At 38.6% G+C, this 144179-nt stretch overlaps 1 pseudogene; it reads left to right on the top strand.

The window, feature by feature from the left end:
* Positions 1–33655: 33655 nt before the first annotated feature.
* Positions 33656–106465, top strand: LOC131911037 (guanine nucleotide-binding protein G(i) subunit alpha-3-like; annotated as a pseudogene).
* The last annotated feature ends 37714 nt before the right edge of the window (positions 106466–144179 follow it).

Raw genomic sequence — 144179 nt, 5'->3', positions numbered from 1 at the left:
TTCGGCAGGTAAGAGAGCTGGCCCTGGGGCCACTAGAGTGGGAGAACTGCCTCTGCCCCTCACCAGTTGTAGCACATGGGAGGGAGGGCACAGTACCTTGCCTGGGCAGCACACTAGAGCTGACCCTGTTGGCGGAGGGCATGGGTGAGAGTGCATATGCCTTATGCTTCTTGTTGAATCCCTGTAGAGGTAATTTAGTGATTTGGATCCACAGTCTGTGTATGGTCTGCAAAGGAACAAAGTTGCTAAGAAGCACTGTACTTTGAGAACATAGGCAAGGAGCATAGTCTATATGCACATTGTTCATGTATATGTGTGTATGGGTGCCATGCTGGGGATATCTCTGCAAAACAGGATTCTGTATCACCACACCCATCACTGGGCTTTAAATATCCTTCATGCAAAGTGAATCAATAAGAAGTGTAATGACTCATATTATAAAAGGGCCATAGAGTTTCTTTAAATGGCATCTTCCTAGGAACTTGTTTGCAGATCATTAACTGTTTAATTGAGGGAGAATGCGAAATAATTTGTGTTTCAGTTCACTGGCCTTTAAATGACAATCATTATATAAACAAAACAGATCAGAAATTATGCAGATATGTGTCTGACATTGAAAATTTACATTTGGTATGCTAGAGAGCTAAAAGTATGAAAGCGGACAGTCCCTAGGTATTTGTAAACTTAAAAGTGTATCATCAGCATACACACACTCACTGTGATGCCTGTACAGTGGACTTCAGTGTATATATAGCCTCCTGGTTTGTTGATCTTCTTAACAGTATATATTCTCATTTCAAAGTCTAGGGGTGGCACTAGAATGCCTTCATTTCTCGGGTGGTGCCAATGGTGTTGGTTTCTGAACCATGTCTGAGTAGGAGAGTCTAGAGCCTCTTTCCAAAGGTTCATGAGAGAATAAAACTTTCCTCTCTTCTCTTGGGACAAATTAGCATTGTTTCCTTGGGCAGAGAGCAGCAGCCAACATTTAGAATCACTCTAATTAATTGAATGCTTTTGGCCTAATAGCTAACCAGATAACCTAAAAGCTTACATCCCAGGAAGTTATTATGCTTACTCTAAAGTGCTTGTGATTTCCAAACCTCATTTTCTTGTTATTACTTCATCTTATTGTGTTAAATGTGTTTGCTCACAGAGCTAAAGAGCCTCAGCATGCAAATGCTGAGCCAATTTGATTTTAGCACTTATCAATCTTGCCATTATTGACATTTGTGATCTGGATGATTCCCTGTTGTGGAGGCTGCGCTTTGCAATGTAGCATGCTTATCCATGTTCCTAACTTCACAGATGCCTGTAGAACTGTCACCTCCACCAGAATGGCACGCACTACATGGAACCCAATCCATTGTCAAACCCTAGTTCCAAAGGAACCAGGAATACCAAATCACCATTGGCAAGGACAGAGGGCAGACAGTAGGAGTCTCAGTTGGATTTTGTAAGAATAAGTCCGTGAATCCATCTCTGTTCCCCAAATCTGACTTACCAGTGTTACCAGTAGTGACTGAAAACTGCCTTTGGCTAAACCCACTAATAAATCCATGGACAATTCCCCTGAAAGGCCTTAAAAAACAATTTTCTTCTATAGTGCTTTTTGTTTTGTTTGACACTTTTAGTGTTTTTTGTTTTGCTATTTTAGTTAGTTTTGATTTGATTTGATTTGATTTTTTGAGAGAGAGGAAGGACATGAAGTTGTCTGGGTAGGGAGGTGGAGGAGGACCTAGAGGAGTTGGAGGAGGGGTAAGAATATGATCAAAATAGATTGTATGGAAAAAATTGAGTAAAAGTAAGTTAATTTAAAAAACCCCAAAATACAGTTTATTAAGACCAAAATTAACAGGCAGATGTGCAAGACCTAAGCTAGAGAACTTTCTTTAGTTTTCGCTACATTTATTTACTCACCTAATTATTTATTTACTAATTGTGGGGCATGTCATGGAACATACGTGGAGGTCAGAGGACAACTTGCAAGAGTTGACTTTCTCCTTCTACCATGTGGAACCACAGGATTTGAACTCAGGTGTTCAGACTTGGTAGCAAAGAGTACCACCATGGTACTGTTGATAAGTAAGGCCAGCTCAGAACTGTTATTGAGTAGTTACACAATCTGTTGATCCAGGACAGAGGAAAAGTGAGATTATAGTATTTATGCTCTGCTCTGAATCCTTATCACCCTCATTCCCAAGGTGGGCCACTGGAATTGCACAAGGACGTGTTTAGAATTCCTATGAATGGAATAGGTATAGCCAAGGAGAAAACAGTAACTTACCTTTCTTTCAAGTGTGCCTGTATTTCAAGAAGATATTCCTGTTTCAAGTACTTAGGGTCACCTTCTACTCTATTATTAAAGGACTTGTTTTATAGAGTACACTTAAAACCTGCATACTGGACCTTAACTTACACCATTTATTCTGTATTGACTGGGAGTCATTTCAGGGAATTTTTTTTGATGTAATTGTAGCTTGAGACAAAGTCAGCCATCAGAGAAGTTGGTGAAACTGGCCACTATATTCAAGATGAGACTTGGAAAGGAGAAGGATAAGTAAAAGCAGAAGAGATAATAACATAGGGTTTCTTAATTTGGGTGGAGAAGTGGTTTCATTCTACCATAAGTAAGCAAGCTCTCATGTGATTCCTCTAGACACAGCTGCCAGAAGAAAGATGTTTTAAAACATCTAAGTCAACACTCATCACGGTGTCAGTCATCTTTGTCTTTTATTTTATTTTATTTATTTATTTATTTTTTTGGTTTTTCGAGACAGGGTTTCTCTGTGTAGCTTTGCGCCTTACCTGGAACTCACTTGGTAGCCCAGGCTGGCCTCGAACTCACATAGATCCTCCTGGCTCTGCCTCCCAAGTGCTGGGATTAAAGGCGTGCGCCACCACCACCCGGCGATCTTTGTCTTTTAAAGAGGGATCTGAGGTCTTTCACAGTTTACAGAGTAGACATTATCTTCTGGTCCTCAGGTGGGCAGAGCCCTTAGTCTATTGTCACAGCTTTTATCTGGGACATATGAACCCAGCTGTTGATTGTCAGTCATTTAAAAGCCATGGGGGTGATGAGGGCTACCTGTTCCTTTGTCAGTTTGTTTAATACCATCAGATGCTATGAAAACTAGCAATCAGGAAGGAAGCTTCCAGGTCAGCTATACCTCAATTCTTCCAAGTCCAAGGTCCAACATGTGTTGTGTTGGGTCTCACTTTCAAGTTTTGGGAGACAATCAAGGGAGAAGTAATAAAAGGTGTAACCATTGTTATTATTTTTGCAACTTGATCATTTATTTTCATTTTTTGTTGTTTGAGAATTTCATACATGCCTACAATGAATTGTAACCATTTCCAACCCTCATTCCTTTCTCCAACTCCCCTTCAGTAGGTCCCCCACCAACTTCATATTTCATTATTTTGTTGCCCTCTCCTCCTCCTCCTCCTCCTCCTCCTCCTCCTCCTCCTCCCCCTCTGCCTTTTGATAAGCCACTAAGTCCAATTGGTTCTGCTCATATGTGCATGTGTGTGGTGTCATCCACTGAAATACAGGGAACCTATCAGTGACCCACCCTCCAAGAGGAATGTTCTTCCTGCTCCAGTATCTACTGTCACTAGCCCCTCAGTAAGAGGTGGGAACCAGTGAACACAACCCCCATCTCTGCTTGGATTTTGGCTAGCTTGATCTTCAGCTACGACTGACTATACTAGTTATATCAAGTCAAGAAGACAGCAATTCACAGTATCCCTCTCTTTGGCTCTTACATTATTGTCTTTTTAAACACTTCAACCTATTTTTATTGAAATCTGGCCCTGACACAGCAACTACATGGTTGAAATGAGGGTTATTGATGGGAAAATAGTGTTTGTGGCTGAGCAGTAAAAGTCAGATGCCTAACCCTTGAACTATGCAGCAGTTATAGCTTAGAAGCAAGATCAGGAAGTCTGAGTCTTTCAAATGCTTTGACATCCCGTGCGTGCTGGATGCTCAAAACTATGCAACAGGCGCCCTCTTCTGACAGCCTGAGCACTGAGGGAGAAGATGAGGATCCAAGTTGGAAGACTATTTTTTTCATGGAATATGCCTTGTCTTTCTGCCCTGGACTCTGACATGCCATTTTCTGATCATAGAATCTATTGCTTCAACCCCACAGCTCACAGGAGTGCCTCCTGTCTAGCCTCCCTACCATAGCATGACTTCTCTAGAGATGTTCTCCTGCTGCATTCTGTGTATGTGACTAGCCATGATACGCTGTTTCAATATTCAGACTTTCCTGATGTTTTCTTCCCCCCTTTAGAATTCATACATGAATACCGTATTTATACCATTTCACTCCTTACTATTCTAACTTCCATTTTCCCCTCACACCCTTGAAATTCATGACTTCTTATTTAATCATTTTTTTTTAAATTTGAGATTATAATGTAAGTACATGTCTCCCTATCCTTTTCTCCCTCCAAACCCTCTTATACACCCCTCCTTGTTATCTTTAAATTCATGGCCTCTTTTTCCATTAATTATTATTACACACACACACACACACACACACACACACACACACACACATTTCTGAATATAACCTGCTCAGTCTATATACTGTTACTTGTATGTATGTTTCCAGGGTTGACTGTTTGGTATTGAATAACCAATTAGTATACTTTTTTCACTAGAGGAGACTATTTCTCCCACTCTCAGCAGTCCTCAGTTACCTGTAGTTTTTGTTTTTTTTTTTTTTTTTGTGTGTGTAACATTTCTTTGACTGAGTGATCTATTTTTTTTTCTATCTTGTCTTTGAGACTTGATAATTCTTTCTTCTATTTGATCCAATCTGTTGGTGGGTTTTCCTGTGAAGTTTTTCTTTGACATTCTGAAATTTTCATATTAAGTTTTATTTCAGTTTTGCTCTTCTTCTGAGATTTTTATCTCTTTAATAAATTTGTTTTTCATATATTGAATTGTCATTATTCCACTCAAGAGTGTGTGTGTGTGTGTGTGTGTGTGTGTGTGTGTGTGTGTGTGTGTATGTATGTATGTATGTTTTCATGGTCTTTATTCAGGCATTTATTCACAGCCTTCTTTGAGTTTCTTGAAATATTTATAATTGGTATTTTTGAAGTTCTTGTGTTGTAAATCTGCTAAGTTGCTTTTCTTGGGAAATATTAGATGGGGGTGCTATTTTGTAGAGAAGGTGTCTTAGTTAGGGTTTCTATTGCTGTGAAGAGATACCATGACCATGGCAACTCTTATAAAGGAAAACATTTAATTGGGGCTGGCTTACAGTTTCAGAGGTTCAGTCCATTATCAGCACGGTGGGAAACACGGTGGGAAGCATGGTGGCATGCAGGCAGACATGATGCTAAAGAGGTAGCTGAGAGGTCTATATCTGGATCTCCAGGTAACAGGCAGAGAGGGAGATACTGGGCCTGACTTGAGCTTCTGAAAGCTCAGAGTCTACCCCCCCCCCCCAGTGACACACCTCTTCTAACAAGGCCACATCTATTCCAACAAGGCCACACTTCCTAATAGTGTCACTCCCTATGAGCCTATAGGGGTAATTTTTTTCTTTCAGTGGGTTCTATGCATTTGGAAGTAGGTGATGATTTGTTGTGTTGCTTGGTGTGGAAATTTGGTCTTGTCTCTGTTGTATGGGTGTTTGCTATTACCCCTAACTTGTCACGTTGTGAATCAACTAAACAATGTTTGGTTTTTAGTCTTATGGCTACTTTGGGTTTACAAGTGTGTTTCCCCATGTTCCTAGGTCAGCACAGTTGTGTGGTGACTGATAAGCTGGCATGTGGGGGTGTGGGATGGTTTTGTGGTTCTTTAACTTGGGTTTCAGGTTGGGCTTCACACAGTCCTGGAAACCTAGAGTGACCCATAGTTGAGTGGGTGAGTGGACTATCTCTGGTAATATCTAGCTAGGCAGGCAAGCAGGGACATAGTCTGTTTTTTGTTTTTTGTTTTTTCCTTAGAGACAACAAAGAAGCCTTTTTGGCAATGCAGCATGCAGTTTATAAAGCCATCCTGTATAGTCAGCATGCTCCCAATGCAACATGAGTGAGAAACTCAATATGCTGCTGAAGAGATTTCCATATGGGCCCCATATCCAGTACGAGTTCTTCCTGGTCCTTGACGATGAGTTCCCTCTGCTTTTCATGCTTAGCTTAGTTTGAGCTCATCACTATCAATTCCATTTCAATGGAGAAGGAGAAGAAACCAATGACGTCTGTTTCAAATGGACGTCTCTTCAGGGACAGGACTATGTAGAGGTTGCTTGTGAAAAAAGACTTGAGTAGGACTGAGTCCCAACCAGGTATGGGAGGAGGCGAGTTGTAAATCAAAGGAGCTTTTGTAATTTGATCTTGCTTACCATTTATGAAATGCCATCATACTATTGTCATTACATGAATTCTAGCCCTTAGATTGCCCAACCTAGTAAGTACTTCTAGGTTAGCATGCTGTCTTTACTTGGGTAGATATTCAGAAAATGCTTGTAAAGAGGGGATGTTCATCCACAATTAATTCACTCCCTTCTGTGATAAGGTGGCCAGGAAACATCTAAGTAGACACAATCTAAGACACTGTTGTATCTCTGAGTTGTTCCTAAAGTAACTGACTTACTCAATTTCTGTGATCTTTGCACGACCTTTATTACTTCTGTTCTCACTTTCTACCCTTTATTCTGTGTTGTTTAGAATTTGCTTATCAGACAGGGTCTTCTATATAATCCAAAGTGACCTGGAACCCACTGTGTTAGCCAGTCTTGTCTAATTCTAAGTGATTCAAATTATTATTATTATTAATAATACAATTAGAGACTTGTATCATTCACCTGGTTAAAATCTTCCCACACTTACATTTTCTTCTTTTTGTATTAGTTCTTCTGATGACATATTAAAACAGCCTGGTGATGTCTTCCTGGAGTTTTCTTTCTTTAAAAAAATAGGCTACCTATTATTTATTCTTTGACAATTTGATAGATGTCAACAATGTATTTTGATCATGTGCATCTAAACTTCTCTCTCTCACTCTTCCAGGCACCTCCAACAGGTTTCCATCTCTCTTCCTTTTCATGTCCTCCCCTATTTTATTTAAGTATTTATTTATTTTTTGGTAACCTACTGAACTCAAGGAATGCTATCTGTTGGGATGTTGGCCGATCTTGATGGCTTGACTTTGTGCTTGTTTTATGCAGGTAGCTACAACTATAGTGAGTTTCTGAGTGCAATGGCCAGGCCACGTTCAGAAGACAGAATTTCACAGCACTCCTCCCCTTCCCCTACTTTTACATTTGTTTCTGCCCTCTCTTCCACTATGTTTCCTGAGCCTTGATGGGTATGAGTGTATGTGGTAAAGATATCATATTTAGGGCTGTGAATAGAGTAATTATTAAATGCAATTATGAGTTTATTTTTAGTAATGTTGAGAATTGAATCCAGGACCTTGTACATACTAGGCAAGTTATTTACCTCTGAACTATAGCCCTAGCCCTCTAAATTTTAACTTTTTAATTTAAGTATGTTACTTTTAAATCTTTGGAAAATAAAAAGTGTTTGGTTTTTGTGTGTACGATGCACTCAAGTATACAAGTATGTGTGATGTAACTATAATTGTGTAAAATGTGTAATAAGCATGTATAAGAGTGTGAGTAGAATGAATATGTGTTTGTGTGCATATGACACATGTAAGAGATATATCTATGTATGGTATATGTGTGACTATTTTTAAGTATATAGCAAAACCATAGATATATGTGTGCTTGTGTGTTCTCTTGTGTATTACTATATATATGGATATGAGACTTGTGTCTGTGATAACCATTGTGATTGTGCATGCATATGGATGTGGTATAGGTGCAGTTATATGGCTGTGTATGTGGTATTTAGGGTACCTGCATCACTGTATATATGTGCATATATATGTCACACCTATAAGGTATGCATATGTGATATGTACATGTGCTTTGACCTTTGATGAAAAATCCATTCAAATGATAGAAGCCTCCTGTACAGCCACAGAATATATCCCCTCCCTACCCCACCCACTTTCTCTTGGACATTGTTACAGCTTTGAGCCAAGATCATTATCTCTGGCATGGGAACAGAATTTGTTCCAAATAAACAATGTCTGCAAGACCCACAAATTCCTGAGAAGAACCTCAGTTTGAGTTTCTGTTCACTCTAAGAGATTTGAGGACGTAGTATTTGCTGAAAATGCTTTGGCTATAAAATGCTTTGGTTAAAAGATGGAGGAGGTAATTTGAGTGTTAACTCTGCAAATATCATATGTCCTTTCTCTGGACTTATTTTTGAGAAAGTGCCTTAGGCTATACCATGGGTGCCTTCTTCTCTGGCCAAAGGGCAACTTACCCTTTGTCCTTTGGCTTTTGAAATCATCACCCATTGTTCCAGGTATTGTTAATGAAGCACATGCATGCCATGATCTGGGCTCTTAGCCTGGTACTGGTGCTATGGTGGACTTGGTTAATACTAAGATTAGGAGATGCTACAGCCAGCAGAGGGAGCATTCTGTCTAAATTGGAACTGCCTTCAAATTCACGGCGTAGATTCATGTTCTTTCTCCTTTCAAAGTTTTAAAAGGAGATTTCTGTAGCTAGAGTTTTCCTGCCTGGCCCACAGTCAGGACAAATCTCTCTCACCTGCCAGTCCCACAACCGCTCAGACCCAACCAAGTAAGCACAGAGACTTATATTGGTTACAAACTGTATGGCCGTGGCAGGCTTCTTGCTAACTGTTCTTACAGCTTAAATTAATTCATTTCCATAAATCTATACCTTGCCACATGGCTCATGGCTTACCAGGATCTTCACATGCGGCTTGTCATGGTGGCGGCTGGCAGTGTCTCTCTCACCCAGCTTCTTGTTCTCTCCATTCTCCTCTCTGTTAGTCCCGCCTATACTTCCTGCCTGGCCACTGGCCAATCAGTGATTTATTTATTGACCAATCAGCAACACATTTGACATACAGACCATCCCACAGCAGATTTCAGACAGCCTGATTTGTGCATCTGATCACACGTATAATTCCATGTCTAGGACATGCCTATAATCCTGCGCATGAGGACCTTCCACATCTTCACATGCCTCCAATGGGGAAAGTCCACACCTCTCTTGCTCATTGATCTTAAGTGAACCTCGGAAACCTTGCTTCCCATTTTGCCATAAGTCACGATATGATGTTGGACTGTCAACAAAGTTTCCTCTTCTTTGTTCTTTCATTTATAAAATGAGGTAATCCACAACACTGAAGAATAAACCAAGTCTCGGCAATATAAATAAACTCAGTGCTAAAGCTAAACCCACGATCAGAGATTAGCATCTAAAGCTTGGGAAGGGACAAAGATAGAAGAGCACATGATCCAGGAGTCCACCCAAGGGGGCCGAAACATTCCAGAATGGGGGAGCTTGTTTTCACATGGCCAACATCCAACATTTAGGACTGCTACCCACTCTTACCCAATATGTTGGGCTTCTGCAGCCTTGTTTGTGTGAGTCTGAAGGACCATATTCTTTAAGTCCAGAGAAATAAAAAATTGGTAATTTTCTGTGGCTTCTGCATGAACCTCACATATTTCCAGGAAACAATGCCATTTTGATAAGAAGAGCAAGAGTTAAGCTTTGTATGTTTCTATTCCTTCTTGTGAATTCACTGTTTGTGTGGTCCTTCATTCCACCACTGCTTTTTGAGTTCTTCTTGTGTGATGGATACTAAGCTACCTTGTGTAGACTTAGTCACAAGACAAATGCCACCTTTCCACAGCTTATAAGCAGTGCTGGGCTAAGTCCAACTTGCTCAGCCCTTGTATTTTATATCATTTTATTTTTATGTGTGACGTGTTATTTATATATGATGTGTATATGTGTGCACAGGTGTGTGGGCACACATGCTCACACATTTTCAGTGAAGAGGTCAGAAGTAGATAGATAATAGAGCATCCTACTCTATTACTAGGCCTTATTTCCTTGAGAAAGGGTCTCTTGTTGAACCTGGAACCTCCAATTTTTGGCTTTGTTGGCTTACCAGTGAGCCTCAGAGATCCTCCAGTCTCTGCCCCTTCTCTGAGTGTGGGGGTTACAGGATCTTGCAGTTGTGATCAGCTTTTATGTGGGTGTGGGGATCTAAACTTAGGTCTTCATACTTGCCAACAAGTGGTCTTACTCACTAAACCATTTTTCCACCCCAGTTTGACTTTCTTATGTCTTTGAAATTCCATAGGTCCAGTGTTATTAAATCCCACTTTTACCCTGTGATGCCTTCAGGGTTATTCTTCTGTTTATTTTAGTAGAATCATGAGTGTAATTCAGATAACATCTCCAGATCTCTGTCTTGCTTGTCTATAGGAAGCTTGTGTTTCCTGTCCATTTGTGATAGAATAGAGCTATGTGACTAGTTCTGGTCAATGACACAGGAATGTCTGGTATTTCACTTCTAGGCTAGAGCGTTAGTACCAGTACCACACCACGAACAATAAGACCCAGAGAGGAATTTCTGCTTTGTAGACAAGGGGAGTTTTTAGATACTTGGGTCATGGACATTCTAAATATTAAAACTCTGGGTTGCATTTAGAACTCAAATTTAGAATTACCTGTAATGGAGCTTATTAATAGTTATTTTAGGAAACTAGCTTTGTAGTACAAGTCCTTAGGCCTATTTCTAGAACTCTGATTATCCCAGATGCTTGACATTGGCGCTATGAACTTGCAGATGCTTACCTCTGCTGCATTCTTATAACTTTACTCAAAAGTTCAAATTGTTTATAACTATTCTTCTAGGAGATACCGTAGAATTAAAATCCCTAAACAAGCATCCACTTGGTTAGGTTTCATGGTAGTTTTGTGCATTGAAACAATGCTGAACGCTCGCTGCTTCTTACTGAGGGGAGTTGGTTAAGAAATGAGGAAAACCTGGGCACATTTCTAGGGATTTAGCTTCTACACAATGGTTCCCTGCTTTGTGTGTTCTGTGAGACCATCTGCAGGTGGTGTTCCTGTTATTTTAGATGAGGAATACTAAAAGGTCCTGGATCTAGTCAGTGCTTGATGCTGTCATTCTAACGCTATGTTGAAATTATTATTATATGTCCTGAAAATAACTGAGTGAAAATGAAAAACTCTCCAACCTCAGCCAGTCAATTTTTCATTTAAAAATGTAGGTTCTTTTCTTTTATTAGGCTACAAAATAGTTCAAGCGGATGAAAATCAGGTATGTAGCAGAAGAGACTGTGGGTTTTCAAGCTTTAGTTGTCTATGACTTTAGAGCTAGAGCAAGGACTGGCCAAATCTCCATCCTTCATTGTGCTTTTAAGAGGGAAATACATGCCCATTGAGAACATATTTGTGTTGTTGTGTTCTACAAATGATATATTTAAATAGCTCTAAATGTTTTGAATAGAATCATTCCAGAGCTAGGTTAAAAAATCAAAATAGTAAATTCATGATCATTAAATTCTAAATACGTAGAATGAAAGATAATTTTCCTTTGTGAGTAGAAATTGTTTTTAGTTTAATAGTTTCTGAAGGTATGCATTTCTGATTTCCCAAAGTTGGGTGAGCAAGGCCCTATGAATGAATAGCTTGTTCCTTAATGTTAATGGAATTCAATGTCAAAACTTCCTCTTTTCCTCTTATGTCAAGATCTGTGTGGAGTAAGAAGGGGATAAAAATATCACCAAGTTGACTATGAACAAATAAAAAACTACAATTCTACCAATGCATATATACATCAAAGTCCACACTCGCATGTGCATTTGGAAGGCCAAGTTTAAATCAGATTGCTTAAAATTTTTATATTTTTTAAGATTAAAAAAGTGATGTTTAATAAAAACGTTTTGAAGAGTATATCTGTAGTATCCTTGTAAATTACTACTGAAGTCTTTCTTCTTTCGTATAAGACTCTACTCCCCTTTTTGGTAAAGTAGGATAATGTGACAAGCACTGTGTAGCCAAGGGATGAGGAAGTCAATGGCATAGCAGACCTGGCCACAATATAACAGAATGCTCCTCTATTCTCTATTTGGTAGACTTCACATCACCCTTCTTTCACGTTAGTCTTAATAAGAGCTAAAAGAGATGCCAAAGAATAGATTTGTGTCATACTTGAAGAAATTGATAGTGTCTGTGTCTGTGTCTGTGTGTGTCAGTGTGTATCTATTAAAGCATTAGCTCTGATTACAAGGAACACTATATTCAGTGGGAAGCAGAATCTATAGTGACATTTGGTGGAGGTTTCAAATGCACAGATGTGGACCTTGAATGATGGAAAATCAAATGAGCTGAAGTTGGACCAAGCCAGATGCAGATCCTCCAAGCTCAACCAAATGAGTTGTAAGACAATTGCTCTGCTCATCCAACAGTTATACATTCAGTACTGATTTAATTAGACCAGCCCAGCCCACATAATACATCATCTTGAGGTTAATCCTTCCTACAAGATAACTTTTAAAGAAGAGTTTTAATAGGATGCAAAGATGAGGAGAGTCTATCACAGCCCGAGAAATGCTGTATGTGAATTGGTACAAATTTTTTGGGCTCTCTCAAACACTCCACTTACCATTTCATCCAGGTGTAGTGAAAATGGGAGGGAAATGATTCATGCTGTCCACCAACTTTTAAAACAGAAAGATAACAGTTTGATAATGAAATCACTACTCCAGCTCCTGCACCAAGGAGCCAATTTTATTTTCAAAGGATTGTTCAGTAAGTCTTAGATTGGATAAAACCATCTTGGAAACTGTTATACAGGGTCTTATGAATTGGTTGCTGATTTGTCATAGGCTATGGCTTTCTAGACAAAGCTCAGAAGCCTCAGGACACACCATTTCTCCCCTGACTTGAACTGTAATACCATTAACAGAACTTTACATAGTGTGCATGAACACAGCTTCATAATTCTATTTGTTCTCTTTGCATTTGTATTTTTCAGTTCAAATTCTTTCATGGTACCTTAAAAACCCCACTGATGGCATAGTATAGGTTTAGGAAAATTTCCATAGGTAAGTGGATCTTTCCCTACCCCAGAAGAGTGGAGTCCTTAGGTCTGACAACTGGCCAACAGTCTCGAAGTCTCTTTGTCTTTGAATTTGCAGTCCACAGGAAGTGAGCAAATGTTTGGAAATGATAGGTATAATTTTAGAAAGAAGCCATGGTATAATTTTATTTTGAAATTGATGTTTCAATTTTAGGTTGTGTTGTAAGATTTCAGAATGAGACACTCTTTTAGAATCTTCCTAGAGATGTCTCTTGAGAACGAATGAGGAGTTGACAATGAGTGGGATTTAATCCCTACTTATCAGAGAGTAGGGAAAAAGGCAAGGAGTGAGGAATGTACCTGTGAATATGCAGAGCAATAAAAAGCAAGAATGAGTTGATCAGAAGTCAATAGAAAGTGCTGTGGGAATAAAGAAATTGAAAGGCAAAACTTTATGTCTGATCCAGCAAAGCAATGATCCATGAAACAGAAGGGTCAAGAAAAAAGGTACTCAGTTATTTACTAGCAAATATGACTAATAACATGAGGACATACACATGCAAAATATTTGTTCCCTTCAGAGACTGTCCAAAATTAACTTGACTTTAAAATTCAAGACGATGCACTTGGTTTGTTTAATGAAAGTCTATAAAGGAACTAATGATAAAAGGACCTGCATTCTTTTATACCTCATCCCTGACCTAGGCTTGTCTTTCAGAAACAAACATTATTGTTCCTTTTTTTTTTATCTGTGGGCTACTCATCTAGCTGGGTAATATGACTTTACACTTATAACTATAGTGACTATGAGTAATATGACTACATACTTATAATTATATTATTTTTTAAAATATGTTCTTTGAGAATTTTGTAGAATGCATTTTGATCTATTCATACTCTTCCCCCAACTCTTCCATGGTCCATCCATCCCACTTTGTGTTTATTTTTGCTGGCAAACCTATCAAGACAAATTTGTGCTGCCCAAATATTCATGAAAATGTGGCTTTTCACCAGAGCATTGTTGACTTACCAGGGGCTACAATCTTAGAGAAAATTGACTCTCCTGCTCCTTAGTAAGTAACAGTTGTCGATAGCTCCAGTGCTAGAAGTGAGATTTCATGTCCAACTTTCTTCTTCAGGCTAGGATTTGGTCTCACTGGGCTTGCATGCTGTCACAACTGTTGTGATTTCATATGTGCAATTGCCCTATTATCTCTAGAAGATACTGTTTTCTTGCAGCCATCCATTACACATGGATCTTATCCTCTTTATGTCCCCTCTCCTGCAATGATCTCTTAGACTTAGGGTGGAAGTGTGATACAAAGGCCCCATTTAGGGCTGAGCATTCTTTAGTCTCTGTGCTTTGGCCAATGTGGGTCTTTGTGTTAATCAGCATTTATGGTAGAAAGAAGCATCTCTAATGAGGGCTGAGAGATGCATTAATCTATGTGTATAATGATAAATAATTAGGAATCAGTTTAATACTATGACCATTTAGCAAAGTAATAGTATTAGGCTCTCTCTTAGGTCCTATGAACAGTCTAATTATACATTCTTGGCCCAATTTTTGTTCCATATAAGAGTTTTATCTTGTGGAGTGAGACTTAAATATAATCAGAAAATGATTGGTATAATCAGAAAATGATTGGTATAATCAGAAAATAATTGCCTTTCTACTGCTGTGATAAAATATCCTGATCAAGGCAACTTACAGAATGAAGAGTTTATTTGGGCTTACAGTTTCAGGGGATTAGAGTTCATAATGATGAACTCATGAGAAGCCATATTGCAGGAGTAGGAAGCTGAGGGCTCACATCTTGAACCATAAGCAGGAAGCATAGAGGGTGTGCTGAAAATGCCATAAGGTTTTCAAACCTCAAAGCCTGCCTTCACTGACATACTTCCTCCAACAAGGCCATACATTCTAAATCTACCCAAACTGCACCACTGACCGGGGACCAAGCAGTCAAACATCTGAGCTTATGGGGACATACTCATTTAACCCACTACTGTTGGTTATTCCTGTGGGGAGTATTTGGGAGGAAGCCTGGAGTGATTATGTACAGAGCACATAAAGTCCTGAGTGTATGAGTGACATGGGCACAGTCATGTCATGGGCTCTAATGCCTCAGACTCACAGGAGTGACAAAGCTTTCCTTCAATTAGGTTAAGAAAATTGGCAAAGCCTCCCTCTGGTCCATGTGTAAATGTTAACAGAGTAAACAGAAAGCAAAAACCACAACTTCCTTTTCCCAGATTTTATAGCCTTAGACTGCTCCCCTGTAGAGACTGCCCACCAAGGCTATGTAAGTCCCCATTCCTGTGTGCATGATAAATATGCTGAGGTTCTGAGTTGTTGCATAGTTGGTGCCTTTTTCTCTATCAGGGAAAGCACAGCCCACTTGATTATAGCTTTTTTGGTATGTGAGTCTGTGTTTCTGTCCTTTATTCATTCTCTCTTCACCACAGTCAAATTTCTATGACAAAGCCGGCCAGGCTGGATACAGCATCCTCTAATGATATTCAGGCTACTATCACACCAGAGGACATATCTTACCAAGCCAGTCATTATTGTAGTTTGCAGTAGTCACAGCTGGCTAAGACTAATGGTCACTTTTTCCCTCCAGTACCATGCACAGCACCTTCCAGCATTCTGAAAGCCAGCCAATGAGATGAAGCTTTCATTTCAGGAGCAGTGTGCTTTCTCCATGTTCTATGATTCAAATATATAGCGTCTTCAGCAAAGGTCTTATCATCAAGTTCTGGAAGGTAACCAAGAGCGCTGGCAGTAGTGTGTACTGTTTTGAGATCTATAGGACCTCACTGACCAACAACTTCAAAAGAAGTAATGCATTCATGGCACTGGGCTTTTTATTGTTAGTCTCTGGTCTTCAGTAGGGACATTGTTGCCCTGTTACAGGGTAACTCCATTTTAACCATTTATAGACAGATATATTTATAGATCTCTCTCTCTCTCTCTCTCTATATATATATATATATATATATGTGTGTGTGTGTGTGTGTGTGTGTGTGTGTGTGTGTATACATATATTATATACATATAGTAAGTTTCAATAGTAGGTTTCCATGTGAGATTTTTAAAACTTTATTTAAAAATATTTCCATACAATATACTTTGATCATATTCTTTCCCTTCCTCAACTCCTCCCAGATCCTCCTCACCCAACTCTATGTTCCCCCATCCCCAGTGTGTGTGTGTGTGTGTGTGTGTGTGTGTGTGTGTGTGTATGTGTGTGTCTGACTCTCTCTCAAAATAAAAAGCCCCAGAAAAAGCAACAACAACAGTCAAAACAGAGGCATTTTCTCATTTGAGGTTCCATCTTCCCAGATGACTCTAACTTGTGTCAAGTTGACAAAAAACTAACCAGTGCAATTGATTTTCACAGTTTTGAGGAAACTCCATACTGACTTCCATTGTGGCTGTACCAGTTTGTACTCCAACAACAATGATTATGTATTCTCCTGTTCCCACATCTTCACCAGCATTCCTCATCATTGTTTTTGTTTGTTTTGTTTTGCTTTCGTTTTAAAATCATAATCATTTTGGCTTAGGTAAGATAAAATATTAAAGCAGTTTTAATCTAAATTTCTCTGATGACTAAGGCTGTTAACATTTAAAAGAAATGTTTCTCAGCCATTTGTATGGCATCTTTTGAAAATCCTAGTTCCTTGACTCATTTTTAAATTCAATTGTTTGTTTTCTTGATGTTTAATTTTTTTGAATACCTTGTGTATTCAAATTTTTCACTCTCTGTCAGATGTGTAGCTGGTAAAGATTTTTTTCCAGTTCTGTGGACTGCCTCTTCACTTAAATGGTGATGTTCTTTGTTGCATAAAAATATTTTAGTTTCATAAAGTTCTATTTATTAATTGCTGAACAATAGATCTAATTCAGAAAGACCTTTCCATGCCAATGAGTTCCAGTAGGCTTTCTACTTCTTCTCTATCAGATTTAGAGTATCAGGCCTTACGTCTAGGTCCTCTTAATTCATTTGGAGTTCAGTTTTTTTGTGCAGGGTAAGAAATGAGGACCTACATGTTGCTATTCAGTTTGATTAGCACAATTTCTTACAGATGCTGTCTCTTCTCTTGTGAATATTTTTGCATCATCATAAAAAACAAATTGTGCATAAGTGAATGGATTTACATCCATGTCTTCAAGTATGTGCCATTGACCACTTAGTCTGCTTTTGTTCCAGTACCATGCTGTTTTTATTACTATACCTCTACAATATAACTTGAAATTTGGGATGGTGATAATTCCATCAGTTTTGTTGTTCAGGATTGTTTCTGATATTTTTGTTTTTTGTGTGTTTCCTTATAAAATTTAAGATTTTTTCTCAGTTTCTGTGGAGTGCATTGAAATTTTAATAAAGATCGCATTGAATCTATAGATTGCTTTTAGTAGAATCACCATTTTCACAATATTGATCTTGCCAACCTGTGAGCAAAGGAGGTCTTTCCATATTCTGGTATTAGCTTCAATTTCTTCCTTCCTTCCTTCCTTCCTTCCTTCCTTCCTTCCTTCCTTCCTTTCCTTCTTCCTTCCTCCCTCCCTTCCTTCTTTCCTTTCCCTCTCTCTCTCTCCCTCCCTCTTTCCTTTCTTTTTGTGGTTTAAAGTTTGCATTGTATAATTCCTTAATTTCCTTGATTTATTCCAAAGTATGTCATTTTTTTGAGGCTCTTGGAAATGTTACTTTTTTCTTGATTTTCTTTCTTTGTGTGTTTGTTGTTTGTGTATAGGGAGGATAATAATTTTTGTGTGTTTGTTTTGTATCCTGTTAGTTTTCTCTAAGTACTTCATAGAGGTAGGAAATTTCTAGTTGGAGGCTTTAGGGTCTTTTAGGCATAATCATATCATCTTTAAGGATACTTTGACTTCTTCTTTTCCTATTTGTATCCCCTTGATATCTTCCAGTTGTCTTATTGCTCTAGCTAGGAATATAGGTACTATATTGGATAGATATGGAGAGATTTGACAACCTTGTAGATGTAACCAACCGTCTTATTAAATAAGAAACACAGAGCCGATTCAGAGAAGAAAGCCAAGAGGTCAGAACTAAGAGCCTCACCTTTCCTGATTCAGCGATCCTCTTCAGCCAAGAGAGCTCTCCGAAAAGGGGCCTACTTCCTGTGTGTATATCTTTATATATAGTCTAGCTGTTCTGCCTTCTCATTGGTTGTAAACCCAAACACATGACTGCCTCGTCACTGCCTATATGTACCGCCCTCCAGGTCCTTAAAGGCATGCACCACCACCGCCACGCACTTGCTATGGCTCTAATAGCTCTGACCCCCAGGCAACTTTATTTATTAACATACAATTAAAATCATATTTCAGTACAAGTAAAATACCACCACACAATCTTGTTTTGTTCCTGATTTTATTGGAAATGCTTTGAGTTTTTCTCGGTTTAGAAAGAAGTTGACTGTGATATTACTGTATGTCGTCTTTTTTATATTGAGATATGTCCCCTCTATCTCTATTCTCTCCAGGACTCCTATCACAAAGGGCTTTAGGATTTTGTCAAAGGCATTTTATTTATCTAATGAAAAGATCATGCCTTTTCTTTTAATACAATTTATAGAATATAATATGTTCATTGATTTACATATATTGATCTATGTCTACATCTTTGAGATGAAGCTGACTTGGTTATTGAAGATAATCTTTTTGAAGTGTTTTTGAATTGGGTTTACCAGTTTTATATTGAATTTTTAACATCTGCATTCATTACAGAGATTGACCTATAATTTCTTTACATCTTTGTCTGGTTTCAGGGTAATACTGACTTTGTGAAAGGAAGTTGGAAATGCTCTTTTATTTTCTATTTTATAGTGTCTATGTTGGATAGTGTTATGCCAAATTGACACAAGTTAATGTCATCTGAGAGGAGGAAACTTCAATTAAGAATATGCTTCCATAAGATGGGGCTGTAGGCAAGCCTGTAGGGCATTTTCATAGTTGGTGTTTGTTGGGAGAGGGCATAGCCCATTGTGGGTGATACCATTCCTGGACTGGTGGTCCTGGGCTCTATAAGAAAGCAGGCTGAGCAAGCCATGGGGAGAAAGCCAGTAAGCAGCACCGTGCCATGGCCTCTGCATCAGCTCCTGCTTCCAGGTTCCTGCACTGTTTAAGTTACTGTCCTGACTTCCTTCAGTGATGAACAGTCATATGGAAGTATAAGCCAAATAAACTCTTTCCTCCCAAGTTGCTTTGGTTATGGTGTCTCTTCACAGCAATAAAAACACAAACTAAGACAATGTCATTTGAGGAGTATAGGTTTTATTTCTTTTTTGAAAGTGGGTAGAATTCTGCATGGAAGCCAACTGACTTTGGGCTTCTTTTAAGCTGAGAGACTTTCTTTTTTTTTCATTTTAGGAACCAGAAGATGGATAGCCTAGAGACCTAGGATAGAACCAAACACAACTAGCAAAAAGACAAACAAACAAACAAACAACCTCAATGTGGGAACAAATGCAGATACCCACAGCAAATATTAGGCAGATTGGAGAACCTGAGGAAGACCAGGAGGAAGGATTGAAGGATTGTAGAAGCCAGAGGGGTGAAGGACATGAAGAGAACATGGCCCATATAATCAACTAAGCAGGACTCACAGGGCCTCATAGACACTGAAGCAGCAATCATGGAGCCTGCATGGGTCTTTGCTAGGTCCTTTGCATGTATGTTATGGTTGTGTAGCTTGGTGTTCTGGTGGACCCCAACAGTAGACATAGGGGAGGTGTCTCTGACTCTTTTGTCTGCTCTTGGGACCCTTTTCCTCCTACTGGGTTGCCTCATTCAGCCTTGATAGGAGGCTTTGCACCTAGTCTTATTGTAAGTTGTTATGCTGTGTTCAGTTGATATCCCTGGGAGGCCTGGCTTTTTTTTTTAAGGGGCATGAAAGAGGATTGGATCTGGGGGAGAAAGGAGGTGGGGGGGTTACTGGGAAGAGTGAAGAGAGGGGAACTACAGTCAGGATGTATTATATGAGAGAAGAATAAAAAAAAGAAAAGGTTTTTTTCTCATATAATATAAACTGCTTACAGTTTCCCCTCCTCCTACTACTCCTAGTACCTCCTCCCCTCCTCTCCCATTCAGATCCCCTCCTGTTCTATCTCATATTAATAAACAAACAGGCTTCTAAGGGAGAATAATAAAATAAAGTAAAATAAAATATAATAATGTAAAACAAAACAAACACAATATCATTAGAAAAAACAAACAGAGGAAAAAGAGCCCAAGGAAAAGCACAAGAAATGGAGACCCACTTGTTTTCACACTTAGGAATCTCATAAGAACACTAAACTGAAAGCTATAACATATACACAGAGGACCTTGTGCAGACCCATGCAGATCTGTGAAGGCCCTGTGCATGCTTTGGTCATGTTGATTTAGAGGGCCTTGTTTTGTTTGTATCCTCCATTCCCTTTGGCTCTTACACTCTTTCTGCATCCTCTGCCACAGGGTTCCTTGAGCCCTGAGGGGAGGGATTTGATAGAAACCACCAGTTTAGGGCTAAGTGTTCCAAGATGTCTCACTCTGCATAATGTCTGGTGGTGGCTCTCTGTGTTTGTTCCCATTTGCTGCAGGAGAAAGCTTCTCCTTTGATGGCTGAGCAAGGCACTGATTTATGAGTTAAGTAGAATGTCATTAGAAGTTATTTTATAACTATATACTTTTTTTCATAGAACAGTAATATTTGGTTTTTTTCAGGTCACTGGACTATCTAGTCTCAGGTTCTTGGTCTCCCAAGCAGTTTCTGGTATGGGTTCCAACTCATGGAGTGGGTCATAAGTCAAATCAGATATTGGTTGATCCTACAAGATTCATGACACCATTGCACTAGCATATCTTTCAGGTAAGACACCATTGTATATTGACAGATTTGTGGCTGGCTAGGTGCCAATGTTTCTATTTTGATAACATGTAGAGTATCTTCCTGTTCTAAAGATGCTGGAACATAGGGGTGAAAGTTCTATGTAGGCACCAGCTCAACTTCTGCATGTTCAATGAGTTGTGTAGGTGCTGTCTTCAGCAATGGGGCCTTGCCATCAGTTTGTGGAGAGCAACCTGCAGTCTTGACAACAGCCTGGTTTGTTTGGGGGATTTCCATGGATCCCCTTGGCCATCAACTCAATTAGATGTAACCCAAGCCTGATCCTGGAAGCTTCATTTAGTGGCAAGAGAAGGCCATTTGAAGCTCTGTCTTCCCCATTATTTGTTGATTTCATTTAGTCTTCATATATGTATACATTTTAGGATATTTCTACTGTATTGGGACTTCATACTCCCCCTCAAATGGCCCTTAATTTTAGCTATCTCTATCCATATTCCCTTGCTCTTACCCCCTCCCTTCCTCATCCCCACTTGATCTTCCCATTCCAGTCCTGCCCATCAAACTATAACTGTCTATTCTATTTGCCTTTCCTAATGAAATCTGTCTGTCCCCCCCTAGTCTCTGACTCTATACCTAATCTCCGTGGGTCTACCCATTGTAGCTTGGTTATCCTTGACTTAACAGCTATTATCCACATATAATCAAACACACACCATATTTCTCTTTCTAGGTCTGGATTACCTTTCTCAGGATGAAATTTTCTAATTCCATCTATTTACCAGTGAATTTCATGATGTCATTTTTTTTTAACATCTGAGTAATACTCTGTGGTGTACATGTATCATATTTTTTTATCTATTCTTCTGTTCAGGGACATCTAGGTTGCTTCCAGTTTCTAGCTATTATGCATACAGCAGCAATGAATGTGGTTGAGTAAGTCTCTATGGTAGGATGAAGTGACCTTTGGGTACATGTGTAGCTCTATCTTGAGGTAGATTAAATCTCATCATCCTTAGGAACTGCCATACTGATTTCCATAATGGCTTTACATGTTTGCACCCCCACCAGCAATGGGTGAGTGTTCCCCTTACTCCATATCCTCAACAGCACGAACTTTCACTTTTATTGATTTTAGCCATTCTGTTGGATATAAGATGAAATCTTGAAGCAGTTTTTATTTGCATTTTCCAGGTGGCTAAGGATGTTGAACATGTCATTAAGTGTTTCTCAGCCATTTGAGATTCCTCTATTGAGAAGTCTCTGTTTAGATCTTTACTCTATACTTTTTTAGGACAGGGTTTCCTCTGAGTGTAGCCCTGGCTGTCCCAGAACTCCCTCTGTAGATCAGGCTAGCCTCAGACACACAGAGCTCTGCTTGCCTCTCTCTCCTGAGTGCTGGGATTAAAGCCTGTGCCACCACTGCCTGGCTCTGTACCCCATTTTTAATTAGGTTATTTGTTTTCTTAATATCTAGGGTTTTATTTTGAGTTTTTTAAATATGTTTTGGATATTAGACCCCTATTGATATGTAGTTAGTAGAAATATTTTCCCTTTCTATAGACTGCTGATTTTTCCGAATGATGATTTTCTTTGTCATGCAGAAGCTTTTCAGTTCCTAGTGGTCCCATTTATTAGTTGTTCTTAGTGCCTGTGCTAATGGTGTTCTATTCAGAAGGTCCTTTCAAGTGTCAGTGCATTCAAAGCTATTCCTCATTTTATCTTCTATTAAGTTCAGTGTATCTGGTTTTATAGTGAGGTATTTAATCTATTTGGAATTGAGTTTTGTGCAGGATGATAAGTATGGGTGTATTTATATTCTTCTACATGCAGCAGCCATCCAGTTTGATCAGCATCATTTGTTGAAGATGTGTTTTTTTTTCCAGTGTGTACTTCTGTCTTCTTTATCAAAAATCAGGTATTCATAGGTGTATGGATTTGTTTGGGTCTTCAATTCGATTACATTGATTAACTTTGTTTGTTTCTGTGCCAATACTGTACTGTTTTTATTTTTGTAGCTCTGTGGTACAATTTGATGTCAGGGATAATGATACCTCTAGCAGTTTTTTACTATTCATGAATTTTTTTAAGCAGTCTGTGTGTGTGTGTGTGTGTGTGTGTGTGTGTGTGTGTTTCCATTTGAGATTGAAAATTGTCTTTTCAAATTCTTCAAATGTGAAGAATTGTGTAGGAATTTTGGTGGGGATTGTATTGAATTTGAAGTTTGGTTTTGGTAGGATGGACATTTTTACTATATTAATCCTACCAAATCATGAGCACAGAAGAGCTTCCCATCTTCTGATATTTTCTTCAATATCCTAACTTTTATCATACAAGCCTTTCACATGCTTGATTTAGAGTTACATCAAGATATTTTATATGATTTCAGGCTATTGTGAAAAGTGTTGTTTCCCTGATTTTTTTCTCAGCCCATTTATTATGTATGTATAGGAATGAAACTAATGTTTGTGAGTTAATTTTATATCCAGCTACTTTGCTAAGAATGCTTTCCAGATGTAGGAGTTTTCTGATGGAACTTTTAGCGTCATTTATGTATACAATCATATCATTTGCAAATAAAGATACTTTAACTTCTTTCTTTTCTGTTTATACTCCTTTGATCTCCATCATTTGTCTTATTGCTCTAGCTAAGACTTCAAGTACTATATTGAACAGATATGGAGAGAATGGACAACTTTGTCTTGTGCCTGATTTTAGTGAAGTATCTTGGAGTTTCTCTCCATTTAAGTTGATGTTGGCTATAGGCTTGCTCTAAACTGCCTTTGTTATGTTGAAGTGTGTCCTCTGTATCCCTAATCTCTCCAGAACTATTATCATGAAAGTGTGTTAAATGTCATTAACATACTTTTCTGCATCTAATCAGATGATCATGTACCTTTTGTCTTTCAGTTTGTTTTTATGGTGGACTATGTTATCAATTTACAGGTGTTGAAGTATCTGTACATCTCTAGGATGAAGTTTACTTGGCAGATGATCTTTTTGATGTGTTCTTAGATTCAGTTTGCAAGCATTTTATTGAGAATTTTTGCAAGTGTGTTTAGATGGGAAATTGGTCTGATATGTAGTTCTTTTTCCTTGTTGGGTCTTTTTGTGGTTTTGGTAACAGGGTAACTGTGGCCTTGTAAAACAAATTGGGCAATATTTCTCTTGTTTCTTTTTGGAATAATTTGAAGAGTATTGACATTCATTCTTGTTTGAACATGTAGTAGAATTCTTCATTAAAACCATCTGGTCCTGGGCTTTTTTGGTTGGGAGATTTTTAATGACTGCTTCTAATTCATTAGTGGTTTTTATATCTATTTAAATTGCATATCTGATCTTGATTTAACATTGGTAAGTGATATTTATTGAGAAAATTATACATTTCTTTAAAATTTTCCAATTTGGTGGAGTATAGATTTTTAAAGTACATTCTTATGATTCTCTGGATTTCCTCAGTGTCTGTTGTTAGGTCCCTCTTTTCCTTTATAATTTTGTTAATATATATATTCTCTCCCTGGATTTCAGTTAATTTGGATAAGAGTTTGTCAATTTTATTGATTTTCTAAAAACAAAAAAACAAGACAAAACAAAACAAAAAACCAAAACCCAATTCTTTGTTTCACTGATTCTTTCTTTTGTTTTGTTTCTATTTTATTGAGTTTATTCTGGAGTTTGATTATTTCTTGTCATCTACTCATTTTGAGTATGATTTCTTCTTTTTGTTCTAGAGCTTTCAGGCATGCTATTAAGTTACTAGTATGAGATCTCTCCATTTTTTTAAATGTAGGCACTTAGTGCTATGAACTTGCCTCTTAGTACCACTTTCATTGTGTCCCATAAGTTTAGATATGCTGTGTATTCATTTTTATTCTATTCTAGAAAGTCTATAATTTCCTTCTTAATTTCTGTCTTGACTGATTTTTTTCATTCACTCATTTTTATGAGTTTGTAAACTTTCTATTGTTTCTTTTGTTATTGATATCCAGTTTTAATCCATGGTGGTCAGATAAGGTGCAGCCCGTTATTTCAATTTCCTTGTACCTGTTGAGACTTATTTTGTATCTGAGTATGTGGTCTATTTTGGAGAAAGTTCCACAGTATGCAGAGAAGACAGTATATTATTTTATGTTTAGGTGGAATGTTCTGTAAATATCTTTTAGGTCCATTTGGTTTATAATGCATGTTAGCTCCAGCATTTCTCTGTCTAGTTTTTGTCTGCATTATCTGTATTTGGCAAGAGTGGCACATTGAAGTCGCCCACTATCAGTGTGTGTGGGTTAAATTATAATTTCAGCTATAGTAGTATTTCTTTTAAAAACTTGGGTGTCCTTGTGTTTGGGGCACAGATGTTCAATGTCCTCTTTTCAGATTTTTTCCCCTTTGATGAGTATATAGTATCCTTTCTTATTTCTTCTGATTAGTTTTGGTTTGAAGTCTATTTTGTCAAATATTAAAATGGCTATGCCAGCTTGATTCTTAGTTCCATTTGTTTGGAGTACTTTTTCTACCCTTTTACCCTGAAGTAATGACTATCTTGATCTTAAGGTGTGTTTCTTGGATGTAGTGGAAAGATGGATCCTGTTTTGACATCCATTCTGTTAGTCTGAGTCTTTTTATTGGGGAATTGAGTTGTTGATATTGAGAGATATCACTGACCAATGATTGTTGATTCCCTCTTGTTGTTGTTCTTTGTGTGTGTTTCCCCCTCTTGATTTGTGGGTCTGGGATTATTTATTCCCTGTATTTTCTTGGGTGTGGTTAACAACTTTCGATTGGAGTTTTCTTCTAGGATCTTCTGTCGAGTTTGATTTGTAGATAGATATTGCTTTAATTTGGTTTTATTCTGCAGTGTCTTATTTCTCCATCTATTGCAATTGAATGTTTTGCTGGGGATAGTAGACTGGGCTTGCAACTTAGTCTCTTAGAATCTGTAGAACTTCTGTCCTGTTTCTTCTGGCTTTTAGAGTCTTCATTGAGAAGTCAAGTGTTATTCTAATAGATCTGCCTTTATATGTTGCACTTTTTCCCTTGTAGTTTTTAACACTCACTTTTGTTCTGTATTTGATTATTATGTGCTGAGAGGGCTTTCTTTTCTGGTATGTTCTATTGGTGTTCTGCATGTTACTTTTACCTTGGTAGGGATCTCCTTCTTTAAGTTACAGAAATTTTCTTGTATGATTGTCTTACTTAAGGTTTTTATTGCTGTGAAGAGACTCCACGGCAACTCTTACAAAGGAAAATATTTAATTGTGGTGGCTCACCTACAGTTCAGAGTTTACTCCATTATCAACATGGTGGGACATGATGGCATACAGGCAGACATAGTACAGGAGAGGTAGCTGCTACATTTTGATATGCAGGCAACAGGAAGTAGACTGAGTGTCACTGAGTGAAGCTAGAGCAAAAGAGACTCAAAACCCACTCCCACAGTGACACACTTCCTCCAACAAGGCTATACCTACTTCAACAACGCCATGCCTCCTAATAGAGCTACTCCCTTTGGGGGCCATTTTCTTTCAAACCACCACAATGATTTTGTTAAGAATATTTTCTGTACCATTGACCTCGTTTTGTTCTACTTCTATTCCTTTTAGTCTTAGAGTTTGTCTTTTCATAGTTTCCCCAATTTTCTGGATTTTTTTGATTTAACATAGTCTTTGACCTAGGTATCTATTTCTTCTATCTTCAATACCTGAGACTCTCTCTTTTTCTTGTATTCTGCTGTTGAGGCTTGCCTCTGAGGTTCCTGTTTTAGTTTCTGATTTTTTCATTTCCAGATTTCCTCCAATTTGGGTTTTCATTATTGATTCTGTTTCCACTTTTTTGATCTTGAATGGTTTTATTCATTTTCTTCCACTGTTTGTTTTCATAGATTTCTTCATTTCTTCATTCATCTTCTTTTAAAGGACATCTATCATATTCATCAAGGCTATTTTAAGGTCTTTTCTTGTGTTTCAGCTATGTTGTAACTTTCAGTACCTGCTGTGGTAGGTTTTCTAGGCTCTAGTGGAGACATAATGTCCTGGCTGTAATTGCTTGTGTTTTTAGATGATTGTCTGGGTATCTGAGTTGGGGAGATTGTAATTCTAGATGCTAACATCTGGTTTTGTTCCCTAGTCTCTGTTGCCTTCTCTGGTTCTTAAGAAAGTTTGGTGGCTGTTTGTTACCTGGTAGGAAATTCTTCTGGGATGCTGATAGTTGTGGCTTTTGGGAGTTTCAGACAAAATGTGTTTCTAGACATTGGGAACTGACTCACAGGAATAGAGATGGATTAGAAAGGGAAGATAAAGGTGCCCATAGGAAGTGGGAAAGCATGGTGTTATGCCAGGAGCTGTTTAGTCCCCTGGGAATAGGGGCAGAGAATGAGAGAAGTGTCAGCAGGTAGTCTTCTGAATGACACTAGGTGATTGGATTTGAGGAATAAAGGGAGAAGTAAAGATCTGCAGTTAGCCTACCTGCTTCCTTGGTCAGAGTGGCCTGTGGGTTCCCAGGGATTGTCTGCTAGAGTTGGGGACTGGGACACATTAGTGGGTGAGGGGGAGGAAGGGAGTTTGGTGGGGAAGATCTGTGTGGTCCACTGGAGATGAGAGTGCAGATGGGGGTGATGCCAAGGGTTTTCTGCAGCCAAGCTGGGGATGAGACTGGGGGATTGGATTTGGAGGAGCAGAGGGAGAGGTGAACATCTGCAGTTAGTCTACCTGATTCTCTGGCTGGAGTGGTCTCAGGGGGTCCCAGAGAATGCTTGTTCAAGTTGGGGGCTGGTAAAGAACAAGTGGAGGGAAGGAAATTTGGAGGGAAAGATCTGATAATCAACTGGAGGAGAAGGAAGGAAGAGAAAGGAAGGTTGCACCAGGTGATCTACTACAGAGCTGGGGATATGATTGGTGGATTGGTTTTGGTAGAGCAGAGGAAGAGGTGAAGATCTGCATTTAGTTTACCTGCTTCCCCAGCTGGTGTGGCCTGTGGGTTTCCATAGAGTGCCTGCTGGATTTGGGGCCTGGGATAAAGTGATGTGTGTGGGAAGGTAAGTTAGTAGGGGAAGATCTGTGTGATCCACTGGAGACGGGGGCAGGTTATGAGAAGAAAGGCTGCAGCACGTGGTCTGCTGCAGAGGTAGGGATGAGATGGGGAATTGGATTTTTAGGAGCAGAGGGAAAGGTAAAGATCTGCAATTAACCTACCTGTTTCCCTGGTTAGAATCAGGTCCTATTTCTTCACATATCATCATGACTACTTTTCAGACTAGAATTCAAAGTAATTTTTAAAATTGACTTCATTTCCTTAATCATATAGATGTACTTCAACTGTAGTTTTTCCATATTCATAGGCCTTTCTAAGTGTAACATTTTCATTAAGGAAGTATTATTCTGAGAATGTGATCAAAGTGCATGTTTATTCTTGAATCTCATGGTTCTCCTCACTGTGTGGTAGGACCTATGACTTCTCTGACATATCCCAGGCATCACATTGCTGATCAATTCAGAATTCTCAAATGATGTCTCAAATCTCCTCTTAGAAGCCCACATTTAAGCCAGTTTCCCCATTCTGCCCTTATACAGTGACGTGGTTTTTATTCAAATCAAGAGATTGCCCCCCTCCATATTGTGCTTATTTTGTTAGATTTGCACTGTATTTGAGTCTGTTAAAAGCTTTTCCCATTTTGTCTTTCTCACTGATAAGATGCTGTAGACAAATGAAAGGATCAGAGACAAATCACCTTACTAATGGCTAATAAATCCCTTTACTTATGGCTCAGGAAAGTCCCACAGCCTACATTATTCTGTTTTCTTATCTGCAAAGTGCATCTTAGATGATATATGAATAGCATGAATTAAGTATTCAATATTTATTGGTGGTAGTGGTGTGCTTGTGAATGGATGATAACTGATCCTTTATGTTTGTGATGTAAATGGTTGCATCATGACTAACTTGAAGATACATGGTAATGCCACAGGATGTGATTTGGAGAAGAGATGCCCATAATCTGCTGTTGTGAGCTGGCAAATTAGTGACAGTCACATACTGATTCTTCCACAACATACTTATTAAACAAAATTTCGCCCGGGGATGGATGCTTCTATACTTCAAACTTGACTTAATAAACTACAATTTAACTTAGCATGTAACTGACTAACAGCCTGGCATGGGAGTTTACATATAGAATCAAATAGTTGAGTGTCTGCCAATTAGCATCCAGTTGATCAGATCATGTTCAAATGAGGCAAAACCCAAGCTGTAACTGGCAAGCTCTTTGAGTAATGCCTTGCTCTGCATTCTGGTCATCCATGCTGCCTGCCTGCCCTGTCAGGAAGAGTTACTGAACTGGTTCAGGAGATTCCTGTTTAATGACACCCATTTTAAAATATTTTTTAGATTTTATTTTTTAATTAAAAGATTTAAAATCACATTGACTTATTTAATTGTGTGTGGATAGGGACACTCAAATGCCATGGTGGAGTTGATTCTCTCCTTTGGGATCAAATACAAATCATTAGACCTGGCAACAAGTGCTTTACCTGCTGAATCATAGCATAGAAGTTAGTAGATAATTTTCTTTTGTTAATAAAGCGCTGCTACTAAATTTAATCTTACCTTGCATTTTATTTTAATGTAATTATAACTTGATTCATACAATATAAAGCTTCATCTTGGCTATGAGGCCATATTGAATTTTTGTTAAAGTCCTTTACAATTACACTCTCCTTTCATGCATTTCTTTTAAGCCTCATCATTCTTTCTGGCTATCAACAGAATTATCTGGGACATCTTGAGGATATAGTTGGAGCCTAGCACAGGACTAATGCCAAAATGAAAATTTAAAAATTTAAAATTTAAAGGTAATGACAGCAGAGCCGCATTAAAACAAGTTAGGTAGGCCCTTCTGAGCCTAGGCCTGACCCTGGAATTTCTGAGCTTAAGCTCACATAGGCTGAACACCACAAAGCAGACTCATTCCCATCCTTACCTTCAAACTTCATAACTGACTTAAGAAAAATACTAGAACTTCCAAGTTTTATGTTTTCTAAGTGGCTATGATGCTTAGCCAGAGTTGAGCTTACTGCAGTATGATTATTCAGAAAGTTTGTTGAGACAACAAATTATTCTATGTAAAAACATGATTGTTGATAATTATCATGGTATGATAGAACTTAAAATGGGTGAGGGAATTAGTTTTCTTTAACTGTTCTTAAACCTACATGTTGATGGCCCCCAAAATAATCAGGATAAAGGTAGACATAAATCATTCTGTATCCTTTTCTATGGGTATCAAAACTACTCGTATTACATTTTCAACTGAATCAGCATTTTGCCTTTTGCTTTTAATACATAGCTTTTTAAGACAATATCCTCAGGGAGCTTGGAGATGATTTAGTCTGTAGCATGCTCCCCAGAACCCACATGAAGACCTGGGTGATGTGGTACATGTCCGTGGTCTCAGTGCTGGGGAAGTGGATTCCTGGAGCTCACTGCACTGGCCAGTCAATGTCCCAAACTTGATCATCAGGTTGAGTGAAAGACACTTTTTCCAAACCACCCTCCTAGTGCACCCCTACAAAAGATGGAGAGCATCACGGAAGGTAGATCAGTTTCTGGTCTCTGCATGTACACACACACACACACACACACACACACACACACACACGAGCACACATAATATATTCTGATCTAAAGCTGTTGCCCTTAGGTATACTATGAAATGAGTTGAACTTTTAAAAAAATGTTTTTATTTATCTTATGTGTATGAGTGTTTTGTCCTCAGTTATGTCTGTGTAGTACATGTGTATCTCATGCCCACATAGTACAGAAAGGGGCAATAGATCCCTTAGGACTGTATCACACCCGGTTTTGAACCACCATGTTGAGGTTGGGAACTGAACCCGGGTCCTCAGGAAGAGTGGTGGGATGCTCTGAGCAGCTGAGCCATTTCTCTAGTCTTGAATGAGAGAAACTTGTGCAAAGTACAATGGTGTCAAGGAAAAAGTCCATCAACATTTGCATTTTTTGTTTTTGACTGAATATGACCATTTATTAGGTTGGAAGATGATGTGAAGTGAGAACATAAAATATGTGTGTGATCAAAAAATAATGAACAAATATCCAGAGTTTGGGTCAGTGTTTGGCCAATTTGGAGTCTGTCTGTGCAAAGCTGTGTGGAGTGTGTGTGTGTGTGTGTGTGTGTGTGTGTGTGTGTGTGTGTGTGTATTACATGTGGTCTGTGGTGTGTGCATGGTGTGGGTTAGGCTAGCAGTGGTGAGGAAAAGAGGTTGCTTGAGGTTTCTCCCTCAAGGGATCATGCACACCCACATAAAATCCAAATATAATGAATTTTGGAATGCAAGCAGATTATCCATCAAGTTGCAGAGGTGGAAGGCTGCCTTCAGACATGGAAAATGACAGATAATTATCCAGTCTTTTGACAGCGTGTCTGCTACCCAATAATTCAAACTACTGGTATGAAGGAAAAAGCTAAAATTCTTGATGAAGTTGGAAAAGAAGCTTAAGAATTTGTCTCCACCTCATATACTGGAGTCTATTCTCCCATTTTTAGCTGGGAAAGAGTGAAAGGCAGCCAAGCCTAGAACAGCTGTAGAGAGAGCCTTAACTTTCTCTCTCAATTTACTGTAGTTCTTTCTTTTTCTTTAAATGTTAAGCTAAAGTAAAACTCCAAAGAAAAATTGAATAATTGAACTCCTTATTTGCAGAGTGCTTCAGCAGTTGAAAATGATTTTGTACTTCACAGGAAAATAATATGAGCATCATTGTTCTTTGTTTTCTTAATTCTTAATTATAATTTCATGTGTGTGTGCATGTTTTGCCTGCATGTGTATTACTGCACTACATGTCTGTAAGCGTCTGTGGAGACCAAAAGAGAATGTCAGGTCCTCTGTTACTGGAGTTATAGATGGTTGTGAGCAACCACATGGGTGCTCGGAGTTGAACCTGGGTCCTTTGGAAGAGCAGCCAGTGTTCTTAACCAGTGAGTCACCCCTTCAGACTTGTTCTTTGTGTTTTGTGAACATGTATGGTGATACAAATGGGATTGCCAATGTAGCTCAGTGGTAGGATTCTTTGAAGTACTGGAAACTTTTATTTGAAGCAATCTGATAAATGTAGATGATTTTACAAATTCCTCTTTTATCACAAAAGAGTTTTAAAGAAATTAATTACATAGACATAGAGGAGCCCCTTTTCCAGGCTCACCTTCATCCCCTGGAGACTCCAATTCTTCGTTCAGAACAAGGGTTACCCTCATTCTTACTGACGTCCCTTCCAGCCTTCCTTCTAGCCTAGCTCCATTCCGTTGTGGTGCCCAGCTACCTGCAGAACCACACTGTACCAGGATGTCCCCATGGAGACACTAACTGGGATTCAGGTAGGTGGTCTTTGTTATCCTTCTTGCCCTGTATTCTTGTCTCTCCAGACTCACTAGTCCTTCTTCTGCAGCCTGCTGTCTGGTACCCCTCTGCCAAGCTCACCTCTGGGACTTCATCTCTTGGTACAAAACCAGGCTCACCCTAGTTCTTTCCTGCAGCCCCATTCAGCCTTTTCTTCTAGCCCATCTTCATTTCTTTCTAACACTCACCAATGTACAGAAATGCTCTCTACTAGGGAGCCCACAGCCACCACACTTGCCTAGGTCCCAAACTCAGCAACAATAGCCAAAGAACAGGATACCTACCCAACAGACATGAGACCAGATATCTACACCAGGAAACATCAAATATCTTGGCTCCACATGCCTATATCCCAGAGCAAAACTACTAACATGAACACAAGACAATATACCTCCTCTAGAAGCCACTAACACTATTGCAATAAGCCATGCAAACACAATTTAGTGGAAACACAAGAAATGGACTCCAAAGAGCAATTACAAATATGTTCAAGGACTTTTAAAGTATATTGAATAAATGTCTTAATGAAGACTGTGAAAGCACAGTTGAAATAATGAAAACAGTTTGAGTAGAATTCAATGTGAAAGTAGACTTTAACAAAGCAATAGAATCACTAAAGGAAACACAAACTGAAATGAATGAATACAACTGGAAATGAAAGATTTAAGATGTCAAAAAACTTCAAAGGTAAGCTGCACCAACATATTAAAAGACATGGAAGAGAGAATTTCAGGTTTTGAAGAGAGGGTAGAAAAATGGATAGCTCAGCCAAAGAAAATGTTAAAAAACAAAATAGAACAAAACAATTCAGACACAAAATAGTCAGGAAACCTGAGACATCATGAAAAAAAATCAGGTCTGTGAATTGTAGTGTACTGGCTAGTTTTATGTCAACTTGACAGAAACTACAGCTATCTGAAAGGAGGAAACTTTTTTTTTTTTTTTAAAGAAAAAACCCAGGTTTAACGGGTAAAGCATTCCTGGATGATTTCCAGCCTCCCAGAGAGGAAACTGTAAAGAGATACTAAAAAACCATGTGTCTGTTTTTTTTGTGGGGGAGGCAGTTTAAATACCCTGTGGGAGTGGTCTTGAGCATCTCTGGGGGAGGAGCTGTGGGCTTTCTGAGATGAGGCAGGGTTTGAGGAGAGAGAGTTGGGGAAGAGGGTTTGAAGTGGAACTTCCACCAGAACATTCCAGGATCTTTGGGTATGTGGACACCGGTTCACACCGGTTCATGTCTGGCTGCTTCATGCAGGCATGGGGCAACGTGAGGGAGAGGGGAATCTGAAAGCTCCACATTCCCTATCGCGCACAATCCTCAGGAAAGGTTAAGAGAGCCAATGGACTCATCAAACAACATCTCACCAAGCTCTCCACTGAACTCAGAAACAGGTGCCTGAGGTCTCCAGGATGGCAGTTAAACCAGATGCTTCTCCACTCACACTTCCTGCTGAATATGAGCCCACCGACTCCCAAAAGAAGGTAACTTTAACTGAGAAAATACCCCCATAAGTTCTGGCTGCAGAGGTTGATGATAGAGGGCACAATCAATTGTGGGTGGTGTTATCCCTGGTCTGGTGGTCCTGGGTTCTATAAGAAACCAGACTGAGCAAGCCATGATAAGCAAGCCAGTAAACAGCATCCCCATCCATGCCATCTGAATCTGCTCCTGCCTCCAGGTTCCAGCTTTGCTTGAATTCCTTCCTGACTTCCTTCAGTGATGGACTATGATGTGTAAGTATAAATCAAACAAACCCTTTCCTCCCGGAGCTGCTTTTGGTCATGGTGTTTCATCACAGTAATACAAACCCAAACTACGACGAATAGAGATAGAAGAAGGAAAAGAACCCAGGTCAAAGGCACAGAAAATATTTTAACAAAATCATAAAAAATTTTCCCAATGTAAAGAAAAAGAGGCCTATCAAGGTTCAAGAAGCATACAGAATATCAAGTAGATAGGACCATAAAATAAATTACCCACAACACATAATAATTAAAATAGTATACCTACAGAACAAAGAAAGGATGATAAAGCTGCAGGGGAAAAAATACCAAGACACATATAAATGCAAGCCCATTAGATTGGCATCTGACTATTTACTGGAAACTCTGAAAGCCAAATGGTCCAGGATAAATGGACTCTGAGAGACCACAGATGCCAGTCCAGACTCTGATATCCAGCAAAACTATCAATCACAATCAATGGAGATAGAAGAAACATTCCATGATTAAAACAAATTTAGGCAATGTTTGTCCAATAATCTAGCTTTACAGAAGGTACTAGAAGGGAAAGTTCAATCTGAAGAGAAGGTTTACTAAACAGAAGACACAAGGAATAAGTAATTCTAGAACAGTAGATCAAAAGAGGCAAAGACAAAACAAAACAAAGAAAACCAAAAACTCGATATCACCACAATAAAATAACAGGAACCAGTGAAAAATGCTCATTGCACCATGGATTAAGGCTGTATTTCAACAACAGAAGCAATAGAAAGTATACTAACTCACAGAAACAGAACAACTCATTCCTGAATGAAAACTGAATCAAGATAGAAATTGAGAAAGAAATTAAAATTTTTTTATACCCAAACTTATGGGACACAATGAAAGCAGTTCTAAGAGGCAAGTTCATAGCACCAAGTGCCTACGTAAATGAATTGGAGAGCTCTCATATTAGTAACTTAGTGACATACTTGAAAGCTCTAGAAAAACAACAAAAATAATAACCCAAAGGAGTAGAGAAGAAATGTAATCAAACTCTGGGAGGAAATCAAAGGAATAGCAGCAACAACAAAACCAATACAAAGAATCAAGTAAACAAAGAGTGTTTTTCTTTGAATTGTTTTGTTTAATCAACAAGACTGACAAATGTTTAGCCAAATTAAAGAAAAGACACACAGAGAAAATACAAATTAATAAAATTTAAAAAATAAACAGAAGACATTATAGCAGATACCGAGGATATCTAGAGAATCATAAAGACAGGCTTTAAAAATCTGTATCCAATCAAAAGAAATTCATTTATTACTTGATATATGTGAACTAACAAAGTTAAATTAATATGATATAAATAATTTTAATAGACCTATAATCCAACTGAAAAAGAAACAGTAATTAAAAAATCTCCCAAACAACAGCAATGAAGCCCAGGGCCAAATGGATTCAGGGCAGAATTCTACCAGGCCTACAAAGAAGAACTCATATCAATTTTCCTCAAATTATTACACAAAATAGAAACGAAAAAAAATTTACAAATTCTGTTTATGGCATCTGCTATTACCCTGATACCAAGACCATACAAAGATGCAACAAAAAAAGAAAATTATAAATCAATATCCATTTTGAACATAGATGCAATAATTCTCAGTAAAATACTTGCAAACTGAGTAAAAGAACATATCAAAAAGATTAATACCTTGATCAACTTGGCTTCACCCCAGAGATACAGTGATTCAGGTGTGGTTCAACAAGCATAAGTCAATGAATGAAATACAGCACATAAGCAGACTGAAATACAAAACACCATGTGATCATCTGATTAGATGAAGAAAATAGTGTTGGAAAAATCCAACATTCCTTCATGATAAAAGTCCTGGGGGACTAGGGATACAATGAATGTACCTCAACATAATAAAGGCAATTTACACCAAACCTACAGCCAACATCAATCTAAATGGAGAGAAATTAAAATAATTTTCACTAAAATCAGGAACAAGACAAGAATGTACATTCTCTCCACACCTATTCAATATAGTACTTGAAATATTAGCCAGAGAAATAAGATAACTGAAGGAGACTAGGAGAATACAATTAGAAAAGGAAGAAATCAAAGTATCTTTATTTGCAGACCATATGACTTTATATATAAAAGACCCAAAGACTCCACCAGGAAACTTCTACTGCTGATAGACACTTTCAGAAAAGTAGCAAGATACAAAATTAACACAGAAGTGTCAATCACTTTCCTATATAGAAGTGACAAACACACTGAGAGAGAAATCAGGGAGACAGTACCTTTAGCATAGTTGCAAATATATACTGTGATAACTCTAACCAAGCAAGTGATAAATTTCTAAAACAAAAGTGTTTAGACCTTAAATAAATCTCTTCAGTACTGCTGCATCAGTAGGATTAATGTTGTGAAAATGGCCATCCTACCAGAAGCAATCTACAGATCCAATGCAATCTCCACCAAAATTCTAACACATTTTGTTTTTATAAAAATTGGAAAAACAATCTTCACCTTCGTATGAAAACGCAAAATACCCAGGATGTCTAAAACATCCGAATAATAAGAGAACTTATTGCAGTATCACTATTGCAGATTTCAAGTTGTCTTACAGAGCAATAGCATAAAAACAGACATACATATACAGTTTAAATGAAAATCCTCATCTTGGCTGATAATTTCCCTCCAAGAGCTAAAGGCCATTTAACAAAAATCTCAATACCAGGCCATGAGAAAGCTCTCTTTTGAGTTGTTAGTCAGGGTCATCCAAGAGACGCCCAAAGCATTACAAATTATTGCTATTGGCCTTGGGTTGTTCCCCAGAGGTGGAAAGTAAGTGCCTATTGCTGAAAATACCATTCACTTTAGACACAGGGCTTACAGTCCCTGCTAAAACTGACCTGAGTGTTTCCTTCCTGTGGACTAGTTTTCATGGTACCAGAAGAGTCCATATAAGCATCCAAAGGATGGAAGCAACAAGCAATCCTACCTGGCTATGATGTCTATGAACTATAACAATGATCAGCATGAACCAACACCTTTCTAATTGGGCTTAAGGCCTTCTCAGCAAGAGATAAATCTTGTCTGGAACTGGAAACCTAGCCAACTACCCAGGGCTAGTGAAGTTGAAGATCTTGGAGTAAAACCTACAACTTACACTTTCCTAAACCAGCATTATCCCTAACTACGTTCTAGATATTTGTCCTTATACCCATAGGTAAGTATAATACCTCACCCTGCATCAAATAAATTTCATTTTGTAATAGAAGGAGACCACTACAGAAAACAACAACTAATCAAAATGCAGAGGTGTTGAGCTCAGGCAACTACCACTTTTAAGGCTCAGGGATCATTGAGAACAAGGGGTAGGAAAGATTGTAAGAGCTAGAGGATCAGAGGTTTTGCAGTGAACTTCTGTCTCCTAGGAGTGTCAAAAGCTATACTCATAAACTCTCACCAATACGACTGTCCTAAAACAAGCTGAACTAGACAACAACAATAGACATGCAAAGGTGAATGGGGAAGGAACCCACAAGTCCTCAGCGCTACACAAAGAACTACAAGCAACTGAGGAATGCGGAGAGTCGGAGAAATAGTCTTTCTGGAGAAGAGCACGCTGACTGGTTATCTAATACCAATGGTGAGTCCTGAAAGCATACATACAAGTAACATTATATGGATTGAGCAAATTGTATGTATGTGTATGTGTTTAGGAGTACATATCTATATATCTATGTATATACATAAACATATATATATATAAAAACAATTAATAAAGAGGCCATGAATTTGAATGAGAGCAAGGAGAGGTATATAGGAGGGCTTGGAGGGAAGAAAGAGAAGGGGAAATGATATCATTATATTATAATCTCCCAAATAAAAATAATAGTAATTAAAAAGAAATAATTTCCCAAATATCAGAGTGTGAGCCTGCTGCAGAATGGTTTAAAATTTGTTCTTACCCTATAAGAATTAGAGCATTTTTCTTAGCGTCTGTGGTGCCACAGGGCCTCTGAGAACACTTGATTGAAGAAGTGTTGAACAACCACCTCAAAAATTTCAGAAAGAAAATACCCACTGTTGAAACTATGTAGATATTTTTTCATAAAGTGAAGTTAATATATAAGTAAAATAGAGAATAGTAACAAATTTTAAACGAAGAGGAAACTAACAAACTGAGGTGAATCTTCTAAAAAGTGTTGTTTCCTCAGGCTCAATGTGTAGAAGCAGTGGTCCAGAGGATGCTGAGGCTGCATCTCATGCTGGTAGCCAAATGTGGTAATGTACAAAATTTTCCCAGGTAGTAATGGATTTGTAGGCATGATGAAGTTACAGAGAGCAGCCGCTGAGGCTTAACACTATGAAAGGCCAGGAGAGGTCCTTGGTGAATGTGCAGCCTCAGTTAAAGTAGAAGTTCAAGAATTGAAGGGAACGTGGAGAAAAGTTGAGGTGTGGCACCATATGGCAGTGTCAGAGTCCCAGAAGAAAGCCCAGGAAGCTACTGGCAAAGGTGAAGCCCAGTTTCCGTGGAGAACCCAACACTTTGGAGATGCCAGTTCCATGGGATAAAGGCCAAGGGCTGCAGTAGTTAGAGTAGAGTGGAGTAGAGCCGGAGAGCTTAGGAGACAAGCTGTGTGTGTTGTGGATGTCAGGGTCAGAGAAGTGCCACTGCCAAGGCCCTTTGGAGTCTACAAGATTGTGACTGGGTAATAGACATCAAGCACTGAACTTTTTACACTGTTAGAACTGGGTTTTCCTTTGATTTGATTGCAATTCTGCCCTGAATCTCCTCTCTTGAGGTAAGAAAGTATTTAATTTTTTTTTTTTCTGATTTTACAAGAGCCACAATTATATGATCTTTGATACTTTAGAAAGGCCTTGGATATTTTAGAGACTTTGGCATTTTACAGAGACATTGGAGTATTAGAAGTATTTTAGATATTTTAGAGACTGAATTTTTAAAGTGTTTGAACTTTTAAAGACTGTGGTTCTTTTTAAAGTTTGAATGTTTTATTTTGTGATATTAATATTAATATGAGATATTGGGGATGGACTAGGAAGGAAAGGTTATAGTTTAACAGTGATGTGTTTATAAGTCACTTTGACAAGAGGTCAATTGTGCTGGCTAGTTTTATATCAACTTGACACAAACTAGAGTCATTTTGGAAGACAGACCTTCAGTTGAGAAAATGCTTCCACCAGATTGGTCTGTGGGTTTACCTCTGATATATTTTCTTGATTGATATTTGATATGGGAAGGCCCAGATGACTATGGACAGTGCTACTTTGGGCTGATGATCCTGGATGTATGAGGAAGCAAGTCGTGCAAGCCATGCAGAACAAGCCAATAAGTATCTCTTCTCCATGGCCTCTGCATCAGCTACTGCCTCCACGTTCCTGCCCTGCTTGAGTTCCTGTCCTGACTTCCTTCAGTGATGGACTATGATATAAAAGTGTAAGTAAATAAACCATTTTCTCTCCAAGTTGCTTTTGGTCATGGTGTTTTATCAGCAGTAGAAACTCTAAATAAGTCCCTGTCATCACTCCTTCCATTCTATCATGCACCGAACATGGCTTTCCAAGTCTGTAATACTGCCCTCCTAATGAATGATGTAATGGAAGCAGGACATATAGACTTCTCTTTTGGCTGGGTAAATCCATCTCTTTCTCCCACTCATTGCAGGTGTTTCAACTCATGCAAGTAAAATCAGATTTTTTGTGCTTAGACCAACCTTCTCAAATTTCTTATTGGCAGGGCACAAGGCCCTAATTACTTCATGTGTGCCAGCTAATTACTTAAGAAATCACTTTATGCAGCCTTTAACCTGGGCTCAACCAGACACTGTTTGGCCTAGGAGCTTCATTTTCATAGCTTTGCTCTGTTGACAAAATGACAGGATGACAGTTTAGCTGAGAAAAATGAAACAAATGAGTTGATAATTTCCTCTGTGATTCAAACTAACCTCAGGCAAAAACCTTGGAGAGGTTCCAAATCTGTTCTAGGTCACTCTGGTTTGCACTTTAGACTCTCCCCATAAGTTTTCTTTTTTTTAATTTAAGTTCCATTTTCCTTTCTCCTTTTCAAAGCTTCTCTTTGAAATGACCAGATGAAAATAGTGATTCAAAGAGAAATGAGGATTTCTTATAGTGACATCTTTATTTTAAAATGCATATTTTTTAAAATAAGGATCACTCTTCCATGGCCTCTGCATCAGCTCCTGCTTCCAGGTTCCTGCCCTGTTTGAGTTCCTGATTTGGCTTCCCTCAAATATTTTTAAAGACACCCTTTCAGACTTGTGCTGCATTTAAAAGGCAAAATCAATTTCTAGATAACACCATAAAATTTTCATGTTTCCATTTTATCAATTTGCATGAAGGATCATAAAGATGCTCTACTTACCATCACACATATTATCTGGAAAAGTGTTTCTATAGTAGCTCTAAGATGATTCAATAGAGAGCAGACTCAGTTAATTTTTCCATGTGATTGTTAAGAATGAGTTAGTCACTGTGTGGTGTTGCATGACTGTTATCCATGATTTCAGGAGGTGGAGACCAGAGAATGGCACAGTCAAGGCCAGCCTGGACTGTACAGCTTGACTCTGTCTCAAAAAGAGAAAAGAAAAGAAACAACTATTTGTACTTCACAGTTGTCTAAATCACAGGTATAATTAATGCTCTTCTGTCTTGATGATCTTATCTTAGAAAGGAAGAAATCAATATCAAGAAGAAAGAAGTTAACATCTGGGTTAGGTCTAATAGTGATTAAAATCCAGTGTGGCCATTCAACAACCAAAATAAGAAAATAGACGTTAGTCTCCTAGCTAGTGCATGGATATGAAGACCTCTTGTTTGCCTGGCCTGACGAATCACAGGAGAGGAGTTTCATTGCAGTGGAGAACACAGTACCTTCAACAATTCAAATGATATTTAAGTTTTCTGTGGAAGCCTGACTCTTCCATTAAGAATATGATACTTAAAAATGGTATGTAATGTCCCCTGGGTATATGTTTAGGATTGTTGTATCTGGATCACATGACAGTTCTATTTTTAGCTTTTTAGGAAATTCACTTCTAAAGTTCACATTTTTTAAAGGACTATTTTATGGAATAGCTTATTTCAGAACTTCTAAACAAGACGTAAAAAGCTTCAATGTTGTGTCAGGGTTTTTTCTGTATTAATAATCATTTTAGGAAGACATAAATATTTTAGAAATTAATGCTATTAGAATAAGAATAATGAGCTGACATATCTGTGTTAGACAGTGAATATCCTGTGTGTAACTGCATTTGGAATTGGAATGTAGGATTGTTGTCTGGTTCAAATTAATTGCATGCTTTAAGAATCCAAGAGAAACAGTATAGTGGCCCATACCTTTAATCCCAGCACTCAGGAGGCAGAAGCAGGTAGATCTCTAGGAGTTCAAGGCTAGCCTGGTCTACATAGTGAGTTCAGGACATAATAAGACCCTGTATTGAAAAAATAAGCAAACAAACAGACAAACCTCAAACCAAACCAAACCCCAAACAAAAACAAACAAACAAATAGAATCCAAGGTAGTCTAGCAGTTCCTTGTGAGGATGGCAATTGCCCTTAGGAGAAGTGATTTGCAGACAATTCTCTCCTCCAGTAGAAGGACACATATGGATGAAGTATGTGTCACAAAGCCTGATTCCTGGAATTCATTTCCCTTAAAAGTAGGTCAACTCCATTTTCCCTGGGAAGTCTCCTCCTTCAGTATTTCAGTACAAATGGACTGCAACAGAGAAGCAACCTCCATTGTTTGCAACTCCCTTTGGAGAAGATTTTGAATGTATCTTTCTCTGTAAGGGTTCAGAGACATCTTTAGTACTCCTGGAAATTTGGGATCAAGGTTGTCACCTCTTTGGGGCCTTGGGCCTTAGAAATCCACAGGCCAAAGAGCCCCAAAAGTAGACTCACTGGTCTTTTTTCTTTTTCTTTTTGAACTAAAAGGGTAGAAAGCAGTCTTTCCTTCAGTCTTTTCCTTTCCCGAGCTAGGTGTATTAGTTTGATGACCTCAGGCATTATTAACTTCAGGACTTCATAGTAAATCATTTAAACTAATCATTCCACCTGGATGTCTTTGGTTTAGCATCATTTGAAACATGTTTTCCTCTGTCTCTTTGTGAAAAATTAGTTCTTTTAAACAAATTTCACATTATTATTGAAGTTTATGGGGATGGATGAGAAAGTGAAATAATTAGTACTTACGTTGGTAAAAAAAGGAACATGCTATAAGACTCTCAGAAATGGAAAGATGTTGATGGAAAATATTGCTAAGTAAACTTTTTACTAAAACAATTGCCTTACCTCCTGCTTTGCAGTTGAGTTACAAATTATAATTATATCCCAATTTGATTAGTTACAGAAGGACACATGTCATATTCAAATTGACCAAAGGCTCTTATGTTTATGTTTTAAAACCAGATCAAAAAAAGTTTTTACTTAAAACAATAACTTCAGTATTCAGCTTGTGTCCAGACACCAATAACCAACCTCTTGGGAAGAAGAGAAAAAATATTCTCTAAAACTTCTGGTATGTTTCTCACATCCCCCCTCCATAAACAGGAAGCTCATTACTAGACTTCAGAAGCCTGGTGTGGCTGTGCAAGATGGTCTCCAGGGAGCATTAATGACAAGTTTTCTTTGGTTAGTTTGGATCTCTGTATATAGACCAGAATATGCACAGATATAAATGCCATAATAATCACTAAAATGTTAATTCAACAAAATATATAAAAACTAGTGTATAGTTATTATCTCTATGTACTAACCACATTGAAAGTCATATACTTTTTTTCAACATTCTAACATCCAAATATGTTGTAATGGCATTGTCAAAAACAGAAGAGAAAAGAAATCTTATGGAAATCTACAAAGTGAATTTAGTACGATGATAAACACAGATGACTGACAAATTTCACTGATAGCATGAATTTTGTGAAAGCCTTGGCAAGGGCTTAGTTGGCATACTTGAGTTGGGAGGTTCTTAGATATCAGAGAAGATATTTACCTCCCTTATACCTTCTATTAAGAATAATGAAAAGGATCCTTGAATTCATTATTACATTTGTTGAGTAGAAAGATCTATTTATTCTTTATTGACAGTGGTTGCACCAACACAAAATTCCCTGCTCTCACAGACCTTATTTTCTAATGGATAAAGTGGACCAGATAAGAAAAAATATGTAAGTACAAGGACCGGAGTCAGCAGAATAAAACAACAATAAAAACAAAAGCCAGTGGGGAGATAGGGCTGGAACATGCCAAAGTTTGTGGAGCAAGGTTTGCCAAAGAAACCTCACTGCCAGACTGACAACTGACAAGACACAGAGGGAGAGAAATTAGCCACAGAGCTAGCTGAGGGATAGGTAGGAAAAAACAGTTGATGCAAAGGAACTAAGGCAGACTCACACTAGGTGAGGGGCAGGAAAAGGAGAAAGGCAGGTGGTATCTTAAGTAATAAAATCTTATCAAATTTTGGTAGTCAACCAAGAATGGTGCAATAACCAGCCTGCGTTGTCTTGAGAGTCTCATGGACACTGCTGACCAACCATTCAAGGCTAGGTATCTTAAACCAGTACTTGACTTTTTGTTTAGTAACCTATAGTTTCTAGAAGGAATATTATCTCCTGTATAAATTAACTTCAAATTTCTCTCTCTTTCTCATCAATTATAAAATAGATGGTTCAATATGGCTTTTTCAAATATCCTTAGTGTTATTTTTCCCTCTATCAATCCTCTCTTCTTCCCTGTTGTCCTATTCCTCTCCCCTTAAGAGCTCCTTTCTATTATGTCCCAATTCCCCTTTATATCACCTGTGTTCTATTATGCCCCAGCCCCTAAGACTGCAGTTCTCAACCTGTGGGTCGAGGGCCCTCTGGGGGTTGAATGGTCCTTTCACATGGGTCACCTAAGACCATCTGCATGTCAGATAGTTACATTATGATTCATAACTAGCAAAATTACAGTTTTGAAGTAGCAATGAAAATGATTTTATGGTTGGGGGAGTCACCACAACATGAGGAACTATACTAAAGGGTCACAGATTTAGTGAGGTTGAGAACCACTGTTCTAAGATGTTTTCCTGACCCATGGAACAGTTTCATGGCTTTTATATGTGCTCTAAGCTAAACATCCAAACCTAAAGATTTGATGCTAAGATCTACATATTCAAGAGAACACATGACATTTGTCCTCCTGGATCTGGGCTACCTCACTCTGTATTATGTTCGCCAGCTCTGTTCATTTACTTTCAAATTTCACAATTTTATTTTTCTTTACAACTAAACAAAATACCAATGTATACACATTTTCTTTGTCCATTCATCAGTTCGTAGACTTCTAAGCTATTTTCAAGTACTAGCTATTGTGAATAAAGCAGTGGTGAACATGGATGACCATATGTCTGTAATAGTAATTCTTTTAAAAATGTTTTATTAATTCTTTAAGAATTTTATACAGTATATTTTGATCATATTCACACACTTCTTCCAACTTTCCCCAGATCCATTCCCTGTTCTCACTTTTGTTTTGTATCCTATCAAGTCCAATTTGTGTTGTCCAAGTGCTTTTGGGTATGAGGCCTGCCGTAGAACATAGTCAACCTATGAGGGGTCACACCTCTAAAAACACCAGCTCTTCCTCTCCCAGGAGCTATGAGTGGCCAATAAATTATCGTCTAGTGACAAGACTTTGACCCTCCCCCACTTCCCTTTCCCCCACATTTTTATGGCTTGAGCTTGTGCTGCTCTTGTGCATGGTATCACAATTTCTGTAATATATATGTGCACATGCTCAGTTGTATTTGGAAAACGCTTTCTTTGTAGTCATCTAGCACCTCTGACTTACAATTTTTTCACTCTTTCTTCTGCAATGATCCTGAGTCTTTGGGGAAGGGGTGTGATATGAATGTCACATTTAGGACTTAGGACTCCACAGTCTCTCTTATTCTCTACATGTTGATCAGTTATGGGTCTCTGTGTTAATTGCTATCTACTGCAAGAAGAAACTTCTCTGGCGAATGAGGAGAGATGTACTAACCCACGGGTGTAATAGTAAATCACTAAGAGTTGTTTTAATACTATGCCCATTTAGTGGAATAATAGTTGGAGATTATCCCCTAGGACCTATGGTCTATCTAGCCCATAGTTTTGACTCTGACAACTGTGCCAGGCATGGACCTTAAATCCAGAGTGTTACCTGCTGTGATGGCTATTCTTGGTTGTCAGCTTGACTACATCTGGAATTAACTAAAACCCCCAAATGGAAGGCATATGTGTGAGGGATCTCTGCTTAATTTGAAGTGGGAAGATCTACTTCTAATTCAGATCTCTGAGGAAGGAAGACACACCTTTCATTCACATCTAGTCTGGGCCATGCCTTCTGCTAGAAGCCTAAGTAAGGATATGGAAGAAGGAAGACTTTGCTCTTCACCTGTTTGTTCTCACCTTGCTAACAAGTTTATTCCTTTGCTGGCATTAGAGCCTACTTCTGTAGGATTCCAGTGTGTACTAAAGAATAGCTGAGACATCCAGCCTTATAGACTGAGCAACTACTGGATTCTCAGACTTTTTGTTCATAGATAGCCATTGTTGGATTAGCTGGGCCACAGTCTACAAATTACTCCAATGAATCCCCTTTCTATGTAGAGAGATCCATTCTATAAGTTCTATCACTCTAGAGAACCCTTACTGATACACTGCCATGACATTCTTGTCCTCATTGTACTAGTAGACATACCTTGCCAGGACAGTCATTGTAATTCATAGCATTTGCATGTGGCTATGAACAATGATTACTTTTCTCCTTTAGTGCCATACACAAAACCTTCCAGCATTACAAAAAAACAAAACAAAACAAAACAAAACAAAAAACAAAAACAACTAGCTAGAAGAAATGAAGCTTCCAGGTCAACACCTCTCTCTCTCTCTCTCTCTCTCTCTCTCTCTCTCTCTCTCTCTCTCTCTCTCTCTGTGTGTTCTATGATTTCAGACTGTGGTGTCTTCAGCAATAGTGTCTTACCATCATCATATGACATCTAGTTGGAGTATTGTCCCCCAGTTATAGGGTAGCCCGATTTAAACTCTTTTCATGTATGTATACACATATATTTTAAGAAGCTTCTACATTAGTAGGTTTCCATTTCAAAGGACCATTAGTGTTAGTTATGCCCCTCTCCCTGTGTTACCTTCTCTATTCAGCCTTCCAGTTTCTCCATTCCATTCAATTCTTTCTCTTCCCTTTTTTTCCTTTCTTCTTTTATAGAACTATATTCTATTTCCCCTTCCTTGAAAGATTCTCTCCTCCCCATGGCCCCCTCCTGTCTACATAACCCCTGTTGTTATTGCAAATGAAACAAACATATGGAAAGCTCAAAAGTTAATATCTACAATGAGAGAAAACATTCAGTGTTTGTCTTTCTGAGTTTGAGTTACCTCACTCAGGACAATTGTTTCCATTTCTACCCATTTCCCTGCAAATTTCATAATTATACTTTTTTCTTAACAACTTAATAGTCCACTGTGTAAATGTACTGCATTTTCATTAGAGGTTCATGAGTTGATGGACATGGGTTCATGAGTTGAAGCTGTTTATGTTTCATAGCTGTTGAGAACAGAGCAGCAGTGACTAGATGAGCAAGAACGGTATAACTGGACCTTGTGGTAGATTGATTTTCAGCTTTTTGAGGAATTGCCACACTGACTTTCACAGTGACTGTACCAGTTAGTATTTGTACTGGCAGTGAATAAATTGTTCCCCTTCTCCAGAAATATGCCAACATTAAAAAAAATCTTAGCCATTTTGACTTGGATAAGTGAAATCTCAAAGTACTTTCAATTTGTATTTCCGTTATGGTTAAAGATGTTGAACGTTTAAAAACATTTTGCAGTCATTTGTGTTTCATCATTTAAGAATTATTTAATCCTGTGCCATGTTTTTGAATTGTGTTGTCTGTCTGCCTATATGTCTGTCTATCTATCTATCTATCTATCTATCTATCTATCTATCTATCTAGTTATGTCTAGGTTTTGAGTTATTTGTATATTATAGATATTAATCCTCTGTCAGATTTGTAGCTGGTAAAGCCTTTTTTTTTTTCACGTTCTGTAGGCTGCCTCTTCATTTAAGTGATGGCACTTGCCTATCCACTGCTCCACCCACTACTCCAGTCCTGGTCCAAATGGAGTCCAGCAACCCAGAGCATCAAGTAGGGGCTCCTTCAAAGCCAGTCTTCTGTTGCTGAAGGTTTTCCTGTGCTCACCTGGCACCAGTGACCCCACAACCACTTATAAAATAATCACTCAGAAACTTATATTAATTAAAACTGCTCAGCCATTAGCTCAGACTTATTACTGACTATCTCTTACACTTAAATTAACCCATAATTCTTATTTATGTTTAGCCATGTGGCCTGGTACCTTTAGTCAGTTCTGCCTTCACATCTTGCTTCCTCTGTGTCTGTCTGGCGACTCCCGACTCCACCTTCCTGTTCCCAGAATTCTCTTCTCTGCTTGTCCTGCCTATACTTTCTGCCTGGCTACTGGCCAATCAGCATTTTATTTATTAACCAATCAGAGCAACTCATTCACAGCATACAGAGCGATTCCACAGCAGTCTTCGACCTATCTGCCTATTAGCCACTCCACCCAACACCCAACACACCAGTCTTTGACCGCATGGAGTACAGGGATCTAGAACTCTTGAAAAGGGCCTCCAGGGCTAGTCTACACCCCTGTTTGCAGAAATCCCACCCACTGTGCTGTGCTGGGCTAGCATGACATCCTCTCACCTGGACCCCATGTAGAAACCCCAAGGCCATATCTACTTGCCTGTAAGCTACCCCACCCACAACTCAACCAGGAGACCATATGATATCCTGGGACCATAAATAAATAAATGGAACTATAAAAACAAATCATCTTGAGTGAGATATCCCACACTCAGAAAGAGAAATATGGTATGTATTCATTCATATGTGTATGTTAACTGTTAAGTCAGTGATACCCAAGCTACAATACATAGAATCAAAGAGGGTAGGTATAGAAAAAGGGAATAAAGGGGACAGGTAGATACCATTAGGAAAGGGAAATAGAATAGATATTTATGGATGGGGGTTTCTTGAATGGGAGGATCAAGAGAGAAGATGAGAGGGGGTAGTGAAAGGGAATATGGGGAGAGACACCTAAAACTTAGGGGCATTTGAGGAATAGTATGGAAACCTAATACAGCAGAAACCTCCTAAAATATACATATATGAATATAATCTACATGAAATCACCAAGTAATGGGGTGATAGATTCTCAATTAGTCATCTCTTGTCACTAAAGAAACTTCAAGTACTGGGTTTGGGTTATATCTAATTGAGTTGTTGTCCAAAGGGATCCCCACAGGAATCCCAAATAATCCAGGCTGTTGCCAAGACTATAGGTTGCTATCCATGAACTGACATCAAGGTCCTTGTCCTGAAGACAACACCAACATGATTCACTGAACATGAAGCTGTTAAACTAATGCCTACACAGAGCCTTCATCCCTGTGTTCCAGCATCTTTGGTATAAGAAGGTACTCTGCATGCTATCAAAAGAGAGATGTATATACCAAGTCATCCACAAACCCTTTATCTACAATTATGTACTACCTGCAAGATATGCTAGAGCAATGATGGCACAAAGCTTCTGAGAGTAGCCAACCAATAACTGATTTGATTTGAGAACCACTCTATGAGATGGAACTCATGCCTGACACTGCTTGTGTGACCACAATCCTGAGACTAGAAGTTTGGGGGATCTAAGGTAAAGCCAAGTAATACTGATTTTTTTTTTGAAAGAAAAAAAATGTAGTGATGACATAACTCCTAATGATATTTTGCTATACTCATAGACCAGTGCCTGGTTCAACTATTGTCAGAGAGGCTTCCTTCTACAGCACCTGGCAGTAAATATAGAGAGCTGAAGACAGACATGACTCAGAGAAAGAAAGACCTTTGAACACTCAGACCTAAATGGGATGTCTCCATCAAATCCCTTCCATAAAGTTCAGGGAACCCCACAGAAGAGGAGACATAAAGAGTGTAAGGGCCAGAGGGGATGGAGAATGCCAAGAAAAGAAGGCCCTCTAAATTAACATGAATAAAAGCTTGTATTAACTCAGTGTCTGCACCAGGTCCTCTGTGTTTATATTATGGTTTCCAGTTCATTTTTTTTTAAGATTTATTTATTATGTATACAGTGTTCTGTCTGGATGTATATCTGCCAGAAGAGGACACCAGATCTCATTATAGATGGTTGTGAGCCACCATGTTGTAGCATGAATCTTAAAGAGTCTTATTAAGAAAAACAAACCCAGAGCCAGGTATTGGAGTGAATGCTGAATGATCAGAGAGACAGAACCAGCCACAGCTACCTCACCTTGCCAATTCCTCAGCTGATCCTGTTTCCTCAGACTGGAAGCCTCTGAATCCTCATCCAGAATGAATCTCAACTGAACTCCTGCTCAAAAGCCTCAAAGCTTAACCAGGCTATAGTTCCTCGTCTTCACACCTTAAATACCTTTCTGCCTCATGCCATTACTTCCTGGGATTAAAGACATGAGTCACCATGCTTGGCTGTTTCCAGTGTGGCCTTGAACTCACAGAGATCCAGGTGGATCTCTGCCTCTGGAATGCTAGGATTAAAGGTGTGTGCTACCACTGTCTAACCTCTATGTTTAATATTGTGGCTGTTCTGTTCTCTGACCCCAGATAAGTTTATTAGAGTGCACAATATTTTGGGGAACACAATACCAGCACACCATGTGGTTGCTGGGAATTGAACTCAGGACCTCTGGAAGAGCAGCCAGTGATGTTAACCTCTGAGCCATCTCTCCAGCCCTCCAGTTCATTCTTTTTGTGTGATTCCGAGTTTCTAATGAGTGGGTTTCTGACTCTCTTGCCTTCTCTTTGGATCTTTTCCTTCCTTTTGTTTTTCTTGTTCAAATGTGATGTGATAGTTTTTGTTTAATTTTGTTATATTGTGTTATAGTTTAAAAATGAATGAATAAATGAATAAAAACCTAGCATATAGTGTAAAGATTAACAACTGAACTATCATTTATCCCTCCTGGGAGAGGGAATATAGTTTTTTTCCAATGGAGTGTCACTGGGTATATCAACCACTCCAGGGCAAGTCTCTGGTTCAGGTGTAGCTGACCAATGAACAATGGACTCATCAGGGGTTTTTTTAGTGTGCTTTTATTTGGTTACAGTTTGGTGCTTTTTTTCTTTGTTGTTGTTGTTGTTTTTCTTTTTTGGTTTTATATTTTGTTTTCTAGGTTTGGGGGGGTTCTTAGTTTTCTAGGTTTGTTGTTGTATTAGGTTTTTGGTTTGTTTTTTTAAGAAAGAGCTTAAAGTTGTGGGGGTAGGGAGGAGGAGATGATCTGGAAGGACTTGAGGGAGGGGAAGAATATGATCAAAATATATTTGAATTTAGAAGATTATTTTAAATAATGGAAAATATAATAAAGAAAAGTGGGTTGTGGATAAGAACAGAGGGTTCTGAAAAAAAAATTTAACTGGCCAAGAAATATCTCAGAAAGTGTTCAACATCCTGAGCAATCAAGCAAATTAAAATGGAAACTATTTTGATCTTTTGTCTTACTTCAATCAGAATGGCTAAGATTAAAAAAATGACAACAAATGCTGTTGAGGATGTGGGGAATAGGAAACCATAATTATTGGTGAAATTGCCAATGAACCCAGCCACTCTGAAAAGCAGTGTGAGGAACTGTCAAAAAGCTAAACCATGTATTGACCACAGCACCCTAACATACCAGTGCTGAGTACATGACCAAAGGACTAAACATCCCACTCTTCAGATTTTCACTCGGTCTTGTTCATTGTCACTCTATTCATGATTGATAGGAAGTGGAAAAAAAAAGAATTGTTTTTCAGCTGATAAATAGATAGAAATAATAGATAAATAGAAAATCTGGTACATACATACAGACATATATGCATACAGAATAGAATACTTCTTAGCTGTAATGTAAAGAAAAATGAATTTATATAAATTTCATCAAAATGGATAGAAGTAGAAAATAATATATTGAGTGAAATAACACAGACCAAGAAACACAAATGCAACATGCTCTCTCTTCTTTAGATGTGAGTATATATCCTGGAGTAACACAGAACCAGGAAAATAAAAAAGGACTATGGTATGGAGGGAGGTTGGAGAAATGAGCTCTAGAGGGGAGACTAGTAGGACACAGATGCTGTGAAGGGGACCGTAGGTTTGATGGTTACAAGATACTTAACTTGGGAAGGGGGAAGTAGGACAAAACAGAGGGAGATGAAGAGACAAGGGATAAATAACACTAAGAATGTTTGAAAAGTCACAGGGAACTGTATTATTTTGTCTTTACTTAAAATTGCATTGCACATGCACATATAAGCTACTCTAAATAAACTCATCAGATTGTCTTTAAATTTATATGTGCATATATATGTAACCATAATAAATAAAGAATAAGAGGTAATGAAAGTGAGAAGGAGTGGGCAAGAATACTTGAGTAGTTGTAGAGGACAGGGAGGGGTAAAGTGATATAAATATGTTACTTGCACATGAAATTCATAAAAAATTATAAAAGTTATCATGAAGGTCCTCTTTTACAAGTTATTCCTTAATATGTAAAATATAAAAATACTTGTCCTCTGTGGTGGCGATAAACTCTTTTCCCTCTGGAGCTATTAGCCACAATAAATCCTTCCTTCTATAATTTGTCTTGGTCACTGTGGTGATTTGAACAGAATGGCCCTCATAGGCTCATATGTTTGAATACTTGGTCCCCAGTTAATGGAACATTTGGGGAAGGATTAGGAGATGTGCTCTTGCTGGATGAAGTATGTCCCTGAGACAGGCTTTAAGGCTTCACAAGCTCACACTTATCCACAGTTAGCTCTCTCTGCCTTGTGGATATGTCTGAAAATAGATGGTGTTAGCTGCTGCTGCAGCACCATGCCTGTCTGCCTGCCTGCTTCCATGCTCCCTGCTGTGATAATCACAGACTCTAACCCTTTGAAATGATGAGCCCCAAATAAACTCTTCTTTCTATAAGTTTCCTCGGGCATGGTGTCTTATCATAGTGATAGAAAAGCAGTTAAGACAGAAATTGGTACCAGGGAGTGGGCTATTGCTGTGAAAGACCTGACCTGACCACATTTTTTTGAATGTGGAAGACTTAGGGACTTTTTACTAAGAATGCAGTTGGATGCTGTGAGTGGAGCTTAGTGGGCCACCATAATAGGACCCTGGAAGACAAGAGTGCTGAGAGCAATGTGGACTATGGAGTGATCATTATGACAGCATAGAATAAGGTATTTCTACAACTCTGATCCACGTCTCATTAAACCTGCTCCTGTAAAACAACTACATTTCTTGTAGTTTTGAGAATATCTTTGATGTGTCTTTGCTACATCCTTGTTGCTACCACACAGAATCCATTATTTTGTTCCTGATTTTCTGTGAATGGTTTTCAGGTTCTCTGATTCCTGTTAAGAAAACTGCACCCAGCAGAGGCACTAGACTGTGGACACCAAATAAAGCTATTGCAGCTCATGGCAGTGTTTGGCATGCCTAAGTTCCTCTGACTGATGCTTGCTTTCCAAACACTGCTATCTGTCTACCTGTCTCCTGGCATACCAGGTATTTAAAAAGCACAGAAAGCCTAAAGTGTCTGGATGCATCTCCTTACAGTAATGTTGTACTACACACCTTCTATGCAAAGCTTCCCAGTGTTCCCAGTCTTCCACAGACAAGTGAAACAACTCCTTCTAATTTTGCTCATAGGACCAATTCTCATGCCTTGCAAAGAGGTTTTTGGAGACTTGGACAAATACTTACACAATGGTCCTCAGGTCTTTTTTCCTCTTGGTGAGATGATGTTTTCACCTAAACCCTTCCTCATATTCAGTTTTTCACTAGGTGATTGCTCAGATCCTGCTGTGGATATCATTCTGTATAAATAAAACACTGATTGGCCAGTGGCCAGGCAGGAAGAATAGGTGGGACAAGCAAAGAAGAGAATTCTGGGAAGTGGAAGGCTGAGTCAGGGAGACACTGCCAGCCGCTGCCATGACAAGCAGCATGTGAAGATGCCGGTAAGCCACGAGCCACGTGGCAAGGTATAGATTTGTAGAAATGGATTAATTTAAGATATAAGAACAGTTAGCAAGAAGTCTCTCACAGCCATACAGTTTGTAAGCAATATAAGTCTCTGTGTTTACTTGGTTGGGTCTGAGTGGCTGTGAGACTGGCGGGTGACAGAGATTTGTCCTGACTGTGGGCCAGGAAGGAAAACTCTAGCTATAAGATCCTAAATCAAGTATCTTCTCAGAGACCTCCATGGCCCCCCAACTGTCCTTTTTCTCTTTCTGTTTTAGAGGAGACTTTTATTTTAATTGAGAATGTAAGTCCTTTCTAGTATCTTTCTATCAACTACTATAAAGCTATCAGAGTTGTTATTTATTGAATGTTTATCTCCTTTACTTATTAAAAGAACAAAGTTTTTACTACCCCTGACAATCCAGTCTGGGGAGTTGGGTGGTTAGCGTCTGACTGCACTAAAGGAACAAAAGGCTCCTTTTCAATTAAAGTTAAGAGTGGGATAACTTCAGACACACAAAGAGAGAAAAAGACACTTAAAGAGTCATGGTGAGTTCAAAAGGAAAGTGTTGAGGTGGAATCACAAAGCATCATGGGAAGTGCTATTCAAGCTACCGTGTCAAAAAGGCTGATCAACTGTGGTTCCAAGTCAGCCTCATCACCAGGGAGTCTCACTGATAAAATTATTTCCCTCCAGAGAGAATTTCCCTGAGCTGAATAGATGCTTTACTTCTGAATAGGATTCGTGAAGAGCAGGGAATGGCGGTGGCAAGAATAAAAAGCCATATTCATTGACCGACCTGAAATGTGTGACGGACATGACACTGTTTATCTGGCTTGACCCCTTAAAAGAATAGAAATTTATCCTTGCTTTATGTTGTGGGACTTCCTGGATTGTAGGTGACTTCTCTTAGCTATATAATCCATAACATCCTAATGTAATAAAAATAGTGATACGTAATTTTTATATTATTCTCATTTTAAAGTTAATTATAGTACATATCATGGTAAATCCTGCTGTTCATGATATTTTTCTGAAATGTGGTAATTAGACATCAGTTTAAAATTTTATATCATAAAATGTTTTTGTTCTGTCTACTTTAAAAATGTCTTTGTTGCCTTGCTTTTTAAACAATCAAGTTTTTAATCAAACAAACAAATAGCATACACTGTTCATAAGAAACGATTTAAATCATAGGTAAAAACATAGAGTCAGGAAAAAGGATGTTTTTGTGCAATGTAAGAGGCCATTATTTTCTGAGAAATGTGTTCTCAAACACTATAAGCATGTCATCATTGTGATGAAATAATAATGAGATTTTGTGAGTACACGTTGGTTGCCGTGGCAACAAATCATGACATATGTACAAGTAATGGGTATTTTAGACATCTTAATAATTAAGCATCTTAATAATTAAGGAAAAATCTTACATATATCTATTCCTTACTGTAACAGTTAATATAACATTTACAAAATTAAATGCAACAAAAATATTTAGAAGAAAGTATAATGATAATTAATAGTTATAAGCAGAATAAAGAAACTTCTCACATTTGCATTAAATACGAAATTCCTGTATGATATATATGCTATTTTACATACAAAGAACTTTTACCACAAAATTCAGGCCAATAGTTACAAAAGGTTTGGTGAGACACCTACATTTAGAGGTTGTCCAGAGAAAGGGATGAAAATATACAGAACCGGAGAAGGTTGCTGTGATGACAGAGGACAGATTATATCATTCTCAGTCATCAGGGAAATTTGCTGGAGTCAGGACTTTCCAGGGTAGCCTGGGCCCCACTACAAGGACTGTGTTACAGGAGCTTTATAGAATATGGCTAAAAAGAAGTGCTTCATTAGTGGTTGAGAGAAAAGTTAGGGAGCTATAGAGTGAGAGAGCATAAAGAAGTAGCCCTGGGTTGATTTTCATCTACTGATATTTGAGTTTTAGATGGTCAGCTTTTCATGGCATATTATCATCTTTCAGGTTAGTGGTGACTGTGGCATTATTCCACCATCACAGCTGCTGTGTCATCCTTTGCAAGTACTTTCAAATACATGCCATATCTGGAAGATTCTGCCCTGTCCTCAAGTGTTTTCTAGATTAGAGATGTTTTCATGGAGTGGTGAAATTTATAGATTTATTTGGAAATTGTGAATTATCTCTAGAGAAAAGGGACATATTTTCATATTTGCATTATATTACATTTGATTTTACAGCTCCCTGAAGTCCTTCCTAGTTCCTCAGAAAAAGTACTGGATTGAATTTCAGCTATTTATTTGACTCCTCAGATGCTTGTTTCTTAGAATTACTCCTATTCTAAGCATGCTAGTAAGAGCTTAGATTTTAAGTGCACTGGGCAGACCAAATGCTCACAGAAAGCAAGAGAAATGGTGCTACAGTATGGATATAATGTAAGTGTTCCTTAAAAGTCTAAGGGACTTTAGACTGCTAAGGCTTGTTCCCCTGAACAGTGTTATTGGGATGTGTTGTGACGTTTAAGAGGTAGGACTTCTGGAGGTACAGAGGTCACTGGAAGTGTGCCCTTGAAGGGGACTGTGGTAACCCTAGTCTTTATATTCACTTCCTCATCCACATTGAGATACTTCATGCATTTGCTTGACTACCACTGCCTTCCATGTGTTTTGATGTGATATAGTTCAGAGGCAGCACTCCCAAAGCATGCCTGATGTATACCATTTAGACTTTGAATGTCAAAACTGAACTAAATAAAACTTTTTATGAAATTATTTGTCTCTGGTGTTTTGTTTTAGTAATAAAAAGATGGCTTAGTATAATTGGATTAGAACTTGATTCTATTATAGCAGGTAATATTGACTGACTTTGCTTGATTAAAGCTTTTAGTTGTAGTGAGTAATGAAAGATGTGGTTAAATTGTCTTCAGTTTATTTAAATTTTAAACACATTAGAATAAATGGGAGCTGCTTGATCCTGTTTTTTTAGGTCAATACAAACATGATAAAAATCTTAGGGCATCTATGGGATTATAATTTATGAATTCACTAGTTTCACTTGCTGATATGTTTAGATATCTTTCCCACCTGGGTCTTGGAGGTGGCTATTCTCATTAGAGAGACCAGTGAACATTTGTGCTCAATGAGGTCCAGTTCCAGTATGGATTGATCTTGTGTGAGTCCACTAGATTTAGTGAATTCTGATGCAAGCTATAAAGTATATCCACTAGAGCGACTCTAGTGCCACTGGGAACTACTCCTTTCTGATTTATTTCTTTGAATGAAGTCTAAACTTTTATGAAATATCCATATCCCAGATAGCAATTCAAAAATAGTGTTTATTGCTTAATTTGAGAAAGACCCCTAATCCTGTTTAGATTTGAAATCCCCCATAAGTGCTTATATTGTTGCAAAACTCTCTTTTTCATTATTTTCAAACTCTCCTTCCCTCCTCACCCCCTCCTTCCTCTCTCTTCTCATGTCCCTCTTTCCCTCTCTCACTTCCTTTTTTCCATCTTTCTTTATTTCTCTTTCCTCCCTCCTAATACATTAAAAATTTTTTTTTTCAAAGTCCTGTCACTGAATTCAAATCTCCACAAAGGCTCAGCTGAAGGCAAGATTCTTGCCAAGACTTGGGAGCGAAATTTTCAAGGTTTTGTTTGGTTTTTACTGTTTTTCTTGTTCCTGTGGTTGGTAGACTGGATTTCACTGAATCATACAGAATGGACTGGATTCTTACAGTCTTGTTGTTCATCACCTCATTTCACAGCTGAGAAAAAAATTAAGGCTCGTTGACGTTAAATGACTTGTCTAGGGGTATACAGCTTAATAGTGCTGACTGAGTCCAGTCTCAGATTCATGTTTCTGCTTACAAGTGAGTTACCTTGTTTGAGGATTCACCTTTTCACTTGCCTTTCTGCTTTCCTCTTCTGGTAGCCTTTCTCCCATGGTGACAGTCATCTCCTGCTTCCCCTCACATGAACACATCAATGTCTGCCTTTCCTTTGAGACTTGTCTTTTCCACTACTGTGAACTAAACAGCCATTTAAAAGTTCATCCAGTATCTGCACAGCTAAGATGTTCCCTGATGTTTTACATTTATAACTTTGGAATTTTCATTGTATTTTTATACCTGTGCAAATATGGAAATTAACAGAATGGAAACTTTCACAAGGTAAATAAAATGTACCTCGGTAGTGATTGGGAGAGCAATAAAATCCCTAAAGTTTTCCAACCTTCATAATTACTTTGTAAAAATCCATATGCAGGTCATGTGAGTAATTATGTCATGTCTGTGAGGTTAATTAAGTGTTATATGTCTAAAGTCAGAGTCAGTTACACACACACACACACACACACACACACACACACACACACACACCACAGTTTCCACAGGCAGGCTGCCAAAGTGAGCAGGCCCCAGTGACATGTATGGCTCTTTCCTTTGGAAAATATGTTTCAGTCAGTCATGAAAATGTAAACCACAGAAACCACTTCGCTTCTAAGAGAACAAGTTTTGAGAAGCCCTGTTTTGAAACAAAGCCACAATTTTCCATCTCACAGTAAAACTCCCCCAAACTGTTTTAATTGTAAGGAATATTGAGGACAGCTTGAGCAAAGAAAACTTAAAAGAAGGTTAAAAACACCATTTAATCAAAGACTTACAGAGCTGGTGGGTTAAATGGACATTTCTTATTTCTCACTTCACCGTTTCCTTTGCAGAACCCTTACACTCCACCTAGGCTATGCAGTTGAAAGCTCCCTAAGAAATTTTCTCCTACAACTTAAACTCGACAACTCCACCCAATGTCAAACTGGAGCACATGCTCAAAAATCCCAATTTTAATCCCCCTTGAACATGGTTTTCGCTGACACATGAGTGTGACAGCTTTGGTATACTTACCAGAGTAAAAGAAGTTATAGAGTGAGGAGTTGGGAAATACGGGCCAATTTGGTCATTTCTGTGGTCTATTGGGTAGGGCTGCCAGCAGACTACAGCCTTGCTGTCATTGTAAAGATGAGAAAGACAGGCTACCAGAACCAGAATTTCTGACCTTGAACTGTTTCAGATCATGGCTTTTCTTCTAACAGTACTGTGTATTTAAAAAGGTGAGAACAACCTGAGGCATGCTTAGTGAGATACCAAGTATTTTTTCTTTATAAAGGTAAGTTTATATGCAATTCTATTATTTGCAGCTTATAATTATAATTTATTAATTTGAAAAGTTAAGCTAAATAGAACTAATTATAAATGATTTTATATATTCTATTTTGATAATCAATTATAAAGCATTTCCTTTTTTATGGTATAAGGTAAATATTGAATAACTGAAAGTTATTTAAAACCCAGGTCTCATCTAAAAGTGACATATGTAGAAAATCCAAAAGCTCACCCAGAAATGTGAAATTACAGTTCTTGAAATACAAACTTATACTTCAAAATTATTAAACCAAGTGTAATTTTAAGTGTCTGTTTATCTACATTGGCTGATTACCATAAAATTGAAAACAAACCACTCATATCAATAACAAATCCATTTCAAGGCCTGTGTTTAATATTGAGTTGAAACTTCCTATAAAGGGAATAAAAAGAGAATTCAAAATTCTAGATGTAAAACATTTGCTTAATCCATTAGGAGGCAGATGTCTCCTGTTCAAAGTGGTCCTGATACACATTCTTCTCTACACAGACTAGACTTGATTAGCGGCTGAAGGATAACGTGTGCATTCTATATCTGGATGAATAATTATCCAAGCGTGAAACAACTAATAGAGAAAATTATGGGAACAGAAATAGGAAAATACATATGAGTGGCATAAGTGTGATTAATTAGGTTGTTTAGAAGCATATACACTGAAGCAAATGGTTTGACAGGCAGCATTTGATTCTGCCTTATGCCCATGCTTCTGCCTCTTAACCATTGTCATGTTACATAGCAATATTCTGATAAGCTTATATGTTGAAATATAATAATTTTCAAATTCAGAATTTGTTATAATATTGTCAAGTTTACTTTGAAAATTCCCAGGAAATTTTGCATTGATTAACAAATTTTCAGCGGTAGCAGGGTTGGGGGGTCAAGAACTCATTCCCAGGTTTAAGAATGTCTGCAGTCTGGTGTACCTGATTAGTTTTCTAAATTCCTGTGGTTGGTTAAAGTCTGATTTAGTAAGCTCTTGGTTTCCCCTTGTTAGCATCCCAAGTTGATTGTAGACAGCATTCAGCATAATTATAACCTCTCATTAAATTATTTTTTTTGTTGTTTTCTACCACTTTTTGGATGTGAACTGTGTATTTACATTTAAAACTGAGTTTTGAAAAAGCATGTATCTCAGCTACTTGGGCGATGTGTCCTTAGGGTAAATACATTCAGTGGTAAAGATTGATGTAGCAGATATTTTAGAAATTATGGGCATAAGACCTAGAAACACATTCCATCAATCCCCAAAAGTTGATGATGATATCTTTGAGTTGAATTAAAAGCTACTGGTGTATTATTTACATTATCTCCATGTCTGTTTTAGTCATCACTGGCATGAGCATTCTGAAAACTCATAGAAAGTAGTATGTCTGAACTGGAAGGAATTTCAGAGCTTATCTGGTCCCTTTTTTAAATTGGAAATGGAGGTTCAGGCAAAATTTTGAGTCAACAATTTAACACTGTGTTTCAGATAGTGAGCTTGTGCTCAGGTTTCTGGTTCTTTATCATCTCCTAGAGATAGAAGTATTATAAGGACACACCCATTGCTTCCATTAGCCATGACAGTTCTGATACTGTATACAGCAGTTGTTTTTGAGACACATACGCACATTTCCATTGCATTACTAATTTACAGACGCTGTTTCCACCTTCCTTCTGGAAGCATCTATGACTTAGCCTGAGAAGTTAACTTTGGGAGTTATCTCCAGGATAGGCCTCAGCCAATGATAACTGATAAGTTTTCCTTTATAACTCTGTGTCAAATTCCATACCACCTCCAAGATATCACAAGAGGGATAGTGCTTAGGTGATTACTGCCCATTCTTTGCGTGTTCTTTTATTTGTTTTGTCATTATTTGAATGATGACCCCCAAGTATGTTTAAACCCAAATCACAAGAACTTAGAACTTTATTATCTTATGAAATGAGAAGGCCTCTGAAGATAGGATTAAAACATAGAACTTGAGGTGGGGAACTTATCCTGAGTCATGTGAGTGTGCTCTATCTAATAACATGGGTCTTTAAAAGTTGAGAACTTCTTTCAGTTGTGGAAAGAGAGATGTGCACATGGTAGGATGGAAAGAGAGACACAATATTATTAGGTTTGAAAATAAAGGATAGGATCTTGAGCAAAGGAGTTTGTAAACAGACCCAGGAAATCCAGAAAAGGGAATGGATGTCAGTGTTATCATATTAGCACCGTAAGATCTGTGATGGACTTCTTACTCACTGAGCTGTGCTATGATTTGTCATCTAAAACTTGCGTGCTAAAACCTAGAATCAATGTCTTCACAAGGTAATTAAGTCATGAGATTGGAACCCTCATGTAATGTAATTAGTGATCTCATAACAAGGCTGCAAAGAACTAACTTTCCATCCTGTCCTCTATGATTTTGTGGCATCCATCCCCTCTGGAGGTAGCAGCATTTAAGGGACAATTATGGAAAGAGGCTGGACCCTGACCATACATCGGAATCTACTGACCATTTGGTCTTGGTTTTCCAACATTAAGCAGTGTTAGAAATAAGTTTATGTTCTTCACAAATTACCCAGTTTCAGGTGTTTTGTGATAGTATCAGAAATGAACACAGAGTAATTGCAGTTGTAAGCAATGCATGTTAACATTGTGATAATATGTTCTCTCAGTAATATAATGTTAATTTTTCTCTATTCCAATTTCTGTAGTGCTGTGACAAATACATGAGAGAAAAAATTTATAGGATTTATTTATCATGGTGAGAAAAGAGTGAAATAGTGAGCAGCTTGCATAAAGGTAGTGAAGAAACATAATATTATATTCCTCCACCTTTATTCTGTTTGGGTCACTATCCTATGAAATAGTATTGCCCACCTATAAGGTTTAGTAATTCCTTTCCCGAAATGCCTGAAGACACATACACATACATACACTCACACACACACACACACACACACACACACACACACACACACACAAGTGTGCTTTACAATCTTCCTAATATGTCTCAGTTCACCTAATTTGTAAGCCAAGATTAACCATAACAAGATCACTCCCTATCAATGTGACACCTAGACACATCTTAAACTATAACTGTTCAATACCAGGCTGCAAAAACTTATGCCTATTCCATAACACAAACAGCTCATCTCTGAGGGTTCACAGTCTTCACAGAATTGCTCAAGTTCAACTCTTCATGGAGAGTCATGTAAACGTGTCAAGATAAAAAAGTATCCTGCATATTTCAAATATACAATTCCCCAGAGCAACCATTGTCATTCCAAAAGGGAGGAATGGGGGCAGAAGAAAGGAAGGATGGGGCCAAATGAGCAACAAAGATCAACAGGGTAAATAAATAAACAATAACTCTTATAGTGCTATGTCCAACATCTGGGGAACATGTAGTGATATTTCTTTATATGCTTCTAACATATAACACACCTAGCAGTGAGAAAATGTTCAATTAGTTTATCTGAAAAATAAAATATTTATTAATTAAGTTTAAGCTTAGCAACTATAGTCACATTCCAGATGGTTGGGGCTGTGCATCATCAAATGAAATTCCAGACAATTGTATATCTCGTTCTGGTGATTGCAATATTCAAAGTTCACAATATGAAGTCATATCTATGAAACCAAAGGGGCAACTTGTTCTGATTTGGAAAGCAAAGGCTAATTAAGCACCTATTCTGTGTTTCATACTTAATTTTACTCTTTCTTGAAACATTAAGCATGCAGTAATTAAAGTACTTACTTTTAGGAGAACCAATAAATAATCTGAATTTTACTTGAAATCATACTCCCTGTAACTTTGGGAAGTTATATTCGTATAGTTACATTTTCACAGATCATAACTTTTCCAAAGGTTTTGTGTCAACCAGAATCTGATTCTCATCTACTGAACAAACAGAGGTTTGTCCTCCCCCGGCTCTTGTGGTTGGCAGGGGCTAGGCAGTTAATTTTATGTCAGTGTTGCCTCTGGGATGAAGTATTTAATTGCTTGTGTAACCCTTCCCCTGTTTGTATCTGCTTCATGATAGTTAAGGAGGTTATGTGTTCATAGGTGGAAACTTCAGATGGTGGAACAACTGCTAGCCTGGACCAGGTGAAGAAATAATGCTTTAAAGATTAGGTTTGGGTGGCTTTATGTCAAGTAAATAAGCAAACAAACAATACTGAAGATGGTGAATTAAAAGCTCTGCCAATGAGACAGAATGAGAGAAAAGAGTTGAGATAACACACAGTAATTTCTTCCTATAAGAGACAATAACTGTGAATAAACTTATTAAGCCAGGTAAGCTCTCCACTGGAAAAGCATGAAGAAGCTGCTGCAGATCAGTACCCAGCCATAATGAGCTTCTCCAAAGAGAACATCAGAAACCTCCACAGACGTGCTCTCCCTCAAACATGCTGGCAGGAGCGCGGAACCTGAAGACATTGATTTAGAGCAGATGGCTGGGTTGATGTCAGTAGAAACCACTAGACAACAGTCTTTGACTAAAGGGGAAATGCATTGGATTCCAATATGGCGGAGATAAGTTATATTTGAAAACAGTATCTGATTACTCATAGTATGTCAACATTTTGTAAATGGTTTGTTAACTATTTGAAGAAGAAATATAACTTTATTTAATTTTCATCGTAATTTTTCTTGGCTACTACTTACTTCAGTGTTTAATTATATTTGACTTTTAATGTCTCATATATTTATAATATTTATTAATTTGAAGAAAATATTCTAAAGATGAATAATCATGAAGATATAAAGTTTGCCTTATTATAATCTGCACTACTTATTAAGTAGACTAATCATGAACTTAAAATTTCTAAATAAATCAATGCAATAAAATATATTTGTTGTAGATGCTAACATTTATGATATAGTACAAAAAGACATTTCAAATTTATAGTTGATTATCCAAAAGTAAACAGGCTAGTAGATTCTGAGAGTATATCCCATTTAATAAAGAATTATAGCTGCCACAATATATGTGAAACGATAGAACATTAACAATTTTCTATATTCAGAAAAGTAGCTACACTGTGAAAATAAGATCCTTCATGACAAAGGCATGTCTGATGTTGGCATTCAATGCACTATCAAAATTATTTTCTAACTTTCGTTTGTTGTCATTTAACACATATAAAAAAGATGCAGAAACTAAAATACTGTGACTAACTTATAAAGTTGCAAGGAAATTTAGACTATATTATTGGTTTACGATTGACAAAATAAAGTTGAGGGAATAACTCTAAGAACTCTTACAGAAAGCTTCCAAATATCATTAGATATTAATCTAAAGACCTCCAGAAACCCAGTTTGAAAATACTGTTTTAGAGGGACTTTAGAACCATATTCCCTCTTTGGGTTGATTTTTTTTTTTCATTTCTTCTCTCACAGGGCTACTTCATCAAGAGGGCTAGTTCTTCTCTTAAGGGAATATATTTCTTTTTGTTTGTTTGTTTTTGTTTTTACCTTTAATAGAAAATAGATTTTGTTTTTCTTTTACAATATACTCTGTTTATGGATTCCCCTTCCTTGATACCCCTCAGTTCCTTCCCACCTCTGCTCCATCCAGATTTACCCCCTTTCTGTCACTCAAGGTCCCTAACTCAACAAGATCAAAGCTTATATGAACTCATAGAGACTAAGGCAGCATGCACAGGGCCTGCACAGGTCTGCACCAGGCCCTTTGTGTAAATATTATGGCTTATAGCTTAGTGTTTTTATAGGATTCCTGTGTGTGTGAACGAGTGGGTCTTGTGTTTCTTGGGTCTCTTGGAAGGCTTTTTGCCTTCTGTTTATTTTGTCCAATTCCAATGCGTTAGCTTTTGTTTTATCTTATTTCATTTTATTTTTCCTTAGAAGCCTGTTTGTTTCCCAATGAGAGGCACAAAGGGAGTGATTGACAAACAGAAGGAAAAGAATCCAGAACAGATCTAGATGCAGAGACCCACTCCTTCACACTCAAGGATTTCATAAAAGCACTAAACTGGAAGCCACAATATATATGCAAAGTATCTATAGAGTAAAAAGAGAGAAAAAAATATAGAAATAAAATTGTAGGAGGCATTGAAGTTCTTGTGCTCACAGAAAAGCACTAGAGGATCCAGGAATGTTAAACACACAAAGTTGTCTCTTCAAAGGGAGCTATGTATAATTTGTTTTCTGCCCAGAAGGCTGGAAGTAGATGTGGTTAATAGCCTGCTGATCAATACATCGTGTAGCTGAGACCAGAGGCCACTCCAGACATTCCCCCAGATCCTTATCTTAAGCTTTTTTTTTCTGGGTTAATCTATAGAACCTATTTTTATGGAAGACACCACTTATATATATTTTTTGGGGGGAAGTTTCGAGACAGGGTTTCTCTGTGTAGCTTTGGAGCCTGTCCTGGAACTCACTCTGTAGCCCAGGCTGGCCTCAAACTCACAGAGATCCGCCTGCCTCTGCCTCCCAAGTGCTGGAATTAAAGGCATGTGCTACCACTACATGGCCGTATTTCTTATCTATGCTTTGCCAAATGGCTCATGGCTTGTTACCTCATTTTCTACACATCCTGCTTCCTTGGTGGCTGCCTGACACCTCCTCTGTCTCCACCCTTCTTCTTTCCATCATTCTCCTTGTTTGGTTGTCCTGCCTTTAATTCCTGCCTGGCTACTGGCCAATCAGCATTTTATTAAATCAAATCTTTACAATGTACAAGAGGACTATTCCACAGTACCTTGGAAAAATATATTTTCATTTTCAAGTGATTATCAATTAGAGGTAGCATCTGGGCTAGGGATGAGGACATATGTCCACTTTTCCTTTCAGCTTTTGGACCCCCCATATGCAGGCCTGTGCAGGACCAGTGGATGTGAGTCACTGTGAGTTCACATGAGCTTTGATCATGTTGATATAGAGACCTTGTTTCCTTGGTGTTGACCATTTGCTCTGACTCTTACAAACTTTCTGCCTCCTCTTCTATAGGGTTCCATGAGCCCTGAGGGGAAGGATTTGATAGAGTCTGTCTAGGACTAAGGGTTCCAAGGTCTTCAACTCTCTGCATAATGTCTTGGTGTGGGTCCCTGTATTTGTTCTCATCTGCTTCAGGAGGAAGCTTCTCTGATGATGGCTGAGCAAGGTACTGATCTTTGAGAATATCAGAATGTCATTAGGAGTCATTTTATTTTTTTATTGTTACTTTTCTTTTGAGATGAGTTTCTCTGTGTAGCCTTGGCTGTCCTGGAACTCGCTCTGTAGACCAGGCTGGCCTCCAACTCACAGAGATCCACCTGCTTCTGCCCCCCAAGTGTTGGGATTAAAGGTGTACACCACCACAACCTGGCATACTTAAAAAAAAAACAAACCTGTAGTAATTGATTTCCCCTAGGTCACAGGGCTATATAGTCTCAGGTTTTTGGTCATCCAAGCAGTGTTGGGTACGGGTTTCTTCTTGTAGAATGGGCCTTAAGTCAAATAAGATACTGACTGGTTACTCCCACAAGCTTTGTGCCACCATTGCCCTAACATACCTTGCAGGCAGTACACAATTGTAGATAAAGGGTTTGTGGATGACTTGAAGTATATGTCTCTCTTTTGATAGCATGCAGGGTACCTTCCTATACCAAAGATGCTGGAACATAGGGATGAAGTCTCTGTGTAGCCACTAGTTTTATAACTCCATGTGAGTTGTGGCAGTGTTGTCATCAGGACAAGGCCCTTGCTGTCTTCAGGACAAGGACCTTGATGTCAGTTCATGGATAGCAACCTATAGTCTTGGCAACAGCCTGGGTTATTTTGGATTCCCATGGGGGTCCTTTGGCCTACAACTCAATTAGGTATAACCCAAACCCAGTACTTGAAGCTTCTTTAGTGACAAGAAATGACTAATTGAGAATCTATCTCCCTTATTATTTGATGATTTCATGTAGATCATATTCATATATGTATATTTTATGAGGTTTCCGCTGTATTAGGTTTCCATACTGTCCCTCAAATGCCCCTAAATTTTAGGTGTCTTTTCCCATATTCCCTCTCACTATCCCTTCTCATCTTCTCTCTTGATCCTCCCATTCAAGATCCATCCATAAATATCTACTCTATTTCCCTTTCCTAATGGTATCTATCTGTTCCCTTTATTCCTTTCCTCTATACCTACCCTCTGTGACTCTATGGATTGTAGCTTGGTTATCATTGACTTAACAGCTAATATCCACATATAAGCAAACACATACCATATTTCTTTCTGAGTCTGGGATACCTTGCTCAGGATGATTTTTTTTTCTTATAGTTCCACCTATTTGCCTGCGTGATGTCATTTTTAACAGCTAAAACTCCATTGTGTAAATGTACCACATTTTCTATACCCATTCTTCTGCTAAGGGACATTTAGATTGTTTCCAATTTCTGGCTATTGTGAAGAGAGCAGCAATGAACATGGCTGAGTAAGTATCTCTGTATTAGGAAAAAGTGACCTTTGGATATATGCCCAAGAGTGGTATAGCTGGATCTTGAAGTGGATCGAATCCCATGTTTCTGAGGTACTGTTACACTGATTTTCCTAGTCGCAGTACAAGTTTGCAATTAAACAGCAATGGACGAGTGTTCCCTTTAATTTGCATATTCATCAGCATGAGCTGTCATTTGTTTATTGATCTTAGCCATTCTGACAAGTGTAAGATGAAATCTAAAAGCAGTTTTAATTTGCATTTCCCTGATGACTAAGGATGTTGAACATCTCTTTAAGTGTTTCTCAACCATTTGAGTTTCCTCTTTTGTGAATTTTCTGTTTAGATTTGTACCCACTTTTAATTTGGTTATTAGTTTTCCTTGATACCTATTTTTTTGTTCTTTTTATATTTCTGATTTTAGCTCTGTATCAGATGTATAATTGATAAAAAACCTTTTTCTATCTTGTGGCCTTCTGCTTTATCTAAATTGTGATTATTTTTCCATATAGAAGCCTTTCAATTCCATAAGGTCCAATTTATTAATTGTTTGGTGTTCTATTCAGAAAATCTTTTCCTGTGCAAGTGAGTTCAAGACTACTTCCCATTTTCTCTTCTATCAGGTTCAGTGTATCTGGTTTTATGTTGAGGTCTTTGATGCATTTTAAGTTCAATTTTGTGCAGGGTGAGAAATATGGATCTATCTGGATTCTTCTGCATGCAGCTGTCCATTTTGACCAGCACCATTTGTTGAAGATTTTTTTCCCTCAGTGTGTATTTCTAGCTTTTTTTTTTTAATCAAAAAATCAGGTGTCCATAGGTATGTGGATTCATGTCTGGATCTTCAGTTTGGTTCCATTGATTAATGTGTCTATTTTCATAACACCACTATCCTGTTTTTATTGCTATAGCTCTGTGGTACAATTTGAGGTAACAGGTAGTGATACCAGTAGCAGTTCTTTTATTATTCATAACTGTTTTAGCTGTGTGTGTGTGTGTGTGTGTGTGTGTGTGTGTGTGTGTGTGTGTGGTGTTTCCGTATGAAGCTGAAAATTGTCCTTTAAAGGTCTGTGAAGAATCGTGTTGGAATTTTGATGGGGATTGCATTGAATCTGTAGATTGCTTTTGGTAGGATGACCATTTTCACTATATTAATCCTACCAATCTGTGAGCGTGGGGGATCTTTCCGTCTTCTGATATCTTCTTCAATTTCTTTCTTCAGTGACTTGAAGTTTTTAATCATACAAGTCTTTCACTTGCTTGGTAAATGATACTCTGAGATATTTTATATGATTTAAGGGTACTGTGAAGGGTGTTGTTGACCTGATTTCTTTCTTAGTTCATTTGTCATTTGTATATAGGAGGGCTATTGATTTTTTTTTTGTGAGTTAATCTTGTATCCATCTACTTTGCTGAAAGTGTTTATCAGTTGTAGAAGTTTCCTGGTAGAATTTTTAGGTTCACTTATGTTTACTACCATATCATCTATTAATTAAGACATTTTGGCTTCTTTCTTTCCAATCTTTATCCCTATGATATCCTTCAGTTTTCTTATTGCCCTAGCTAAGACTTCAAGTACTATATTGATTATGGAGAGAGTAGACAACCTTGTTTTGTTTCTGATTTTAGATTTTAGGTTTTGAGTTTCTCTCCATTTAAATTGATGTTGGCTATGGGCTTGCTGTAAACTGCCTTTATTTTTTTGAGGTATGCCCCTTGTATCGCTAACCCCTCTAGTAGTTTTATCATGAAGGGGTGTTGGATTTTTGTCAAAGGCCTTTTCTGTGTCCAATGAGAAAATCATGTGGTTTTTGTCTTTCAGTTTGTTTATTGCATTTATCAATTTATGTACGTTGAAACATCTCTGGATTATCTTTTTGATGTGTTCTAGGATTCAGTTTGTAAGTATTTTATTGAGAATTTTTGCATGTATATTCATAAGGGAAACTGATCAGTTTCTTTGGTAAGTAGCCTATATGAAGAAAAATGATCCATTTCCTTTAGATTTTCTAATTTGTTAGAGTGCAGGTTGTTAAAGCATGTCCTTATGAGTCTCTGGATTTCTTTGGTTTCTTTTTTTAATCCCACTTTTCCTTTCTGCTTCTGTAAATTAGGATCTTCTCTTTCTGGCTTTTAGTTAATTTGGACAGGGGTTTGTCGGTCTTACTGATTTTCTCAAAGAACCCATTCTGCGTTTCATTGATTCTCTGTGATTTTTGTGTTGTTTTGTTTGTTTCTATTTCATTGATTTCAGCCATGAGTTTGATTATTTCTTTCTCTCTACTCAAAGGGGGTGGTGAGAGATATTCTTATTCCTGACTTCTGGCACTCAACTTTTGTAGGCCATGCTGGAGAAAGCTCAAGGGAAATATAGGTGGGTAATGGGTGCTAGTTCTGTCCCAGAGTATATAAAAAAGTTTCTCTTGCATTTGTCCTTTCATTCCTTCTACTGATCAATTTTGAAGACTAAACTTTGACAAAAGGTAAAGGGAGATGGGATAAAGGGAATGCTTCCATTACTTTAAGCCTAATCACAAGGTAGCAGAGTCTCTGGATTATGCATCAATGTGGCATTTTAAAAGAAATGTTTTTATATATGTTTTCGTGTGTTTAAAAGGTGGGCTTTGGAATGCTGTGGCAGTGGAGTGCACTGATAATCCTGTTGCTATTCACCATTGTAAGTGAAGCACGTTGGCCTGTCCATGGTTGTAGTTTTTTCAAACAGTAGGCGTGCCAGTGTATCTTTCTTCCCTTACACTCCCACCATGAAGATATTTTCTATTTCTCTCTTTTTTTTAATCTCCAAATTTTTACAATAACTTGGTTTACTGACAAGCCGACAAGGTTTCTTGGCTAATAATTGTTTAAGAAAATTACATTTTATACAGTGTGGGCTGAGTAAGGAATCAATCTGTAAATGGTTTGGCTGAAAGACAGAGGATCTGAAATTTCAGTCAGGATTACATTTAAGATAGGAAAATCTTTGAAATACTGGGAATGATTTCAACTTCAAATTACTATTATGAAAATATGTAGTTGCAAAATCACAGTGTCTTAGTTTTATACCTCACAGCCAATAGATGCTTGGGTATCTTCTGTGAAATCAACTCATTTTTATAACAGGTTATGTGAAAACCTGCATCTATAAGAGATTTCCTAGTGTACTTACTACATTTCCCTTCCTAAAGTTTTTTCTACTTGGATTATTTTTAATTTGGTTGGAGCAACTTTTTTGGCAGGTTCATTGGATTCTTTTAAAATTAATTCTTAAATTTTAATTAAAATATAATTATATTACTTCTTCCTCCACAATTTCATCTGATATTTTAAAAATTTTGTCTTGTTATTTGAATAGAAAACCTAGAGTCACTCCTTGAACATCAATAATTTTATCTTTTCAAGAGTGGAGGATGATCACTAGGACTTCCTAAGAATTGTACAGTGGAGGAATCAAGACATAGCATTAATGCTTATATGATCACCAAAGTGTTTGCCATACTGTAAGATGTGAACATAAGAAAGTAAATGTCTTAAAATTTATCTATTTGTACATAAAGTAGAAATATATGCTGCTTAGGTCCATGGAAAAGCTATCAGTCCTAGTTATAAAGTCATTTTAAATTGCACATGGGAATAGAATTGGCTATTTAAATTGACCTGCCATGAATTACCACGAAATAGGTGAGTCTTTTAACAATGTTTATATATGAAATACTCATTACAGTAAGCTCCCCCAAAGCTATGGAGGTATTAGAATTTTAGACTAAATAATTTAAGTAGTGTACTTGCCTCTTTTTTTTTTTTTTTTTTTAGCCAGTTTGGCAGTATAGGGATGTGTTGTTTTTTTCATGATTATACAGTTTATTGATACTTTAGGAATCTTGAGATTTTTAAATGAGTGTGCTAGTTATTTGTTTTCTAGAACTTGAACAAAAGACAAAAGAAACAAGCCTGTGTGCTCTTTAGACTTCAGGCCCTCCTGGCTTGTGGATGACTTCCTAAAATCCCCTAAGATGTTACACATTTCCCCTCCATTTTAGAAGCAGTCAAGGAACAAAAGCACTGTCTCCTAAAAAAAATGTGCCCTATGTTCCTTTTGAGCAATGGAAAAAGAAGCCAGACACAGCATTGCACACTCCTGATTTGGGTTCTAAAATGATGAAATGAATGAGGATAAAGGGGCTTCCGACACATCTATCAGTCATGGGCACTGACCTGTCATACATCTGTCAAAGTCACACTGAAATAAACCCAGGGATTTAATATCTTTGAGGTACTAGAGAACTTCTCTTTCAGTTGGACTTAAAGAAATAAATTAAGGCTCGTCAGTGTGAGTTTTCAACAGATACAACTAACTCCAGTTTAAACATTCCCCTGGAAGACAGATGGAAACCCAGAGTTCTAAGTTCAGAAAGGAGTATTCATTGGATCTGAGAGCCAATGGGATGGAAAAAATGATAAAAGATCTCCAGGGGACATCAACCGATTGTCCTGCTCTTTGAAACGCTTTCACGCCGCACTATCCAGAGACTCGTCCACAGCTGGGTCTTAAGCTGTTGCTGCCTTTGCACCCTTCTCTTAAACCTCTACCATACTTGCTGACTAGTTGTGAACAGCTTCTGTCCCAGGTTCTGTTTTCTGGAGGTTGCTATTAAGTTCCATACAGATTTTGTATTGTCCACAATGTCTATGGAAAGTTCTAATTCCAAATAAACAAGGTAACCAAATGGAATCATCATTGGGGAAAATAATTTATATATAAAAAAATTATGTCTCATATGGAGTCTGTGCTGGCTGGTTTATGGCAGCTTGACACAAAACTAGATGTATCTGGGAAGAGAGAATCTTAATTGAGAAAATGCCTCCATAGGATTGGCCTATAGGCAAGCCTGTGGGACATTTTCCTGATTAAGGATCAATGTGGGAGGACACAGCACACTTTGGCTTCCACTTATGGACAGGTGGTTCTGGGTTATATAAGAAAGGATGCTAAGCAAGTCAAAGGAAGAAGGCCAGTGAGCAGGTTCCTCCATGGCTCCTACTTCTGGGTTCCTGTCGAGTTTCTCCCCTGACTCCTTTTGATGATTGAATCTGATGAGGAACTGTAAGCTGAATTAAAACCTTTCTTCCCTGAGTTGCTTTTGGTTATGGTCTTTTATCACAACAATAGAAATGCTAAGACAAAGTCCTTCTCCCCTGATGAATAAAATCAGGTCTGTCAGCCTAGGCAAGAGATTCTTGCTCAATTGGAGGTTTGACAAATCTGGAGGAATTAGTTAATTCATGACTTTAGGCAAAAGAAAATTTAGAAGTCAGATGATTAGAATGCTGTGTATTTAGAATTGCTTTTGTTTCCTAATGGAAGTCCATAAATTATAAAGAGTTATCAAGCATGATAATCCTTAGTTCTTCTCATAAACAAAAATCTAATACATATAAGAAGCTAAGGTCTATATAACTTTGTTCCCACAAAACAAAATCAATGAAAATATTTACTGACAAAGTCTTGCCAGGGAAGTGAAAAAGAAGACTTCAAAATGTTTTTTACTAGAGAATGTGAATTCTGTTGAAAAATTCATGTAAAATTAACACTGAAAGGAGACAAGAGAAATGGAAACAACTCCCCCTCCTAGGCTGTCTCTATTCTAATTTACTCTGGACTTTTCCTTCAGGATAGTGTTTGGCTACTTGTCATGTACCAAGTCCGAAGATCTCTGGTCCCTCTGTCTCCCCAAGCAGGTATCTTGACATCAGGCTGATGACTAATCCATGCAAACTAGAAAGCCCCCTATTTTGTCAGCGAAGCCTTGACATCTCAGTTTTACAGACTAACTGTTCTCTGCTGGTGCTGTGCTCTGGGAATATACCTTCTGTATAGCCTGGGTGGGGCCTTAGTACTATTGCCAGATTCATGACTGTTACTGTCTATGAAATTCCACAAATCTGTACCACTGGAAGTCAGAAAGGCTAGAGCATTACTTACAGATGCTCTGATCATTTTCATTTGTACATCTCTGTATAGATTTGGTGATGATTTTTGTTACCTGGTTAAAAAAACAAACAAACCAGAAACAGTATAGGACTAAACATATAAGACTCAAAAGCTTTTGGCAAATTTTTATTATCTTTCCCAGTTAATGGAGTATGTACTCATATCTGCTTCCCAGCAAAGAATGAATGAATGCTGGAAACCTCTCACATGTGTTACCCATGAATGACTTGCTCTGACCATCCTAATTATTGTCTACTGTGTTTCTTAGAAATTCTGAACCCACAGGTTGGCCCTTGACCACTCCCTCACCACGTTCCATATGGCCACCCTTGTAGGAAACAGGCTTTCATCAAAGATTAGAGTTCAAGTAGTTTATTCGATAGGTGACCCTAGGGAACACTGGTGTTTAATTTTACCAGGAAGTTATAGAAGCCAGCATAGATTATATGTTTCAGAATTGTACTATGGGACAGAGACAGTTGCTCCACCTTTCCTCAGGCATTGCTGTAGAGCTCCATGTAGAAAGATTGAACTCTGTCCCTTATCTTCTATTTCTAGGAGAGACAAAAAAGTCTCTGATGGTTGCAGGAAATAACTGGGCACTGACAGGCAGATTTTAACAACTGAAAGTCAGACAAGTCTATTATTGTTACGTAGAGATGAGAGATATGAATATCGCATTGATGTCTATGTCTCAGTTCTCCCTCCCCACCCTCATGCACTGCATCTCTGGAAAGCCTTGCTTTATTAACTGTATAGTACTGGACTTCTTCTGGGCATAGTCAAACATGGTAGCCTGAAACAGTGAATTTATGAGGAATAGGTCTGCTGCTGGCTTCCTAAGATCATCCTTCTGAGAGCTTGGCTGTATTCACCAGTCCATTGGCAGACTATATTTGTCAACCCTTGAAACTTAGGTCTGCTCAGCTCAAAGGCAAAATAGTCCTCTTTTGGCAGGACTATGATGTGTGTGTGTGTGTGTGTGTGTGTGTGTGTGTGTGTGTGTGTGTGTGTGTAGATGTGAGGGTTCCCCCGAGACCAGAAGAGATTATCAAATACCATGGAATTGGAATTACAGTTGGGTGTGAGCTGCCTGACTTGGGGTGCTGAGAATAGAACCTGGTTCCTCTGGAAGAGCAAGCCCTTTTAACTGCTGAGCCGTCAATTCCATCCCTATTTTGGCATGTATATTATACAAACATGGTACTCAAAGTCTTAGTGTAAGACCTTAATCTCAAGAAAATAAGAAGAGTTGTGACTCCTTTATTTCAGCTTTTGTAGCCCCAAGATAAGTTACCATATTTTAGTTAACCCATTAGCCAAGAACCAAATGTTATTAGACAATCCACTTGATAAACAAAGCAGTATCAACAGAAGCAAACACAGAAGTTAGAAAAGTGTGATGATAAGCTTTATTTGCCAACTTGGTGGGATTTAAAATTACCCTGTTGACAAATTTCTGAGCATACCAGCAAGGGCATTTCCAGAGATTAACTGAGAGGAGAAGACCTTCCCTCAGAGTGAGTGACAGCTTCCCAAGCAACGGCCTAGATACAAAGAGATCTAAGAGAAAGCAGGGCATACTTGCCTGACTCTGCTGATGTCAGACTCCAGCTTTTGTTACCATCTAATGTTGATTCAATATCTCCAACTCTTCAGAGAACTTACATCACTAGACTGGAACAGCTGGGCTGTTCACCTTCTTGGACCAAGTAGCTACTGGATTCTCTGCCTCTTCTGGGTATAGATGGCTATTGTTGAACTATGTAGGCTAATCTAATAGGTCGGTCATCTATCTATCTATCTATCTATCTATCTATCTATCTATCTATCTATCTATCTATCTATCTATCATCTTCTATTAGCTCTGTTCTTCTAGAGAACTCTGCCTAATACAGAAGGGCTCTTGTTTTTGATGAATTTATCTTCTAAATGAAAAGAGTAAATTTATTTGTGTGACTCTAAGGTAGTGTGACAAAATTTTAAGAACAAGCATATGGAATGTGTATGTGAGTGTGTGCATGCATGTGTGTGTGCGTGTGTGTGTGCATGTGTACAGATATATATCCATATGTGTATACACAGATGTGGAGGCCAGAGGACAACCATCAGGTGTTTCTCTTGAGGCACATCCCACCTTTATTTTGAGACAAGTAAGATTTAGAGACCCGTTTGTCTCCATCTATTCCAGTGCTTAGATTACAGGCATGTGTTACTATGCCTGGCTCTTTAAATGAGGCTTCTCAGAATCAGACTCAGGTCCTCACGCCAGCAAGGCAAACAATATGATGTCTGAGCTATCTCCCCAGATTCCTGAACATTTTTTAACTTGGCTAAATACTCTTCAAAAGCTTCTATATTAACTATTTTAATTTATAATTATATGATGTTTATGTTACAATTACTCAGCTTTACAATGCAATATGTTTGTGATTAACTCAGTTGGGACAGAAAAATGTAAAATACTATGATGACTTCTCTCAACCACCTTATATCCTGATTACCTTCCTTGATTACTAGAAATGGAATATATATATATAATATATATGCAGTCTACACAGAGCTTGAAGATGAAGAAATTTATGGCTTCTATAGAAATTTAGTTTTTCCTCTTTTTAACGCCCAATTTGTGATGCTACTTCCTTTACACACAGGGGAAGATGCTGCTGAGAGATATAAAGCACTCGTGTGAGATAATAAGTTATTTGGATTTTAGCCCTACACAGCCCGCTGTGTTCATTTTACTCACCTGCTTTTGAGATGAGGCAACTGTGGCTGAGATAGCATGAACAACTTGCCTAGCATGGCAGCCAAGGTGGGTTTGAATGCTGGTCTGTTGTCCTCCAAGGTCAATACAATACACTTCTGGTAGTGTGGTAAGTCTGCTGTCTCAGGAAACTGTACAGTTAACATAGCCGGTGTCTTTAGTTGGGAAAGAAAATCTTGTAAAAGACCCTGTCAGGATTTTGTCCCCAGGAAAATCAAGCTGGATGCCTGCCAGAGGCAGAGTGAGGACCCAGTGGGGCTCTCAGTGTTTGTCCTCCCTGAAGCTACAGAGATGTTGTGTTTGGACAGTGACAAACCAGATATGTTGCTATCCATGCAGATTCAAAACCTTGAATCTTATTCTTGCCATGCAAAGTACAGAGCAAGGTGAGCGATATAATAAAAGCCAATGCAGTGAACACCTCGTTTCTTAGAAAGAATCTTCAGAAGTTCTTTCTTTTGTCTGTATTGCTATCACCTCTCTGCCTGCTGTGCTGGCTTTCTTTCTCACTCCCCCTTCCCCTCAATATGCATCTCAACTTCTTTCTCCTCTTTTGTTCAGTTTAGCAGGAAAGATCTTTGGTGCAGAGGAATGGGTGCCTTTATCAAGCCTGGATATCAAATAAATTTTCACCTCCCTTTAGTTGAAATCACAGGATCAGGATTTTCTCCCTCTTGTTCTCCAGGATCACAGGTGGGGTGGGGCGAGGGTGCTATTGACTTCTCCATGCTTGTCATGTGGCAGATGGATAGACATACCAGCCAGGAAGGGATCTGACTCTTAGATGAATTCTTTTATCCTTAAAGGGGCTTCCTGCAGAGGAAGCCATTAGTATTTGGTTATTGGGTTTCTACTCCCTGTGGTGTCTAAGAAACCATTCATTTAATTTTGTGACATTTCCAGTGGCTTTGGGGAGCTAAGCCTATGTGAAAAGGCCTGTTCCTGTGGAGGATCACAGAGAGAATGCAAATGGAATTCAAATGGTCAAGAGACCAGCCTCTGATTGTGGCTCTCTTTCTCTCTGGGAGCCTTTGTGCATCTCTCTCCAGCCATCCAGATATTTGCCATGGTTATGTTCCCAAGGTCCTAGTCAGAGAGGCAGTGTCTGGCTTCTCCCTTCTCATGGTCAGAAATTGGCTCCAGAACATAAGCAGACTGGGGGCTAACAACAGAAGCTTTTAAAAAACGTTTGACGTTTGAAAGAACAACACAATGCATGTTCCCTCCTAAACTTTTCTGCCAGGGAGGGGTGAGGAGGTTGTCAAGTAGATAAGAGCTTATGCTTTGGTATCAGATAACCCTGCCGCACACTGCTATACCAGGTTGAGGTACAGTAACACTGTGGAAAAAAATGCAGAATTATATGAGATTGTGCTAAAATCAAAGAATAACTTTTTTTGCAACATGTTTAGGATGGTACTAGTGCATAGTAAAATTTCAGTAAATATTAGGTATCACTAATCTTGCCCGTGATAATACTCTTATATTTGAGCTAGTTATATACAGGGATTTGTCCTGTTCTTTTTTTTAACTAGAGCAGCATTGTCAAATACAAGTATAACACAAGCCACACATAGACCATTGAGTTCTTTAGTAACCACATTGAAAGTATGAAGAAACAGGTAAAACTAATTTTAAGAGTACCTTTAAATTCTTCAAATAAAATATTGTCATTTCAATATGAAATTTTGCATAAAATTATTGAGATATTTCACATTTTATTTTTATAGTTTTAAAGATATTATTTCCTCAAAGCATCTCAGTTCAGACAAGCTACATTTCGTGTTTCAGCAGCCACATGTAGCTAATTGTTAAACTATTGGGCAGTTTCGTCATAAACAGCACAAGAATTGACTATCGACTACTCTTTGACATTTGAAGGAGGGGGGTGCAAAGAAAGTCACATGCAAAATAAAGGATTTTGATGACATCATTTTTAATTAAAAATTTTATTTCTTTTGAGTCAATGTTGGCTATTTATACTTTTCTAGATATTAATTAACATGTAGAGATTTTTCTACTATTTTCCTTTTTCTTCCATGTTTTGTGCTTTTAAAAACTTAATTTATAGCTCAGTGATGGTGACATATGCCTTTAATCCCAGTGGTGGTGGAAGGCTCTCCTAGTCTACAGAGTAAGTTCTAGGACAGCCAGGATTGTCCCAACATACAGTCTTGAAAACCAAAAAAAAAAGAAGGAAAAAAGAAAAAAACTTTAATTTATATGCATGACATTTTCAATTTTAGCAATACTTTCATTAATTAGCAAAATTTCATACAATGTGTTTTGAATATAGTCAACTTCTTCTACTTAACTCCTCCAATTACCCCCCTTCCTCAATGTGTGATCAACTACCGGGAGTCATACCATTAAAACAAAACAAAACTGACTCTCTCTCTCCTAAGAGCTATAAAATGCCAACATCTCCTTAGGAAGTGGCAGGATTTCGGAACTTCCTTCCCTGCTTCTGTACTGGGAGTTTGTCTAGCTGGAGCTTATGCACTTTTTGTACATGCTGTCTGTGAGTTTATATGTCTGTTATGTCTAGAAAATGCTGTTTTATTGATGTTATATACTACACCTGGCTCTTATAATCTTTCTGTCTCTTCTTCCATCAAAATCCCTAAGCCTTGTGGGGAAGGGTGGATATGAATGTCCAGTTTAGGGCTGAGCAGTCCACAGGATTTTATCTTTTGTATGTTGACTAGTTGGGAGCATCTGTGTTAATTGACATCTACTGCAAGAAGAAGCTTCTCTGACAAGAGCAGAGAGGTGTTCTGAACTATGCGTATAGTAGTAAGTCATTAGGAGTTATGTTAATACTATGTCCATTTAGCACAATAATAATATGGGGCTTTCCCCTAGGGCATATGAGCTATCAAGCCTCAGATCCTTGTCCTCTTTAACAATGCTAGGTGTGGATTCCAATTTATGAATTTGGTCTTAGACTCAATCAGAAAGTAGTTCATTATGTCCATAATATTCATACTACTACTGCACCAGTAGGCATATCTTGTCAAGCCAGTCTTCTTGTAGCTTGCAGGGCTCACAGCTGGATGATATTGAAGATTACACTTCTCCAGTTAGAATGTATATATTGTTTTCCAGCACCATGAAAACTAGCCAATAGGGATCAAGTTTCTAGATGAGTACCAACATGATTTCTCCATGTTTTATGACTCAAGTGTGTGTTGTCTTCAGTTAAGTGTATTGGTGATAGTGTATAATGTCTGGGGGCCTATGTGATCTCCACTGGCCAGTAACTCAAATAGAGATAGCCAATTCCTGGTATTGGGCTTTTTATTTGCTAACATTGATATATCTAACTGGGGTATTGTCCCGCAATTGTAGGGTAATTCCATTAAATCTCTTTTTAGATGTGTGTATGTATACATTTTATGAATCTTTAGTAGTTTTCCATATGGCTTTTTCAAAATGCCTTTAGTATTAGTTATCCCTCCTGGTATTTCCTCCTCCTGTCTTCTCATCTCCCATACCAATTTAACTCTTGTTGTATTATTAACTCTTTATACCCCTGTATTCTATCTTTTCCTCCCTTTAAAGCCTCTTCCCCTCAATGGCCCTTTACTAAATTTATGACTTCTGTGGATATTCCAAATGGAATCTGAAAATTTAAAGCTAAAAGCCAGAAATGAGAGAAAACATGGTACATTTAGCATTCTGTGTCTGGGTGCCTTTCCTTAGTGCAATGTTTTCCAACTTTATATATTAACCTGTAAATTTCATTTCTCTTTGTAGCTGAATAACATTCCATCATATAAATGTATCACTTTTTCAATGTATTTTTAAATCTATTCATCAGTTGATGGATATCTAGGCTGTTTCCATTTCCTTCCTATCATGAATAGAGAAGAAAGGAAAATGGAAGAACAAGTATCTCTCTAGTAGGGTATGGAGTCCTTTGAGTATATGCCCAAGAGTGGTGTAGATGGAGTATGTGGTAGTTTTATTTTCATTATTGTTGAGGAAACTCCATACTTGTTTCTATAGTTGTATCAGTTTGTACTCCCTTTTCCTCACATCTATGCCAGCATCTGCTGTCATTTTTTTTCTTTGATGGCCATTCTGACTAGGGTAAGATAAAATCTCAAAGTAGTCTTAATTTGCATTTCATTGATGACTAAGGATGTTGTATATTCAAAACATACTTCTCGACCATTTGTATTTCATCTTCTGAGAAATCCCTACTTAGATCTATGCCTATTTTTTACATTACATTGTTGGTTTTGTTGATGTTTAGATATTTGAATTCTTTTATATTCTTCATACTTACCCCGTGTTAGATGTACATCTGGTAAATACCCCCCTTTCACATACTGTAGACTGCCTCCACTCAAACAATGGTGTCTTTGCTATGTAGAAACTTTTTATTTTCATGAGGTCATATATATTTATGTTGACCTTAATGCCTGTATTACTAGTGTCCTGTTTAGAAAGTTCTTTCCATGTCTAAAAGTTCAAACATATGCCTCTACTTTCTCCTCTATCCAACTCAGGATATCAAGTCTTATGTCAAGGTCCTTGATCTATTTGGAGTTGACTTCTGTGTAGGGTGGGAAATGAGGATTTAGTTAGTTTCATTCTTTTTGATGTACCCATCCAGTTTGAACAGCACTATTTGTGAAGATGCTATCTTTTCTTCGCTGTGCATTTTTGGTTTATCTGTCAAAAAATCAGGTGGCTATAAATATGTGCACTAATATCTGGGTCCTCAATTGTATTTTACCAATCAATGCATTTTTTTTTATTCCAGTACCACTCTGTTTTTGTGACTATAGCTCTATAGTATAACTTGAAACCTGGGACTGTGATATCTCTAGCTGTTCTTTTATTATTCAAGATTGTTTTAGCTATATCGGACCTCTTGTTGGCTATAATTTGTGAAGTGTTATAACTGTTGTATGCTGACATTCTATAGAAGTATAACTTAAAACAAATGAACCTCATTTTTTTTTTTTTAGTTTTTTGAGACAGGGTTTCTTTAAAACAGACAGACAGGGTTCCTGGCTGTCCTGAAACTGGCTCTGTAGACCAAGCTGTCCTCAAATACACAGAGATCTACCCGCCTCTGCATTTCAAGAGCTGGGATTAAAGTGTGCACCACTATCGCCTGGCTGACAATGTTTTTGAGATGATAAGATGTTACCCACGAGATAAAATAGACTCTAGGTGTGCCTGGCCTAAGACTCACTCCTTCTATATCACTTGGTTAGTTAAAATTGGCCATAAATGTTACTGGCCATAGCTTTTTGACATATGTCACCCCTCTTTTTGCTATCAGACTATTAAAATAAACTCCAGCCATGCTGGGATAAGGAAAAGGCTGAGGTTCTGGGTCCAGCCAGAGGTAGAGCTTATCTGTAGGAAATATTCATGTTTTCAAACCATCTTTTAAGAAAGACTGGAGCTGGGACAATCATAATTGGCAGGACCATATCTTGACTAGAATTGCTTAGCCATGCATATCTCAACTTCCATATTTAAAACTAAAGTCTTGGAATATAGCTTGGCAGTAGAGTGCTTAAAAAGCATATGAAGGCCTAACTTCCTAGCACCAAAAAGAAAAAAAATTATGCTAACACCCAGAAAACAGACATGGGAGATAATCACCGGACACTTTTTACCCAGTTTCCTAATAAGGCTATATTGAATAAATTCCATTTTTATTATTTTCAATATTTGGCTGCTGAACCTGGCTTGTTAGGGCCATCATACTCTGATTCTTATAATTCTAGCAATAAGGATGGTGTTGTACAAGACTATCCTCTGGGTCAAACTGCTATCATCGTCAGAAGTTCAGTTAGTCCTGTTCACAAAGATCATAACAGCTGGGTTTGTTGACTTTTGTTGTTTTCTCTTGGAAGGAAGGGTGGGCAAAGGCCATGGGACCCTCACCTCAGTATCTTTCTCAACCACTTTCCTCAACTCATTGTGTGAAATACTGCCTTAAGTGTATATGTTCTTGGGGTCTCAGAAGGGCTAGAGCATAGAGGCCTGAAAGGGCTAAGGGAAGAAACTCTGTCTAAACAACCAGGGAGGAGTCATCATTCCTGATGGGTGCAAACCTAATGTGGCTGCTGTAAGGTCATCCATGCTCTTTTCTGTATTCTCTTACACATTGCTCAGTAAGTATACATAATAAACACACTGGCTCTCTAGAGTAAACTTAGCTGGTTTGCACTTTGGTTTGTCATTGAGTCTATTAGAAGAGGTGTAAACATTTTTTAAGTCTCCCTAAGAGAAGGACATGAAGCAAAAGATGGAGTGCAAGGACCATGACAAGCTAGCAGCATTAAACCCTGGAGATTCCCTGGGACTCCCACAGGCATCCACGGAAGTGCTTTCCATGAGGGTGGTGGTGCTCATGTAGAAAACCACTATAATCTCCACAACAATGCTTCCTCTGTCAATAGAAGCTGCTCTTCCCTCAAAACCAGGTACTTGACGTGTTAGGGCCATCATAGTTGGTCAGTTAAAATTGGCCATAAATGTTACTGGCCATAGCTCTTTGACATATGTCATCCCTCTCTTTGCTATCAGGCTATTAAAATAAACTACAACCATGCTGGGATATGTTTTATTGAGACTTGTAACTATAGCAAGGGTTTTGGTTTGATCAAGGGCTGGTTACTTTCAAAGACCTCAACTAAGGTTTGAATTGTGACATGGAAAACAAAAATTACCTCCTTGAAGTCACTGGCAACAACTGATGCTCTCAGGAACTTATACACATGCCCATCAAATGTCCATGTGAGAATTATTTGTGCAAATAAAAATGTTGGTTTTCTTGATGTCCTCATCACCACTTTGCAACTGTCATCATCATTTCAGATAGTGATAATAGGTCATGAAATTCAGAATCATAAAATGCAGCATGTTACTTAAAAAGCCATGAGTCTGTGTTACACCTGCCCCTCATTTTTTCTCAGAAATATTTGTGAACCAGATTGTGTACTTTGTCCCACTTGTTACCTATTTTTTCATGACTGACCTCACACCAGAAGCCTTGTGTGATTCAGAAGAAAGGACCTGGTCATGTACACAAAGTCTCCAGAGAAATATCTGTTCCAGTTTCCTTTCTGTTGCTGTGATAAAACACTGACCAAAAGCAGCTTAGGGAGTGAAGGGTTTATTTGGCTTCCACTTCCAGTTCACAGTCCACAGTTGAGGGAAGTCAAAGCAGGGTTCTGATGCAGAAAATGGGGGATACTGCTAGTTGGCTTTCTCTCCAGCTTGCTCAGCTTACAGATGTGTCTGCAGATCAACTCATGACTACAATTACCCAATTAACACTCATTTTAGGAGATTCTAGGCTGTGTCAAGTGCAGTTAGTGTAAACTGGGACACTGTTCTTCACTGCTTGCTCACTGTTGGGAAAGTGAAAAAAAAAACTCTTTTTAAGTTTAGAAAACTAACAGGCCAACTTGAGAGTGATAAAAATCTTCGGGAAGAAACTATGTGGAATGTAGGCTAAAATATCTTCAGATTAATCAGGTGCTCAGCAAAGACTTGGATGGCCTGCCAGCCAGTGAATGAGAAAAAGATTACATAGTAAATTTAGAAGAGTTGAAAGATTTGATGAACACAATGTGCTCCCCCTATGGATGCTGCCTTTAGGGCTCTGGGCTCATTTTTCTAAGGACTGTAGGATTCCTCTGATGGTTTACTGAGCAGAAGACAAAGGCATCACTCATCTCAATCTTAAGGAACCTGGGATGTTGTCTGGTTCTGCCAAGCTTGCCAATCTGGTTCCCACGTCTGGACAGCAGAGCTAGTTGTTAGGATTAACGTTTTCTTTCATTGTTTCTGTCAGAACCTCTGGCCAGCAGTATCTCTGCACATTCCGTGGGTTTCATGTTCATCTTGATTTTAAGATTCTTGGCTTCATGGTTATGGTCTTTCAAGAATCATTTTAATACCCACCCTGGCTCTTTGGACCTCGTTACAACATAATAAGCTTGTGCTTATTCTCCGAACATGGGGTGCCTCTCAACCTCCAGAAAATAGACTTTCTCTTCATTTTTCCAGAGATACTTTAGGTACTCTACCTCCAGAAAACCACCAAATCCAAGGGAATGTCATCCCTAGGCTCTACCTTGTTCTTAGTGAATATTCCTCACTTAGTGAAATATTCCTCAGTACATTAGAGAACATGTGTAGACCCAATTGCAGGTCCTGGCAAGGGTTACAAGAGCCTATGTCTAATGATCATAGTCTTGGATCATTTTTGAAGTGTGCTTTGGAGTCATTCTCTTTTAACTCTGAATAGAGTTGTCTACTGCATATGTTTGATGGATGTTTCTCATATATACAATGAAGCAGAAGATGCCCTTGAAAACTCTGTGGAGTAGATTATGCATGACCATGTATAAGAGACATCCTGTTCGTATCCATAAGAGTATCCACAAGCCTGTTATCACAGACCTTAATATTCTTAGGACAACAGATATGTATGTGTGTTGTGGGGGGAGTGTTGGACTTCTTTGATGATATACATTACTTCAAATGGCTCAGTATCTTGTGACACTATGATCCAATTATTGATACACAAAATTCAGCTATTGACAGGTGAAGTAGGCCATACCCCATGGTTAGATTTTTGATGTTTTAAATCCCCCAATATCCCAAGTTGTTGTGTAGAAAGTTCATGACTATGAGTCAGAAAAGTCAAAGAAGACTTAGACCCTCAAAGAACACTCTGACCAGAGAAGCCCTTAAACTTATCTTAGACTGTATAAACAATCCAGTCCTCAGATAAGGACGGATAAAATAAATACTTCTGAGTATTTTAAACATCTACTCATCTCACCAGTCCCTAAAACATAACAAATTGTTCAAAAGAATTCTTGTCTCTGGTCTTATTTGATCTATGTAATAAAAATATTACTAATAGTAAGGTGGGAGCGTAATGAGAAGCCAATTGTTGGCTGATTCTGTAACAGAGACAAATTTTTGATACCAGATGAATTTCCAACAGGCCTGCGCACCTCCAACCTGTGTGAGATTTTATGACATCAATCAACAGGAATGTATGTGGCTTGAAAACAAAGGTGCTTGACAAAATTCATTCTTTAAAATAACTGGTTCATTCCTTTCCGGAGCCCATCTCTCTTGAGGGCATCTGTACCTCAGGGATGCTTTTTCCATTCTCTATGTGACTTCTACTATTTACTAGCAACTTTCATGTGAGGTAACAAGAAAATAAAAGTGGAAGGTTTAGCTGACTCTTCACTAAGAAACTATTACACCTTGACCTTTGGTCCAGGCTGTCAATTTTATAATTTCTTTTGTTCTGTATGAAGATTATTTCTTTTTATTTTACTTGAAGTCATGATGGAAGAATCATTTACTATTAATTAAGGGATAAATAGGCACTAAACTAATTTTTATTTAAAAATTTACTTTTTGAGAATTTAATATATGAGTACTGCATTCACATTATTTCTACCTCTACTTCCCTCCCCTCCAACTCCTCCCATGTCGTCTCTACTCTCTCATCCTTTGTCAAATTCATGACCTTTTATTGTTGTATGTGTATACACACACATACATACATGTACACATACATATATAACTACTGAGTTCATGTAGTGTTACTCACATGTACATGCATTGAGGGCTGACTACTGGGAACTGGATAACCTATCATGGAGACATTTCCTGGAGAAAACTGTCCTCCCCGTCTCAGCAGCCATTTGTCTATATCTCTCCATCTAGGGGTAGGGCCTTTTAAAATTTCCCCCATCCTTCCTGACTGTTCAACTGGGATTGTGATTATGAAGGTCTTGTAATTGACCAAATTATTGAGATTTTGTAGGTGCAGCTTCCTTTTCGTGTCTAGAAGATAGTATCTCAAAGCACTGGGCCTTTGGCTCTTATAATCTTTTAGACATCTCTACTCAGATTTTCCCTGAGCCTTGGGTATAGGGGTTTCATTGTTAGAGTCAGACACCTCACTGTCACTTATGTTCTGCATTTCAACCAGTTGTGGATTTCTGTAATGGTCTCTGCTGCAAAGAGAAGCTCCTTTGATGAAGGTTGTTGAGAGCTATACTTAACTGTGGTTGTAAGTTAGACATTACATTGGTTAAGAAAAAAATGGCAGTAGTAGACACTATCTAGGGTCTAGGACGTTGCCGGCCGTGGATGGTTAGCTAGGTTTGTAGAACCAGGCATGAATTCCCTACTGTTAATTGGGCCTTAAGTCCTTTGGTTACTCACAGAAGACACTTTTGGACTGTAACTTTCTAGAGATTCCCAGGAATAGTCTGATAGGCAGGGTCATAGTAAGTGACATAGTGAATGAAAGTTTGGGGATCAAATGTTCTTTCTACTCTAACAGAAACTTGAGGCTGGTAGGCTTGGTGGTCATGGAGCAGGATGGGCACTTACAAGAATGCAGACTGTTTGGAAAGCTGGCAGTGGCTTCACATGACATACAGTAACATCTTACATCCATCTGTTAGCCTGATCAGGTGCCCAGGAAATAAAATCTGAAGTGGGAGGGCTCACAGAAGTCTACACTTTGCTTACAAATTTTACATTGAAGAAACTAATGTTTTCAAGCCTTTCAAATTCAGTGAATTTACGTATATGACCTATCAATGCCCCTTAAAACCTGTGCTATTCATCATGGTCTTTGGGACAGCCTGAGGTGAGCAACTCATGAGAAAGAGCTCGAGACTAGAAGCTTGGTATTCCCCAAGCTACTGCACACTAGTCTTTCTTGGCAGGATCTGAGACACACAGAGAAAGAACTTGGTGATCACACAGACTGTTTGATGAACCAGCAGCTCTTCTGCATCATTAGGAACCATTGAGTATGCACTATGTGTTTGGGCTCTCCACACACAGTATTTCACCATACCTGCCAAATCTCTGTCTTCTCCTCCTCCTCCTCCTCCTCCTCCTCCTCCTCCTCCTCCTCTTCTTCTTCTTCTTCTTCTTCTTCTTCTTCTTCTTCTTCTTCTTCTTTTTTTTGGTTTTTTGAGACAGAGTTTCTCTGTGTAGCTTTGCGCCTTTCCTGGATCTTGCTCTGTAGACCAGGCTGGCCTCGAACTCACAAAGATCCACCTGGCTCTGCCTCCCAAGTGCTGGGATTGAAGGCGTGTGCCACCACCACCCTGCAAAATCTCTGTCTTCTTTCAACTTCAACTCCTGGGCATTATCTTTCAAAGTGTTTGAGGGGAGGGAGAGAAATGATTCCTTATTTTTGTTACCTAAACCCCACCATCTACAAAATGGGATCTTCGTGAAATGTTTCTGAGAGACACAGTGAAAAATGTGGTAAAAGATATTGTGAAATCTTTAGATGATGCTGTGGGGCATCATCTTACTGCTGAATGCAACCCTTACAGGATGTTAATAATAATAATTAATAACAAATGTTATTAGTACTGTGAAGGAGCTGAAGCATATTGAATACAAAATAAAGTGATGCTACTTTGAACAATGTTCACACAAGGTATATCACATGTGAATTCATCTTGGAATTACAGTTATAAAGATGGAGGAAATAAAGGACTTCTATTAGTGGGCTGTAAAGCTCCATATTTTACTTGAAGATGCAATGATAATAAATATTTATTTAATGAGAACTCAGAATGCCTCTACATTTTTAATACTCAATCAGGAAAATAAATATATGCCGCTGATTTGGTTTAATTCATTCCTCATTCTAACCTAAAGAAGGATGTTATATGATTCAGAAAGACTTATTCTATTTTTACAAATTTCTAAAATTTGATATCCTCATGTATTTTGCTGTACCATGGGATTAATAATCAGATGCACAAAGTGCCTTTAATCCTAGCACTCAGAAGGCAGAGGCAGGTAGAGCTCTGAGTTTAAGACCACCCTGATCTACAGAGCCAGAGCTATGCAGAGAAACTCTGTCTCAAAAAAAAATAGTAATAATGATGATGATGATGGGACTGAAACCCTGCCACCTACAATAGTAACTTGCCTACAAGAGATATGCTGATACAATAATGGCACAAACATTGTAGGAATAACTACTCACTTTCTGATCAAATTTAATGCCCACTACATGAGATGAAACCCATGTCTGACATGGCTTGAGTAGTTAAGAACCTGAAACTGGATAGGCCATGGTCCTTGGGGAAAACCAAATACTAGTGTTCTGCTAAAGGAACATAGCAATTAAATGACTCCTAACTACATTCTGCTGTACTCATAGATCAGTATTTTGCTCGGCCATCATCAGAGAAGCTTCCATTAGCCATAGTGGGAACAAACACAGAAAGACCCACAGCTCGACATGCACAGAGAGTGAGAGACTTTGGAATATTCAGTCCTAAATGGGATGTCTTCTCAAACCCCTCCCCTGATGGTTCAAGAAGCTATGCAGCAGAGGAGGTGGAGAGACTTTAAGAGCCAGAGGAGATGGACTACACCAAGGAAACAGTGTATTCCAGACACAACAGGACTTACGCACATAGGAACTCACAGAGACTATGGCCAAAGACCTGCAAAAGGCCTGCACAGGCTCAAGCTAGATGGGGTCTCATTGCTGTGAGGGGAAAGTGGACATGATTCCCCATCCCCAACCAAGAAATTAGCTTCAATAGAAATCTGTTTGCAAAGGAAAAATTAGTTTTCTCCATTATATTAACCACACCCAAAGGTAGGCCCATTCCAACACAAGACAAGGTTGTTTTTGTAGACTTTTTGTCTCACCTTGCTTTCTATGGGCAGTTTTTGTTTGTTTTATTGGTCTTTTGCTTGTATATTATGGTTTCTGACTTAGTGTTTTTGTTGTTTGTGTGTGTGATTCTTACTTTTTGTTTGTTTTATTTTCTGCTTACCTGTCTGTTTTTTAAAGAGAGAGAGAGAAAGGGTGTAGAGTTGAGTAGGTTGGGAGGTGGGAGGATGTGGGAGGTGTTAGAGGAGGGGAAAGCATGATCAGAATACATTGTAAAAAAAATAATTATTGGGCTGACAAGATGGCTCTGTGGGTCAAATGTTTGCAGCACAAGTCTGGTGATCTGAGTTCAATTTCCCAAACCATGGTAGAAGGAGAGAACCGACTTCTGAACGTTGTCCTCTGACTTCCACACTTGTACTGTGGCATTCACATGACTTCACTCACACATGAACGTGATACACAAACATATACAATAACACAAATAATGGTAATAAATTTCAAAAAATTAAAATAGTGGCATCATTTGGAAGCATTTTTTCTTGAAGTAAAGATATTACCTAATAGAAGTGAAATAATTTGCCAGAGGGAAATCTAAGATAAGGTTTAGTACTAAGGCTTTCCTTCCCACTGACATGAAGTAAGGAGAGGGTGAGTGAGAGAGACACTACTGCATTCCTGGTTCCCACCCTGGATGTGGCACTTCTGCTTCTTAAGGAGCCATGCACACAGTAGCTGCACATGCACTATCTGTATTCTAGGAGGACTCAATGCACACAGCAGCTGCACACACACTATCTGCAGTCTAGGAGGACAGATTGCACACAGCAGCTGCACACACACTGTCTGCAGTCTAGGAGGACACATTGCACACAGCAGCTGCACACACACTATCTGCATTCTAGGAGGACTCAATGCACACAGCAGCCGCACACACACTATCTGCATTCTAGGAGGACTCAATGCACACAGCAGCTGCACACACACTATCTGCAGTCTAGGAGGACAGATTGCATACAGCAGCTGCACACACACTATCTGCAGTCTAGGAGGACACATTGCACACAGCAGCTGCACACACACTATCTGCATTCTAGGAGGACTCAATGCACACAGCACCCCACCACACACTATCTGCAGTCTAGGAGGACTCAATGCACACAGCAGCTGCACACACACTATCTGCAATCTAAGAGGACACATTGCATACAGCAGCCGCACACACACTATCTGCAATCTAAGAGGACACATTGCATACAGCAGCTGCACACACATTATCTGCAGTCTAGGAGGACACATTGCATACAGCAGCTGCACACACACTATCTGCAGTCTAGGAGGACTCAATGCACACAGCACCCCACCACACACTATCTGCAATCTAGGAGGACTCAAGGTATTTGTATAATTATTTTCCAATCACTGTTACAAAATACCCAACAAGAAGTGGTTTAAGGGAAGAAGAGTTTATTTCAGTTTGAAGGTGCAGTCTGTCATGATGAGGATATCATGTGACTAGGAACTTGAGGCATCTGGTCACCTTGAAGTCACAAACCAGGAAGCAGAGAATGATAAATGCTGATCTTCAGCTCATTTTGTCCTTTTTATGCAGGCTGAGACCCCCAGCCCATGGAATAACAGTACTCATGTCCAAGATTCCTCTTCCCACCTCAATTAACCTAACCTATATCATTGCTCACAGGCACATCCAGAGGATTAGCTAGGTGATAGTAGATCCTGTCAGGTTGTCAGTCAGTGTTAACGTCACAGTGGTTCTCTTCCCCATCAGTATGTCTCTCTGCAGAAACTTAATATGAAACCCAAACCTCAAAAGTCAGCAAGAGGTTTGGTAGATCTCTCTTTGATTTTTTCATGAGCAAAGAAAAGCAAAGGAATCTACCAGCACTTTCTGTTTCATGTACTTCTTCCTAAGCCTTTGGTACCAATCATTATTTCCTTTATCCCTTTTCCCTCAACCTACTCAGAAATTCCATGGAAAAACAGTAGTTAATAATGGCATAGGTAGAATATGACTCATGTCAAAAGACTTGTTTAACTGGGCATGGTAGTGCATAGCTTTAATCCTAGTACTGGGGGCAGAGGGAAACAGTTTGGAGAGCTTGTGGCCAGCTTGGTCTACATAGTGAGAGCAGAGGTGGATAGGGGGGAGGGAGAAGGGGAGAAAAAGAGAGAGACTTGCTTATTTATTTTTATCATTTACAAGGAGAATACAGACCAGATACAGTTTGATATATAAGAACAAATGTCACCAAAGATTAATCTTTGTCATTTTCTCAGCTAGTGATGATGCCTTAGAGGAATGTGTGGCAAAACCACAAAGTTAAGCTTTACTGAGCCATTTTCGCTGGCTTACTCCAAAGAATTTTTATACCTAACCACTTCCTATCACCATGTTCAAGCCATGATGGAAAGAAGATAATTCCATTTAAACTCAAGAAAGCAGTACGGGATGTTCATGTACGTTTGAAATTCCCAATCTCAGGACTCGTTTAATTTAAATTTGCTACTGTAAGTACTCACAGCAATTCCACAAATACTTTTTAGAATTTTACAAGCAGAGCATGTAGTTTAGTAATGTTAAAACCTTTAGAATGCCCAGGGTTAGGCAGGTCATAATTCACCAATTTAGAAATCAAAAATGAGGTTCTTTTATAACCAAGATCTGAGTACATATGATGTTGCTCTAAAGGGCACAGTAAGTAGGAGCCTGTTTTACTTTGTGTTACTATGACAAAAAAAAACATGGACAGTCAATTTATAAAGGAAAAAGGTCTATTTTCTCTCACAGTCCATGACTGATGGTCACCTCTGTTTTGAGCTGATGGGCATGTGTGGAGAAGCAAACGGTTCACCTCATGGTCAGAATAAACAAAAGATAATTAAGAAAAAGGTAGGGAAACACAAGTCCCTTCAAGACACACCTACATGATCCCTTCTACTAGATCCTTTGCCGTGACGCCAGCTCTCAATGGTGCCATCCTGGGAAACAAGCCTTTAATGGATAGACTTTTGGAGAACAATAAAAATCCAAACCATTGCAGATTTCATGCAGAATTAAGAATAGAGGAGACCCAGGGTGCCCGTGAGTGTGCACAGGGACCGACTGAATGTGTCCTGTGAATATAGGACATAATTTACAAATCTTTGCTTGTTTTCCTCAACTCAAGAGAGTCTGTGTACATTTGAAGATCTGTTTACTTGAGTGAGTACTGAGGGTGAGTACTTTTGATTCTATGTCTGCGTTATTACAGGCTAGTCCCAGGACACAAAGCCAAGGGTAAATAGTTTCTTAAAATCTTTTAAATATTTTTAGTTAACTGAAAACCAATATTGCTAATACAAGCAGACATTTTCAAACTTGGAATTACCATTCAAAATTATTTTTAGGTTAGTTGTTCAAAATTCAGAGCACATTTCAAAACACTGTTATAAATGGCAGTTAGGTTTCCAGGCTACCTCATGAAAATTTACTTAATGAATAACATAGCTGAAATATTTCACATTTATAATAAAAACAGTAAAGAGTAATGATATTGTAATGCTAGAAGTCGAGCCATAATGTTGGGGCTAATTAACTTTAATATATTTTCTGTGCCTTATAGCTTGAAGAAATCTAGCACAATATGAGAGTGAAGAGCTCACCCTGGGGTCAGAACATCTGGTTTAAATATTAGCTCAACAGTTTTCTGTCTGTATAAGTATGGGGCGAAGTATGACTCACTAAGCCCTAGTTTATGCAACCATAAAACAGAGGTTAAGCAACTTCATAGGGTTGATGTAAGGGTTAGGTGACAACAAAGTACTGTCACTGTGGAACTTGACACCTACAAGAACCCCAATATAGTGGATAGCTGCTACTGATAGAGGCCTTCTTACTGTGTGGATGCTGGGGCAAGATTCTTGCCTCCAATTAAAACCCAATAGTCCAGTGAGGAATTAGTCCTATTTACACAAAGATGGGTTTTGAGGTGCTCTGAGATTAAGTCCCATAAAAAATATGTTAACTTGTTGGGGTTACGTATATTATTCTGAGCATGTATGGGAAAGTAATTCTATGTGAAATTAATATTTGAATCAGTAGATCAATAAAAAGCAGATGGCATTCCCAATGCATGTAGAATGTGTCCAATCTCTAGAGGGCCTTACTAGAACAGAAACAAGTTAAGAACGAGAGAATATCACTTCCTGCTTCCATATGTTTGAGATCTTTATTATTCCTAGAAACGTGAGCCATAGTTTTCTCTTGGTCAGTTGCATATCTTGAGATTTTTTTTCATCTTCGGTGAGGCAACTCTAATGATGATAGATACACAGAGTATACTAGTTTGTTTTTCTGCTGCTTTTATAAAACACCATAACCCAAAGTAACTTAGGGGAGGAAAGTTCATTGTTCCTGCTCACACTTCCAGTTCATTGTTCATCACCAAAGAAAGTCAGGGCAAGAATTCACAGCAAGACCTGGAACAGAAGACGAGGCTACACACTAACAATCGCCGGCTCATGCTTACCCGACCATTTTCTATAGTCCAACCTTATTTACCTAGAAATTGTGACGCCCACAGTGGGCTGGACCTTTCTGTGGTGATATTTGTAATCTAAGAAATAAAGCTTGCCTGAAAATCAGAGGACAGAGCCAGCCACAGAGTTAAACGTAGAGGTCAGGCAGTGGTGGCACACAACCTTAATCCTAGCACTTGGGAGGAAGAGATCCAGATCCATTTGGATCTCTATGAGCTCAAGGCCACACTGGGCTACATGAGATTGATCCAGTCTAGGAAAGAAACAGAGCCAGGCAGTAGCGGCACAGACCTTTGATCCCAGTATTTGGGAAGCACACAGGCCATTAATCCCAGCACTAGGAAGACTGAGATAGGAAGTGAAATGGCTGGGTGGAGAAAGGCATATAAGATGTGAGGAGATAGGAACTAGGGCCCTTTCGGCTGAGGACTCAGAGGCATTCAGTCAGAGGATTCGTGGAGTTGGCAAGGCCAGAAGTGACTATGGCTTGTTCCTTTGTCTCTCTGGTCTTTCAGCATTTATCCCAATATCTGACTCTGGGTTTTTAGTATAAGACCATTTAGGATTTGTGGAACACCTTTCCACATAAATCACTGGTCAAGACAATATCTCATAGGCATAGCCACAGGTCAAACTAATGGAGGCAATTTTTCAGTTGCAGCTTCTTTTCCCAGATAACGCTAAGTTGTGTCAAATTGACAATAAAAACTAAACAGGATGGGTATGTAGACAGACAGACAGACAGACAGATAGATAGAACAATAGATGGTAGGTATATGGCAGATACCTCCCATTGGCTCTGTTTCATTGGAAATTCCTGACTAATATTGAGTACATAGATGCAAGCTGACAGAATGAAGCCAATATCCAGACCAGCATGTTTGAAAACCAAGAATTGTGGCCTGACTCCTTTGCATTCCAGTTTGCAAGCTTCAGACCTCATTCTGTGCTGGATAGCACTACCCATGGCAGGCATGGGGCAAGTGGTATTTTCCAGATCAAGAAAGGGGAGGAGAAAGATTAGGGATGAACATTCTAAACTCAGTAGTCACATGAGCCAAGCCAGAGATGGGTCCCCATTTTTATCAAATATTGCTTAATTTAATGTTGGTGTTGAGCCAAGGCTTAAGCTGGAGGGTTCTTTTAACTTATTCCAAAACTTAGTATTAGAAGCCAAAAATTCTGCCAAGTCCACATGATTTTAGGGACTCCATCACCACAGTTGGTGTATGATAAGCCCTCTAATGTTAAATATTCTGCCATGGCACTTACAGAGTTTCTCTTGCTATTTTCAAGACTCCAGTGTCTCTGGAAAGTGGAGACAAAAAGTTTGATTTTTGAAAGTTCTCTAAATTATAGTGCTCCTCTACATCATCACCATTGAACCCTAAGGAGAGATGCTGTGTGTTAGAGAGCAGAGAAAGATGTGGGCTTTTGTTTGCTTTATAAAAATCACTTCATTGTAATAAACAAAAAATATCATGCAGCTAGATTAAGCAAGCCACTCTAACAACTGCCCAGTCGCTAACTTTATGCATCTCAGTGAACTTCTACACAGTTAAAATGGCCATTCTAAAGCCATTTACTGCCAGATACATTTTTATGCACTTATCCACCACAAAAAAAAAAAAAAAAAAAACTACGACAGAGTTGCAACTAGGGAAGCAATTAGCTTTATATGATCAAAAGGACTCGTGTGTCCTTTTGCCTGCATTTTTTCCTTTCTCATCACCAAACAGCCCTTCTTGGTTTTCTTTCTAAATGTTATTCTGTACCCACACTTACAGCTTTACGTATAAATAAGTATACAATATAGGCTAGAATCTACAGATGAGGGAGAATGTGTGGGATTTTTTTCCTGAGATTGTGTGACTGTGCTTAATATAATGCAATCTAAGTTCATCTAGTTCCCTGCAGATTTCATATTTCCTTTATAATTGAATAATATTCCATTTATATGGGTACCACCTTTTTATTATCCATTCATTTGTTGATGCACATTTAGGTTAGTTCCACTTCCTTGCTACTGTAAACAGAGGTGCAAGAAACATGTATGTGCAAATATCTCTATGGTAGGATATGAAGTTCTCTGGGTATATATGTTCTCTGGAGTGGAATACATGATCATTTGGCAAGTATATTTTTTATGTTTTGAAGGACCTTCCAAACTGATATCCATAATGACTATATTAATTTGCACCTCCACCAGTAGTGAAAAAAGTGTTCCTGTCTCCTTACATCCTCTCCAACATTTGTCAGAGTTCTTTCTTCTTCTTCTTCTTCTTCTTCTTCTTCTTCTTCTTCTTCTTCTTCTTCTTCTTCTTCTTCTTCTTCCTCTTCCTCTTCCTCCTCCTCCTCCTCCTCCTCCTCCTTCTCCTTGTCCTCTTCTTCTTTTGGTGTTTTGAAACACGGTTTCTCTGTGTAGCTCTGGCTGTCCTAGAACTCACTCTGTAGATGAGGCTGGCCTTTAATTCACAGTAATCTGCCTGCTTCTGCCACCTGAGTGCTGGGGTTAAAGGTGTATACCACCATCACCCAGCTCAGATTTTTCAGCTCAGTCATGCTGAATGGGTTGAAATGGTATCTCAAAGTAATTTTAATTTGCACTTCCCTGATGACTAAGGATGTTGAAGACATTCTAAAATAGTTACTGGCTATGTGTGTTGAGACCTGGTTTTGTTGGCTATGATGCTGATAACAATTTTAAAATGCAGCTCTGCATGTGAATCTTAAACCTACTACTTGAACTCCACACTCTCTGTGGCTGCTTTACTCATGTGACTCCCAGATTTTCTATTTCAGAAATGTCATCAACAAATGGTATGTAATTATTGTCGACACAATGTTGATGTTTATATATTGAAATATCTCTGAAGGTTCAACGAATAAACTTGGTTTTACTGGCTGGAGAGCTGCTGAGCTGCTGAACACACTTGCCACAAATTTGGTTTTATTCATCTCTCTTTGGACTCACAGCAAATTCCTCAGAATGCTGTACTGATACCTTAATCTAACATAACATAAACAAAACAAAACAAAGCAAACTCTAATCATGGCATGGCTTTTAAAGTGCAGTTCAATAAATAAATTTAATCTAAAATTAAGAAATGAAGGTTCAGAGAAAGTAAGTGATGGTAGGACAACATAAAAACATGAGAAACAGATGTTATCTTTCATAAAATGAATCAAAGAAAGTCACGTCACTGCTCTTTTGTGGTCCTTTCATTACTCATCATTTTCTTTTGGTTTAGTAGTTTGGTTCCTTTTACATTTTTTTGCTTCACACCATATTAGTTAAAGATTTTGTTGCTATGTTAATGTGAGGTTCAAAGCGTGAAGTGTCAGTCACCCACTTCATTCCGTTAATGACAGTTCTACCTTTGCCCCAGTTTTGTCAGGCACGGCTATCCTAAGAGTATCCAAGGCACAAGCACTGGAGACTCCAGCTTCCCCATTGCCATCACTGCCGCATTCCTGCTTGTGAACATTTTGACAAATGTAGGCTTCTGAAAAGACCTGGTATTCTGGAATGCATTAGCTTCAGGTCACCTGGTTTTCCTGACAGGATGACAACCCTGTCCACTCAGGACCCAGCTCTCCTGTCCTGCCTGCTTTTCAATGTGCTTTTACTCCACACAGGCAGATATCCATATACAGAAATGGTACCCAGGATACTGAAAAGCTGGAGTCCACTCTACCTGAGCTATAAGTCCTGTGGTACTTTGACACATGGAAGGTTAGAATCTACACATATCTGTGGGGACCTGCCCCACCGGGAACTTAGGTCACCTGTGAAGAGGTGGCCTGGAACCCAGGAAAGGTAAGCACGCCGCTCACCCCTTCCCCAGCCTCCCTCTTACCCGGAGACAATCAGATGCAGTGGGGAGTCAAGTCAAGCAAGAACTTGTTTATTGATAGGCAGTAAGTCTCTTTTATACCAGAAAACCGCAGAACCCTAGGAGGGGATGAAGGAACCAACCAATCATTTTAAAGATCACCCTATTTACAAGTTGTTTATGCCCTGACATCATCTCCTGTTTTCAGTATCTTATCTTAGCATAAATAACTTGAGCTAACTTCCTTTTTCACTATTTGTCTTTAATCTCCATACAAACAACCCAGGCTAACTTTCTCTTAGCCATCCTTTGTATCTATTCTCTGCACAAACAGCTTAAACTAACTTCCTCTGGTACCATTTGTATCCACTCTCTGCTTAAACAGCTTAAAGCTTAAGCTCTTTTTGTCTTTCTCTTGGCACCCTCTTTACAGCCCATGTATGTCCCACACATATCACTGTTCTTTTCAAGACTCTTCCAACTTTTTGATGATTTGATAGATCTGCATTTCACTGTTTGATTCACCCTGATTGCTGATGTAGGTCTGAGCAGCAAAAGATCATTTTTAAAGCTCTTCCCTCCCTTGCTGGAATGACCAACTATTTTGCCACAAAAGCTACAAATAAAGATAGGCTTCACAATAATTGATCAAGTAAACAGAAGTCTTGAACCTTTTTTTGTAGCAATGAATTAGTGTCTAGAAACAGGTTTTTCATTTGTAGGTAGCCTTTTGGCAAAACACGTGCATTTTTCACTAACCTGTATGTTCAATTACTGAGTTTTATTGCATTTTAAAATTGTTTCAATATACAATACATAGTTCCAGAGTCATGTGGCAATCATTCAATATATCATTTTTTTTTCTTTTTAGCTTTGGAAAGATGCAAACAAGTGAAATTTTACTGTAGGAAAATGTACACTTTAGCATTGTTTTCATAGGACAACTGCAAACACAATGCTTTACTGTTTAGAAACTACCCACTGCAATGTGAAATCGCCAAAATATTATTTAGGACAAGTCTGTTCTCCAATTAATGAGCAGCTCTCAGAAAAAGGAAATAATGTAAACCTCAACATCTGCACACAGTTGGTGTGAATGTGAAGAGTTGTTCAAACTTAATTAAAGCTATTAAACTTTCTTCTCTCTTTTCACTACACATTTCAAGTAATGTGTTGCCTGAGGTAGGACAAATTGCAATGAGACTGTTTTTAGAACTAAAACTAAACATCTAGACAAATGTTGGCTGTCAAAGAAGTTGTCTAGAACAGTTATCCATATACTCTAGTGACCACAAAAATCTTTCAGTTTCTCTAAATTCCCCTTTTAAGTTGATTTGAACCATTGAGGAAAACTTTACTCACTGTTTTATGAACAAAAGTCTATTTTTATTTAATAGATTTTTTTCTCAGTTTTTATTAGTTCTTTGAGAATTTTATACATTGTATTTTGATCATTTTTGTACCCTCCCTCCACTCTTTCCAGATACACGCCATCCCATTCCCTACCTGCCCAAGTTTGTGTTCTTTTTCACCTCATCAAGTACACTTTGTGCTGCTCGTATATTCTTGAATGTGTGACCATGCTCTTCACTGGGACATGGTCAAGCCACCAGGAGCCTTACCCTTATAGAAAACAGACACTTCCTCTCCCAGATACTATCAATTGCCAATAACTCCTTAGTTAGGGGTGGGGTTTTGTTCCTAGACCCCCTCTACATGCTGGGAATTTTTTTCTGGCTTGAGCTTACACAGGTTTTGTACATGTTCTCATAACCACTATAAATTCACTTGTGGAATTACCCTTCTATGTTTGGAAAGAATTATTTTCCTGTAGTCATCCAGCACTTATGATTCTTACAGTCTTTATGACCCTTCGTTCATAGTGATCCCTAGGCTCCCTAGACCTTGGGATAAGGAGGTATGATATAGATGTTTTGTTTTGGGCTGAGCATTACACAGTCTCTTGCTCTCTGCACCTTGACCAATTGAGGGTCTCTGTTGGTCACTATATACTGCAAATAGAAGTTTTTCTTATGAGAGTTTAGATATATATTAGTGTCTGGGGATAATCATAAATCATTAGTAGTCAATTTAATATTATATCTATTTATACTACTACTACTATCAGTACTACTACAACTACTAATCCTCCTCCTCCTCCTCCTCCTCCTACTACTACTACTACTATTACTACTACTACTACTACTACCAGGTTCTCCCCTAGGGCCTATAACCTGTCTGGCCACAGTGATGTAGGTATCAGGTTAGTTACTTTCATGACCCTTGTGCCACTATTACATCACTAGGACTGTCTTGCCAAGACTATGTTGCAGCTTTTAGGATTCTCAGCTGGGTAAGATTGGTGATTACTTTTTCCTCTGTTAGTATGAATAGCATCTTTCAGCACTATGAAAGCCATCTACTAGGCTTGAAGTTTACAGGTGAGTACTGGCTTGAGTTTTTTCTTGTACTTTGACTCAAATATGTGATATCCTCAGCAATATGGTCTTACTATCAAGTTCCAGACTGTTACAAAGAGCATTGGCAATAGCTTGTAATATTTGTGAATCTGTGGGAACTCACTAAAAATTCCATAAGTAGTAACCATTGGGGGATAGGAGGGCAGGGCAGAGGAGGAAATATGAGAGGGATAACTGTCATAGTTAGGGTTACTATTGCTGTGGTGAAACACCATGACCAAAGCAATTTGGGAAGGAAAAGGTTTATTCAGCTTACACTTCCATATCACTGTTCATCATCAAAAGAAGTCAGGACAGAAACTTAAACAAAGCAGGAACCTGGAGGCAGGAGCCGATGCAGAGGCCATAAAGAGAGCTGCTTACTGCCTTTCTTATCATGGCTTGCTCAGCCTGCTTTCTTATAGAACCCAAGACCACCAACCTAGGGATGACACCACCCACAATGTACTGGGCTCTCTCTCATCAATTAGTAATTAAGAAAATGCCCTACAGTCAGATCTTATGAAGACATTTTCTCAATTGAAGTTCCCTTCTTTCAGATAACTCTAACTTGTGTCAAGCTGACATAAAACTAGCCAGCATAGATAACTAACAATAAATATTTCAAAAAAAAATCATACTGATACTTTTTACAATAATTAAAAATCATTTTTAATCAAGTGTATGTGTGTGTACTTCTGCATGTGAGTAGGTGGAGGCCAAGAGACATTGGATACCCCTGGAGCTGAAGTTTTAGGCAGTTGTGAGCCACCTGACATGAGTTCTGTGAATCAAACTTCAGTCCTCTGCAAGAGAAGTTTTCACTAAGCTATATATCCAGTCCCAAAATGTATAATAATTTCTTAATGTACAGCTATGAGAATTTTCTCTGGGAATAGTGGTGGTGGAGGGGACAAGGCAATATTCACACAACCCCCATCGTAAGATCCCAATAATAAACCGAAGTCTGATCCCAACAAGATCACCTGAGGGAAGCAATGAGTTTATTAGGTTTATTTACAGAGCAATTGGTGAGAGGTTATGGGCAGGAGCATAGGTGAACTTACAACAGGGATCCTGGAATCTGCCACTAGTATGCTGTAACTGCATATTAGTCTATACTGCAATGCTCTTATGATGAAATCCTAAATTCGAAACAAACCGAACACCTCTGGAGGGGCTCTAAGGAAAGTCTGTTCTACCTGCACTCAAACAGACAACCCACTCCCCTCCAAAATAAGATTCTTAGGAATGTCTGCATGTCTTTAAACTTGCTCAGAGACATGAGAGACTTCTTAGTCTCCTGTGACATCTGCTATTTAATGTAAGTTTCTTTCAGGTACAAAGAGAAAACTCCAAATTAAACTGAAGGTGCTGCTTCATTAAGTAGCTTAATACTTAGTGTAGTGTGGTTACCTACACACATAGAAAAATGCTGTTGTTATGTATCTATGATCTAGATCTTTCAATTACCCAGGAAATTCACATCAGAACCATCTATCTAATCAAACAATAGTAAGACACAGTCTTTCAACATCTAAGATAATGTGGACTCTCCCAACAAACATTTTTTTTATAATACTTACCTAAAGAATATAAATTATCAGTCTTTCAACATCTAAGATAATGTGGACTCTCCCAACAAACATTTTTTTTATAATACTTACCTAAAGAATATAAATTATCAAGAGGTTTTACTCAACAGGCATATGGTGATATAGTAATTAAAGTCACAGGCTTTGAAATAGGATTGGTATAGGTTTGAATCCCAGTCCCACCAACTGCTTATGTATATGGCTTCAAGCAGGTCACTTACTCAAAGTCATAGTTTCCTGCTGTGGGATGGTCTGTATGTCAAGTGTGTTGCTGATTGGTCAGTAAATAAATCACTGATTGGCCATTGGCTAGGCAGGAAGTATAGGCGGGACAAGGAAAAGAATGCTGGGAAGTGGAAGGCTGAGAGAGGAGACACTGCCAGCCGCCATCAGGACAAGGAAGATGTAAGGTACCGGTAAGCCATGAGCCATGTGGCAAAGTAAAGATTAATAGAAATGGGCTAAATATAAGAGTAAGAGCTAGACAATGACAGGCCTGAGCTAATGGCCAAGCAGTTTAAATAATGTAAGAGTCTGTGTGTTTATTTTATAAGTGGGCTCTGGGACTGGCAGGACTTGGTGGCGGGAGCTGGAGAAAAATTCTCCAGCAACAAATGGCGTCCAACGTGGTGGCAAGAGTTTCCACCTAAAATCTTAGAAAAAAGATTCTAAAACGGAACTAAAAACAGCTTCCTAATTGTCTCTCTCAAATGAGCGGCAGCTGCCGGTTTGAGCTACTGGCGGGTTCCTAGCGTGCGCTCTTGACCTGCAGTATGGTGGGAATGAGGCCTCTGCAAGTAGCACATTAAACTGTGTGGTGGATTTAGCCTTTGCTAGTACAAAACAAAAAAAGAGGTTTCTGGGCTACACGCTACTTTGGTAAAAGTGTAGACCCACTATTTCTGAGAGTTACGGCTCCCAGAGCTGGCAGAAAGCGGACCACCGCCATGTTGGGAAGCTGAACTGGGCGGAGCCAGCAGCCACTGCGCCGTTTCAGGCTTAGAAGGCTGCAGTTTAAAAGAAATAGGCTCAAGCTAATATAAAAAAATAAGCCACGTAAAGATGACTACCACACAGAGAATCTGGATTACGTTCTCTTTGATATTCGTAACTGCAGAAAAACATTTGATTGTAAAAGCTGTTGAGTTATGCCAAAATGTATATTTTAAAGGTACCTTGACTTCAAAATTTGGATATAAGGATATGTTGCTTTGGAAAAGAGTCTCTGCTCTTGTTTCCACAGAAAGCCAGAGACTATGGATTTGTTCCAGATTAAGATACATCAGGTTTGACCAGCCAAGACCCCCTGAAAGGTCTCCAATGACACCATGGCCCAGATGATTCAACATCCAGAATGGTTTCAAGTCAACTGGCTCAGATATACAGCCTCACGGACTACTCCATGATCCTAAAATTTTCTTTCTGTCTCCAGAAGATACAGCGCCCCCCTCCAGCAGGAAGTAGTAAGAGAAGCTACGCCCAAATTCCCAAATATACCAAGCTGGCTTTAGAGATGGAATTGGCTCACTCCCCCTCTAAACCCAGACATATTGCTCAAAAAAAAAAAAAAAATGGTTAAGAGATTCTTGTGTCCCAAATCAGAAGAGCCCTCTGGTGTGGGACAGAGAAAAAACAATATTTTTATTTAAATCAGGTTGATTATAAATACAATCTCTTTCTAAAACAAAAAGGGGGATAGTTTAGATATGATAGGATGAAAGGGTAGATTAATGAACCTACTTTTAAAGAGTAACAACTTGTTTAAAATGTTTTACATCGCTATAGATTTTAGTTTATTGATACAAATTTAAACTTAATTTTGTTATACTGTATATATATTTCTATTCTTGTTTGAGATATTATGTTTATGTAACTCATTTAAAATTATAATGGATAATTAAAAAATAGATTAATAGTTAGTCATCTATGATAATATTTGTAGCCATGTTAGTTAAGTCTTCTAGGTATACATAGTTATATTTCAAATAGATAGGTAGTCTTCAAACACTTCAAAGACCTACAGAATATGGCATTTAAAATGTTTTAAAAATTTAGACTTTCTGGACAGTGAGACATGTCTGCTCCTGACAGCACCGATTTACTTCAGAGAGGAGGATGGGCATCGAAGACACTCCATACGGAGTTTATCTTCACCTTGACAAAAATAGCCATTTGGGCAAGAAATTGTTCTTGCCTGGACTGCCTGATCAACTGGACATGCAGGACCCATACAAAGGTGACCACTGAACTTTGCTTGACAAAATGGTCCTTCAGGTTCCTGCTTTGCAGAGAAATCTGCCAGACATTCTACAGGACACAGAGAAAAGTGAATAAGAGACTCTAGGCCTGTGGGCTGAAGACAGATGCCCCAACTTTACAAGAGAACTTTGAATGACTGTCCAGGCTGCCAGCTGTCTCTGTCTACCCTACAAGACTCCTAAAAGTTGCTTATATCCTTCTCCATTTCTCAGGTAGTAGTATATCCTTCTGAGGTCTTTGATGTGGTTAAAGACTAGATACTTACAATTTTCCTTAGTTATAATAAAAGATAAGTTAGATATAAAACCTTAAACTTACAAATATAAGATAGATAGGATCTCTTCTTTAATATTGTAACTGTAATTCTTGCTTGATAATTGTTTTGTTATATGTAATTTTACTATGTTAAAGTTAAAACCTTCCTTTTTAAGAAAAGAAAAGGGGAAGTGCTGTGGGATGGTCTGTATGTCAAGTGTGTTGCTGATTGGTCAGTAAATAAATCACTGATTGGCCATTGGCTAGGCAGGAAGTATAGGCGGGACAAGGAAAAGAATGCTGGGAAGTGGAAGGCTGAGAGAGGAGACACTGCCAGCCGCCATCAGGACAAGGAAGATGTAAGGTACCGGTAAGCCATGAGCCATGTGGCAAAGTAAAGATTAATAGAAATGGGCTAAATATAAGAGTAAGAGCTAGACAATGACAGGCCTGAGCTAATGGCCAAGCAGTTTAAATAATGTAAGAGTCTGTGTGTTTATTTTATAAGTGGGCTCTGGGACTGGCAGGACTTGGTGGCGGGAGCTGGAGAGAAATTCTCCAGCAACAGTTTCCTATTTAGTAAGAGACATAGTACAATCAAACACCCACCACACTATCTTACCAATCCTGAATTTGTTCAACACGCAACTACTTTTCAATTAAAATTTTCAAATGCTAAAGAAAGACTCCTATTTGTTAGATAACTATCTGCCTAATAGTACTTTAGATGAAAATTGGTCAGGGTCAAAACCAATCAACTAAACAACAAACTAATGACCTTTCAGAGCACAGGGCTTAGTGCTGAGGTTCTTTGTGCTTTGTCATCCTCTGGCTCCTTTTACGAGCAGTGATTGTGCTATGAATCAATGATGGTTCTTGTTAGACCCAACACAATCTCAAAACCTTTTAGAAATTCTCCTCTTTTGTCTACAGTCACTTAATATTCTCGGATTTTCTTCTGCATTGTTTATTTAACACCCATCCTCTGTAGTCTCCCTCACTCTCACGGGACTTATCACATGCTTTGAAAATGTTCGTGATAGACTCAAATGAGGGAATAATTCTTTTCTGCTTTTTATCATCGCTTTCTTGAACTCTCTTCTTTGATCTCTCTGTCTTCAGTACAACAGTCCCTTGAACTCCAGGAATAATAATCAGTCAGGAGACAGAAATGATAATTTCCCCTCTCCTCTCATCACTCCTGCTTGATTTATTCCAGCTATTCATTGAGGTCCTCAAGACACAGGCCACTGTTCCACATGTGGCTGCCAGGATCCTTGCAATCTAGTTCCTGCCTCTTTCTTGACTTTCTTGTGTCTTCTATCTGGAAGCTTCTGTAAGACTTTCAGAACTTCATGCTCCTTTTGCTTCAGCCTGCTATCCCAGCTTTAGGAGCACATCTTTCTGCCACGGTTCCTTACTGAAGAACAAGCACAGGCCTTACTTAGTCAGGTATCATCTCATCATTTCAGGCTTCTCTGCAATCTGGTCAGGTACCTGTTTTGTTTTTTTTCTTTCTGAGTTTGGACTACTTTCCTTTTTTTATTACTATTTTAAAAATAATTTATTATTATTATTATTATTATTATTATTATTATTATTTTGTTTACATCCTGACTACAGTTTTAACCCCCTCCTCTTCTCCCAGTCCATTCCCTCACCTCCCTTCTGCACCCCCTACACTGCTCCTCCATTTCTATTCAGAAAAGGGCAGTTTTCCCTTGGATATCAACCAAACATGGCATATGGAGTTACAGTAAGACTAGGCACCTCCACTCATACTTAGGCTAGACAAGGCAATCCAGTATGAGGAGTAAGGTCCCAAAAGCCAGCTAAAGAGTCTAACAGTGGGTAGTTTAATTTTAGGCATTTAAGTACAGCATAACTTTGGAAAAAAGTTTCCTGGTAACAATCATCTCAATCCCATGTGCACAAATAAAGCTTAAGGCAGCTTATGTTCCCAGGAGAGGATCAGGGGTGTTCTCACTCATACAGATCGTGTAGAGGTCACCAAGCTACAAAGAACATGTGATATCTCCCTTAAAGATGGGTACTACTGAGAAACAATGTTCAAGATAACAGTTTAGTGTAGCTGAAGTTTCTCTCTGGATCCCGCCAAGCCCCTGCAGTTCCACAGCCCACTTATAAAATAATCTCTCAGAAGCTTATATTACTTATATACTGTATGGCCGTGGCAGGCTTCTTGCTGTCTAGTTCTTATATCTTAAATTAACCCATTTCTATAAATTTATACCTTGCCACATGGCCCATGGCTTACCGGTATCTTATATCATGCTTCTCATCATGGTGGCTGGCAGTGTCTCTCTGCCTCAGCCTTCCACTTCCCAGAATTCTCCTCTCTCTTTGTCCCACCTATACTTCCTGCCTGGCTACTGGCCAATCAGCACTTTATTTATTAACCAATCAGAGCAACACATTTACAGCATAGAGAACATCCCACAGCAGTTTAGAGTGAGAACGTCTTAGATAAGCATAATAGTCTGGGGGGTTCCTGTGTGGCCTGGCCCTATAGACGGTAAAGGTCACCAGCTTATTAACTACAACTATTCCCAGTCTTCTAGGAGAAAAACAGTTATACACATCCCTTCCATTAAAGAGACAAGCCTGAATTTCTAACATTTTTGTTTCCCTTAGTGCTTATCTGTGAGCACAATAAACTCATGCCCTCTCCATACACGGTTATGGTGAGATGGTGTGCAATCATGGTTCAGCAGATCCATGGAATATCAACTCAATGATTCTATTTCATATTACCTAAGAAATTTGGGTAGAATATCCCAAACCAGCTGCATTCCCACTCATCAAGACATTCTTTGGACAAGAGTGAAGACTATAGGCATTGTAGAGACATATTTAATCTTCAAAGAGCTAAACTTCAAAATGTGTGATGTAGGTGAACAAAAATCAGGATGGTTTGAGGGAGTGAGAACAATCACCTCCTGTGTAGCACTCAGTGAGTGTGACCTCGTTCTGGCAGACGATGTGGAAATGAACCAAATGCATCAACATATGAAAGTATTTATAGCATTTCTAACAGTCAGTTGTTTACAGATGCTTCAATCATTCCCTGTTTTAATAAGAAAAACCCCTTTCAGGGGAAAAAAATAAAGAGGAATCTATTAACAGTCGGATGCCCAGAAACACAGGTTCCAATATAAGAGGCAGTTGCTTACATTTAGGGCCAGTTTAAAGATCTGAAAAGAAAAAAGCTACCAAGGAGATGTACACCAACTTCACTTGTGCCATAAACACCAAAACATGTGCAGTTTGTTTTTGATGCTGTTACAGACATCATAGTTCAAAACAACATAAAGAAATGTGGACACTATTGAGAGGATGATCTGAGAAAAAGTTACTACAATGTTGAGTGTTGAGACTAGACATCTCTGTCTCTTTGAGGAGCTACGAGCATTACAGTACCAGGGTATGGGAGCAGCAAGCAGAATTTTAGCACTCTTTAACACAGTCTTCTGTATTAGGAGATGTTTAATTGGCATGAGATGGTCAAGGCAGGCATTAGAATTGGGACAACTGTATGATTGGCTCTTCAAGTCATCACTTGGATTTTATAATATAAAATGTTTAGGGTGTGTTGAGGTGCTGCATTCCAAAACTTAAAACATTGGATCATTTTTTTCCTCCCTCATGTTAAATAAATTACTGGCAGTTAATTTCTATGGTTTTTCCTCACCAAGAAAAGAACCACTCAACTAAACTCACTGCTTGTAGAAAAATTTTTATGAGAACGGTCTTAACTGTGCATACCTTGGGACTAAATCCTCCTGAAAATATTCCTCTTATTTTTTTTTAATTTTTGATGTGATCAGGATGTAATATTTCCATAATTAAGATTTTCCTGGTTATTGGGACTACAGAAATACAACTCTTCTGAATGAAATTTACGTTACTGTCATGTTTAAAGTCCTTTGATGTTTTCTAAACAATAGTTGCTTTGGAGAGCTCTTATTTCTTTAAGCTTATAGTCAGATTAATCTTGTTTCTGCTGATTACTTAATGAGCATTGAAGTAATAGGATAAAGTCAGGTTGGATACAGACACACCCAAGGCAAACTTCAACTGGAAATGCAAATTTCCAGATTCAGAACCAATGGCTTTGCTACTGGATATCTGCTAACTTGACCACTTTGATTCTTGATTGTCTCAGCCTCAGGGAGTTTTGCATAAGGTGATACGTGTTTTTTCATCTTTGTGGCCTTTGTTGTTGTTGTTGGGAGACACCTAAAGTGTATCAACAGTGTATGCTTTTCCTTTGTAAATGTTGCACGGAATCCCTGTTTGCCTTTGTTTTTACTGTAGAAGTAATCTTCAGTATGTTCTTTGTCTAAAACTGTTACATTTTGAGATATTTCCCCGCTTTGTCATGCATACAGATTTGAATCTGTTACAGTTGGCAGCAATATTAAAAATGTTGACTAAGGAGTCCAGGACTGCTTGTACTTGTAACCAGTCCTTTCTGGAAATCCTGTTTTCTGTTTCCATTTGCTGCTGCTGAGTGTGTTTTATCGTTGTCTAAGAGTGGGTGTTATAAAAACAGTGGAAAGGTAGCCTTGGCGGGTTGGAGCCAAGGGGCCCTAGAAAGCCATGCCTCATGTGGAGAACTTATTGGGGGAGGGGAGGAAGGGACAAAGAGTGCACCTTTGGAGTTATGGGCTGAAGAGAGGAGGAATAAGACAGGAAGAGAAAAGAAGGGAAGAAGAGACAGAAAAGGGGGAAGAGAAGAAGGGTGCAGACATGGCCTTGTGGGGATAGGCAGAAAGAAAAAGAGGTGGGGAGGGTTTGCCTTTAGTAAGGGGATTTAGCACATGCATATAGAGACTATGCAGCCATGCAGTGCATGTGCACAGGCTACAGCCATAACCTGGGTTGTCTAGGTATTTGCCTGAATGTTAGCAATTGCATCCTGCTGGGTCCCCAAGGGGTGGGCCAGGTAATGTCTTAATGCTAACAGTGGGTTCAGGTGGAAGAGTACTCTGGAAGTCCAGTCCCTTGATTTAGTAGTATTATCTAATCTAGGATGAAGGCCATTATGCCCTATCTATGTGTAAGTGATATGCAGTCATAATTCAGCTTCCAGATTTATGGTTTTTGGGTTTTTTCAAGACAGAGTTTATCTGTGTAGCTTTGGAGCCTGTCCTGGAACTCGCTCTGTAGACCAGGCTGGTCTCAGAACTCACAGAGATCCACTTGCCTCTGCTTTCCAAGTGCTGGGATCAAAGGCAAGCACCACTACCACCCAGCCAGATTTATGTTTTACTTGTGTAGATAGCTAAATTCCTTTTGAACAAAGCACAGCAAATGCTATTAAACATTGAGTGGACCACTGAGGGACAAAGGCTACAAAGAGAATGCATTTCGAGGATTTCAAATCAGTAGATTGAGCAGTGCCTTTTGAGGTCCAATCTTTTGGGGTTGGTTCCTTTTCATATTTTGATATCACCTTCTACGCATCAAAAAAAAAAAAAAAAAAAAAAAAGATGATTGGTGATCAACAGAACTGCTCCAGAAAGCAAGCCACAGCTGGTCAGTGCCATTGCTGGCAGCTTTTTAGATTTCTAATTTTTACATGTTTTGGAAATTATTACTACACACACAGTCCAACTAATAACAGCTAACAAACATTTCTTTAGGACTAGGAAATCTAATGCCCACAGTATAGAGGTTGATAGGGCTTACTTGCTTTGAATTTATGTTCCATTATTGTATTCTATAATACAGAAACATCTGGAATTGAGAACAAGTTAAATACTGTTTTCATGATTTTTCTATACTTTGGGTTTAATGCCATGGTGTTGATAATCTAAAATAATAGGTAATCCAAATTTAATTTAAAAAATTTTAAAATTCCTTCTTTCTTGGATACCTTTCTTCCAGTATTTGTCTGTCTCTTGTTCAGAGATGCCGAGTATCTTGTTATGCATCTGAATTACTATGCAACTGAATTTTTTCTCTCAGATATTATCAGTCCCCATTTCAGGATAAATATGGCCTTATCTATACTCTCAAGTAGATATGGTTCTAAAGATCTTTTCTTCAAAGATTTCTCTCAGCTCTATTATTCTTTATGTGTTTTATTTGTTTAAAAAAAACCCTTAAGGCAAATGAAGTCAACTTCTGGAACCTGATTATACAATTTAAAGATTAGTTTATGCTTCCATTCCATTCTCCTCCCCTGAGCTACATACCCTTTAATCATCCTTATCATAAACTCCTCCATGAAAAGAGAGATGAGATATTAACACAGCAGCATTAGTAAGATGCGTGATGGGAGAGGTTGGAACTGTTAATGTAAAAAGATCTCTTTGATTCACTCTAAGTCCACCTCTTAAACAGCAGCATTAGTGAGATGTGTGATGGGAGAGGTTAGAACTGTTGATGGAAGATCTCTCAGGCTGATTACAGATTCCACATCTTTACACTGACCAAATATAGGCTAGCTGGAAACTACTATGCTTCCCCTAGTTTTGTTTAAACTAGCAAATGCTTTATTCAAATAATCCATTAGCTTTCCAGCACAGCAGTCATCACTGATTTTTTTTTTCTTTCCAAGCTGGAATACTCATTTCTAAACAAGCTGTCTTGGCGCTCCTCCACCCCCACAGACTCCTACCCGCCACTTTCCCTCCAGTGCCCCATCACACTCACATTTCTCTACTTGGTGAAATACAGAATGAAGGACACAGAGACTTGTAGGCTTGGGATAGTTAGCTGGTTTAACCTGGCACCCTCTACTCACAAAGGAAATCTGACTTGTATAAAGAGATCTCCTGATTGTACTGTCTGAACCAACCTAGAGATCTTCTGTGGGACTCTGCAGTGTCAGCAGCTCCTTAGCTACACGTTATTCCAAACACAGTCCTTTTATAGTTTTGACCGAGAGCCAGCTTCTGCTTCCAGCTAGACCCAATGACTGCTGCAGTTCAAGACAGCTCATTCTGTCCTAGAACTTTCTTTTCTGTTCAGCTGACAGAAGCAGAACTCTGGAGTGCTTAATTATCCTAGGGAATATAATGACTCAGCTCATAACACTGAGTCTAGGGAGCAAATCTCAGCATTGCTGTGCCCAGTACTTTGCTGTCCTGGTTCTGCGATTTGTCACAGGTGTATTAATCAGGATTCTCTAGAAGAACAGAACCAATAACATTATATATATATATATATATATATATATATATATATATATATATACACACACACACACATATATGTGTGTGTGTGTATATGTGTGTATATATGTGTGTGTATATTAGGTTAGCTTTAAAATAGTAACAATAGCAGAACCATACATGAGAGCTAAGAACTCATTAATTACCTGACCCTTGATGCTGGTTGCCTCAGTAGTCCTAATCTGGCACTAGTAGCCAGAATGTTTCCGGGAGAGCTGCTGGTCTCTAGTCCAAGATGTAAGCTTGGATACTCTGCCTCTGATAACAGTCTGGGATCAGCACCGGCACAAACAGTACCGATTAATTCCTGGCAAGAGGGAAGAAGGAGCCAGCAAAAGGTAAGATTTTCCTTCTGCTGTATCTTTGGTATCTGGGCTGCTACCAAAAGAGCCATCTATAGCCTATAGTCAGGGCAGATCTCCCCACATCAATCAAGTAATCAGGACACTTCCGGTGATGTTCCCTACTCAATGACTCTAATTTGTGTGGCAAGTACCACTGAAACCAATCATAATAACTATCAAGGTACCTGACAAAGCCAACCAATGAATGTAGTTCTGGTTTAAATTTAAGCCTTACTAACATTTTCTTCTTCTTACATGTTGCTACCACTGTTTGGGGGAAGTTTACCAGACTTCAACGGAGGAAAGCATGTGTACTATGTGATCAAAGACTTTTCTAAATAACCCAACACTCTGTCTTGGCGACTACTATTGTTTCCAGCTAATGGATTTGAAAGTACAGATCAGATTAGTGTCCTGTGGTGAGGATGGTTGTCTGACTACTTTTTCAGAGCAAAGTCTTTGATTAAGATTGTGAGTAGCCTGGACTGTGAGTGGTAATGTAACTGTAGTATTTCTTTACTGCACTAAATGTGTGTGCAACTTTCCATGATCTTCATAATGAAATCACAGCCCATACCCTATTCATTTGATAATGCTCAGATCTTTACAGGAAAGAAAACAGGTGGCATAAAGAGGCCACATCTTTCTTTCTGATGTTATGTATCTTGTTAAGAGGCAGACATAATGACATGCCTTTAAAACCTATAGACAAGCATTTTATACTGCATCCTGAGTATATTAAAACATGACCTTCCCTCTTTCCTTTGGTCACTTCTCTTAGTTTTTTTTTTCTTTTTACTTTACATTTAATGTAATGATAAAGCCTAGTAGGACATAGTCATTTTTAATTCTAGGTCAGGTGAGTCCTGTCATTAGCTCAATAGCACTTTTCAAATATCAAAGCCACGATGTTGAGTAAGAGCCTCATGATCATATAGCCTTGTGGAGGGCACAGACACTAACAAAACTGATGTAGAAAAGTCATCTGATGCTGTACTCACTCATGGACAGGGTTCCAGGCCAGAGGAACAACTGGAAAATGAGGGATTCATAGGGATTTGTCAGCCCTGAACCAAGGTTAATGAAGAGCATTCTAAATTGGAGAGAGAAGTGCTCAAAGTCCAACCAAGGCTGTCAGCACAGACTATTTCCTTTCCTACAAACAGACTTGAGTCTGAACTACCTGGCTGTGATTCCAGGACTACATACTAGCCTATAAAGAGTGTGTAGATATAGCTGGGGGCATGGAGTCAAATGGCTCAGAAACTTTGAATGCTATTCTTGGCCAAAAATGCCCTGCTGTTCATGTCTATGGGGTTGTGAGAAAGGAGCAAACATAATTCTGAGTGTCTTTTACTACAGGGTATTATAAGGGTGAGAGTGCGATAGAATGACCACCACTGCTGAGCATAAGCACAAGGTTGCTGGAAGAATAGGATTTAGGATCGACCATCACAATAAACAAACAAGCAAACGAATAAAACAAAGCTAGCAAAATGGCTCATTATGAAAGTTTGATAATGGTGACTGGAAAAAATCAAATCCTCAAAATTCTCTGAGCTCCACCTACAGGCCATGGCATACACATCTTCCCTCCAATAATAACAAATAAAAATAAAAAAAAATTAGCCCATTTAGCTCACAATTTAGAAAGAGAAACCAAGTATCCCCTGAACTATAATAATGTATTTCTGTTTTCTCAAAGCATATGCTTTTCAGTAATATGAGAATTTTAAGGGTGTGTGCTATGGATGTGGTTAAGACTTCTACTAGAGAGAAATAGAAATTATCCTGATATATTTTATTTCTATGAACATTGTGGTGCTTGAGTAATGAGGTATTGTCATATTGAAAGTACCTTTTCTATTGGAATATATTCTTTGTACATAGTGTTGAACTGTATATAGATAACTTCTTTCAAGTATATCATATACCTTGTTTATATTTGTCAAATTCCTGTTTTCTTTCTCTAGTCCCATAATTCCTTTTAGCCTGGCTTGTAGATGAATTGCTAAATGGTCTTATAAATGAAATACACAGAGCCAGGGTGAACGCTGAAAGATCAGAGAAGCAGAACAAGCCACAGCTAACCTCACCTCACCAACTTCTCAGCTGATCCTGTTTCCTCAGACTGGAAGCCTCTGAATCCTCATCCAGAATGGATCTCAGCTGAACTGCTGCTAAAAGCTTAAAAGCCTAAAAGCCCCTAGTTCCTGGTCCACATGCCTTATATACCTTTCTGCTTCCTGCCATCACTTCCTGGGATTAAAGGTGTGTGTCTTTCCCAAGCAAGGCATGAGATCTCAAGTGCTGGGATTAAAGGTGTGTGTCACCATGCCTTGCTGCTTCCAGTGTGGCCTTGAATTCACAAAGATCTGTCTCCAGAATGTTAGGATTAAAGGCGTGTGCTACCACTGCCTAACCTCTATGTTTAATATAGTGGCTGTTCTGTTCTCTGACCCCCAGATAAGTTTATTAGGGTACACAATATATCAACCACACTGCCTAGTCTCCTCCCCCCCACCTCTCTTCTGCTTTTATATCATGATTTTTTTATGTCTGTAAAGAATTTTAGGCCAAATAAATTAAAGAAAGCACGTGATATTTGTCCTTCCAGCTTAGTGTTCTTAGTATGTAATTTCTAGTTAAATCTATTTTCAAACAGAGAATATAACTATTGTCTGTATTCATCTATCTGTTGACAGACACCTATGCTGATTCTGTAACTAGGCTATTGCTCATAATGCTGAAAGTTACATTGTGCAGCCTCACTGTAGTGTGTTGATTTGGAGTCTGGTGGGTATAAACAAGTCAAATGGGGGTTCTATGGTTAGTTTTTTGAGGACTCTCCATGTTGATTGCAATGGTGATGTCACAGGTTTACATTCTCATCAGCAGTGTGTAAGAGTTCCCTTTTTCCTACACCCATACCAGTATTTAGTACTGCTTCTTTTCCTAATAATAGCAATCCTGACTGGGGTGATTGAAAAAAAAAACACCTCAATGTTTTAATTTGCATTTTCTTAATAGCTGAGGATGTTGAACCTTATATCACATAGTTATTGTATTTCATATTTTGAGAACTGTCTGTCCATTTTCACTATCCTATTTATTAAGTAGGCTTTTGGTATTTAGTTTGGGGAGTTCTTTATATAGTCTAGCTATTAATCCTCTGTCCAAGGTATAGTTAGCAAAGGGTATCTGCCATTCTTTAGTCTTACCTTCATTCAATTAATTATATGATTTCATGTACAGAAGGTTTTTAATGTCATGTAATCTTATTTGTCAGTTCTTGGTATCATTTCCTGAGTTACTAGACTCTTTCAGAAAGCCTTTCCTTACATCTATTTCTTCTCATGTTTATGTGTAACCATTTCAGAGTTTTAAGTCTTATTTTAAGTATTTCATTCACTTTGAACTTACCTTTGTACAAGATGAGAATTAGAAATCTAGCTTTGTTCTTTCACACACCAGTGTCCATTTTCCTCATAACATTTGTTTAAGAGGCTACCTTTTCTTCAATGTATGTTTTTCAGCATCTTTGTCAAGAATTACACCAGTGTAGTTATGTGGGTTTAATTTTAGGTCTTCCATTCTATTCCATTCACCTACATATCTGATTTTGTGTCAGTACCATGCTGCTTTTGTTACTGTGGCTCTATTGTATAAGTTCAAATTAAGTATGATGGTGACTCCAATATTGTCCCTTGTCCCTATTTCTCTGACCAATCCAGAATCATTTCGGCTATCCAGGGTATTTTGTGTTTCTATATGTTTTTCTATCTCTGTGAAGAATGTCATTGGAATTTTAATGGGTGTTATATTGGACCCATTGTCCCCCTTTAATAATACAGACGTTTTTACTGTTGTTAATGCCAATCCAAGACCAAGGCAGATGATGTTTACGTTTTCTGGTGTCTTATTTTTTTTAAATCTTCTTTCTTTTACGTTTTAAAATTTTCATCTTTTATGTCCATTCTTATGTTTATCCCTCATTCTTTTTTAAAAAACTATTGTCAATGGAATTGTTTTCTGATTTTGTTCTTAGCAGGCTTTTATACATATAGGAAAAGCTATTGACCTTTAAAATTGATTTTGTATCCTTTTACTTTTCTCAAAACGTTTCTTCATCATAAGAGATTTCTGGTGAGGTCTCCAGGGTCTCTGAAGTACAAGATCTTATTATCTGCAAATAGGGATAGTTTGACTCCTTCCTTTCTGATTTGTATCTCTTTAATTTATTTCTCTCATCTCTTTGTCTTGTCTATAGCTAAGACTTGAAGCATTATAAAGAATAAAACTAGAAGGAACAGACAGCCAGGCTGGAAGCTGTCCAAGGCAGAGCTGCCCTGTTACTCATGAGAGAGTTTGCCTTGTGCTTTGGCAGCAGCCACAGGACACTGGTTATGGAGAGCTGGTCCTGTCCCTCATGAGAGAGCTAGTCCTGTTCCCATTCCGGCCATACCAAGGGTCTCCTCAGCTGATGGTTTCTGGTGCAGATGCAGGGGAAGAAAGACTCATTCCCCCTTGGAGTTGGGGCGGGGGCTGGACTCTAGGAATTTGACTGTGCTCCAGTGAATATATGGACAACACAAAATGAACTTTCTTGTGGGGGGTATTGCACAGAGGAGGGAAGGCAGACCTGGAAAGACTGGGAGGTGAGCAGGATTATTTGTGAGATTCCCAAATAATCAATAAAAAAGTTAAAATAAAAATAGACACCTGTTGTGGAATATTATTTTAACTGGGTAAAGATGTGTTACATTTGCTTATGCTATGGAATATTACTTTTACTGTGCAAAGATGTGTTACATTTGTTTATGCTGCGTTTGTTTAATTATGTAAATATGTGTTACATTTGTTTTACCTTGCCTGCCTAAGGCATCTGATTGGTTTAGTAAAAAGCTGGATGGCTAATAACTAGGCAGGAGAGGGACAGGCAGGGCTGGTAGGCAGAGAGAATAAGTAGGAGGAGAAATCTGGGCTCAAAAAAAAAAAAAAAAGAATGAGAGGAGAGAATACGGGAGAAAGAAAGGGAGATGCCTGGGGCCAGCCAGGCAGCCACCAGTCAGCCAGACATGAGAAGCAGTGAAAGTAAAATATACAGAAAGAAAAGGCGAAAAGCCTTGAGGCAAAAATGTAGATAAAGAGAAACAGATTAAAAATAACAACTAAGATAAGGCCGAGCATTCATAACTACTTCTAAGTCTCCGTGTCATGATTTGGGAGCTAGTTGGTGGCCCCAAAACAAAAGCCTGGTACAGACACCATTTGGGGAGATTCTGAAACCTTTAGGAAGTGATCTTTGCTGGAGGAAGTGTGTCACTGGCTCAGACTTTGAGAGTGGATAGCCTCTTTGGCCCACTTCCAGTTCACTGTCTCTGCTTCATGCTTGTAGTTAAAAATGTGATATGACCTCTATCTGTCATGTCATTTCTGGAATGAAGCCCACTTGGCCATAGTGAGAGCTCTTTTAAAATTTTTAGCTTAATTTTCTCTGAAATTATTTTATTGAGAATATTCCAATACATGTTTATCAGATAAATTGTCCTAGAATTTGTCCTTGTACAATTTTGATAAAAAAAAAAAAAAAACCAGAGTTAGATATCAGGGTGAAAGCTGAAAGATCAGAGAAGCAGAGCACCCAGACACTAGAAAGACTTCTTACCTCTAGGAATCCTCAGATTGAAAGAGGAGCTCAGCTCCTGTCTCCACCCTGCCTTATCACTTCCTCTCTCCTCCCAGTCATATCACTTCCTGTTTCCTCCTCCCAAGTACTGGGATCAAAGGCACGAGATCCCAAATGCTGGGATTAAAGGTGTGTGCCACCATTGTCTGGCCTCTAGTAGCTAGCTCCACACTCTGATCTCTAGGCAAGCTTTATTTGTTAGAGCACAAACAAAATATCACCACAGTGTTCCTTCTCTTTCTCTCCTATGAATATTGTGAAAACTATTAGTCTCCATTCTTCTTTAGAGGTCTGGTTGAATTGATCCAGGAATCCATCTGGAACTAGTCTTCTCTCTTTCTTTTTTTGTTGGGAAACTTTTACTATCATGTTAGTCTTACTACTTCTTGTAGGTCTATTTAAGTAGTTTATACTTGAATAGTTTAATTTTAATAACTCACAAGTTTCTAGAAATGGATACATTTTAGTACCTTGTAATTTGGTAGAATTTGTATTTTAAAGTAGTCCCTAGTAATCCTCTGAATTTGTTTGGTATCTGTTGTAATTTCTCCTTTTCCTTTCTAATTTTATTAATTTAGATTTAGTCTCCTTTTATTTGGGATAGTTTGGCTAATAATGGTCTCTTACTGTTGCAAAGAGAAGTTTCCTTGATGCAGGGTGAAGACTACACTTATCTGTGAGTATAAGAACAAATGTTTATAGATGGTTGTTAAGGAGTATGTTGGTTTAGCAATTAGGGGTTATAGACTCTTCTCCAGTAACTTCATTAGTGCTGAGTAGTCAGCTAGGTTTTCAATACTAGGCTGATTTCCCTCTTACTGAGTGGGTCTTAATCCAGTTAGAGAGCTGTTGGTTACTGCCAAGGTGTGTGTGCCACTACTGCACCAGTAAGGTTATGGTGTCATGCTGGTTATTGTTGTGGTTAATAGACATCATAGCTGAGTAGGACTAGTGGTTCCTTCATTCCTTTGGAAGCCTGCGTGATGCCTTCAGGTATCATGAAAGTTAGTCCTCAAAGAATGGACATTAAGGTCAGGTCCAGTTTAGGGGTCTCTGGTCCCAGTCTCTGAAGTATATGGTGTCTTCAGCAATAGGAACTTATTTCTACCCACAAAGGCAACCAGGGGCAACAACAATACCTTATATATTTTGAAGGGTTTCTGGGACAGTCCTGACCAACAACTCAAAAGAGGGCATCTCGTGTTTGATACTGGGGTTTTTGTTAGGTGGTTTTTGACTCTTTGAGGGAGCACCGTCATCCTAGATGAAAAATGTTCATTAAAACTACATATGTATTGAATCTTTTCTATGATTGCTTTTGGTAAGATTTCCAACATAGAGCCGTCATCCAGTTACTGGTGGAAGCAGATGCAGAGATTCACGGCCAGGTGCCAGGCCGCACTCCAGGAGTATAACTGATGAGAGAGAGGAGGGATTCTATAAGCAAGGGACACTGAGATCATGATGGGAAAACATACAGAGATGACCAGCCACACTAGTGGAAACCCATGAACTGTGGACCAATAGCTGTGGAGCTTCCATAGGACTGGACTGGGCCCTCTGGATAGGTGAGACAGTGTTTAGCTTGAACTGTTTAGGGTGCTCCCAGGAAGGGGGATCAGGATCCATCCCTGGTGCATGAGCAGGCTTTTTGGAGCCCAGTGCCTAAAGTGTGACACCTTGTGCAGCCTTGGTACATGGGGGGAGGCTTGGACCTGCCTCAACTGAATGTATCAGGCTCTGCTAACTCCCCATGGGAGACCTTGACTTGGAGGAGGTGGGAACGGGGGTTGGGTTTGGGGGGAGGGAGGAGGGAGGGATCTGTGGTTGTATGTAAGATGAATAGAAAATTTCTTAATAATAATAATACCTACATATGCATATTTACTCATAGAATTATGTGTATTCTAGATTATTTTGGTAAGTTAACAGTATGATTCTTTTTCAGATATCCCTACTGTTCTTTTACCCTTCTTTTACCTTCTTTTGTATTGTCTTCCCTAAAGAGCTCCCCTTTCCCATTCCCTCTTTCAGACCTCTTGTACTATTCTCCACTATTCTCTCCCTTCTTCTGTGTTTATATACCTCCCCTCCTTAAAGAGCCCCCCTTTCCCATTTTCCTGATCAGATAACTTATACCCTGCTATTCTCTCTGTTACTCCCAAAGCTTTCTATCCTGGCAGTGGTCCCATTTTCTTTTCCTGGTTTCTGAAGTTACTACAGGATATATACTCACATCTGAAGATTTGGAGCTAGAAGTCTCCAAGAAGAGAGAACACACGATATTAGTCTTTCTGGGTCTGGGTTACCTCATTCAATATGATCTTCTCTAAAGCCATTCATTTACCTGTAAAGTTTGTGGTTTCATTTCAGCTGAAAATATTCCCTAGTATATATTCCACATTTTCATTACCTGTTTGTTGGTTGTAGGACATTTAAGTTGTTTCCATTTCCTACCTATTGTTAATAGAGAAGCAATGAATGTGTCTGAGTAGGTATGCGTTGAGTAATTTAGAATATCTTTTTCCATCCTTTTACCCTAAAGCTGTGTTTGATTTGTCATTGAGGCAGCAAAAGCTCTGTCCTATTCAATCAACCTACTAGGATATTCACTTGATTGGAGAATTCAGACAATTAACATCCAGAGTTGTTACTGAAAAGCGTGCATTAATTCCTGTTATTTTGTTATCTAGTACTTTTCTAACTGTAGTTTGCTTCTTTACTGCCCTGCTGTTGTTTATTCTTCCCAATGGACTCATGGTTGTGATCTCTGAGAAAACTAATCAACAACAACAGCAAAGGGTGTGGAGAGATGGCTCAACAGTTAAGTGTGTGTACTGCTTTTTATAGAAGACTTGAGTTTAGTTCCCAGCACCCATCCTGGGTTGCTCCTACTGCAAGGAATCCACTGTCTCTGGCTACTGTGGGCGTCTGAACTCACCCGTATATGCAAATACACAGGTGCATACACATACGTAATTTGAACTAAAGAAAGGAGAAACAAAGCAAGGCAAAGCTCATCAACAAAATTGACATCAAATAAAAATAGATATCAAATTAAAAAACACGAATGTAAAGGAAAGAGAGCTGAACCAGGGTTGTTTCTTGTCTGGATGCTGGTTCCAGCTTCCACCTTTGGGTGATCACTGATGCTGGTCATGCCTCTGAGCATCCTTTCCTGGGGTTGCAACATGTGAGTACAATTTGCACCTAGGTGTTCCACTCCAGACTATGGTTCAGGTCAGAGTTCCCCACCTTGTTGAGCACTACCTAATTGTCTATAAGTATTCAAAAGCCCAGGTTTCAGAGTATCGTTCCTTGTGACTCTTGCTCTGGGATTCAGGGAGAGACTTCTGCCTCTGGATTCTTAAACTGATGGACTCAGGAGCGGTTTTTTAAAAACAGTTTTCCTTGTGTCTTTTCCCTTTGTTGTTGTGCATGCTCTCTCACTCCTTTCCACTCTGCCCATCTTTGCTCCTTAAAGTGTCTGTTTCTGAAAGTGCAGTGCATGTTTTCTGAGACTCTATCTTAAACTATGGTTCTCACCTTCCCCAGTTAGACTCTCCCTGGGAGAAGAGGGTTTTTTTTTTTTTAACTAGGGCTAATGTTTTAGGAACAGGTTAGGGATTTTACACCCTTCTTTTCTACTTTACAAACTTTCCTATTTTTAACTTTACTACTGAAACTTGTGTTTTTTTCACCTGACACCACGTCTTAGGATGGCCACTCTACAATGATCCCCAGTTTACTCATAGAGGTCCCAACAGTCCATGCCGAGGTAATTGTCTGTCATTTCTGCAGTTAAGTTTTCTCTTTCAGGTGAAACACTGCTTCTGTGAATATCCTTAGCCTGCTTTATTATTTATTTTCCTTGTTGCTATGACCAAATACCTGACTAGAAGCAACTTAAGGGAGCAAAGGTATATTTTGGCTCATAGTTAAGTGGGTACAATCCACCATGGCAAGAAGGGCATAGCAGTAGGAGCAAGAGACAGCTGGACAGATTACATCTGCAGTCTTAAAGCAGAGCATATGAATAGGAGGAAGTGGGCCTGGGCTCTAAAACTTCAAGGACCATTCCAATGACTCACTTCCTCCAGTGAAGTGCTACCTCCTAAAGGTAACACAGCCTTTCCAAACATAAATAGATGCAAATGCAGCATTCAAATACATGAGTCTAGGAGGGACATTTCACACTCAAACCACCATGCCTAGTAACATGTGAAGCTAGAATTTACTGATAAAAGTCTAAGCATTTTTATCATGTCCCTTCTCAGAAAGGTTGAGAACTGAGCTAAAAGGCAGTTGAGCAGCTTTTGTGTGAGTCCGACAAGAATGGATATCTATTCCTTCCAGTTTTCTTCAAGCATCTAATGAGGAGTACATCCCAGGTGCAGTGTCAGGCACTGGAAAAATACTTATGCTGTTGTAAGACACTGGGGAGTTGAAGGAAGAGAATAGGAATGGGAAGAGACTAAAAACAGAGTCAAGATAGGGCCAAGGACAAGGTACACCTGTGTTCCAGATGTAAACAATGAACAAATGTTGAGTTAGAAGTATGGGCATTGAAAAAGAAGTGCTGACATTGGGAAAATAATAAATGCTCTGAAGTTTCAGCACCATAGAAAAGCTCTAACACATTACTGCCAGGGTTTCATTCTCTATATTCTTTATGCTTCATGTCAGCTATAGGATCATTCTGTTCTTGAGATTGGAAAATTGCTGACTGATTACTTTCTGGCCAGATTCTTTTTGCTACATACAAACTCCTTTCTTGTAATTAAAACCAGGTTTCCTGTTACAGTTTGCTTTATATTCAGGTAGCATGTGGCCATCTGGAATGAGCATGTTGAGTTGAGTCAAATTTCCCACCCAGATAGTATGTCTTTGTGCTTCTTATGGTGTTGAAGGGGATACTAGGATGTTGCTGCAGCTAACTTAGCAATTTTATTTTGTACAGGAAGATTTAATTGGCTTCTTGAGAGAATACACTTGAAACTACTGTGCTGCTTCCTGGATGTGAGAAAGAAAAATAAGTAGCCTTCCTAGCACAGTGGGGAAGGACAGTTGAGCAAGTCAGAAGTGGATCCATCATGCTGAAGAGCATGGTGTACCACAGAACTTGGAAGATCACTGGTTGTATTAAGAATGAGACCACTGAATAAATAAGAAAGGAGATCAGTGAGTGAATAGGGAGGGGATAACAGGTTGGATTTGGTAGAAAATCACTGACTGAATATGGATAACAATGACTGAATTGGAAAAAACATCAATCACTGCATTGGAGAGGAAAACATTGGGTGAAATAGAAAGAATATCAGTGATTGATGAAAGAAAGAGATCCAGGATTTGGGAAGGAGATCACTGACTGAATTGGGGAGAAGAATGTTGAATGAACCTGGAGGAGTACACTAATTATATTATGGAGATAATGGAAGGAACTGAAACAGACAACAAGGACTCAGTTGAACAGGAGTGTAACACGAATCTTAAAAGGTCTTATTAAATAAGAACCCAGAGCCAGATATAGGGGTGAAAACCTGAGAGATCAGAGGAATAGGGAAAGCCATAAGCTAACTTCACCTTCCTGACACCTCAGTCTCCAAAGAGACCTACTTCCTGTATACCGATGCCTATATGCCTTTCTGTTTTGCTATATCATTTGCTCTCTCCATCCAGCTACATCTCTTCCTCTTCCTGCCCAGTTCTGTCACTTCCTGTCTGTCTGTGCAGACCTCCAGACCTCCATGGTTAACTAGTGTTGGAATTTAAGGCTTGTGCCACCATGCCTGACTCTGTTCCCAGTATGGCCTTGAACTCACAGAGCTCTAGACAGATCCCTGCCCCGCCAGTGATAGGATTAAAGGCATGTGCTACCATTGTCTGACTTCTATGTTTAATATAGTGGCTGGCTTTTTCCTCAGCTAAATTTTATTGGAAGACACAGATAAAATATCACCACATTTCCTCCTTTTTTGTCTAATAAAAAATAAAAAAGTTATAACTAATATAAGAAAAACTATATACAATAAGTACAATAACTATGTACAATATATACAAGCAATAAATACATAAAAAATGTCTAGTTCATTTGCATTTGACAAATTCAGCAAAAATATTCCATTATCTATCCTATTTTGGTGAGTCCAAAATGCACCTAATTCACTTTCTATCCTGTCTTATATTACCAACAGAAAACTATCTTATGATGTCTTTCAAATTTATACACTTCACACCTTTTAGTGAGTTTCTTTTCTGAAATTGTTAACAAGGAAAACTGTAGCTACAACTATTGAATCTTCAACTCCCTCAGAGACCCAAGAAGGAAATAATATTACCTAGTAAAACAGGAAGTGCAAACAAGCGGCTTCCAAAAAATGTGAGTTATGACAGAAACAGCCAGCTGCCTGGACAGTCACCTGAGGTTTCTCTGCAACACTGGGGCATCATCTTTGGCCTACAGGCTTAGCATATCTGACAGATTCATTTGTGAAGCAGGATTACACAAGGCCTACAGCTCAATAAACTTGAATTCCGCAAGTGTCCTGTCATGATTCAGGATTTTAAATTCTGGAAATTGCTGGTAGTTTTGGAATTCAGCTTCCCATTTTTCTCATCTTGTAGGTGGCTTCATCTCCTTCATTAAATGCCAGTCTCCCATTGAGAGGCTAGACTCCATCAGCCTAGTTACTCCTCCAAGAATAACTGTTCCAGATACTGTTCCACTGCACACCAGGAGCCATCAGCCCACTGCCTACTCAGCTGCCTTCAAAGGAAGAGGCACTGTATCTTTTCCGGATTGCAAAGCCACTTCAGCGATGGTGCCATATTGTCCTGACCTCAGAGTATGCCTGTTGCCAAAGCTGAAATCACACTTGTCTTGGCAAGGATCGGCAATCCTTTGTTTTGTGTCCTGCTTGTCCATTTTGAACTGCATGCTGTCAGCAGTCGATGCGAAGGCACTTTCTTGTCCAGTGGCTAACTTTTCCAACAGTGAAAGTTAACTCCATGTGGAGGTTCTTCAATGCCAATATCTTCTCTGAAGAAGATTGGTGCTGTCAAGAGCAGACATGTCTCATAGTCATAAAAAAAGAGAAAAAAAAATCTATGTTACTAAAACATCTTAAATGCCATATTCTGTAGATCTCTGAAGGGTTTGAAGATGATCTGTCTATCTAAAATACATCTTTGCTTGACCTTGAAAACATACCTAATATATATGACTACAAGTTTGATTGTAATGACTAACTGCTAACCTGCATTTCTTTATATTCTAATTAGTTGGTAATAATAACTTTCAAGGATTAGCAAATTGCATTACATTGTTAAATGAACTGTTTAGGTACAGTATCTTGAACAAGATTAGAAATACACGTACAGTATTTTCTAACAAAATCAACCTCAAATTTGTATCAATATACATAATTTGTATACAATATACAAAAATCCAATCCAATGTAAAATATTTAAAACTAGTAGTTTCTTTCTAAAAGTAGATTCAATAATCTATCTTTTTATCTATATCATATCTATATCTGCTCTTTTTTTCTTCTCATCATAGATTCAATAATCTACCCTTTATTCTATCATTTCTGTATCTTTTTTATCAGAGTAGATTCAATAATCTACCTCTTATCTATACAGGAGATCATTCACTGAATTGTTTTCCATACTGGCTGAGGTGGTTTGGAAAATAAATACTTAACTGGGAACAAGATTACTCACTGAATTTTAAAGGAGTCATTCACGGAAGTGGTAAGAAGACCACTAACTAAAGTGGGACAGTGATCATTTACTGAATCAGAAAGAAAATGTACTGGATTAGGAAGGAAATAACTCAATGGTTTGGGAAGAAGATCATTGACTGAAATGGGAAGGAGATCACTGATGGAAATGTGAAAGAGGTCACTGAATTCAGAAGGAGATCACTTATGAACTTGTAAGGAGATCATTGAGTTTGGAGGAAGATCAATGATTGAATTTGGAAGGATGTCTGATATTGTGTCCTCCAATATACTGTGCACCCTAGTAAACTTATCTGGGTTCAGAGAACAGAACAGCCACTAGACAGACATAGAGGCCAGAAAATGGTGGCATAGACACCTTTAATCCTATCACTTGAGAGGCAGAGATCTATCCAGAAACTGCCAGGCATGGTGACACACACCTTTAATTTCAGGAAGTGATGGCAGGAAGCAGAAAGGTATATAAGGCATGAGGACCAGGAACTAAGTTTGTTTAGCTTTTAGGCTTTTAGCAGTAGTTCAGCTAAGATCCATTCAGATGAGTCCACAGAGGCTTCCAGTTTGAGGAAACAAGATCAGCTGAGGAATTGGCGAAGTGAGGTTAGCTGTGGCTTGTTCTGTTTCTCTGATCTTTCAGTGTTCACTACAATATCTGGCTCCAATGTTATTAATAAGACCCTTTAAGATTCGTGTTACAGATGTCACTCAGTGTGGGACAGTGATCACTGAATGAATTGGAAAGATCACTGGCTGAATCAGAAAGTAAATAACTGACTAAAGTGAGAAGGATAACACAGATTAATAGGTAAGCAGACATCTGAATTGGAAAGATTACTCACTGAATTGGGGAGAAAAAAGTCCCTCATTGAATTGAAGAGATCATTGATGGAGATGTACTAGGGAAAAGAAAAAAAAGCTTATTTGGGAAGGAGATCATTCATTGAATTTCAAAGGGGGTTACTCACTGAAGTGGGAAGGAGATCAATGAAGTGGGACAGCGAACATTCCATGAATTAGGAAGATCACCCACTGAACTGGAAAGGAAATCACTCAGTGGATTGTAGACAGACTTACGTGGAAAGGAGATCATTTAATTTGAAAGGAGATCAGTGGCTGAAGTGGGAGTGCATTTTGAATTCTGAAAGCTGTAACTCACAGAATGGGGAAAGAAGTCACTCAATGAATTGGGAATAATTCTGGCTGAATTGGTAAGGAGATTAATAACTGAGTTAAAACAGACAATGACTGAATTATGAAAGATATCACTCCCTGAAATGGAAGAAGATCAGTGACTGGTATAGGAATGTAATCACACCCTAAATTAGGAAGGAGATTTCACACTGAATTGGAAAGGAAATTATGAAATGAATTGGGAAGGAGATCCCTGACTGAAATGGAAAGGCAAATAAATCATTGAAGTGGGAAGGAAATCAGTCACTGAATTGGGAAGGATGTTCCTGGCTGAATTCAGATTTAGATTGTTGACTTCATTGAGAATGAGATGACTGACTTAATTTGGAAAGAGATTACTGAATAAAATGGGAATGAGATCGCTAATGGAATTGAGAAGATCACTGATTGAATTGGGATTGAAATTATAGACTAAATTGGGAGGTAAACCACCAACTAAAATTGGAAGCAGATCGCTGACTGAATTAGGATTTAGGTTGGAGGCATATCTATGGAGGTCAGAGTTCATCTGACCTTATCCAACCTTCACCACATCCAACTTCCAGGCATAGTCTGGATTGAACACCTTTTGGTCTGGTCCAGCCTGTTGAGTCTGCCCAACTCTAGCCCAGTCTCACCCTCACAAATACCCAAACAGCTTGGTTCATTCTCTTTGCCATCCTAATATGCTGAGTCTTGCCTGTGCTATTCCCAAAGTTCAAGGACCATTGATGCCAACATAGGCTATCATATCCAGCAAAACTATCTGCTATAGTTGCTGGAGAAAGAAAAATCTTTCTATCATGCACACAGGATTATTGAATTCATGTCTACCAAATCAACATTTTAAAGAATACAGAAAATATTATTTCAGATTTAAAAGAGGAGTAAGCTTAGTTAAAAGACTGTAGAAGAAAACCCTCTATAATTGGTGAAACATAAAGTACAACTAAAAACAAGTTGCAATAACAAAAACAAAAAACAAACAATGAAATGACTGCAACTAACACACACCTTTTTAAAAAACCTTTTTATTGATTCTTTGTGGATTTTGCATTATGCATCCCAATCCCACTCATCTCCCTTTCCCCTGGTATCTGCCCTCTGCCCTTCAACTCCTGCCCGCCCCCCCCCCCAAAAAAAACCCAAATTTAAAAGAACCAGAAACCAAAAAAATAAAAACCAACTCAACAAAAAAATTCTCAGTGTGGAAGCTATAGTGTGGCCTAGTGAGTCACAAAGTATACCCTTTAGTCCATACATCTTGTAAGTGTTCATTGCTATGAGTCATTGGTCTGATTCGAGACCTCTGTCTTCTGCTGTGCCATTGATAATGGGCCCTCAATGGGACTCCTCTTGGATATCTCATTGTCCTGTGTTGTTGAGATTCTGCTGTTTTGGATCTATAGGTCTGGCCCATTTACTTGCTCCTGTGATTCACAGATGAGGTGGATGTTGGGTGGGCTAACTCATAGCCCTGGTTCTGGGCCTGGGTGGTTGAATCAGGTTGGTCAGCTTGCCAGCTTTTCTTTGGGTCACCACCTGGGCAAACTCTCCAGTACTGCCCCGCCTAGCTCACTCAACGCAGCAGGCAGCAAGGAGTTGGGTTAGTTCTCCTGCTCTCACATCCTTGGGTCTGGCTCACCTGTGTCCCCACCAATGGGGCCAGCTCTACTGTGTGCTGCAATTGGTGAGGGGCAGGGCCAGTTCTCCCTAGTGCTGCAGCCAGTGAAGGGCAGGCCGATTCTGTGCAGCCCTATCCTCATGCCTTCAGAGGTAGCAGGAGCCACAAATTTCAACATAGACCATGGCTGCAGCAGGACCATAGACCCAGAAATGGCCCTTAACAGCAGTCCAGGCCTAGATGACACCATGACCCAGGGTGGCAGTGCAGGCCACTCAGATCTGTATGGCTTCAGCAGAGGGACAGCCCTCAGACATTAACATGGCCCTAGGTGGCAGCCCAGATCCCTAATGTCTTTGTGGCCCTTGGTGGCAACACAGGCCATGGCTATCAACACAGACCTTGGCTGCAGTTGGACCATGAACCCAGACATGGTTCTTGGCAGCAACTTGGGCAGAGATATCACCATGGCCCCAGTTGGCAATGCAGGCCACTCTGATCAACATAAATCCAGCAGCAATATGGTCCTAAACATCAACATGACCCCACATGGTATGATCCAGAGCCCAGGCATCCATAAGGTTTTCAATGGCAACAGTAGCTTCAGACATCAATGCAGATCCTGCCTATGGCAGGGCAATTGACACAGATATGGCCCCAGTCACTGGCTCAGGCCCATTTGAGGTCATGGCCCTGGGTGGCAGTGCTAGTCACTCAGATGAATATGGGTCCAGCAGCATCAGAGCCCTTGGACACCAACATGGCCAGAAGTGGTGGCCCAGATCCTGAGCATCCATGTGGCCTTTGGTGGTAACATGGGCCATGGACTCATGCTGCAGTAGGACCACAGACCTAGACATAGTCCTTGGCAGCAGCCCAGGCCTACATGTCATTGCGGTCCTAGCTAGTGTCTCAAGTCACCTATATTGGCATGGCCCCAGTGGCTCCAGAGCCCCTAAATGCCAACATGTCCCAAGGTAGCAGCCCAGACCCCAGACATCTGCTCAGTCATTGATGATAAGGGGTGTCATGGACAACAACACAGACTCTGGCTGTGTTAGGACCATGGGCCCAAACATGGCCCTTGAAAGAATTCTGGGCCCAGATGTCTCCATGGTCCTGGGTGGCGGTGCAGGTCTTTTTGATTGGCAGGTCCCTGTGGGGGTACATTCCTCAGACATCAACATGGTGACAGGTAGCAGCTCAGATTCTAGGCATCCACAGGGCCTTTGGAGGTAACAGGAGCTACAGACATCAAGACAGACCCCCCCCCATATCTGTGTCAAGGCCACAGCACACAACATGACCTTTGGCAGCAGCCCATGCCCTGACATCACCATGGATCTGTGTGGAAAGCAGGCCATTCATGTCAACCCATTCCTCACTGCCCTCACCCCCTAAGGTCTGCCTCTCTCCCCAGCACAAGAACCATTCTGTTTCTTTCTCTCTCCCAATTCCCAACATTATACTCACTCACCACATTGGTGCCCAACCACCTGGTGCTAGAGGTACCAGGCCAACTGCTGGCTAATTTCCACATGCCCAATTCAAGAGGCATGGCATGGAGCTGTGGCTATCCTTCTTGCAGCCCTTGTAGTGTCAGATAGCTGCTAGTTGATTTCTGCCCTCACAAGCCAAGAAGCATGGTGTGCAGCTGTGGCTCCAGCACATACCTTCTAATAATTTTAAAGATTAATGGCCTCAACTCCCTAATTAAAATACATAGTTTAACTGGATGGATTAAGAAACAAAATCCATCTTTCCATTATCTGTAAGAAACTCAACTTTAGGCCGGGCGGTGGTAGCACACGCCTTTAATCCCAGCACTCGGGAGGCAGAACCAGGCGGATCTCTGTGAGTTCGAGGCCGGCCTGGGCTACCAAGTGAGTTCCAAGAAAGGCGCAAAGCTACACAGAGAAACCCTGTCTCGAAAAGCAAAAAAAAAAAAAAAAAAAAAAAAAAAAGAAACTCAACTTTAAAGATAGACACCACCCACCACCATAAAGTAAAAGGATGGAAAAAATTATACCAAGCTAATGGATCTAGGAAACAAGATGGTATTGTTCTTCTAATACCTGACAAAACAGACTACAGACTAAAAATATAGTCAGGGGAGATAAAAAATAATTAATCAAGAAGATACTACAATCCAAAACATATGTGCCAAACTCTGGCGCACCTAATTTCATATGAAGCATACTATTGGAATTGGAGACACAGATTAGCACCAACCAGATAATAATAGTTGATTTCAGTACTTGTTCAAACAGTCTGGAAATAACTGTATAATTTTCACAAAGTTAAAAGTTGATCTTCCATATGATCCAGCTATACCACTTGTGGAGATATGCCCCAAAGACTCAACACCCTACTCCATAGACACTTGCTAAGCCATGTTGATTGCTGCTCTATTCACAATAGCTAAGAACATGTGAACAACTTAAATGTTCTCCAGCTAGTGATTGAATAATGAAAATGTGGTACATATACAGTAGAATTTTATTCAGCTGGAAACAAAAAATACTGAGAATTTCAGGTTAAATGTATAGAAATAGAGCATATTATACTTAACTAGATAACCCAGGTTCAGAAAGACAACTTTCATATATACTCTATTGTTAGTCTTCCTATCCTCAAATCTTTAGATGTGATTATATGCAATGGTTGAAGTGTGATTGGCCCCCTTAAGCTCCTGTGTTCAAAATACTTGGTTCCTAGTTGGTAGAACTGTTTGGCAAGGATTAGAAGGTGTGGCCGTGTTGGTGGAGGTGTGTCACTGGAGTGGGCTTTGGAGCTTGAAAATCATCTCACCATCCCCAGTGCACTCCCTACTTCCCATATGTGATTCAGGACATAAGCTCTCAGCTCCTGCTCTAGTACCATGCCTGCCTGACTGCTGCCATTCTCCCTGCCATAGTGGGGGTGGACTCTTACCCCTCTGACACTTTAAGTGCCAAATAAGCCCTTCCTTTTAGATGTTGCCTTGGTCACAGTGTTTTATCACAGCAATAGAAAAAAGTAACAAATACAGTATATAGCCTCCAGTGACTGCAGAGTCTATGGAAATGAAAAGGGACCACAGGGGAGGTAAGGAGGAGTGGAGGAGAGGAAGAAGCTCTGGAGAAGAAGACAACAAAATGCTGGTGCTATGAATGGGGAAATGTGAAAAACAGCAGGAGAGTTTAATTGGGGAGAAGGAAGGGAAAGAAACAAAGAAGGAGAGGGAAAAATGAGGAATAAATAACACTAAAGATGTTTGGAAAAATCTATAAGGAATTGCATTATTTAATATTTACCTAAATTTACATATAATATGCATAGGAATACATGTACATATAATTTAAATGAAGTTACTGTAGTTGGAGTGATGGATCCATAGACTATCTAACAAAAACCCCAGTATCATGCATGAGAATTCTTTTGAGTTGTTGGTCAAGGAAGTACAAGCAACTCCCAAAACAATACAGCCTATTGTTGTTGTATTTAGTTGCCTCCCAGAAATCAATGTTGAGTCCCTTGTTGAAGACACCACACTTTGGGCATAGAATTTGGAGTAATTGAGCTGGATCTGACCAAGAAGCCTCTTCATTAAGGATTATCTTTCATGGTATAAGAAGATGCTATCCAAACTGCCAAGGGAGAACAGCAATCAATAGTTCTACTCAGTTGTGAAACCTATAAACAACAAACATGACCAGCATAGCAAGATATTCCTAAAGGTGAAATAGTGACACTATATCTTGACAGTCACCAACAGCTGTCTAATCAGGTTAAGGACTGCTCAATAGGATGGAATTCATGCCTGGCACTGTAAACCTAGTCAACTACCCATGGCTGATGAGACCATGGAATCTAGAGGAGAACCTAGCCTACCGCTACTTTCTCAACCAAGTATAATCTCCAACTGCATTCTTAATACTTACCTTTATATTCACAGATAAGTGCAGTTTTCACCTGTTAGCAAAGGAGCATTTTTGCAGCAGATAGAGATACTACAAAAAGCCACAACTAGTCAAAATGAAGAGAACTGGCCATGGGGTTCCCAGCCCTAATAGATACATCTACAACACAGCTCTTACATGTAAGGCTCAGGGGATATAACGGAGGAGGAGTATAAAGATTGTAAGAGCCAGAGGACCAGACCATTCACTGTGAGATTTATCTTATATAAATGATAGGAAGAGTGTACCAATGAATTTTCAACAATATAGTTGCTTACTTAAAACCAGAACAATGACAACACCAATTGACATGACAACATGGAAGAGGGAAATCTCAGGAGGCCCTACCCCTAGATGAAAAGATGCAGTTAAATAATGATTGCTAAGAGAGGGAGACTCAATCTTCCCCAGGGATGAGCCCCCTAATTGTTATTCAATACCATAAGGTCAGCTTAAAATATATATACAAATGAGCAACACTAAATGGACTCAACAACACACACACACACACACACACACACACACACGTCCTTGTGTGCATGTGTGTGTGTGTGTGCGTGTGTGTGTGTGTGTGTGTGTGTGTGTGTGTGTGTGTGTGTGTTTAAGAAAAAGAGGCCATAAGTTTTAGAGGGAGCAGGGGATGGTGGTGGTGCACAATAGGGATGAGAGAGAAGGTAGGAAACAGCAAAAATACAGTACTCACATACGAAATTTTGACAAAAATGTTAAGAATACTGACTGAATAAGGAAGGAGATAATGAATTAGGAAGCAGATCAGTGATTAAGTTGGGAAGAAGAAAACTGACTGAATGAGATTAAAGACTGTGTTGTGTATGCAAAGACAAAAGAATTTAGGAGAACATTCACTGAAGGGGAAGGAGAATTACTGAATTCTGAAGGTGATCACTGGCTGAGTTGGGACAGTCCAAAATGACTGAATTGGGAAGGAGATCACTGATGGAATTGGAAAGTAGATTAATGTCTGCATTGGGACAAAGACAATGACTTAATTGAGAAGGAGATCATGCACTGATTTGTAAAGATCATTCATTGATGAGGGAAGAGATCAATGACTATAGTGGGAAGGAAAACACTCAGTGAACTGTAACAGAGATCAATGCTGAATTGGGAAGGAGATCACTGACTGAGCTGAGATAGGCAGCAATCAGTGAATTGGACAAATCATTTGCCAGTTGAGAAGGGCTTACTCTCTGAAGTTCAAAGGAGATAAGTCTACCTAATAAGGAAGAGAATTACTCACAGAATTTGCAAGGAGATCACAATCCAAACTGGGTTATAGATCACTGATTGAGTTTGGAAGGAAAACACTTATTAGGAAAGGGATCACTGACTGAGTTGATAAGATGATTATTAACTGAGTTGGGATGGGTACGACTGAGTGAAATAGGAGTATGATCACTGATAAAACTGGGAGAGATATTATTGAGTGAATTTCAAAGGACACCCATAGTTGGATTGTGAATGAGACAAGGGCTCATTGAATTGGGAAGAAAATAACTTACTTGATAAGGAGATCACTGTCTGAATTGACAACGAGTTCACTGGCTGAATTTGGAATGACATGGATGACTGAATTGGGATATTGCTCACTGACTAAATTGGGAAGCTCACTGATTGAATTGGGACGATCACTGACTGGATTAGGAAGTTGTATTAGTTACTTTTCTATTATTGTGATAAAACACCATGATCAAAGAAAATTATAGAAGGAAGAGTTTAGTTGGCTTTAGGGTTCCAGAAGGTTAGAGTCCAGGATGGCAGAGGAGAGGTAGCACTTGGCAGGAATGGTGACTTGAGCAGGAAGCTGAGGGGTCACATAGTGAACTGCAAGCAGGAAGTAGAGTGCGAACTAGAAATGGAGTGAGTCTTTAAACTCCCAAAGCCCACCCCTCCCGTCATACTTCCTCTGGCTAAGCCATGTCTTCTAAACTTTTTCAAACAGCATCACCAGTTGGAGACTAAGTATTCAAATGTCCCAAAATATGGGAAATATTTATCATTCAAACCATCACATTCAGCTTCCTGGCCCTCATAGTCTCTTGACCATATCATAATGCAAAACACATATAGTACAACTTCAATAGTCCCCATAGTTTTTACAGTCTCAACACTGTTTAAAAATTCAAAATCTCTCCCAAGACTTAAGATAACCTTTTAATTGCAAATCCCTATGTTGTGGAATATTTGTTCACACTGACACCCCAGGACTTTCAATAAAGTTAAACCTTGAATCAGAGGACAGAGTCAGTGATTCATTGACCAGAACTAACCATAGATATGTTGAAGGAGCAAGGGAGTCAGATAGAGATGTACAGGAAGAGATAAGGAAGAGCTTGAAGTGGTTTCATGGGCTTTTTGATCTGGGAAACAGAGAGTAGAGTCAGCTAACTGTTCCTCTGTTGGTCTTTGGATTTATTAGGTTTATCTTAGTTTCTTAGTTTTTATTAATACTAGAACAATAGAGGTAAATGCATTGTCTGGCAACCACTGAATGGCTTTAGACCACGACCACCATGGCCGGCTTTCTCCCTTTTACCCTAGACCCTCCCAGGAAGTCATGGGCCTTTCTCATTGTAGTCCCTTTGCAGTACACTCTTGCTCCCACCAGCCCCCAACCTCAAACACTGCAGGTGGCTGGGCCCCTAGCAGCATCAGCATCAGCAGCCCACTGTATCTGGCTCTGTCATTTGAGTGGCCCCTTTGCCTTCATGCATGGGCTTCTCCTGATTGTTTTCCCCTTGCACCCACTTCTCAGGCCTCTCACTCACCGTTCCTGTGCAGCCAGACACAAGCACCTGGGCCCAGCAGAGCTAGCCCAGCCTCCTGGAATGCCCCCCCATTCCCCTCCCAGGCCTGTCCTGTGTAGCTTGGCACAAGTGCCTGGGCCAAACAGAGCTAGTATGACTGCCTGGTCACCACCCTCCACAGTCTACTGCCACCTCCTCAGCTTTGTCTTTGCTGTCATCATCAGCAGATCTGGTGAGACACCTGGGAATCTTAAAGGGGAAATTAGTTATTCTTTTTTTAAAAAAAGATTTTTCCTATTTTAAGAATGGGAAGCAATATTACAACACAGGGAGTTAGGAATCTGTATGGTTCCTCAATGAATGGTTTGAAAATGGAAAATTTAAATGAAGGGAAAATCAATTTATTTAGGATTGACATAATGTCAATTATAATTATTACCAGTTTGGTAATTCATGTTTTATCCTTAAAAGGATGATTTGATATCAGTGCCAAATATGAAAAATTGACTGATAAGATACAATCTTTAGAAAAACCTACTAATGAAACTAAGAAAACTATTCACACACAGACTGAGAAATTTAGAGCAGAACCAACTTCACCATTGCATTATGAAACTGAAGAGGAGAGGCTCAAGGTTATTAGAAAACCAACTTTAATTTACCCAGTTGCCATACAAGAATGCAGAAGTTAAATGGGATCCTATAGAAATGTTAGATTTGAAAAGATTTAAGGAGGTAGTCATTTCATATAGTATGTATTAACTCTTTGTAAAGCAGATATTAAATGGGCAACTCAGAACAGAATTATCCCATAAGACTGGAAAGATTTAGTTACACAAATATTGAAAGCTGGTCCTCAGTTACAATGGGAAACATGGTGGAAAGAGGAAGCTAGGGTCATAGAACAACACAGTAGGGCTAGAGGTATTGAAATTTCCCAAGACCAGTTTATCTGTGAAGGGTAGTATGCTGATTTGCAAAGACAGTTTAGATTTTATGATCATACCTTGGTCCCATGCTGTATAGCAGCTTTGAATGATTTGACAGGGTTGAAGAATCAGGAAAGAGGACTGAGTCATTAACTAAAATTACACAAGGCCCAAAAGAAGCCTTCACTGATTTTAAAAGAAACTGACTTCAGCTGTAAATAGAATAATATTAAATTCTGAAGATAGACAAATATTAATTGAATCTTTGACTTTTGAAAATGCTAATTCAGAACACAAAAGGATGATTAAGCCTTTAAACTCAACATCTATAAATAAATGGATCCAAAACGCAGCTGATATTGGATCTCACATTTATAATGATACTTTGCTAGAAGTGATTTCTAAAACTTTTAAGAAAAATAAAAAGGTTAGATGTTTTAATTGTGGCAAGAAAAGCCATCTGAAAAGGGATTATAGGCAAGGTGTTCCTAGAAACAATGTTTTTTCTAGACATAATCCAAACAGAAGACCCCAGCCTTCTGGAATATGCAGAAGGTGTGGCAAAGGCCGGCATTGGACTAACGAATGTAGATCAATAAGTGATGGGCAAAGTAACCCTTTGCACCAGGAAGTGCCTTAGGGGGACCTTCTCACAGGTCCTGATGTCAAATTTGATTAGTAGTGCCATGTAAGCATTGGGAAAACCTCTCCACAGAGCAATTAAAAGACTTAATGACTATTGTTAAAAACCAAACTGCTCTGGATGACAGAACAGCTTCAGTAAATAAAATAAAGTTTTCAGGAGAGACCCTAAAACAAATATTTTGGCAAACTTCTATAAATGATCAAAGAGCAAAGTTAAAACTACAAATAAATGGCATTGTAATTGAAGAGTTACTAGACATAGGCATGGATGTAACAATACTTTCACCAAAATTTTGGCTTCCAGATTGGCCTCTTCAGGTGGGAAATGTCCAGCTTCTAGGGATTAGAACTTTATCTCAGGTAAAACAAAGTACAAGGTGGGTTGAATGTATAGAGACAGAAGGACAGGTAGGAAAATTAAAGCCATATGTGGCTAACATAGCAATAAATTTATGGGGGACATGATTCACTACAGCAATGAAAAATACATTAACATTCCTTCAGTCTCCAACAAAAACCACAAAATAACGAATGTTTCTGAGAAAACTATGAAAACGTATTATCAAGAACAGTCACAGACTATTCAGTTTGTACATAAACAAGGCACAGCAGCTGTTGATTTTTCAAAGGTACCAACAGCCCTACCTTTAAAATGATTAACTGACAAACCTGTCTGGGTAGAACAATAGCCTTTGACATCAGAAAAATTATAGGCACTAGAACAGCTGGTACAAGAGCAGCTACATGCTCAATATATTGAAGAATTGACCAGTCCTTGGAATTCTCTAATAGTTGTCATTAAAAAGAAATCTGGAAAAAGGAGATTGATAACAGATTTGAGAGCTATCAATAAAATGTTCAAGCCAAAAGGCTCTTTACAGCCTGGAATTCCCTTGCCTTCTTTATTACCTAAAGGATGGTCTATATAGTGATTGATTTAAAAGACTGCTTTTTTTAACTATACCTTTACAAGAACAGGAAAGAGGAAAATTTGCCTCCTTCACAGTGTCTACTTATAATTCCTAGCCTGTTAAAAGGTATCAGAGGAAAGTTCTTCCACAAAGGGTGTTAAACAGCTCCACTATGTGTCAATATTTTCTACAACAGCCATTGGAAATAATTTGTAAACATTTTCCTCAATCTATAATTTACCATTATATATTACTAGCTGATTCAGATGCAGATACCTTAGAAAAAACATTTGATGAAGTAAAGAGAATTTTGCCTTGTTGGGGATTACAAATGCTCCTAAAAAATATAAAGGGGAGAGTCTATTAATGACCTGTATATAAGATAGGTACACAAAAAATTCAACCACAGAAAGTACAAATCAGGAGAGATCAATTATGAATTCTTATTTATTTAAAAAAATTACCTGGAGATATTAACTATCTATGAACCACAACTGGATTAACAACTCAAGAGCTAAGTAATTTATTTAAAAACCTTACAAGGTGATAAGGACTTAAATAGTCCAAGAACATTATCAGCTGATGCTGAGAGCAAACTACAGGATGCACATGAGGATCATTTGGATCCAGAGTTTGATTGCATTCTGGTTATTTTACCCTCTATGCATTCTCCCACAGTAATTCTCATGCAGAGAGAAGATATTATTTTAGAATGTACATTTTTGCCACACAAACAGAATAAAAAAATTAAAGACCTACACAGAAAAGTTTTCTGAACTGATTTTGAAAGGAAAACTGAGACTTTGTCAATTAACAGGAATAGACCCAACAGAAATTGTGGTATCTTTTACTAATTCTAAAATTGCCTCATTATGGGAAGAGAACAAACACTGGCAAAGATCTTGCAGTAATTTCTTGGGAGAGATTAGAAATAAATATCCCAAAAGGAAGAGACTTCAAAAAAGAACTAATTGAATCCTTCCTCACATTTTACAAGGAACAACAATTTCTAGAGCTACCCCCTACATTCTATACTGATGCAAATAAATCAGGAAAAGCAGATTATAAGTCAGGAAAAATAAACAAAGTGATTCAAAGCCCTTATGATTTCATTCAAAAGTCATAACTATATGTTATTCTCAGGGTATTAATGTTGTTAGTGACTCTCAATATGCAGAAAGTATTGTTTTACATATTGAAACCATTGAAATTATTTCAGATGATTCATAATTAACATTGTTATTTATTCAATTACAAGAAATGCTCAGAAACAGAAAACATCCCTTGTATGCAACACATATCAGGTGCCATATGAGTCTACCAGGTAATGGTAGCACTAGCACAAGGTAATGATGAAATTGATCAGCTATTGCTAGGAAATGTGCTAGAAGCTTCAGAATTTCAAAAGAAACACAATGTTAATAGCAAAGGTTTGAAGAAAGAATTTTCTATCACTTGGCAACAAACCAAGGTAATATAAGGAAATGTCACTCCACTGCCTGCAGGAAGTAAGTCAAAGGGTACTTAAAGAAACAAAATTTGGCAAATGGATGTATTTTATTTTGCAGAATTTGGAAAATTAAAGTATGTGCACCATCCCATAGATATATGTTCAGGATTTCAATGGGCAACTGCTTTGAGTTCATAAAAGGCTGATTCTGTAATTATACACTTATTAGATGTTATGGCCATTATAGGAATACCTGTACAAATTAAGACTGACCATGGTCCAACATATGTCTCTAGTAAAAAGAAACATTTTTTGCGTATTGCAATATAAAGCATATTACAGGTATACCACACAATCCTACAGGGCAAGCAGTTATAGAAATATCTAATTGCACTTTAAAAGATATGCTTAATGAACAAATAGGAGTAATACAGACCCCCAGAAATAGATTTCACAATGATTTATTAACTTTAAATTTTTTAAAATGCTAATGAGAAAGGATTTACAGCTGTGGATAGACATTGAATAGCAGAAAAAAAAAACCTATTGAGATAAATCAGCCTGTATACTTTAAAAATGTGTTGACCTCAGAATGGAAACCAAGATATGTGTTACATTGGGGAAGAGGTTTTGGTTTTGTTTCCACAAAAGAAGAAAAGCTATAGATACCATTAAGATTGATAAAGACTACATTCAAACAGGAGAGAACTATTGATTAGGAGAGGCAATAGTTCATCAAATACTGTGGCCATCCAATCTAAGCTAACTTATAACACTAACAAATGCTTTACATTTGAGCAGACATAACATACTAAATGTGGAAACTCCCCAAAGTTAGGGTTAGGGAAGGGTTTTGTTTTTGTCTTTTCATGAGAATAAAAGCATCTAACTAAAGGATCTGAAGACTACTGGACAAATGAGACATCTGAAGAAGAAAGACAAATCATCCAGAGAAAATGTCCCAAGAAAAAGAGTAAATTGGTCTAACGGTATAGCACATTTCCAACACGATAAATTTCATAGTAAATTCCAACAGGAAATTTCATAAATCTCCTCAAATGTTTGTTTCTGCTGTTCTTTAGGCATAAAAGGAAAATGGTCTTTTTGTAGTCCCAATTCAATTCAAAATTAAAGCTGGCTTTGGAGTTGGAGCATGGCTCGATCCTTCTCTAAACCCAAGCATGCTTGTAAAAGGAAAATCCAAAATCTCTGTCTCATGTCAGAAGAGCCACCAGGTATGGGACAGAAGAAAACCAAAATTAAGGAACTATTCTATTGTCATTAATTTCATAGTCCTCTTGGTTTATTTTGACTTTTTAAAGCTTCTCTTAAGGTATAAAATTATCTCAAAATTTATAAGATTTATATTTTTTTTCTACTGTGATATCAGTGGTCATATAGAGTAGTAACTAATTCTAGTAATAGGCTTTAAGTAGCTTTCTGTACATGATTTCAGGCTTGAGTCTGAAGCAGATAACTAGGAATTAAACTTGTGTACCCTGGATGTCTTTAATAGATTCTATAGTTTGACTTCCTTTTGGGACCACCAGCTCACAGTAATGACGTGGATACTTATTAATTATAAAAGGTTGACCTTTAGCTTAGGCTTATCCCCAACTTGTTCCTATAACTCAAATTAGCCTGCCTTTATTAATATGCATTCTGCCATGTGGCTTTTTTTTACCTCTCTACCATTCTGTATGTCTGACTTGGTCCATGTCTCGCTGGAGTCCCATGTACCTAGATTCATCCTCTTCTTTCTCTCTCTCTCCAGAAATCCCACTTATCCTCCCCTGCCTAGCTATTGCCTGTTCAGCTTTTTATTACACCAATCACAGCAGCACATCTTCACATAGTGTACAAATATCCCACAACAAGATTGTGTTCCTTTAACTTCTCCAAGATCTGCTGCATATGACATTTATAATGTTAAAGTTTTCTGTAGAACTGTGACCATTCCTAACAGCAATCTTTGAAATCTCCAAAAGAATGATGAGGTCCCACAATGACAATTACACCTGGATTGTTGTAATGCCACTAAGCTGACAAATACCACCCAAACATCAGTTTAGGACTACAAAATGCCAAGGACAATTTTAAGGCAGTTAGCTACAATGGTCCAGTCTCATCAACTACTCCAGCCAGGACTTCAGATATGCCCTGCACTTTCCTATCACACCAAGACTGGACAACAGCTAGCTCCCCCAAGACTTGATCATTATCTCAAATTTCTCAGGTCCCCTAAAGATGCTTTCACCTCCAGACATCAGGAAGTAATTTTAAGAACATGACACCCACATTCCCAAGAGGTGTGGTGGGTGGTTTCTAGTTGTTTGGTGGATGTTTGTCATCATTTAATGGGGTTAGTTACAAGTTGTTATTGGTCATGGTCAGGGAGGAAGCTAAGAAAAGGAGATTAGATTCATGGATCTCATTCTAAAAAGCAAAAAGGGGGGAATACAGGAACAATAGGATAAAAGAGTAGATTATTGAATCTACTTTTAAAATAAAAAGCAACTACTAGTCATAAATATTTTACATTGGTATGGATTTTTGTATATTGATACAAATTTAAGGTTATTCTGTCATGCTGTATATATGATTTTATTCTCATTCAAGGTATTGTATTTATGCAGCCCATTTAACAATGTAATATAAATTTCTAGTCCTTGAAAGTTATTATTACAAACTATTTAGGATAGTTAAGAAATAAAGGTTAGTGGTTAGTCATCTAACAATCAAATTTGTTTCATGTTAGGTATGTTTTCAAGGTCAAATAGAGATATATTTGAGATAGACAAATAATCTCCAAACACTTCAGAGACCTACAAAATATAGTATTTAGGATGTTTTAATAACATAAGGCATTTAATGACAGTGAGACATGTCTGCTCCTGGAAGTACCAATTTACTTCAAAAATAGGACCATGGGCACTGAAGACCATTCATATGGAGTTTACTTTCATTGTGGCAAAGTTAGCCACTGGGCAAGAGACTGATCTTGCCTTGATTGTTGACAGTATGCTGTTCAAATTGGACAAGCAGGACACAAAAGAAAGTGAGTGCCAAACTTTGTCAAAACAAGGTGGTACATTTCTTCAAAATTTCCTACTTCACAAAAAAGTCTGTCAGATATTCTAGGCCTGTAGGATGAAGATGGATGCCCCAACATTGCAGAGGAACCTTGGGTGAGTGTCCAGGAAGTGAGACATTTCTGTCCTTTCTTGGCTTTAGAAGTTGTTTGATCTGTATTTCCCGTTTACTCAGGTAATATTAAATCCTTATTGGGTCTCTGATGGGGTTGAATATTAGATAGTTATAGTTACAGTTTTTCTTGTTACCAAATTCAGAAAAGAATCTCACAAAAGAAGTGTAGAGTGTATAAGGTTGAGAGACATAAAAGATTAAGTGGTTTATCTAAGAAAATGTTTTGAGGTCTAAAAAGATGGTTTGGAGTTGATAAAAACAAGTTAAGATAGAAAGTGAATTTAGTACAAAACATTGAACTCACCATAGATAATGTAGTATTTTCTCTGAATTTGCCAAATGCAAATGGACTAGACGTTGTGAATGTAATTCTTACTTGATAATTGTTCTTATTGTACATTACTTTGTTAAGCTTAAAACCTCCCTTTTTTTTTTTTTTTTTTTTTGGTTTTTCGAGACAGGGTTTCTCTGCGTAGCTTTGCGCCTTTCCTGGAACTCACTTGGTAGTCCAGGCTGGCCTCGAACTCACAGAGATCCGCCTGGCTCTGCCTCCCGAGTGCTGGGATTAAAGGCGTGCGCCACCACCGCCCAGCCTAAAACCTCCCCTTTTTATTTAGACAATATCTGATAATTGTTCACATTGTATATAGTTTTACAATGCTAGAGTTAAAACATTTCCTTTTTATTTAGACAAGGGGAAATGTTGTGGTATACTTGTTCACACTGATACTGCAGGCTTACAATAAAGTCAAACATTGAGTCAGAGGGTAAAGTCAGTGATTGACTGACTGGAACTAGCCATAAATATGTTGGAGGACTGAGAGAGTTAGATAGAGAGGTACAAGAAGAGATAAGGAGGGGCTTAGAGAGGTTTCACAGGCTTTTCAATCTGGGAAATGTGGAGAGCAGGGTCAGCTAATTGTTCCTCTGCTGTTCTTTGGATTTATCAGGTTTTTATCTCAATTTCTGACTCCTGAGTTTTTATTAATACTAGAACAATGAAGGTAAACACATTAACTCTTATAAAATTAAAAAGCAAATTACATACTTTTAACATATAATGACACAGAATATACATTACCATTACAAAAAGGAGGGATGGGGGACCAATGAGGAAGACTAGGCAAAAGCAAGACCAAAATCCAGTAGGGAAAATATCAAATTCTTTAGCTTCGTGTTTGATGTCAAAGGATATAGATATCTCTGCCCTTCCATTTTTGCTGCTTACAACATACTTCTAATTCCTGTGTGCAGCTTTCCTTGGTAGATTTGTCATGGATCAGACTTCTGTAGCATCTTGGGGTCTCAAACACAACTCAAGCTTCAGTTTTACAACTTCATGAAGCAGTCTGTTAGTACCTCTTACTCTCTCAGGGCTTTCATGCATGGACTTTCCTGTCACACATTCAATGGCTTCAGCAGCTCTCTGAAAACGCAGAGGAAGATTTTATGCCCTTTTCCCTCATGCATCCTTTATGACTATAAAGCTGGCATGATATGAATGACATTGTCAAATGTAACTTCTATCTTAAGATGGACTGTGGTCCCTTGAGGAACATTTGCAGTGGATTTTGATTACATTTGTTTCTAAGGAGCTAAAAATGTTGTGTGCTCTCTTTCAGAAATTGAAAGTTTATCTGTATGGGGTCTTACTTTGAGGACATCCTTCCCTTTATTCCAGTGCTGAGAACCACACCATTCTTTAATGGTACTAATCTCCTTGTTTCTTTTATCACAAGTCTTAGCTGCAATATTACGTTTGCCAATGAGCTGGTACTTTCCAAACAACATTTTGTTTCTTTCTTCCCATTTGCTTTTTTTTATTGTAGACAAGCATAAGAGAATATACTGATAACCATGAGGCAGAGTCACCATTAAACTATTTTGAATTCTCTTCTTCCAAAATCATTAATACATTACTTTTTTATTTAGCTCCAGGCAAGTTCTTAGGACAAAGACAGAAAACAGCCTTTATCCCCCTTTAAACTCCTTATATCCCTCTGAAACTTCTTAAGCTGAGCCTCTACAGTCAGTGTTGCTTTTTGCAGTATCTTCCAAGCTCCTATTAAGACAATCCACTAAGCCTTAATTACAGTGTTCAATTGCCTTTCTAGTTCAAAGTTCCAAAGTCTTCCATGTTCTTCCAAAATACAACATAGTCAGGCTTATCACAATAACAGCCCACTCTCTGGTACCAAATTCTGTAAATTATTTTCTATTGCTATGATAAAACATCAAGGCAACTTATAGAAGAAAAAGTTTGCCTGAACCTATGGTTCCAGAGGGTTAGAGTAAATGATGGTGGGGTATAGGGAGCAGGAAGTAGTTATGGTGGCTAAAGCAGCAAGCTGAAAGTTCACATGCTGAACCACCAGTGTGACTATAAATCTAGTGAGTCTTTAAACTCTGAAAGCCCAGCCCCTGTGACATACTTTCTGAAGCATGGTCATACTTCCTAAACCTACCTAAACAATGCAAACAGCTGTGGATCAAATATTCAAATGCTTGAGACTATAGGGGATATTTGTCATTCAAACCACCACAGAAGGAGATAACTGATGAATTGGGAAAGAAATCACAGACTAAATTGGGAAAGAGATAACAATTGGAAAGGAGATCAGTAACTAAATTTCCAAGGAGATTAATAACTAGATTGGGAAATCAATCACAGTAAGTATTCAGAAGGTAATTATTGACTGATTTGAGAAATATATATTTAATTGAATTTCTGTGGAAAAACTGGTAAACTCTATCAAATAGGAGATCAGTAAAATGGGAAGATTATGAGTGAATTGGGAAGAAGTTCACAGACTGAATTTGGAAGGACATCAGTGGCTGAACTAGGAAGTACATGACTTACTGATTTTGAAAGGAGATCACTCACTCTATTGAGCAGGGTACTTACTGAATTGGGAATGTGATGTCTGAGTGAGTTAGGAAGAACATCACTAACTACATTGGGAAATATTTCGTATTTTGAATTGGGGCAGAGATTACTGATTATCAGCTGAATGGGGAATGGGATGAATATATTATAACAGATCACCGAAAGTATTCAGAGGGCAATTATTTTTTTGAGTTGGAAAATTACTGACAATTAAAGGAGATTATTAGTTGAATTGGGAAGGAAATCACTCATCTATTGGAAAGGAGATCAATGAACTGGGAAGCAAATTTATGACTTGACTTTGTAAGGATTTCAATGATTGAATTGGGAAGGAGATCAGACTGAATTTGAAGGACGATCACTCACTTCAGGAAGATGTCACTTACTGAATTTAGAAGGAGATTGCTGAAATAGGAAAGAGCTCACTGAGTGAGTTGGGAAGTAGATCACACTGAATGGGGAAGGCAATCATTCAATAAATTAAAACTCATTCACTGACTTTGGAAGGAGATCAATCAGTGAATTAGAGAGAGATTATTCATAGAATTGGGA

This window comes from Peromyscus eremicus, chromosome 5 (genome assembly GCF_949786415.1).
Source record: "Peromyscus eremicus chromosome 5, PerEre_H2_v1, whole genome shotgun sequence".
NCBI lineage: Eukaryota > Metazoa > Chordata > Mammalia > Rodentia > Cricetidae > Peromyscus > Peromyscus eremicus.
This window is presented reverse-complemented; position numbering and strand designations above follow the sequence as displayed.